The sequence below is a fragment of the Tauraco erythrolophus genome, chromosome 8, assembly GCF_009769465.1.
Source record: "Tauraco erythrolophus isolate bTauEry1 chromosome 8, bTauEry1.pri, whole genome shotgun sequence".
NCBI classification, from domain to species: Eukaryota; Metazoa; Chordata; class Aves; order Musophagiformes; family Musophagidae; genus Tauraco; species Tauraco erythrolophus.
Genome location: NC_141472.1, coordinates 17,691,912 through 17,836,090, shown reverse-complemented (window position 1 = coordinate 17,836,090; position 144,179 = coordinate 17,691,912). Strand labels below are relative to the sequence as shown.

Genomic DNA, 144,179 nt, shown 5'->3' with positions numbered 1-144,179 from the left:
ACACTATTATACATTACCATTGGACCCTGGCTTAAACCTAGAGTCCTCCCTTCTTAAGGGCTCCTAGCATTACTAGAAAAACAAATTAGGAAGCCTACCTCTTTTACCAGTCCATGGAATAACATGTCCATAATACTCAACTGTTCTAATATGTTTAGTCTAATGAGATTATTTATCTTTGATTTTGAGTGAATAGTGAACAAGCAGGTTTAAAAAGTATGCCTTGCTGGACAAACTTGAATGCCATTTCAGTAAACTTTTAACATGTCTCACAATGCCCAACAGAAAAATTAATTTCCTTTTGATTTGAAATCACCATGTTGTATTTTATAAACACTGAAAAGAAATTATTCACTCAACAGTAGAAAAACAATCTGCCATTTCACTATTCTACTTTTTTCTGTTCTCCCATGGTAGATGAGAGAATAAATACCTTTTAGGGAGTATGTGCTTAACACTGATCTTGTCTTTTACCCTCAGTCACAGCACACAAGGATACATTCCTTTTTTCTTTTAGCTGCAAAGGATTTCTTGCTACAAGGACATGGTCACTACTGTTCATCAGAGGAATTATTATCAAAGGAACAACACATGATGATGGTAAAATGTGAACATGCAGACTAGGGCTATCAACATTTGTCCTTGGTCTTAAACTTGTCTTTGTTAATAATAAAATAATTTATCTAAATTGAATCCTAATAAAGGCAATCTTCCCCACAGGATAAGAAGCAAGATGGTTTGTTTCCTTCCCTTTTTTCTGTTAGTGCAAAAGGAACCCTCTTTTTCCACTGGGCTGTTTAGTAATTATGAGCAATTAATCATTAGCCTGAGAGTTTATACTATGGCGTTTTGAAATATTATAATAAAGAAAACCCAAGCATAACATTTAACTTTTTGGATATATTTTTCTGCACTTATCAGTGTCCTCTGTATTTGCTTGGTTTTGAATTGGATGCAATTCAAAGAGACAGGAGCAACAGCAACTAATGCCAGGCTCAGGTCAGGTCCAATTTCTTTTTAAAGATGTTGGATAATCACATTTTATTCCAAACCAAAAATATGTTTAAGCTGGAACAGAACCAGAATGACAGTCTGGGAGTGCTATTTCACAGTTTAAGAACCCTATTCATCAATAACTGATGAAGACATACTTAAAAAGGGGATTTTTGGCACCACATGAAGTGGTTAGAACAGAGTGCAATGAATGTTCATTGAATAAGTTTAGATTATGATTACATTAATCAACGTGGGGTATTTAGCATGCCTTTAAAAATACAGGACTCAAAAGGAACAGCACAAATTAGTGAGGTGAATCTCAAAGTTTGGAGGTCCGGATTAGATAAGCATCCTGAGACTGCTTAAGAACATTCAGTCAGACCTAAAAAAAACTACCTGAGTCAAATCTGTTACAAGTCATTAGCAGTAGGGGTTTTTTTTAGAATGTGATTGGAGCTGCAATTTTTTCTTCCAGCAGCATGAAAAAGGCTGAACAGGGCACCAAAGCCCTATGAGAAGAGCACTCCTGTTGCCCTTGTACTGCACTCAGCCAGGATGAGGAAACAAAGCAAGAACAGTGCGCAGCATTTCAGAAATTACAGCACAACCCTGTATTTTCAGAGTTTCGGCTCCCTGGTCAAAACATGGCACCTTGTCAGACAAGCACATTAAGTTACATAAAAGAACGTACAAATAAGCTGTAACATGATTTCAGTTCGCCAGATGGTGGTATTAAGGTACTGCAAAAAGCATTAAAACAGTGTTTGAGCAATATTTATTGTTTGCCCCAATATGTTTCTTTAAAAGCACTGGGTGTATCAGGAATACAAAATACTCCGTCTTTTGCTCCCTTAGTGAAAAATCGTTTTCCAAAATCTGCTGCATATAACAGGAATCATCAGCTTTTAAGGCAGCATGCCATATGGTATTCCTAAATTAGAGATTAACTGGAGCAAAATCCCACAGAGCCTAGGGTATACTCTCTCTCAGGGAAAGAAGGTGCTTCCAGTTGTGTTTTTAGGAACATTTGTCTCTGACCAAGATACTATGGCTCCCAATGAAAGTCCCATGCAGGCCTTTCTGTGCTCCATTCAGTCTCCTCATAACCCACCCCGGGGACACACGTGCTGCTCTGCGCAACACCCTGCAGACAGATACTCTTACGCATTAACTGCCCATCTTGTCTCTCTTGATATTGTTCTACGCAACGCATGCATATTTGTATTTTATGTTTTATGTACTACACTACCTAGGTTTGAAATGAACAGTCTATTTAAAAGGTATATGACAGAAGCTTCTTTGCTACTTTGTAATAGCAGTTTACCCCATACAGGTTTATAACTTGAGTTACAAAAGACAATCAGACTCCTTTCTGTGAAAGGACTCCATTCTGTATAAGAAAACATTCCTGAGATTGAAAAGCAACTTAAAAGATTTTGAGAAGATATGATTGAGACCTGGGAAGCTTCATCTACTTCCAAGCTTCCTATATAAATAGGATTAATCTCTCTCTATGCCCACTCATAACGCAAGAACAACTCCTTCCCTTCCCCTTCCCCCTCCCAAAACCAACAGAACACACGTACGCAACGATCAATGACTGTATCAGACACTGAGTGAGAAGAGTCATCTAAATACCAAATACAGCAATGAAGAATTCTTTCAAAAGCTGTGGAAGTTTCAATTACTGTGAGTACAGCACAAAAAGAAGAGTGTGTATTTCATGGCACAAGCCTTGATGACATTGCAATCCAACACATCGCTAACTGGTAGTCACGGAATTCTAGGGGAGAGTACTTCAGCTTTCAATTCTAGGTCTTAATTGCTAAACCATGTGGGGCAGTAAACTCAGCAGCATCAGCACAATCTATTGTACCAATAAAACACTAGTAAGAGGAGACTTATTTCATGTGAGCCAGAAAAAAAAACAACCAAAAACAAAACCCAGAAACTGATCACTGAAGAGGGCAGTCAGACAGAAGAAAAGAGGAAATATTATGGTATCATTTCTATTTCGTATCACATAAACATGTAACTGTTCAGCAATTACTCAGCAATTGCCAGACAAAGGCAGGCTTTATGTTTTCTTGAAGAAAACACAGGGTAATTATGCCAAGTTGCCTGAGACACTACTGTAGCTTGTAACGATTAGGCTTTATAATAATGAATCATCGTAGAGGATAGCACTAATCAGACATAATACTAAAGGTAAAAGCTATTATTCCTGCAGTCCTTACACTTATTACTGTATCAATAGATTGCCTACGTAGCTTTCATACTATCATTAAAAAAATGTGTGTGTTTTTAATGCACTCAGCCTATCAGGTCTTCTGACTGCATCTGGTTCACAATTAACACTTTTTTTTAAGCATACCCGATTTTCATCAGGAAAGAGTACAACCAAAGACTATTAAAAATAAAGTTCTTTAAAAATATAGGTCTTTATGGGTTGAAAACTCAAGATCTGAAAGAGGCAGGCAGACATGAAGGCATTTTTCAGAGGACTAAGAGCTGGATTGGGCTCTAGTCTAGAAAGTACAAAGGCTGCATATATTATATAAGATTGCTCTCATTACAGAAGGCATCATAAATCTTGAAGTAGAGATAACTACCCAGAATCAAAGGACTGAAGAGGAGGAATTCCTGCTAATGTACTTGTACTCTGAAGAGTGACTTTGTTTAAAGGGCAAAGCCACATTCCATCATCTCTGAATCTCAACAACGCGGTCAAAATTGCTCCCGAAACAGGAAAGCAGTTCCATTTACTGCTTTTTCAAACTCCCCAAGAAACTTGAAATTCAAGCTGATTAGTTCTGACTTGCAAAAATCTCCGTAAGTGCAGATACAAAGCACAAGAAATCATACCTTTTATTTATGCACCTTTTAATCCTGCAGTCTTAAGAACCACACAAAGCATGGAACAACAGGCAAGGATTTGAAGAGTATACTGAGCAGCTGGCCTTTGTTCAGACCCCATCACCACTTCCACTGTTGACACCTGGGCCACAAGACCCAGTATATACTTTTACATTCCTGGGTCAGATTCACAGGGCTGACAAGTGTATGGAACACCTTACTGTTTGAAATGACATAAGAGACTGCAAGCCTGCAAACATCCAGTGATCAGAAACACCAAGTAACATGATGCCAGTTCCAAGTAGTTACTTTAGCAAAAAAAAAACCAACCCACCCAACAAAAAAAAAACCACAAACCCCACAGTTTAAAGGTTCCTTTATTCTTTCTTCATCTGAGCTCAATGAAGTTTGGCATGGCCGGCTGTAAACACTCACTAATGTTTCCACATAATAGAAAGATAGTAGATAAGAGGAAGCATAGGGTGTTCATGTTTGCAGTTTTACCTTAACCTCTTGAATAGCACTTTCTTAAACTGGGCATGCTGAATAATCCTCTACCTTTGATCTTAACAACCACTTTAAAAGAAAGGATTCCATTTTATGTTTTACGATGTGCGAAGTTGATTATAGTAGGCTATGAGTTGTTAGGTGTCTGTCCTCAGTTATATGTTCAAATGTTTAAACATCAAGACAGATTTTTGAACTCCTCCATAAGTAGTTCACATTAATAAATCCAGATGAAAGCCCCGGCTTTCTCTATCACATAGGATGATTACACAGTGTCTGATTTTGCATGAACTAATAAGATATACATTTCTGAAACATTAACCATTATTTCATCATATTCTGGGATTTTTAAGGGTATTTCAGTCTCCCCCTTCAATTGTGTGAGGGCCAATAAAGTCCTCCTTGGCAGGCATTTCTCTACTCGCATGCCTTGCACTAACTGCAAAAGGAAACCTTCAGTTTCCCAGAAAGGCCGCACAGATCTTTTTACACCATCCAGCTCTAGCTCGTTGTCAGAGCTTAAACAGCCTGTCAAAGCTCGGACAAGCTTCGTGCTTGCTCACAGCCTGAGCCAGCATTGCCTGCAGATGACAGCAGTGCCCAGCAAGTGACAGCACAGTGTCCTGCGGGATCCTGTCACCTAAGGCAAATCACAAGAGGGACACCTGGAGAGGTTTGCTTCAGAGAGCTATACACTTCCTTCCTATAGGGAATTAAAGCTGCTCAGAACAGCTGAAAAGTTTTTCTCTTGATCTACCGTTCAGTAGCACTACAGTGCTCCACGTAACATTACCTTTACATGTTTTAATCCAGTCCATCATTCCAAACAGTTAGAATTTATAGGAGTGACATGCTTTGGGACAGGCATCTTCTCGATTCATGTGCACATACTCCCACAGCACAGCAACACTTCTGCACTGGACCATGTTATTATAGGTCCATGAAGATTAATTGGTTACCCTTGTTACGCCATTTTGCATGCCCAATTTAACTCTAGGATTTTTGCTTCTTCCACATCTGGTTCATCTATTCTATTTCTGGTTCTAGGACTTCTATTATTTAGTTCATGCTTTACTTTTAGTAAGCTTTTTTTTTAAATAATTTTTTGAATATTTTATTGTAATTGGTGTGACAATGTTAAACCTATGCAATAGCAAAATTGAAAGATGGGTGGTAGCTTAATGTTCCATTGTCCACCATTTGAAAGGCTTACATTTTAAAGTAAAAAAATAGTTTGGATTCAGTCCAAGGTGAGAAAAGCACCAGTTTAGGAAATGAACAAATATTAGCTGTCTGAAAACAGAAGCAAAAATAAGAACTAACAGTACTTCAGGTATCTCTTGGGTCTCCTTCACTCCCAACTCCTGGCATTCAAAAGGAACAAAGCAGTCTGAAAATTTGAGTCAAGGACATATGCACTAAAAAGCCTTTTCTCTTGAATTTTTTACCCAGATGTGTCTAGCTCATGATTTTTGCTATTGAGCACATACTATCAAACTTGTATTTTGAGAAACAAAGCAAACAAAATATCATATGAAATATTATAAGGCAACAAGTGTACGACAAAACATTTTTTGCTCCAGGAAGCATAACTACGGATGCATGAGGGAATGGGATACTCAAAAACAATCATAAAACTTTTTTTAAGGAGACAACCAGACACCTCCAGGAGAGTGCAGGAATAGGGGAATCTATTTACACTTTTTATGACTGAATGTTTACAATAACTTTCTCCAAGAGGGCAATAAAGGTTAATCTCCCATTTTAAATATCTTTTGTACAGCATCTATTTCTATTAGAAACATTGTGGAAGACTGATTTTTTTGTTATTTATAGCACACGTATTTATTGACAAATATATTAATGAGTTATTAATGGACAGTAATGGAAGATTTCTTACAGTCAGGCCAGGTTCTTTAGCTCATGTTCTTTCAGTGGGATTCTTGTCCTTTTTGCTTCCCTTTGGGAAGGTTTTGCAAAGACACAGTTTACAGACATTGCTATGAATGCATTATATCTGCAATATTATACTTTATTCTTGCTGCCCATCAGCCATATTCCAGGTGCTGCTATGTACAGCTGCCAGATTGACTTTGCATCTTACCTCCATTGCAGCATTCCCACTTTGGCTTTACATGCTAGAGGAATTAGCCTAACTAGAAACTTTTTACATGTCTTGCAGGTGAGGAAGAACTCCCTCAGTAATCCCATTGAGCAAGACTAGCTCTTATGTCATTCACGAAATCTTCCTCCCTGATGGCTTGAAAGTGTTATTTTTGCCTGCTACCCCATCCAATTGAGCCAATAAGACAATGGTTTAGGAATGACTTGCCAAACGATATAAAACTGCTCTGTACTGCTTAGTCAAGTTTCCTTACTGCTGAATGTTGTTGCTTCAAAGAGGAAAGGGAAAAAAAAAAATGACCACCATTAGAAAACTGTACCTTCTGCCTTGCAGAAGAGATACATGCAGAGGGACTGAGACCAAATGTATGAAGACACAGGGCCAAGATACACTCAGCAGCCCAGTGCAGCCCTCTCATACCAACCCTGAAGCTGGTAATAGCCAAAAGTAAATATCTGCAAACAGGTCAGCTGCATTCATTGGGAGGGACATAGGTGTAGAGCAGCAGGGAGATTACATGAAGAAGCTTCACAGTAGTGTGAAGAAACATCAAAGGAACAGTGATTTTGTGGGGCAGAGATGGGGAAGGAGAGAGTCTCTATGTAAAATTAAAATTTGTAGAGCGTATTTTCAGAGAAACAGAAACAGCTTATTTCGGTACTGTGTTACATAGACTACATCTGTCACAACTGAGGAAGGCTTTTGCCAGAGGGACTGTCAGCAGTCAGGGGGCAGATGGACATGATGTCTAGGATTAATGACAGGTAGCAAAGCATCACATTTTGTGGCAGGGAACATGAGGGATGGAGATGCAAAGAACAAGGATTGCAGAATTAAGCAGGCATGGTGTTCCTGCTCATGATGGGATAAGAGACTTGATGAGAGGGAAGATAAGTTCTGTGCAGTTGAGTTAAAAATCAAGTGAGAAATCTATATATTACAGGTGTACTGGGGCAGTGCAAGGACCCAGAGTGGGCATGTACTTTAATTTGCTTGTTCCTCCTTTTCATATCTATACACTTACAATTTGATCATACATGTCTTATCGAAAAGTGGGAAAGCCAGACTAACAAATATCGTGGGTTTGACCTCTTAACTATTTGGCCAAATCGAGACAGAGGGAACTTAGGGACCTTAATAACATAAGGAGGAACTGTTGTTTGCGGAACACGCTGGGTAGCAGGCAAAAAACCTCTACTATCACTGAACAGAGTTTCACCAATGATTTGTATTTATCACTTGGTAATATACTCAAAGTGAACAAGGCAGGATGAGCTAAGGGAGGCAGGTTTTTCTCCATTTGATGGATTCATGCAAGATCTCACAAGTAACATACTACTGAAACGATAAAAGCGTCTGCTTTCTTGTCCACATCTCTGGAACCAGCCAGCAGAAAAGCAACTGAAAAGAGCAGCCACCATTTCAGAAAGCAAACAGGCTTCAAGTACATTATGGTAAGAAAAAAAAAAAATCATATCAGTAATATTAAGGTGTGTAGATAAGATGTAGAGAAGATACATGTGGTGTTTCCTTGTAACAAAGTGGTGCATGTGACTTACTGGAAGTAAGGCCACATGGAAGCACAGGCACAAGACCCTTCAGCATAGCGCAGCTTCAGTAAGTAGTAGTTGTGGTAGGACAACCAAAGGCTGAGGGAGAAGTTTTCAAATTCGGATTGTGATATTAGTGAAAATTTAATACCAACAGAAAATGATTAATCGCTCATATCTGCAGATACAAGCTTTTTTTCCCCTCAAACAACAAAGAGTGATCAAATGGAAATAAGCTGTCAAAACTACACCCAGAGACAATTTCAACGACAAGTTGCATCTAGAATACTTACACACTACCAGCAAGGGGAAAAAATTAATCACACTTAAAACCACCTTTTTTATTTTTATACATACACACACTAATTACAGCTGAATATAGACTAAATTTCTCTTGGTTTAAAATGCAGAATTCAGCTGAGGTGTCTCTCTCCCAACAGCTGATTCACCAGCTCTAAACTAATGAGCCCCTACCCAGTACAAGACTCGAACTGTGAAACAAGCCACAGTGCAGCATTTTTGCAGAGCCAGGATAAGGGGTGGGTTCCAGAGAGGAGCCGAGAAAGCCAGGAAGGGCTTATTTTTCTTCAGAAAGAGTAGCTAGGAGTTAAGAATAAACAGAAGAGCAATGGAGAACTTGCTGGAGAGAGAAACCTGCCAGGAAAATCCCCAAGCATTATGGAAAACCAGAGACATTAATCTGGTTCATCTGTTCTTTCCCTACATCTCCAGCAATGGAGGTCTGGAAATGATGAGCACACAGCAGCCCTGGTATTTGAACTGGATAATTTTTCATTCAGCATAGCTTACATCTTTTCAGACTAGAACAATCTGCCAGTATTTCTTTGGGACAGAGGCAAGAATATCCTAATACAAATTCTATTCCCTTATACAAAGCTATTCCAGTGAGAATTATGCTGAAAGCATGAGAAGAAAATAAGCAGTTTTAGTGAGAAATAAAGATTTTTTTTTTTTATTTATAACTAACATTTATATGGCCCAAAGCAACACAAAAAAGCTAAAGATTGTCACATGCATGGCACACCCACTCTTTTTCTGTGGACTTGGCATCAACTGCTGTTCTATTTCTCACCTCAGTCCCAGCTCAGAGAGCACAGGCAGTAGCAAGAACCACCCCACCATGCTGCTGGGTAGCCAGGACACCCCTGGGGTTAGGGGGTGCAGGAGCAGAGGGCCCTGCCTCAGGGACCCCTCCCTACCTCTTACTGTTTTGTCAGCCCATCTGCCAACACTGGGCTTCTCCTGCTGACACACACACACCAACACTGTTGTGAATTAACTTTAAAACCAAACAGAACACAACATCACTTGCAGTAAGCATTGTAATAGCAGCAGGAGAGCTCTGTTAAACATACTGATACAACACCAGCTCCAGAGTAAAAAGCAGCAGCAAACATATATACTGCTCACCAACAGAGCACTACTTTGAGCTAGTTTTTTTTTTCTGCAAGAGATTTGTTCTGCATGTCCAAAAAAAATTAAACGGCCTTTTCTCATTGCATTGCTTCCTTAAATAGATGGTATATATTAAGACCTATATTCGTTAGTGATACCAAAACTGCCTCATGGACCACATACAGTCTCACATATAGCTTTTAAGTGCCACTTATCTAAATAACATTATTATCTAGAAAGAAAAACAGTGATCAGGGAGCATAATATATCATTTCTGGCCTGGAGAGTGTGTAATCTTATTTACTGTATGTCAAAATTAGCAAAAGTGTTTACCAGACCTTTATAGCCTCATACATAAAAGTGAAAGATACAGTTCTGCTTGGAAAAGGAGCCCAAGAGAAATAGTGTTTCATTGAGTTCATTCTTCATTGTATCTTCATCTTTCTATTTCTCAACTTAGAAAAAAAAGAATTATGGAACAAGTGATTGAAGTATCATTTTTCCAGCCTCCAGATTTGCAAAATTACAACAGGATCTTTTTTTCCTACCCTTACAATCTGATCAATACAGAGGGCAATTTGCTAACAGGTTTTTAAAAATGAAAAGACTGTCCTTCTTAAGCTCTTTATACAGCATGCCATGAGTAAAATCAGCAACACATTCTTTTGAGGAGGGTTTTTTTTTTAAATCATATTTCGGCTACAAGAAATCTTACTAGAACTCCATCAAGGTATAACCCACAAAACTGAACTTGAAGCTTCCCCTATTTTCCAATCTATCTCCAAGATAGATGGAAGGGCTACAGAAGAAGAGCAACCCAGGACAGTAACACTGGTGCTCACCAGCTCTCATGCATCTCATGAGCTTCTTTCTAGGGAACAAGCACAGCAGAGCAAAACCAGAAAACACATAGCAAGTATTAGGGAGGTCATGTAGGACTTGCAGAAGGTAGAAGTAACACAGTAAGTATCATCTTGTAGCCACTAAGCTACCAGTACAGCCTGGAGATTGTAGGTAGCATCATGCTTGCTCAGAAGGTGTTAAAGTAAACTGCTGTTTTCTGTGCTAGCTCCAGTCTGAGCACAATTCAAGTATACTTGAATATAGAATGCTCTACAGCAGTCCACCCCTCAGATTAAAATAAGTATTTAAATGTGAAGGACCAAATCTGTGAAGAGCGAGCCTCTTTCTGACGATGGTACATGGGATCTTCAACACTAGAAGGTTTTTGGAGCTCCTAAGCCTGAAATAGCCACCAAGCACCAAGGGACTCTGAAAACCCATAGAGGCCAGGCCACTAGAGCACCCTTGGATTTTTTCCAGGCTTCACCAGAACTCAGCTTTTGCTTCTGTAAAACATGGCAACAGTTTTCACTTACCAGCAAGTTCTTATATTGTATAAAAGGGATTATAATTGTTCTAGCTAAGTGACAAAAACAGACTTAGTTTATGCAAGGCTGTAAACCAAGAATCAAGGAGCATTCGGAGTGCATAGACCAAGTAGATCAACACTGGTGGTACGTCAGCAACTGAAGACCTCCAAAGCTTTTCCTTACAGCATCAGCATCCCCTTTGTCTTTCTTCACCCAGCATTAGCTACCTGCTTTTCACCTATTATTTCACCTGATCCTTTCTAAAAATACACTCAGAAAAATGCAAAGAGAGTTGACCATCATCTTCAAGTTGTGACCCAACCAGAAATCACCTCATCCCCACAAAGTGTTCAAAGTATCATTAGAGCATGTCTCTAGGAAGAAACATCAAGCTCTTCCTACTGAAGATGACTGCTCACAACAAAGTCCATCTTCCACTTACAACAGCACAAGATCATCCACTTTCATATCCCAAATCAACATATTACAAACTAGTCCCAGTGCACTTAACTTCACTGTCTAGAGAAGGAGAGATGGTCACAATGCCTTAGGTTGACACTTGAGAAAAATTCACTGATTCACAGGATTTAAATACATTAACTAGGTTAGAAAAGTGTTAGACAAAGCTAGTGTTTTCTGTCATGTTATTAACAAGAATTTTTTGGTGCCTTTCCTTTCTTTTTGTGCTCAAACAAAGTTTAAGAAGTTTGGCTATTGAATTCTGTAGACTAACTAAAAAAAGGTTGGTGTACCAGAGACAAATTAGAACAGCTGCAATTTTGAGCTTCATCTTATATCCAACATTGATCAGACGATATTGTTCAATCCACTTACTGAAACTAAATCTGAATTAACTTGAAGCAGTAATGCACACTGAATATATTCCTAGTGAGAAAAAATTGGATGAGACTGGATTGATTGCAAAGGTTTCAGCAGGTCAGCTCTAATGAAGCAGTTCAGCCATTGTATTCCCTACTTTTGATCTATACTTCCAGTATATTTTGGAACATATTAAACCCTGGTAAGGCATTTTAATTGAGAAAATTAATCTGTTCTTACAGCATTAGAAAGGTTGAATGCTTCACAACAGTTCAGTTTGCCCTGTCATAATATTCTAATCAATTTTTTCTTATCTCAGCTCTGCATAAGGTTTGTACCCCTAATAGTATTCAGTTTACTAACATGTCAAAGGTACTTCCTTCCCCTTCCCCCATCAGCCAGTGAAATATCTTAATTTCTAAGATGATGCATTTCCCACACACACATGCTGTTATACACATATAGCTTCCCTTTGTTTCACTCTCCAAATACCCCTCATTTGCACATGTAAATATTTAAGGAACCTAAAACTTCGTGTGGCAGATCTAAGATGTCGATGTTCCTGTTTAAGCTTTTTTAAAAAACTGAAAGTATTTCTTTTATTATCAATGCATTAAGACCTCTGCAAACAGGCTTCTTTAAGACCTAAAAACATTGAGGGTTAGTGCCTCTGTAAGTGTAAATCAGCATATTTCCTTTGATAAAATTGTGTTAGTTAACAACAGCCAGGATCCAGCCCCAACTGAATTGTCTCTAAAGGAGATAAAAGTAGTGTTGAACTCTGAGGCAGGAGCCAGTACCAGAGAGATTTCAAAGACTGAGTGCTTACGTTCCTCCAAAGTTAAATTCAGATTGAAGCCACCCACCACACTTTAAAGAGCTTTCTTTTTTCAAGCATAGCAAGCACTTAACTTAACTTGCTTGAAAGAATTGCAAATGGAATAGTCCAATGGATACAGTTCTGTTTTGCAAAGATATCAAGGATCAGTAATTATATGCTTTTACTCTGAAGCATACAGGATACTTGATGCAAAAGCAAACACAGCTCTGAGCAATCATTTTATTTAAGGAAAAAAAAAAGAACTTGTCAAAATAAACATCATAATCCTGTGGCATCTGGTCATGCAGTGAAATACTCCTGAAAACTGACTGAAGCTTTTGTTATACTACAAGAACTTGGCAGATAAAGCTGCCACAAACACTCAAGATGATCTTATGTACACGCTGCACCACATAAGAGGTTAAGGCACCTCCTTCCATTAATGAGTTAGTGCCTCATTCTGTAACTAACACACCAGGTTTTTGTTTTAGGCTGTGGTGGAAACACTCTTTTGCATTGCAGAGTCCATCCTTCACCAGAGGGTGGGATAATGCTTAGTTACTTGCTTGGTAAATAATAACTGAGACCAGGCACTTTTCTAAGATGGGAAAAGGCACAACACTACCAAGTATTTTCTCTGCTAGCTGTGTTCCAGCAGTCCCCTAACTTAACAAGAAACGGAATAAATTGAAAGGCATGTGTCCTACTCATAAAAGCCCGTCGCAGGCAGTCTGTGCACACAGTTCCGTGCATGAGCTGACAACACGCATTGAGCTCCCAACCCTCCGATTCCTCTCCTTGATTCCAGATGGAGGCCACTGCTGCTGCTCCCATCACAGTTACAGCTGTGGCTTCAACAAAAATTCAGTTGCTTTTAGCTCAGATGTAACACCACCACACACCTAACCTTATCATTGCCAGGTAACATATACAAAAGTGCAATACAAAGCTACAGGAAAGTCATCTTTTTTGTTGTAGATACAGAATTTTTTTTTTTTAAATGGAATTCAAGGCAATAAAAGATAGTCTTTCCTCTTTTCACTGTCTTCAGCTTTCTGAGCAACAGTCTAGCTCAAATATTGGCAGATGATATAAAGGCTACTGCTGAAAGACTATGGATCAGTTATTGGCAAAGAAACATCATCTGAATATATACGATGCCTGTTAGGTTTGCCACAAGGCCAGTTCTTTGTGTCTTCTGTTTGCCAGGGGAAGTATTTCAAATAATTATACAATTACAGAAAGCCGCATGAAAGAGTTCAGTAAGGATTATTTCACTTAAAGTCACTCTTCATTGCTTCCGAGAGTCTCTTAGATTATCCAGTATAATTACATAGCTCAGAAGACAAGCAAACCACCTTTTATTAAACTGTAATAGAAACAAAGTAGCAAATCTCATAGATGCAACGTAATATTAGCCAGAATTCACACAATCCTGATGACAATTTAGGGGTTTTTCCTATTTTTCTTTTTGCCTTCTATTTCCTTGATAGTTTCATGCCTTCATGGATTTTGATTTTGTCCTTGGGGTGGGTGCTGAAGAATACTATGCTATTTACATAATTTTGGCCATTGACTTCAATGAGAATAAGGCTAGAACCAATAACGCATGTTATCATAAAGGCGGCTCGCAAACTGTAACTAGCTAATTCTTACCATACTGCTGTGAAGGTGCAATTAGTGATGCTATTATCCTCACTTTACAGTCCAGAAAGAATTGTAACCGAGACTGAGCGACTGCTGAGGCCTCAGAGGAAAGCAACGTTTGTACAAGAAAATAGACTAAGAAAGCAGCTCTTGGCTTAAAGGGCAAAAAGCACTCCTCATTACTCTGAAAGAAAAAGAAAAGCAAGCTTTAGCTAAGAACATCCTTGTCAGATGTTTATGTGGGAAATGAAGATAGGAAAAAGAAGCAATAATAAAGTAATTCCTATAGTCATCTTAGTTGTACCTAACATTTTTAACATGCTGAAAAACATCTGTGCTTATGTGGCTAAAAACGATCATGTAGTAAGAAAAACGGCATACACTTCCTGTACACACATTCTCCTTTAATCTGCTGAGAACATGAAGGAGATAAACCTACACAAACTTTAGGTAAGTTTTGAGTATTTTGGAAACTTAAGTAGCCATACAGGAGTTATGTTGCCCATTCATCTTTAGATGCATCCTTGGCAATGAATCCCCATAGAAAAGATACACATAGCAACAAGTATCAGTGCCACAAATCACGGGAAGAGAGAAGTTGGTACTATGTTACCGTCTATTCTCATTGCTGTGGGTACATTGTGGAAAAATGTTTTGGGTTTTAACTAGGCTTGTGCTTCTCTCCTGTTTGCTATCTGTAAGTATCTGAGGACAAGTTTCCTCCCATGTGCGTTCAGAGTTAAGTATGAGATTAGTTACATTTAATCAAGGCTGCATGACTATTCACCACCTGGAAAGATAGGTTATAGCAGCATGGAGAGTTTACCTCAAATTTTCTCCAGTAAATCAGCGTAGAAGAAATGCGGTCCTAGAGCAGAAAGCCATGTAAATTAACATGAAAAAGACTCCTTTAATAGGCCTGATACCAAGGCAAGTAAAACCAAAGGCTGAAACCTACACACATGCCTCTGCGTAAAACCTGAGGAGAAACTATTTTGTCTGAATATATGAAATTTGGGGTTCAGCAAACTGTTAAGTTTTATGATCACTTCTAAGAAAGATCCATAGATAAAGTCCAAATGGTTCTGAAATTAAACTAAAAAGCCTATTGAAGAATCAGCATTTCTCTTTATTGTCCACTTTTCTCTAAACAGGTTTCTCTTGCCTACCAAAAAGTTCAATCATGCAACATCCTCTTCCAAAGTATGGCAGTTACAGAGCTGATAGGAGCTGTCCCACTAGCTTAAGCGAAAGCAGTTGTAGGATTCAGAAGATGCCATCTGATCAAGATTGAAAGATCAGTGCCAGGCAACAACTGAATGATCAGAGCTACCTACTTCAAACCAAGTTAACACCCTCTCTACAAAGAAGCTAAACTACCACTGCAGTGTACTTAACCTATGAATTTGTAAAAACACTAGGAGGCCAGGAAAGGGACAGACATTTAAGCCTTCTGCAGGGCATGAGTAGATTTGCCATTAGCTGCAGCACTGGGGGAAGAGAGGATTCTGCAGCAAATTAACCATTTATATGCATGTAAACTACACTGCTGCTGAGCTGCAGGATTGAGGGGTCTTTTGAAAAAAAGAATCAACAGCAAGTTAGCCATACAATTAATTTGACCCCATACAAATCTCTGGTATGAGCCCTCCATACAGAATGGGCATATGAAACAAAGCTGATCAATAAAAATCTGACTTAAAGTGTTTTTCATCATATAGATTTCAATACCCAAATAATGTGTAGAAAGTATATTCTTGGCATCACATACAACATGGCTCTTCTTTCTTGGAAGGAAGAAGAAAAAAATCTTGCCTTAGCCTGGGGGGTGGACTCAGAAGGGCGAGAGCAAAAATCAGCATCAATTTCAATGGCACACCAATTAATAGGTAGCAAAGACAATGGTGAAGGAATGTGCAAAAGAGCCAGAAGAAGTATGAAGTGCCTGAAATTTTCAAAGGGTTTTTAGAACAGAGTAAGCATACCTTGTTCCTGTGAGCAAGCTATAAATAAGCTTATGCTAGTGGCATCACTCTGCAGTTGCATAGCTTAAAGAGAGCTGAAGATAGAAAGCACTGTCAGGCAAGTAGATTTTTGCACGATGTAGACCTTTTGCTTATGCTACGAAGAAAGCTGAAACATCTGACCTAAAATGGTGAGCAAGAGGCAAAGACAAGGCCTTGACTGTCAAGTGTTCAAATCAAGGGCAATCCTACTGGAAATGATTCTTGCTTCTAGAAATATAAACCCAAATTAGCAAACATTTTACTTTAAGACAGATTTACTGATATCTAAGCCTATTGCCTGTCTATGCAAAGCTGCGATGTATGCACCACAAAGACCAATCTGGTGTTTTATAGGCAGATTTATTTGCTCTTACAGCTTCAGCCACTGAGCTTCTCAGATTGCTAGAAAGATCAGATTATAATCAATATAAAAATAACAATCATAAAAAGTCTATCCTGAATTATTATGGTATAAGATCCATAACACATCATATAAAACGAGATTTTTTTTTTTGCCTTTCTTTTCATTGATCAAGCACTAGTTTTCGTCTCAGGGACAGGACTGTACAGAGGATTGGAAATTAAATACAGATTGGCAATGGAAAAGCAGTTTCTCCATCAGCAGGCTGCCAGCTAACTCCTGTCCCATTCACAGAGATTCTCCTTGGCCTCCTGCAGCCAGTGGGCCAGCTGTCCTGCTCCATTTCTTACCAGACGCATTTCTGTATCAGAAAAATTAAGCAGCACCTGGAATGCAAACCGCCCTGGGCTGGCACACAGAGCTGCCCTCTCGCAGGCTGCTGGCAGGCCTCGGGACCCAGGCCTAACACAGGACAACTGCAGCAGCATTGTCACCTTGCTTGCTTGTAAAAACAAGCAACGAGCTTCAACTGCACTGCTGTATTTTGCAACACTATTCAGTTACCCAGCAGTTCTGGGGAAGTTTTGAGAAACCACTGCCTGACTTTAAGCTAGGCTGCTTTGCTGCTGGGCACATTTCCTTGCTTTTCAGTAATCATACTAGCACTGTTAGGTGCTTGGAGTGCTCTGCCTTGCACAGACTCATGTTGAGATTACACCAACGTTGTTTTCTGGGAGGCTGAAGGCTACAACTCCAGTGTGGCTGCATAGACCAACTGTTTGCCAGAAGCAGAAAACTTGGACAGCTAAGTAGGGAGTGTAAAGTAAGACCCTTTCCTTTGACTAGGAGAACACTTTGACCCAAGATATGAAGCAGCAGTTACTGAAGTGCACTTACAAAACCATGGAAAGGAACTCCACTGTAATAATGAGCAACAATATTCTCCAAACTGGGTACATGTGATGCATCATTCAAATGAGCACTCACACTGAGCACAGGCAAACAGAGGCAGAGACATAATGCACTCAAGGAAACGCTCAATGCCAGCCTTGCAGAAAAAGAATTTTCTAGTGAGAGAAAGGACGCTTTTATATCTGGGGATGACCAGGCTTTCCAGGAATGCTCTACCTTGACAGAAATAATGGCTCTGTCTGCATCTTCATATCCTGGACATGCTAGAGCTAGGCAGGTCTTGCCAACTGCTGCATCTTTTATACTTTTATGATGTTTTAAAGCTTATTGCCATTATTATTATATTGGCAAGTATTTCTTGGTACTGCTGAGGTCATAAAATGCCAGGCAACAGAAGTCACATCTAAGCTTCACTTTACAGCCACAGCTTTAAGACTGCAGTGCAGAAATCAAGAAAGGGAAAATTCACATTCCTGTACAAGTCAATGGTAAAACTGTCGTAATACCTCAAGGTCTGGAAGGTAGCCTGCAGCATGAGAAATACATCAGCAGCTTCGGAATTTGAGTGCTCCAGGCAAGATAGATCACTTACTGAAGCCAGGATTAGCACACTGGACTGAATTATACAGTGATGGGAAGAGAAAACGCTTTCTGAAGGAGAAATCTCTAACTTGGAACAGCCAGAAGAACACTCAGGGTGCTCAACTCACACTTCGCTTCTCCAGGGCAAAAGCAATCCCATTAAGCATCCTTTTCCTTTTGTTGTGCTGCTCAGCAGTCAAGGAACAAACTGGAAAGGGAGAGGCATGGCATCTTAAGAAGATGCTTAGGTCTCTCCAACTTGCTTCTGCAGTTTTGTGTGTGGTGGCAGCTTCCAGATGTTGCCAAAAAAAAGCAACTGTGAATGTAATCAAACCTAATTGTTTCTTTACTCAAGACAGCTATCTTTTGTGATGCTTTTCCTAACCCAAGGTACAGACGACAACAATATTCAGGGGTATAGAAAGTGGTTTGTGTTGGTTGTTGTTTTTTTTTTAAAGAAAAAACAACCACACACACAAAAAACAAGCAAGTGCACTAAAATTACAAAACTATCACATGAAACCACCTTCCACCCAGCAGCCAAGAAACCTCAGTTGAGGCTGTGGGACTATTTAAATCATGCTTGTCACTGCTTGGCAAGCTTCTGCACAGTCGGTGGCTTGAGAAGGATCCAGAGAGGCTGCCTGATCACCAGTCCTGGACACAGCCACACAGCAGGATGTCTCCACATCTGGCAGCATTTACTATTGCTCTTCTGCATCTGGCAGAGAAAGGAGGAGGGAAGGGGGACTGGCTTGCCGCCAGGGCTCTTTAGCTGGCCTGAGGTATGAAGGGGGCATGGCTTTCTGTCTTCTTCACAGCCATCAGTTCCAGCTGAGAGCTGCACTGGAACCACTTTACATGCTGGCTTATCCCAACTCTAATAGCTGTAGTTGACATCAGAGATTCATTTAGACACTTCATTTTGTTATCAGTGTTCCATTGCTTCCATGAGCACATCACTTACACTGGCCAAAGCAAGCACACTTTTGAAAATCAAAGTTATTCAGAAAGGAAAAAAACTCCAAACCAAAACATCTAAACCCAGAAGATTTTTACTTTAAGAGCCTTATAAGCAAATCACAAAGCGTATAGCCCTAACACCTCAGAACTCAGCTTTTCTTGCTGTCCCAAGGATGGAAACAGCTTGACCTAGAGGATCCCGTCAATTTTCCTGTTTATTTATGTAGGGAGGAAAAAAAAAAAAAAGACTAATGCTTATCACAATAAGGCAGCTGAAGAATCTTTTTGGTGTTATTTGTGGGTTTTTTGTGGGGTTTTTTTTTTTGCTTGCTGGGTTTTTTGGCTTTTTTTTTTAACATCTTCCCCAATAGAAAACTGTCTGGAAAAAATATGGGGTTTATGGGCAAAAATTATGTTTGGGCAGGGGGATAAGGGTAGATGACTCTTAGCTTGCTCAAGGTAAAAAGCTCTCACTCTAGAGAAACAGTTTAAAGTGACACATTATCCTGGCATAGTGCAGTAGTAGAGAAAGTGAGGATTTATAGTAGCTGAGAAAGGGGAAGAGAAGGTGGCAGCAAGAACTAGGTGGCACAGTTGCCAGTTTACCACTCAGACTTTCCACTTTTCCACACCTGGGCTGGACTCTCTCCAAGAAGAGACCAAAATAAAGTTATTTCTGATCTGCAGTCTTAGAGTTTTTTTGGGCCAACCTACTAATCAATCATAAAACAGGCCCCAGTGTCCACAAGTTCTTTCACAGTGTACTTGAAAATAGATATTAAGCAATGGCCCCTACAAAGGCCTGCTAATTAATTTACTCAAACCCTACCTATAAGGCCCTACAATTAAATTAAATACTTTTTTCAAAGGTAGCATTCATGAACTCCGTGAGTGCGTTTTACAGACTTTATATCTGATGAGATCACTTCTCAGTTTCCTCTGCTCCAAAGCACACAGAACTCAGGCCAAATTCTGTCCTCATTTAAAACCAAACTGTCCCATTGGTTTCAGATGAGGGTATAGCCCAGGTCGGAACTGGCTCTACTCCTGTATTTCCTGAATGAGAAAGACATGATCTTATCAGGGCATTAAGGATCCACTATAGGATAAGTAATCATGTACGGAATGGTCTGCACCTGTCAAACACAAAGCCATCTTGCACATATCTACACCCTACAGGAGTTCTCACAGAAATGGCAATATCCCACTTCCAGTGAAAATGGAAGTAAACACATCATACAAACATCCTATTACAGTTTTAAGACAAGTGTCATTTGATAATTTTGCTGATGTTGAGACAAATTTTTGTTCTCAAGTAGTACCAGGCAGACTCAGTTTGGCCAGAGAACAGTTGCCATGATGTCAACTGAGGAGATTCAGCACATACTGGGTTTAACCCAAGTTATTCTTCATTCAGACCTCAATTCTTCAGTCCTGACAGGATTTCTAAGAACCTCTTCAGCATCAGTGGTTTTCGGTAAAGTGATGCTTTTAAACTGTAATTAAACCCCCTCAATCTGGAGTTGTGAAAACCAGGTGTGGAAATACATACTTCGAAAGCAAAGCATAAATACCATGCCTTATTTCATACCTCACACTTCAACCTTCCAGCCAGTAGCAATTCAACACAGCTAAGTGCTTCTCCAAGGAACTTTGCAGATTAGAGAAACATAATACAAAACAGTAGCCAAATTACCAAGATTGTGGATTTAATAACTAACTTTACATGCTTTGTTACTTCTAGCAAAAAGGTGTAAGGCAGTCTAAGAGACAGAATTGATCTCATAGTCATGTAATCTGAAGCCATAAAATGGCTACTTGGTGAAGCTTGTGCAGAGACAAACACAGCCTCAGAGAATAATCTGACAACAATGATGTGTACTACGGTGAACGGGCACAACTTGAAACCAATCAGCGTTATGACAGTTTCGGTAAGTATATCATGCAAGCACCTATAGTATTGCAGAGTATTTCTTTAAACTGGTATAAGGAATGAGGGAAATACAGCTATCATGTTTTGTACACATACCCAACAAGACGTAACAGCAGAGGCTTAGAAGCAGATGGTACAGCTTTCTTTTTGTCAAGTAATTTCAGACTGAGCTTTCTGCTAAAGAGGTTCATCCCATGGTTTCCCTTTTTGTCCCCAGGGCTGCTTAACAGCTCCCAGTCCTATTTGGAAAGGGTCAGTCTTGCACTGAACAGCAATCAAAGAAGTGTTTGTCTCCAAAATAAAAATAATCCAAGTTTCTAAATTGAATAGTGCAGAAACAATACCTATATGCTGAAGACTGAAAGACTTCAGCATAGTCTGAAAGACTGAAGGAGACAGAATCATAGAATGGTTAGGGTTGGAAGGGACCTCAAAGATCATTTAGTTCCAATCCCCCTGCCTTGGGCAGGGAAACCCTCCACTACACCAGGTTGCCCAAAGCCTCATCCAACCTGGCCTTGAACACTTCCAGGGATGGGGCATCTGCAACTTCTCTGGGCAACCTGTTCCAGTGCCTCACCACCCTCTGAGTGAAGAACTTCTTCCTTATATCTAATCTAAATCTGCCCTCTTTCCATTTAAATCCATTGCCCCTTGTCCTATCACTACATGCCCTTGTAAAAAGCCCCTCTCCAGCTTTCCTGTAGGCCCCCTTTAAGTACTGGGAGGCTGCAATAAGATCTCCCCAGAGCCTTCTCTTCTCCAGGCTGAACAACCCCAACTCTCTCAGCCTGTCTTCATAGCAGAGGTGTTCCAGTCCTCGGATCATCTTTGTGGCCCTCCTCTGGACCTGCTCCAGCAGCTCCATGTCCTTCTTGTGCTCTGTGTGTAATCAGATATTATGTACTATCTTTTCAAAGGACACCTTTGACTTTCTACCTCATTTGGTAAATACATAGTTATAATACGAATTGAAAAGTCTTTTATGCTCCACATATAGAACACAAGTGACCAGAAACTAAAGAGTCATCTGTAAAACCTACAAACCGTATTGGAGAACTGAATTCAACCCACACTGAAGAGTACTTAGATTTTATTTAAAATAGGTGGAGAATAATGTACTCTATGAGTTACATACAATTCAGTTCACACATGTATTGAAGAACGCACTGAAAGCCTCCTGCCAGCTGCTACAGGGATCCAACAAAAAGCCAGATTGAGGACCTGTGGTGCCTGCCTCAGAGCAAGAACTTGAATACATCTCCACTCAAAGACACAGAGACCAAACAAGAGAGTGTTTCACATTCTAATTCAGAAAGTGGTAGCCATGTCTCTGCAAACCATATAGACAGGAGAAATTCTTTGCATTGCTTCTGAATATTTCTTGAAGAATTTTCTTAAGACATTATGTGAAGATTTTCAGTTTAATTTTATATAAAGCAAGCCCCCCCCAACTGAGAGTTGTCCTTATTTTCTGTTCCTGCAGCTAACTGCATTATCTAGTATCTTCTCAAAACATCCAGCTTCAGAATGAAGTAATATTATATTTCCTGTTTCTTATAGTTTTTCCTGAACATGTGAACTTGAAAGTTAGCTCAACTAACAAAAATTAAACACGCTTATTACATCCATTTCAAAATTTTGAATTGGCAATTGCCAAAATTTTTGCATCCTCAGCTGAAAGTCATCTTTGTGGATTTCTGTATTGCTGTATTTGCTCATCAGGACAATTTCCCAGTGCGGCTGTACAGTCCGGTGGCACAGCCCCACTATCTTGCAGCGCAACATGTAGCTGTGAAGTCTGTACTGGTGCGGTGGGTTCTTACTGGGATGCAGCATTATAGCACCCAATCAGGTCTTATTTCAACATTTTTGCAAGAAAATTTTTCTGCCAGAAAGGATCAGATTTAATTTTTCTATGTAGACAGAAAGTTAATATAATATTCAGAGGCAAAGTCAGTCATTTTAAAAGAGAAATAGTCATACAGAGCAATAACACATAATAACCTTTTCAATGGAGGATTACAATTTTGCAACTGATTCATCCTTCAAAAATAAAAATTGAAGAAAAATATTAAATCCTTTAACAACTGAATCAAACACAGTATTTAAATGGGGAAAAAACCTTCAGTTTTGGCTTAGCCAAGCCCTTCTTAAATGAGATTAAACTCCTTAAATAAGTATGGCTAATTTTTCCTTTGGATAATGCTGAATCAGATTTGTTATCAACTGTATTTCAGCCAACTGAGAGCTAAATTGCATTTATTCCATCTAAAGGGAACATAGGACCTGACTACATTCCTTTCTGTGTATCAAGTGTCACACACTGTTAGTCTTATAAAACACTGTTAGTCTCAGAGCAACACTGATTGATTTTTTTTCTTAAAAAAAATGAGAAAAAAGCATACAAATGGGAAACTGCAGACAGGACATAGCCTAGAGTCAGGGCCAGGGCACACATGTTTTCATGCACGTGTGGAGGATGCAAAGGTCTCTCTGCACACATTAATTCTCACTCTCACCCACTCTACAAACATACATTAATGCTTTCATTGCTGTGTCTGTAAGCATCAGTGTAGAGGGTCATTTTGCCTAATCCCATATGCCAGCCAGAGTTCAGCACAGTTATTTGCCAGATATTCTGAGTTAGCACCATTCTGTTTATTCAACCACACTATAATAAGTGACATCTTCAATTAAAGCTACACGAATGCTTTGGAGTATTTGTATTGTCACATGCAATTGCTTTTGACTGCATTTTTAAGGAGTGGGGTAGGCGATTTCCTGATGTATCAGATTCTGGGATGGCAGCTCCCCATGACTACCTTTCCAGCTTCCAGTAGGAAGATCTTATTTCTCTCCATAAGCAGAACATCCAGCAAGACAAACAAGGCTCCTGGGACCTTGTATGCAACCTTGGGGCTAATATTAGGGTTTTTTAAAGTCGCTATTGGTGTCATACTTTGTTAGCAAGAACCCCTCTAATAATTTTATCCTACTACTTTAATGTGACATCCTACTGAGTGGCATGCAATTAAACACTAGTACTAGTATTTCTAGACAGAGAAAAGAAACAACCTTTCTATTGCAATTTGATGTGGTTTCCTTTCTCAGCTTCCATCTTTCCACATCCCACTTTGTTTCCATGGCTTTTCCCTGCTTCCACTAGTAGGCAACCTTGTAAATAACACAGAAGCTGAAGCAGCCCTCCTCCTCCTTCCCTCTGCACTGACCTTTCTGCAACATCACATTCAAGGCAGTCAGGCTACGGATTTGTCATTCTGCCACACAGCACCAGGAACCACTGTAGGGACTGAAAATCCAATTCAGACTTTAAGGCATTTAAGATATGGAAGAGCCAGTACAGGGCTTTTGCTTTATATTTTACCTGACGTTTCCACCCCTGAGTCCTCAGACAAATTCTGACAGCACTGACCTATTTCAATAGCTACTTTTACCTTGCACTGGACTGTGTCACTCTTCAGCACAGGCTCACAAATTGATCTGAGATCCTCTTTTTCTCCTGAAAGTTAGAGTGTAGCAGATTGTTCACACATTTCCTCAACTAGGCAGGAAATTCTATATTTTGACATAAAGGCAGGAGTTTCCACACCAAACACCTTCACATTTGGGGTTTTATCTCTACAGTGGGTCTATGTTTTTCCTTATTATTTTAGCAGGTCTAAACCATGAAGTTTCTTAATGTGGTGCGCTGTTACAGCTTTGTCAGTTGAAAGTACAAATGCATTTTATGCACAGTAATCCTCACAACTCCTCTGTAACATGGGAAAGTGTTATTCATGTTCCTGCTATTTTCACTCCGAAAAATAACTACTCTAACACAATGCTACACAAATCTGATAAGAACAGAGCCCAATTACTATAATAGGACAACATGTTCAGAACTTGACAGCAAGGCTGATAAGCAGCCAGATAACAGACTAATGAGTAAAATGTCTGTAGTCTATTAAATGGCTAATGAAGGTATCAAAGACACCTGTAGCATTTTATAGAGGAAAATATAAAAAGTTCCAAATACACAACTTAAACAATACACCATCAACTCATGGTATAGTAATTTGTCCACTTAGAGTGTGGATAAACAGATTAGCAGAAAAATAATTATCATACACGTCTTACCTGATTACATAGAACAACATATATAATGGAAGTTAGTACACATGTCCTGAATAAACAAGTAGACCTGCATAGTGGGGCAAGGCTGAGCCTTGGGAAAGAAGGTGTGGAAAGATTCTGGAAGAGTAGTTGTGGCCATAGGTGAGCATCTCCTCCCAGAATTGTATTTGTAAGTGCCACTGGCCCAGCAAACACTTAATCCAGAGGGAGGCGGAGACCCTGGAGAAAATTATCATTATTAACACTACAGCTGTTTTAATTTCTCAGCAGGACTGATTTGGGCATGAGCATAGGGCAGAGACTAGCAAGGTAAACACAGACCAAAGCTGAGATGTGTACCTCACAAAACTACTGACCAAAAATAGCAGCTGTAGCACCACTTACTGACATTATTATTATCCGCCTTAAACAATAAATATCTTAATGGTTAGAGTCTGCAACTATCATAACTTCTAGCCTGAAGCAGTGTTTCTCTACTTAACAGTGATAATTGTGTTCATTTCTTCCTGTTTGTTAGACAAAACTAGCAGCAGTCACGACAACTTACAAAAGACCTTGTGATAAACAGTAACAGTTAAGGCCAGCAGCAAAATAACTCTAGATATAGTGATGTTCTCTAGCTCCCCATCCAGTTTGCTCCTATGAGATCTGTTGAAATACATCTGTCTCACAACAACAGATATGAGAAAAGATGAGCTGTGTTTTTTTCCCTAAAACAAGGCAGAGCACACAGTAGGCAAGGCACCAGAGAAGGACACAAGTATGCTTGTTTTCCCTTATTTTTCCTGTGTGACCTTGGGCACATCACTTAATTTATCTGACACTCGGTTTCTCCTCTGCAAAAAATAGAGATAACTACACAGGAGCATTGTAGAATCCACTAACTCTTGAAGACTGTCAAGTACTAAACTAGACCAGCAACAAGTACACCAGACAAAGAAACCTGTCATGCTAGCATACATACAGCAGGGTCTGTTGCAATAGAACAAGGGTTAATGGTTTCAAACTAGAAGAAGGTAGATTTAGACTAGATATAAGGAAGATATTTTTTCACTCTGAGGGTGGTAAAACACTGAAACAGGTTGCCCAGAGAAATGGTAGATGCCCCATCCCTGGAAACATTCAAGGTCTGGTTTAACGGGGCTCTGAGCAACCTGATCTACTTGAAAATGTCCTTGCTCATTGCAGGGAAGATCAGACCAGGTGACCTTTAAAGTCCTTCCAACTCAAACTATTCAATGATTCTATGATAATTGAAGTTGTAATTTCACTGCCATTGGTGTTTCTCTTCTTTCCACCTCCAAGATATAAAGATAATCTGCACCTGTTTTTACCACCAGTAAAAGGAAAATCCATTTAACAGGCAGTAGTTTAACATCTTGAAAGAGCTCAAATAAAGACTTCCCAATAATCAAGCCTTGATTAAGGTCTAGTAAGCCAGTGCTTTGATCTGAACAGGGTAAAGGGAGATGAGGCTCCTACATGCTGGCCTTGACATTAACTTATTCTCCCTTTCAAAAGTCTGCATTTAGGCCTCAAATATTCAAAAAGATGACATATTTCTGTTACAAAATATAATCAAGTATTGCAACACTAGACACATCAAGTTGAATTTCCCATGCCTATCCATGTTACATATGAGGATGCTTTGTTTATAAAGACAACAGCTGCTGCAAGAAGAGAGGCAAGTCACATCAGGGTTTGCTCACTCTGCAGTATGTTCCTCTCCATCCCCCCGGAGAGACTCCAGGCTTCATTCATGACAGCCCACGGCACAATCTACTGCCCCCACAGGAAGGGGAACTCCCTTGTCCCCACTTCCACAAGGGTGATGGAAGCTGCTCACACAAACCCGCCCTTGGAGCTACAGCCAAATCCTGGCCCCACTGGACTCAATGGGAAACATGCCATCAATGCCCATGAGGCAAACTTTCACCCTTTGCTAAGGCTATGAAGCGTAAACAGCCTTGACTTATTTCCAACACCACATTGATATTCGCAGGCTGCAGGAACACGCACATATTCAGTGTCCTCTGTCACTCAAACTGCATGAATTTGCACTGCTCTTTCCAAACAATTTCTAGAAACAGGATGATATTTTTAGGTTCTATATCATGTTGAAAAGTATTTTGAAATAAAATCTGATTTTACATTTATTATTCATATATTATTTCATGACATAGGTCAGTGATAACATTTAATACAACACATCATTGCACCAAATCATGTCACAAGCTTTATAATCACAATGACATGTCAGATTAAGCCACATCTGAAATAGTCTATTTTTCAAAGCTTTAAGGGTAACTGCTGCTACTTAGTACTCCTTGAAACTTCTTACCTTTTCTAGATTAAAATATTTCCTTTTTTTCCTGTAATGAGACACATCATTGTTTTCCAGATCAAAGTATTAAACTATTTTCTAAACAGAAGAGCAGCTGCTTTCAATATCTTTGAGCTTCTAGTATTAAACTAAAACAGCCTCTTTTGACTATGGGCCTGTCAGGGACTACAACTACTCAGTAAGTAACCAGAAGTAAAGCAAAAACTATATATTATAGCTATATATAAGCACAGTACATTTTAAAATTACAGTGGACTATTAGTCAAGTTGAAGTTTCAAATGCCTTCTAAAATAACTATTGTCAGGAAAAATTCTATTACATTTTTTTGTTTGAATATGGAAACAAAACATAACAAGATGTTGGAACTTCTAATATACCGAGTCATCCATGTTAACCAGTTCCAGGCCTCGGTCAAGATTCTAAGAAGTGGAAGAAGCTGAAAGAACCCATTTTATTAGAAAATAATACTTTAAATTTTTATTTAATAAACTAGAATTGGGCACAGTAGGTGTTCATCATTTTCCCTCTGCAGCAGAGATGTTGCTAGGAGTCTTGGGTTTCTACAGGACTTTGCTCTTCCAATACTTCCAGGCTTTGATTGTTTATTATTATTCAAAACCAAATTTCTAATATCAAATTTTTACATAACCATGAGCAGGTCCATCTTAGGTAAGAGTCAAAGGCCAGCACAGCACCAGACAGAGACCAGGAGTACCTGCACAGGCCACAGCCTGGCCACTAAGAAGTTTTCCCTGAGCAAAAGAGTTTCCAGAGCAATGAAGTTGCTTACTTCACTTACATTTTCTGCCACTGCAGGCTGCCATTTCCTTTTCATTACACAGCTCATTGTTTTCAGCACTTTATGCCATTCTGTAACCATTCAGCTTATCATCTGAGATATCAGCATAAGATTTACTTGTGGAGTTTTGCTGTCACACAGCCTGAACACCTCTGCCCTGGTGTCCCCAGAAAACCAGCTCCCTTGGGAAGGGGAGTTTGTCAAAATACTGAAGTCCTTGTTCCTTTGCCCACTGTGGGCTGCAACTCATGTTGGGTGTCTTTTGACTTGCTCCCACAGTTCCAAGATGAGGACAAATAATTACTGACTAGTAAACCTAGCTACTTGAAGCCCTGTACATCCATTTTGTATCAGTGGAAGAACACAAGCTGTCCCCTGGCCTCCAAAGAAGCAGAACACTGTATGGAGGGAGGAAATCATTCAGCCTAAACAATGAAAAATCATTATGTTTTTGTGGGCAAGATGGTGCCTACAAAGGAAATGGTACTGAAGATTAAGTATATGCAGTGGGGCACGGTTTCAGCTGAAGCTGGGACTTCTCTTGTTTGGGATGACCCAGAAGAAGGAAGATGCAAGGAAAAGGATGGAAGGCAGAACAGCACACATAAGAGGAAGGAGCAGCAAAACATTTGGAGGACAAGTGGGTTCAGCTAAAGTTGAAGCTCAGGCTCAGACACACAAGCATTCCCAAGCACAGGGAACCACCAGCAGCCCCAGGGAAGACAGCCCTGCTAGGGGTCAGTCGGGGGGACACCCCGCAGCCACACTGCTCCCAAATACACCCTGTAGGCACTCTGTGACCTCCACACCACCTGGCCTGCTGTAAATCCTCATCAGCATTTACTCTGAGGAATTAAGGGATTACTTCCCTAGAACCACCTGAAATAAATACCCTGGAGACAATTTGCTTAATAGTTTACTAAACTAAAAAGCCCAGTTTAGTCAGTGCATCCCTAAGAGCTGTATAAGACTAATTAGTGGCCTCCCATTTTCCTCTCCACTGCTGTCAGCCTCATCCCCAGCACAGGCCAGAGCAAGCATCAGCCTCATCCCACACCACATCTCAGGTCTTCAGCCAGACCTCTCACATCTACCTTCCTACTACAGGCAGCACCAGACCCACCTCCTCTGCTTTTGGGCACTGAGAGTTTCCTTCTGCTTTAGCCAGCACCAGCCACAAGAGCCAGGCTGCACGTGCCTTCACCTTAGTGCACCAAGGGCTGAACCCGTAACCCTTTATTAGGGCAAACAACCTCGCACAAGCTTCAGTTTATGACAGGAGCCAGATACCCCAGAACCACGGGAGAAGAGAGAAGTGTGTGAGCAGGCATAGAAAAAGTTGGGCTCTCACTGTCCAACTGCTTCTGTGAACAGGCAACAGATTTACATGGTTGCTCTTCTAAAGATAACCCTCTTCACTAAATAAAACCCTTGTTCCTCGATTCTAGAATAAATCTAAACTGACCCAACTTGCAAGACTGTGGCATGCTAACTCCTACAGAACATTTAGAGGGTATGCACACACGTATGGAGAAGAAAGCCCACGAAACAAGCAATAGCAGCTGCACGCAGCCAGCCAGGCAGCACAAGTACAGCAGGAGGGCACATGGAGGCATCAGAAAGCATATGGAAATAGTATGTCCAGTCCATCACCATAACACAAGGCTGCACATCCTGCTCCAGGTTCTACTGTACAGGAGGGGGAATTTTAAGACCCGGTTAGCTCATTTTTCATGGAGTTAACTAGTTCTCCTAGCAAGACCATGCTTGTCTGTCACTCCATATTCTGGAGGTACTGGCAACTTTAGGAAGTATTAACTATTTTAATCTAAACCTCAAAATCAGTTGGAATTTTTTTTACATCCAAAACAACATCACATTAAGTCTGAAAAAGTTCTAAGCATTAGTTTTTTCTTTAAATCAAATACAGCTTACACCCAAGTGCTCCCAGAGCATCAGCTGAAAGCTGCACCAAGCCAGCATCCAGACTGCAGAAATTCAGCACCAACACGTTACACAAATTCAGCACTTCACAAATTCCAGTTTGTGTCACACTGAAACAACATGAAAGGGGAGCACAACAGGAACATGTTACAAGTTTTCTTTTTAAGGAAAAAAGAATCTAGCCACCCTCTTGTTAGCTTTTCTTCACCTGAAATGCACTTGTCCAGAAAGAGCAACCAATGCACCCAGTGGAGATCTCAACTGAGAATTCAGAATTAAAATTCAATTATGAGTAATTCCCTATCCTTTCAATCAAGATTTTCTCCCTTTTAAGACATAAGCTTCAGACCAGAACAAAGTAGCTCAAGTGACCACCCAATACCAGTCAAATATCTTAAAGCATTCCTAAATACTTACAGAAGTTCCAAGAGCAGAGAAAAAAATGCTTTTCCCAAGGGGTTTTCTGCATTGTTAACTATGGAGACCTCTGAATCATTGGCCTCATCTCTCCCACCTATTGCCCTTGCCTGGGAGGCCGGCAGCTCCCTGCTCATGCTTATTCCAGTTCAGGTACCACCACGGATACCCCTAAAGTTAGACCTCCAAGTTCAAATTAAGGCTACTTAATCTGTCATTAATGGAAACGCACAGCAGGCATGCAAACCTCCCAGGTGCTGTAGTTCAACATGGAGTGGTTGAGACTTGCTGCTTGAGTTTATGCCAGGAACCAAGGAAGTATCCAGGCTCTCTAAAGTCTCTCTTAGCTCCTTCAGGCAAGTGATCAAGCCCTTGCTAAGCCTCATGCCAGCTGTTACTAACTACGACCATCAACCAGGCACAGCCACATGAACCATCACCCAAAGCTCAACGTAACACAAGCAGAAGCTCAAGCACTCTCTCCCAGTATTAGGCAACTGGATTTGTGGAGCCTTTAAAAAAGCCAGAGGAGCTCAGTTAAATTTAGTGGTCATCTCATATATGCACACACAAACATAAATATAAAAATTTCGACTCTTCTGCATCTTTCCACAATCACTGGACCTGTGTTACAGTGAGGAACTTTTGGAATACAGCATAGTAAAACCAAAAGTTTAACACTATTATACAGATATTGTTTTCTGCAATTACAGCCTTTTTTTAGCATTCACTCTGGGGCTGTTCCTGTGATGTATCTTCCAGCCAACGCAATCTACCAGCCTGGTCTTCATATAAATTTAAGTAAAATTAAAAAAAAAAAAGTAATTCCCAACTCTTTAGGGTAGGAGGAGGAAACATTACCCCTCATTTAACAGGGCTTCCACACAGACCACATGGATGCAAAAGCTGTGTTTCATCTACTTTGTTGGCAATCTTGAAATGGGAGGAGTTTAGGAATCCACTGCTAACAGCCCAGTTCACAACCATTAGCTGTGGCAGGCAGTAGCTATAAACATCTTCTATGGGATCTCTGAGAGTTCAGTAAGGGTTACATGTCTGTATTTTTGTCACTTTTTATGAAGTACTTTAAGTGTTAATAATGAAATTGGCCAGAGACTATTAAATACTGACTGAAGTGACAGCTCTGCTATATTATTATGGTATTTGCACAGCAATCATTCTGCAGGTTAAGTTATTTTAAGATGAGTGGTGTTTAAATTAAATATAGTCCCCTGTGTTCTTGTTTCATTTAAAGTCAACCACAGACTGCATGCTGTGCAGAGTCAGTAAGTTTTGCAGAGTCTCACTTGTTTGTTTTGGTTTTACCCCTTACTATTCCCTTTGCCAGGCAAGATGTGGAATCTGAAAGAATCCTGCTGCAATACTTGACAAGGCTTTCATAGCATGAGCCACCGCAGAGCATGAATGATGCTAACTTGGTGAAAATCAGGCTGAAGTAGTTTAACCCAAATAACACACGCAAACTCTGCACACCATCTTAGCCACTGGGACTAGGCTTCAACCAAAGAAAATCTGAATTTAAGTTTCCAGCTTATTTTCTAAAAAAATTGGTCACACTTTGAGTCAAATTGAATAAAGACAGAAAATCTTGAGTCTCTTCTACCAGATCTTCCTCTACAAGCAGAGATAATAGAGCTATTATATTTAAGGAGAAACAGCAGCTTCAGTCTTTGCTAAGCCGTTAGCATGGCTGGACACAACTGATTACCTACTAAAAGCATTTTTCAGATATGTATTATCTTCTTCACATGGTTTATGCTATTAATCAGCTTTAACTAACTGCTTTCCTAGAAAACAAGCACGCTGTAGTACTCACAATCTAGCTACTTCTTAACAGAGAACTATTTCAAGTTACATTAGTTTTCCCAGTGGCTTGAAAACCCATGGCAAACATTAGCATTGTATCCATTATTAGTACTTATTGAAGGACATTTTAATAAACACTGCATATATATGCATGTAAGTACACACTTTTGCATCGGCCTTTGAGCTGCACACAGTAGGATGTTTCCTAGAGCATTTACTGTTCCTGCTATGCCACCAAGTGCATTTACCATTAGCCGAGAGAAAGCCTGATTCGTAGGACTAGAAAAAGTAAAGAGACCAGCGTTGCAAGGCTGTAGGGAAACCGAGCAGGAAAATAAAACAGCAAGTTCAATGGAGGTCTGCAGGATGGCCCCTTCTTAAGGGCACTACCAGAGAACAGGCACAACCCACAGTAGGTGCAGAGGTTACATTCAGTCACAGGGTTTATTTCAATTTTAACATGAAATAACTGCACTCAGGATAGAGTGGAAAAAATACAGAGAAGCAGCAGAATACTTAATCGTTTTTATCACCCTGAGAACTAGTAACAAGTCTAGATCCCACACAAACAGTAAAAAGGAAAAAACACTTCTCCCTAACATTTAAAGATATGCCAACAGTGCAGGGACCAGTGCATTCAACTCAAAACACTTGAAATTAGTTAATCCCCAGTACCAGTAGTAGTCTTTCAGAGATAAGACAGACCAAAAAACCTGACCCATACTCAGCTCAATGCTTCCATGTTCCTACAACTACAAGAAAACAAATCAGCAAATTTTAAACCAAGCACTTCAGAAGGCAGATACTTAGGAAACAGTTGTAGTATCTTAATGCATTTCAGTCCCTACCTCCTCCTTTGGAAGTTACTCATCTTCCAGCATCAGCAGACTAAACACTCAATAACTTACCTTGTAGTCCTGCGGAAACGGGTCTACATAAAGCTGGCAACAGCTCACATGCTCCCACCAGCTCCTGTACTGCAGTCAAGCCCACAGCCCCATGCACAAGAAAAACCTCTACCCTGGCCACCTCTCTCCCAAATCAAGCAGCCTGCACCACAGCACTCATTGCAAACAGCTGAGAGGCAACGACACCCCAATCAGCTCCAGCTGTGAATCCAGAGACAAGCCCCACCAAAGGCAGGGGCACAGCCTACACCTGAAGTACATCAATGTAATGGGGACATACCTTAAATATCAGACAACGGAGAACAAGACAACTGCAAGTGAACAGTAGCTAAACTGGGTAGATCAAAACCCTCTGTCATAGGTTTTACTAAGGGAATAGTTTTAAAACCCATTCTGATAATTTTTTTTCCCTTTTGAATCAAACTTAAGTGTGTGGGTTTGGATAACAGGACGTGTGAGATGTTGCTGTTGGAAGGTACACAGATCTTTTAAGCCACTGTGTGAACGAGGCATGTGGATGTTCCCTGAAAGACAGAAGGCAGTGTCTAGGAGGCAGGGAATGCTGGGTGAGGGATGCCAAACACAGTCAGGAAGCTGAGAAGTTAGTGCTATCTGAATACCTGTTAAATCACCTATTCCGTGAAAAAAGCCAGTTCTCTAACTCAACACAACTAACAGACCTTTATTCACCAGCTATTCTAAACATCAAACCATGGCAAGCTGGGCTTCAGGCAGTTAGGTAAGAAGGACCTGAAATGATCTCAACAGCTACGTCACATTTAACTGAATTTGTACTTGCAGAATATTAAAGCCTTTGGACATCATCTTTAGAAAATATTTGTTTTCTGGATGGCCAACGTAACACTTCAGAAGGATCCCGCAGTTGTAAGCAGACAAGCTCATCACTTCTAAAGCTAAACTTCTTTTAGCTGTCATAAGCTGCAGGTCCCCAGTCCCCAAACAACTGAAAATCTTGACACACGCCACGTGTTCTTGGAATTTGCCATGCTACAAACACTCAGTCTCTCTGAACGCTGTAGGCCCTCTCAGCTGAGTGTTATTTAACTCATGCATAGATATGTGCAGGGTCAGGGGCCTGAGTGATAAAGAACTCATGGGATATGCTAAAATAAAAACTGGAACTAGCAAATTCTTGCTCAAGTAGCATTTATGAAGATGTATTGTAAATATATGTAAACATAAAGTAATAAGTGTTGTAAAATATCAGATAGTTACATGCTTTAGCTGCTCTGTATGAAAACATTTTACCTGAGATAGCTTTTAAAGTAGTCTGTGAATAGCCATGCTTTGCCATCTGCTTTCGAATTGAATGATCCCTCGAAAACAGCACCATAAATATTTCCACAAATGAGTGATCTTTTCACATTATATCCACTAATGCTATCTTATGGCAGAGCAAACAAATAACTCAGATGTCACATCACTGCACACAGCAACAATAAGGTGCACTCTGACTGGGTTTTAGCACATTACCAAGAACTGCATCACTGGTTGTCTCTGAGGATCTAACCTGGCTTTTTAGCGACATATTTCTTGACAGCCTGTCAAGAAAGGCTGGAGATGCACACTGAAGAAAGAATACCTTTAGCATCTCATTTTTTTTGGAGATGATGAATTCTAATGCAGGTTAACTCTCAAAAAGATCTGAACAAAAGGAGGAATAGGAAGTAGCAAAAGAGGATTTATAAAGGTGTTTTTATAAAATGAAGTCTTCAAGGTAGAATACGCAAAAGAAAATTTTTATGCATGGGTTATACAATCTGCTAGTCTAGTCAATATTTTAAAATATAAAAAATTAATTTTCCATGTTTACATAATTGTTAGCTATTTCAAAACACTCTCATCAGCTTCTTGGGAGACAACGAGAATTGTACCAGCCAAGAAAATTCACACACAGAGTTTGCTAAAGTTCATCGACTGAGGAAAACGGTTCTTCATCGATCTTCATAAACTCCAGGTTTGATCTTTGCTTGATCTTCCCAGCAAAGTGTTCAGGCTGAAAAAGGGGCTTTGGCATAGGGGATTCCTTTATATTTATATTCTGTCTGGCATTGAGCAGAGCAGTGGGTCCAGTGAGAGGGGTGCTGAGCGGTGTGGGGAGCGCACCCACCCTCCCTCGCAGCTCCTGCTCTCTGAAGCCCCACTGCCATTCAGGCTTGATGAAATCAGCAGCTTTTCCCTGGGAAGGGGCTGGTTCAGGTACCTACACAGAGGCAAGGAGAGCTTAAAATAGAGCTTGTCGCTGGGGCGCAAGGCCGGGGAGGCTTTCCAAGGCCCCGTAGCGGCCGAGTGCTGCGGTGCTTTGCTGAGTCTGCCCGATGTCTGCTGCTCCCTGGTGGGAAGCTCTCTGGACACTGCTCTGCTGTTCTTTTTCTTTTATTTTAAAGTTACCACTGAAGAAAACCACGGGACGGGCAAGTGATGTCAAATGCTTAAAGGCAGCTGAACAAAACCAGTCCAGTCTATATTTGACACCCCATCACTTACTGAGTTTTTATTTCAAAAATGAATGAAGCAAAACCACTGCTTTAATAAGGCTCTTTAGTTTGTCAGAAATAAAACATGAAGCAGTCAGAGCCACTAGTGGCAAAATTATCAAGGAAGATGAGTTAAAGTGCCATTAATGCAGTTTTTCTTACAGATGCTGTTCTCGTGACAGATGGCCTGGTCTTCCTGCCCTCCTAACAGGAAAGAAATGGCCCTGTGAGAGGAAAGTAAACAAAATATCTAATACATCTATTGTTTCAGAGACAGGAGAGACCATACACTCTAGTAGCTAACAGCGCTGGCTGACTAACCTCAAAGCTGGCCTTCCATACAAGGATAGACCTTTTCCTCTATGCTGCTTCTTGAGGAGTATCCTCTAGGGCTAGCCGTGTCTGGGAATTAGGAAGCTGATTTTAACATCACAGCATCCAATGTTATATCTCATTTTGCCCTTGGGTTAACTGGTAGTATCAAGGATATTACTTATTGGCTAACAAACAGGAAAAATGAGGCACAGTGGTAGAAATAATACTCATATGATGGAGTATTATATCCTCATATGAGGATATACTCCTCCCAAATATCTATAGGTTCTAAAAAAATTAAGAATACTAGATGTTACTGTTCTTTCCAGTTGCCATGCAACAGCAGCTACCCTGCTATGCTTCACCTTCCTAATCTCCTTAACAGCTAACTCTAAAACAAGTACAATTAATTCCCCAATGAATAAGACAGGATATCACCCAGTCCTGTGGTTACAGAAGCACTTTGACTGTCAGTATATAAACACTAAGCAGATGCAGCACCTGCACACAGCACAGCACCGAGCTGCAGTTTTGTAAGGGTAACACAAGTCATTGTTGCAAACTATGATCTTTCCTGTAGTACAGGTTTTTACAACAACTCCTAACAGATATTCCTTACGCTACTTGGGAGATAGTCCTTGCCAGTCCTCTGGTGATCCAGGCAGCCTCTTACCGTAGAAACTCAGATAGAAATGAGTGTGCTGCGCTCCAGCTGAGCAGCATGTACAGCCATCAGGACACGTAGAGTACTAACAGTTTACTCACTATGCCCACTTATGCCCTCTGACAATAACTGTATGAATTATGATGATACTTTCTCCTTTATGAGCAACGTCTCGGGTGATCTGCTTTGTTGTGGTTTTTAAACAAATAGCTTCTGGACCATATGTATGATCGTTATCACTGTGCTAAATCAGATCACTTCCATTATCAATAAAATGGAAAGCAAACAGTGGCTTTTGCTTCTAACAAATATTTGTAGATATTTGCATATTAACGGAAAGTAATAAACACTCAAAAATCCCTTTTATTCTGAAGCGGGTCTCATTTACACCAGGCACAGACCCATGCTACTAACGTTTCTACATAGGTTCCTGACCACAGTGCAGAACTGGTGAGCAGCCACAGAAATGACTGGAATTAGCACTGAATATGAAGGTGCTCCCAGAGTTTCTGATTCAGCAATGAAGATTTTATTTTAATGACGATAGATTGTACAAGTGAAATGGCAGTTTTGTGCAACGTCTTATTTCACAATATGAAAAAAAAATACATGAAAGAGGAAAAAAGCTGTGCCATTTCATTTCCTGTGAATTCAAGCTCCTGGGAGTGGCATGTATTTGTATTCCTGTATAGGAACAATAACAATGACATTTAGTATTTCAATAATTAAGGCTTTCTGATATTTTTAAAGGTGTTCTTAAATGACAAATACTTCAGTTAAGCTCATGATATATATGCGTTCAAGCATTTACAAATGGTGATAATTCTCCATTCATCTGCTGTAGCAAATATTGCACTGGAAAGGTTGGGCAGACACACTTGGCTGTGAAATAGGGTGGTATTAAAACCTTTCTTTTTCAGATCTCCTGTGAATGTCCAGCTCCCTCTCAAAATTTCGCACAGGCAGATTGCCATTCCTGCCTTCAGCCCACTGCCATGGGCTAAATCACCACATTCCTCCAACATATTCCAACTTCCCAGGCTGAGCTGTCCACTTTTGATGTAGTGGTCTTGACAATGCGGTCAAAACCAGGGAAGAGTTAAACAGCTAGCTGTGCCAGGGCCAGGTTTTCAGGAGAAGAAAATTACATGTTGGCTATAGTAGCAAGAGCAGACCCACTCCTGGGACCCTGCTTTCAAAGATCTACAAAGATTCCAGATGCATGGTTCGGAAATCCAACACTGTGGCCAGCTGTTCTGGTGGATGAAGATGAGAGCAGGACTGACTGGTTACTCCCAAAAGGTACCAGTAAGTGGATGGTTAAGTACACATTCACCTGTCAGTTTGAGGCTTTTGAGGAGGAGGCTGATAGGAAGCAAGTTAGCCTGGGTGGGGGGTTTTAAAAGAATTTTAGCAGTCTGACAGGGAGCAGCGTTTGATCTGTGCTGGGTGTACGTCAAATAGATCTTACCTTTGGCTTCATGGCACAAGTATGTACTTGTCCAGATTATGTTTTCATAAGTTCATCAGGTTTTTAGGATTTGCCAGTCTTCATGTGCTGTTACTCGAAGAAAGTTGACAGGAAAAAATCACATGCTGTCTGCATAAAAAGGTTTGCGTAGCTGTCCTCTAAAGCCAACTCACGTTTCAAAGTCAGAAATGATCATGTTAGGCTATAACTTGTCATAGCAGCAAGCACTGATACTGTGATTTCCCATTTACTGTTTCTCAGGCACATGGAAACGCACAAAAGAATTTTTTCAGTGTCACACAAACTAATACACAAATCAGTTAAAATGAGACTTTAAAGTTCTGATTATATACTTAGATTATTAACTGCTAGTGCAGCCCTCCTTGTATTTTGCCCTCTTCTCATTATCTTGTTTTTGCAGTAGATGATAAGAGAGAAAGACAGACAAACCTGAATGGTATTGTAGCCAGAGGGGCATTTAAAATATCATTCTGCACCTGGGAAGCAGGTTTAATTATTGCTGCTGTCAAAATGTTTTAATGCAAACAGGTTTCCTGATGGATCACATTTCCTTGCTGTGAACTATCATCCCCCAAACACAATCCACTTTATGGTACAGCTTAAAATGCAGGTATCATAAATTAGAGCAATGAAGCTTTTATGATTAAAGATGCTTCATCTGCTTTTAATGCCTCAAATTATAGAAACTATAACAATCCTTCACATTAAAAATTAAATAGGATTAAGAGTCTGAAACTCTCCATAAAGTAGGTATCATTGGCTTGATTCATTCTGAGATGGTGCAGAGCTTAGCACAGACACAGGAGCAAGGCAGCTCCTACTTCCTCTCTTTGGACAGCTTGGAATTGGTCTAGCTGTTGGCATATGTTAAAAAGGGACTGAAACTGCCCTAACCGGTATACTGGAGACAGTCTTTGATGTACCAAGAGAATAATGTGATCGCCTCAGCCATGCTTTCTCTGTTGTATAATGCTGCTCCCTCTGGAAACCTTCCTAAAAGGCACCACAGAGCCAGAAAGCATGCTCCCTGCCTGCGCTTACTGCTCTGCTCCTCAGGAGTACTTCGGGTCCTTTAAAATAGGCAGCACACCTCCTGTGTATCTATTCCAAAAGAGGATTCACCATAAAAATACCTGCGTGTGAATTGAGAGATGATTCTGATTACCCTGTTGTATTGGATTTATGTAATCATCTTATCCCATTCACATTACTCCCGGTAATAACTTCTGAGAGCATGTTTCATATTAAGCAGTGTTTGTCAAAAGCAGATTTAAAATCTGTAATTAAAACATTTGCTTCCACAACATATTTATATTCTCCTCATCCATTCAAAATACAGAAACACAGATCTTACTTGACCAGGCACCAATAGGTAAGGAAGCCCAGCTTTCAGATGTGCATACTACCTCAAAATTTAAATTAAAAAAAAAAAAAAGTAAAATAAATGAAATTATTTCATGTAGGTGGTACATGAAAGAGGAACCTGAATTCACCTTATAAATTATTCATGGTGAATTATTCACTTGACTCATATAGCAATAAAGAAGGTGCTTCTTTATACTGTAAAATCTACTCAGACTTAAAACCTGTATTAATATGAAGTAATGTGTGATTATAGTTAGAGACATACTTTTAAATCATCTTTGTGAAATCTGAGTTTGACTGAAGACACTTACTAAATGCACTCTCTTCCTTGATACGAGTAATCACATGGAAAGGGTGCAAGTGAAATGCAGAATTCAAGAAAGACCAAAGGGCACTCAACTAATAGAATACAAATTCCCTCATTCTTTTGGAGGATGAAGCAAATAAGAAGTGTCCAAAACATTCTTGTGTTGTCGGACCACAGCCTTCTCTGCACATACCACAGCAGACTACTGAAACTGTTTGTATTTTTTCTAATTAATACCAGTTTGGACTCCTAAAATCCTTTTTCTAAATTAAGGAAAGTTAAAGTCCTGATCCTCCCAGCCTTTAACCATGTTAACTACAGTACTGTGAACATTCCCATTTATTTATTGCTGCAGTTCAGATGAGTGAACTTACATGGACACCTGCATATTAGTAGCCTTAGAAACACAGGAAGGAAACTTTCAGTTAATCAAGGCCGGTCTTCCAACACTGAGACACTACTGTAAATAAATGCCCTACAGAAACGGAATTTCATATTTGAAACAGTTCTTTTATGAGTGGAAAGCTCTACCAGAATCTCACTACTATGAGAGTTAGGAACATTTTCCCCTAGTTTCTGTTCTACATTCATTCATCTTTGCACCATTTTATCCTGCTTCAGCATGTTAGGATTAGGACCTAAATTGAAGATCCTCCAAGTTTGATTAATACTTCACTTTTTTATCTGAGATCCAACATAACACATCTCACACTTGACTAAACACCATCATATCACATGAAAAGTCATCTTCAATAACTAATGTACTTTGCAGATTAAACATAACTGTGCTTAAATGAGAGAAACTGAAGTATCTGCAGACCCAGAAAATTGTTCGCGTGTACCAGCATGAACTACAAAGCTGCAATAATCGCACGTTACTTCTATACTACACACACTAACTAGTTTCCATGGTGATCTCATATTCCAGAGCACATACTAACACTAGGCAAACTGGATAGCTGGTGAAGATGTCTAGATGGTGGTATGACACTGGACATGAAAACCTTTCTCTGGTGATGACAGCAGTAAACCCCTCCAGATTCACAAGATCAGCGTTGTATTTGGTCTTTCCCAGCAAGCTCCTGGCCCATCATGTCAGCAGTCAGAAATCAATGTCGTACTTTAACTTCCCTCTCTCCAGCACACACAGATGTCGATGTAGTATTGCTGGGCATGTTACGGGCTCCACTTGGTCCAGTTTACTAGAAGATACATATAGCCCTGGCAGCTAACTTCTGATTACACCACACCATGCACAATACTACCCATGGTCTGTTGCCAGACATTTGTGCTAGCAGAGTCCACATTTCCTTTAGAAACAGAAGCTTTAAGTCCAAATTTTTTATGAACAAAGGGGAAAAGAAAAGCAAGTGCAGCTTACCTTAAAATCAAAGCTATTTGTGCAATAAACTTCAAAAAAAGGTAGTTAAATTGAGATGCCAGAGTTATCTAAAATCACACAGTGACATTCAAATTCGTATTTTTTTTTCTGTACGTTTGTTAAGAAGGCTGCATTATTAGTTTTAAACAGGATCTTTTCTGTTGTTGCTCCTTTTAACTGGTGAGATTAAGGCCAGTATGAACTTTAGTCATTTCAAGTCAGCCTTTTTTGCACTAGGAAGATTGTCACTAAGAAGAAGATTGACAAATTGATGCAAAAGAAATCTGATATGCACAAAGTTGTGCCCAGACTCCCCCGACAGGATGGCACGTATTTCATTCAGTTCCCTGGATTTTGTTTGCTGATTTAGAATCATACAGATTTCGTTCTGAAGATAATTTTTAACTTCAACTTACAAATAACTGCAAGATACAAAATTATCTTTTGTATAATTAATTAATACTAACAGATTTGAATTTCATTCAGAATCTAGAGCACTGGTTATTTTCAAGGAAACAGTAAAAATCAGTAGGATAATAATCATTAAGTTGTGATGGTTTTTTATTAATTTATTACATCACCTAATACTAGCAGAGACATAGTTCAAAATCAGAAACTCACCAAAGAGTTTCTATATTGAGCCCTAATGAGATGACCACCTGTCTTTAAACAATACTTTTGTTTAAAAGTATGTTTTTGGATATAGACATAGTAATTAGAATTTTTAAATATAATGCAGATTCTTACCATCATTTATCTCACCTCACATTTTGCTTTCTGTCAAGAAATCCCCCTCTTCTTCTCTCTTAGATATATTTCTATGAATTCCATAAGTCTTCAGTGTTTTACTTTTAGCTTTAAACTTTTTATCCCAAGGCTGCAAAGTTTGCATTCGTACCTTCATTTTCTTTACAGATATTAGGAAAATAATCAATAATATGTGTGAATTTGGAGAAAATTTAATGTCAAGTAAGAAGACAATTGAAAAAATTATTTTTTCTTCTGGGAAGAGATTTCCTGAAAGTTTCCACTCTAGAAGATCCAAAATGCAGCTACGAGACCCACAGCTGACTGTCTCCCAGTCCAAACAAGGCAATGCAGAGAGCGGGAAGTTCTGTGCCTCCGCTCCTTCCCTGTAGCTGAGCAGCGACCCTGCTCCTTCCAAAAGCAATCAAAAGGGATTTGGACGTTGCCAGCGGACGGGCATAGAGCTGTCATCACAAAATGTAAACACAGAACAATTTGAGAAAGTCTAGCCTTGAAAAATAAGCTTTTGCCATTCAGTTAATTAATTCTAGGGAAAATTTCTGATCAAATGTCATTTTTAAGCTTGCTGTCAGGTGGTGAATCTGCTTGTTTTTCTGAAGCAAGTGCTGGCTGATAGCAGTATCTTATCTTAAGTCATACATCTCCAAAAACTTCTATTTTTTAGAAGAAGGCTTACATTGAGAAGGGACAGGAGGTCTTTTGAAATTACCGTACAACGTATATATTTAAGTTTGTTTGTAAGATTTTGCGAGACCTGTGTGCCCAGAAATGTGCCTCTCATGAAAGGTGTTTTGATTTATCACTGAAGCAAACATTTAAATGTCCTTTTCACAAATATAAAAAAATACTATAAAGCTTTTTCAAGAACAAATTATTTAATGAATACCCAGCAAAGTCTTTCTTTCTGTGCTCTTAAACCAAAACTTCCACTGGGGGGGGCAGGGGAGGATATTGGCTAGCAAGTACTTATTACTTAAAAGAATGATAATTACTTTTGATGCTGTGAGAGGGACTGGATACTTATATCTGGAAAATAGCTATTGCAACTACTTGCTAAACTGCTTCATAATTACAGAGCAGCACTGCACACTGCAGAGTTTTTTCCATGATAAACATCAGTTTTGACAAGTTCAAATTTTACAGGGGTGAAAACAAGTACACATTTTTCTGTAGAGGACTGTGTGGTGGGAACATTTGTGTTACAAATCTGACACATAAATTCATATACTCCGAGTGCCTTCTGGAAACTGACCCTGTATCCTAGGTTTGAAATTTATTATGCATTAATTATAGCTCTGTTTACACACCGAACAGCAGGCTATCCAGTACTTAAATTTTAGTTACGAAAAATCTTCTGGGAATGTGAAACATTGACTTTGGCTGTTGCTTTACCAAAAGGCAGAAATGCAACAAAAAATGTGCAAGTTAATCTTGCATTTGAGCTCTGCCAGATGTTGGATTGACTGTTAAGTGTCCATGGTGCTTACTCAATTACTATTTTGTGTAAAGGAAGAATAGCACAACAGTAAAAAAATATCGTATAAAATCCAAAGTTAGCAACTTTTTACAGCTAAAAAGAAGTCTTTGGAAGACCTTCCTAGCAATTTTACAGGGAAAATCCAGACAACTAAAACAATGCGTGAACTAGTTAGGCCTTTGTGTTATTGCTAAGTGAGGACATTTTCTTTACGGTTCTACAGCCCCTTGTTGAGAACAGAAGCTTTACAAAGGAGTTTCATATTGATTACTTTTGCAGGACGCAAACCTGGTGAACTCCCATCTCATCAAAGAAAATTTCAGTCCTGGACACAGAAATGGTATTAAAGGGTTAAAATCTATCTCCTGTGAGCTAGCTGCAGGTCATCTGCAAACGACCCCTGAGACACTGCCTTGGATCATGCTACAGGAGACCAGAAGCTTTAATTCATGTTTTATAATATTGGTCAGGATACCTGTCTTTTCAAACCTTCTCTGTACGCTCTGCCTCTATGAAACCCCAAGTGCCAAATTTTTCCAATATGTGAGTCAGTAACTAGACGTGGGCCATACTCATGGAGTGAACACAGGCTGAGGACTTCAAGGACTCACAGCCTTTTAGCCACTGGTCCCTACCATAACTACAACACCTTGAAGAAACTGGCTGGCACAGACTCCTTTGGCTGTAACTGTAAAAAGGGAGTGCTGCTCAATAAGAGAAACTTTGAACACCATATAAAAATTCCAGAATAGATATTGTTATATCCTAACTTAGTACAGAAACCAGATCTCTTGTATTTTTAGTGAGTGCTGAACATGACCCTTTCTATGGTCCTTGCTGTCAAACAGCAGTATGGTTAAAACACCATTACAAAATCTAGTTATCATCCCCATCATACTTGTTACATTACTACTCCCTACCTACCCTTCCAGTTAAGTTTAGGAAGCCATTTACAGAAAAAAACTAAATAAAAAATGCCATGAGTTGTATTCTAATAAAAAATAAAACTTATTTGCTGTTGCAAATAAAATACAGCATCTGAAAGGATATTTCTTCAAGTGACTGATGAAAATCCATTATCCGTAACATGTGCAGCAGAAATTTCACATTCATGCTCATCACAGCATTAGGGGCCTGAGAAGAATCTATGCAGTTCAGTGACCTATTATCCATGCTATTTGATTAGATGCAGCCAAGGCTTTTTTATTTGGATAAAACTCAGCTTAAAACATATTTAAGATTTCTCTACCCTTTTAAGGAAAATATGGAAGCTATATTGTAGCACAGTTGTTTATCATCCTAAAATGGCATAGTATGAATCATTCAAGCTGAACTGCGAAAAAATATCTGTTCACTATACTTGAAGGGAATGAGTACGTAAAAATTAGAGTTGTGAAATAATGGAACTTGCAAAGCACTGTAACATCTGAAATGGAAACATTAAGGGCCACAGTTTTGAGACACAGCAGCACCTGAAGATATAGAAAGGCAAGAAATGGTGGAATTTCAGAAGTCCCCACACATGCATTCAACCCATGTTTCTGTTGATATGAATGTCATGCTGGACACATCTGTCTGCATCCTTACAGTTTGGTTCCCCTATTCCTTTTTTTCCTGACATATCTGCATAGAAACAGCCAATATAGAAAACAGGGCAACTTCTTACAATCTTTCTCAGCAGCTTCAGCAGCCTTTCTTCGTGAAGTCAGTGGTCCGCCTGGATCTGAGCAGGCTCAGCCACGGGCTGCTCTGAAGGAGCAGAGGGCCAGCTGTGCAAAGCACTCTCAGCTGGGCAGTGTTATTTGCTCCGTTGTGTGCAGCACCAGCTCGTCCTCTGACAGCCAGCGACTCTCCAGGTTTTGTTGACTGTGGCTGCAGGGAAAAAAAACCACCCCAAACAATGACTGTTTTGGCTGTGGTCATATTAGAAGGAGCCCATTTAGTCTTTTGCTTTCTCCTACTGAGACTGGTAATGTACACCTTGGCAAGGTACTGTCCCTGTACAATGGACGTGGGCTTATTATTATTTATTAGGCTGAATACCAAATACAGTTTTGTTGACAGTGTGCTATATTGCATATGGATCAACTGCAACGTTATCAGTGAAGTTGCATTCACCACTGACTGCCTTCCATTGCATCAGGTAAGGCGATTCACAGTGAAAAGCTGTTTGTTTAGCTGTCTCCGGGGGCCAGAATTACGGAGGCACTTATGCACCCACTAAAATCAAATGAGAATTATGTCTAAAATTTTTTCACAGTTGGGCTATTAATGACTCCAGTGCTCACAAGAAGTCTACTTTATTTTATATTTAGTGCTTTATAGCAGTATATAACAATAAGATAAGTTTTGCACCACTCCACTTAGACTTTTGGTTATTTAAGGCCCAGTTCTCAAACCATACAATCCATAGATAAATTTGTCAGTGGCTGGGAACATATTCAAGGGGAGATTAATAGAGGAAGGGAGAAAAACGGGTTGCAAAGGGATTTAAGAGAGGAGAATCTCAACAGGGATACAGAACCACAGACACTCTTTTAAAATTTCTTTTTAAAATGTTAATACAGGACATTAAGTACATAAGTGCTCTAAGGAAACAAGGCAGATGCAAAAATTCAGAACAAAGTAGCAGCTAACCTTCAGGTTTGGATTAACACGTGTTACAATTCAACAAAGCCTGTGAAAGCCCATCAACTCCAATCTCTATTCCTTGCCTTTCTCCAGGTCCACATAGCATGGGACGATTTAATACTCAAGCTAAGAGGCTTAAGTATTGGCTTTTACACAATCTTACTGCTTCTCTGTCATCAGGGCTACGCTACTACTAGTGAAGAAATAGAAGTTCACATTTTGCTGAGTGCTTTGAAGTACTTAGGCAGAGAACGCAGACAATTAAACCAAAAATTAGTCAGCAGTTTCTCCCAGGGAAGGTAACAGAAAAACCTAAAAAAAATCCAGCAAAGGGTAATGTTGTATAAACAGATTAAATATGATTTGGTGGAAATGACAGAAGAGTGGATTCATAAAGCAGAAAGTCAGAAATGAACTATAGGATATCTTTGTTCAGTTAAAAAACAATTCCTGATGGGAACACAAGCAGTACTGGAATTGAGTTATTCTTAATTTTCCCCAAAGAGAAGTATAAACATTTTTAATGAAAAGTAAGCTCAAGCAAGAAAATAGCAAAATTAATTGTCTTTACTGATAGTATTTAAGGCTTTGTAAGTAAATTTCAAAACACTGTTTAGCGAGAGTTCATCACTATCATCTTCATTTTATAGACATGGAAATTGAGATACATGATCAGAACAAGTAGATTCCAGAAAAATATATCCAAGAAATTGCCAACACTGAAGAACAGATTGTGGTACCAGCAGGCAAATGGATATAAAGAAGAGAGATAGTGCACATGTAAGCCATACTAAGCAGCCCACGTGGTTGCTATTCATCTATTATCCTCTGTACATATAATGAACCCTCTTAGAGCAAAAAGTTGGCCATACAAATCTGTATGTTTCTCTTATTGCACATAATTATTTTCCTTTATTTGATAAAACGGAATTAAATTACTGCTGCACTGTCAGATTATGTTTCTTTGGCCTGTTTTATCAAATGCATTGGCTCAATCTGTGTCAGGCGATAATTTTGCCTGCTTGAATTTAATGTAACTGTCAGACTTACAGGCCATTTCACCAGTGCATCCATAAGTATGTAACACCATTTCAAACTCCCAAATAGCTGTCAAGTGCACAAAAGATATATTTTCAGTTCAGCAAACTTGCTACCATCACTTCTGCTTTTTGTTTATTATGCAAGCTCAACAGCATTCAGTATTTTTGTACAGTTGATAATTGCTAATTATGGAAGGAAAAGTTATCTGATTGTCAACCATAGAATCAAATGAATTGAAAATATTCCATCAAGCATTTAACAAAAGCATAGGAAAAAGACCAACTAAAAATAACAATGAACATGTTCTTTGCATTGAAAGATCGTTGGTAGAAGTAAATTGTACAAAATTCAGATCCTTATTGCTTAATCATCTCACATTTCATTAGCCACAGCTGCCAATTGTTTCATGCAACGTGAATTGCTTTTCAAAACACAAAAAAAAAAAAAATAAAAGAAGAAAAAAATGTTTCTTAGTCTGGAAATTGGTTTCGCTAAGATGCAGTGTTGAAATGCAAATATTCATTTCTGAATTAATTCATGACAGAGGGCTTGGCCAACCTGAGCTAATCACACCCCTGGGGTCCTTTAATCCTCTAAAGCTGATTATCTCATGATTGTCACACCCACTGGGAGTTCCCTTTGTCATTAGCAAATTCAAACTGTAGTTTAAAAAAAAAATAAATACTTATTTTGATGCTAAGATTTGGTAGTGAATAGCAGCTCCAGCTCTAATCCTTTGGCTGGCTGACAGGAGGAAATGCACTCTAGTATGTCTCATTGGTCCCTCAGAATTATTAGGATTCAGAGAGAACCAACAGTTAACAAGTCAGGTGGCAAGATTATATACTGATAAGACAGCTTTGTCCCTCCAAACCTAAAGCAGATGCCAGTAATAAACACATGCAATTCTCTTTTTTTTCTATTCTTTGTTTAGTGTGTTTGTTTTGATGACAAATTGGCATCGTCATGAAGAAATTTGTGCAAATATGTTGTACAACACGTTTCATGATGTCCTCTTCAAAATCTGTCTTCTACCAAGACTGTAGAAGCTGCAAGAGGAGCAGAGAAGTTAACAGTGTACATATGAAATAACTGGTAGTGAACAGGTGACATCCATCTCCAGCAGGTACTTAAAGCTCTTTACTAGCTTATATCAATTGAGAACTAAAGTCCAAGTTTAAAGCCCACTGCTGGGGCTATTACACATGCAAGCCCCAAAAAACACTGTTTGCACATTCAGCGACATTGTGTAGAAATTCTCCATGTGAGATAATTTTCATTTATTGAACATGAATTTTGCGTGCTGCAAAACTTGTGTTGTACAAACAGTATAAATTCTGGATTTGTGTCAAGATGGAGAATTTTACGATAAAGCTTGCACTGAGGGTATGCTCTGAATTATTTATTGTAGTTTTTGTTGAATTTGCATTGTTTGTTACCAGCATTTCCAAGCTGCTGGAATTTGCTTGATACGTTAGCCGTCTAGCCATTGTATTTAAGCGTACCACAGCATCTTTCCACTTCCTAATCCAACCACTACTCATCTGTCATATGAACTGTTTAAATTTCTAAATAATGACTCTGTTTGTGTGAGGTTTTTGGCTCTCTTCTTTGTTTTAAATAAAAAAAATAATTGCAGGTGGGAAGACGTGTGTTTGCATATGCAGGTATGGGATGTGCAAGAACGCAAAATCTATTACCTTTGCAGCTGGTATATGAGAAAATTGCTGGTACTTGTTTGATGTTCTTAGAAATACTAGTATGACATACTCTCACGTAATTTATTTTGAATCCATCCATATGTTTAAGGTTTCACTCAGCCGTAGAGTGTCCAAACTATATTACAATATGCAGCTTGTCTTGCCCAGTGAAATTCATACTAATCCTGTGGAGTCTGCATTACGAGATTTAACACTCCTTCTGCATGAAAGCTTTTAAGACACAATATAACGTGCATTTTGTGAAAACGTGTAATGTGATGTGGAATGTGCATAACCTGTTCCAGTAACATAAAGAAGTGGAGATTTGCTGTAAAAGTTTAATCATGTGTGGTTTGCAATTAATTCTGCATGAGGCATGAAAATTATGCTACTAAATTTGTGTTCTTTCTTGAATGGCTGAGAAATTTTTATCAGGCAAGTTAAAATGTATTACACTTTGCATAGTGAAAATCTGTTCTCTGTCTATTGTGAAGTTGGTACTGCATGCATGCTGTTATTCATGGGAATAGTCGCACTTCCCTCAGGTGTACTGTAGGGACTGTATTAAATGCTCCAAATTACATACGCATGCTGAGAAATCCAAGCTACGCAATCAGAAATTTGCGCTGAGTTTATCATGATTGTACCACTTATCTCTCCCACAAGATATTCACAACATGTGTATTCTATGAAATTTTTATTGTAAACAAGAGAACAGATTTTACCAAAGCAAAGGAAGATAGCGCTGTAGCAAAATCATGTGCTCAGCACACAAGCACATAGACATAGATGCGCACACAGACAGTATGATCTTGAAGATATTACAGACTTTACCAAAACTCTAACTACCAACAATTGTAGCAAGATTTTTTCTCAATCTTCATACAATTCTGCAGGAAATTCCATATGGAAATGTAATTTCACAGAAAAGAATTTGGGTGCATTTCTGATAGAAACTTTTTATGGGTTTAACAATTATACTGAACGATTTATAAATCGAGCTCATTCTGGAAATTCATACTATGTGCATGCATGACAAAAATTACAATCTCAAACCCAGTGCTGCCAATCCTCAACATTCACAGGTCTTAATATGCATAGTATGTTCATTAAGCCCCAGCTCCCTATAGCAAACACTCATGAAAGACTTTAAACTTAAACAAATTACTCATGTTAAAATCACAAAGCAAGAATTGAAAATGCAAGGCTTTATGCACATGGACCAAATAAAAATCAGCCACTGATACAGAAAACTAATTTCTTTAAATCACTTGACAATGACAGTAAAGCTTCTACACTGGAAATGATGGAGAAATATGAAATACTAAAGTCATTGAGGTAAAAGTCATATATCTCAAGCAAGTAATCCTGCTATTCAAAATTATTATTATAAAAGGCTACTATTCACATGGAATTTATAGGGTAATTTAAGTTAAAAACTGAAAAATCTAAACTTCTAGGATCTTGTAAGTAAACAGTATCAGAGTTTATGAATAATCAGAATTAGAAATAATGTACATTTTACTTTAAGTAGCAGTTTGCTGGTTTTATTTTTTAAAAGTTACACATCTGAAGCAAACTATTTTTTATTATATCAGTAAATACACTGTGAAACTCCTGTGGGGAATGATAACATCTAAACTAGTGTCATACAACAGCAAAAGCAACTGAGCTGAAAGAATTGAATTTAAAATTTTATTGGTAAACCCAAATCTTACTATGTACTTGCCAGTGTTTTAATTCTTCAGCTTTTATTGCCAAAACAATTATTTTCCTGATTGTTTTAGAATCTAAATCTTCAAATTGTTTTGATCATTAAAGCTTGTAAATCACTTCAGAACTTTTCAAAATGTTATGATGGAAGCTTGATTTTCTATAGATATGTGTGTGTGTGTGTGTGTGTGCATGTGTGTTAACGTATCTTCCTCAATGTGTCACCAACAAAATGAACTGTTTGTCTGACTGAGCTTTTTCCAATGTATAAAGCAGAAAAGAAAAATGAGATTTTAAAAAACTCTCTCACTTCTTTTAAAAGCTATGGGTAAACCAATAATTTAGCATGGAGGGAGGAAAGAATTTTGATAGATACAACTGATTTGGGCAAAAGACTTTTACTTAATTCCAAAGTACAGATGGAAAAACTTTGCTCAGCATCATTGTAGTGCTCAGTGTCACCTGGTTTGTATCCAAAACAACTGACCTGGAATCATCTCCAGCCGTTCATGGGTGAGCATGAAGAGATGGATGTGATGTTCAGCCATGACATGTCACATGTCCTCACAACATGCCTCATATAGGGAAAAGTCTTGTGATGAAATTGAAACGTGTCAAAAATGTAGCAGATTGCGTGAGTCAAATGGAAATCAGGTTGTAAAAATGTCTTCTAAACCTGGGAATGCACTAGTCACATTTACTTATATTTATTGTGGTAAAACAGATGCCTTACCAAAAATCAGACTCACTCTGTGTAAGGAACATGCTTTTTGACACCAAAGGAGAGAGAGAGCTTAATAGCTTATATTGCATATTCTATAGACAGTTATGCAGACCCTATTGGCTTCTATAATATTTTGAAAATGCATTCACAATAATATTCTATTTCCACACTAGTGATGTCAGTGGGAGTCTTGGTAGTACGCTATTTAAGCACATTGAGAAAATAATAGGATTTACAATAGCTGGCAATTTGTTTTATACTGCCACAATGTCTGCTTTTGTTACAGTCTTTGTAGCTGTTAGAAATTTCTTTCTGGCTATTCTGTTCATCTTTTCCACAGAAACATTCCTTCAGTGTGAATAGCTTCAGTATGAATTGGAGTGGGTTTGCTGCCATAAGCTTTCATTATTAGACCTAATATAAATAGTGCAAATGTTTTCCAGGAATAGTCATTCACATTTTTAATGTTTACTAGTTGTTTGTGGGCCTGATGGATGGTCTTACCAGCAGTACTAGCATACTATTTCAGAAAGGAGGGAATATTGCCAAATACTGGCAGCAAGCTGTTTGGGTTTTTTTTTTAATCTAAAAAAAAAAAAAAAAGATTTAAAAATCAGTTGGGTTTTTCTACTTTTTTGGGTAACGCTATCTGCACTAAAATGTTTGTTCTGTGAAGTATACTTATTCATTCAGGGAAAGTGATCATGCAAGGAAGTTTGAGCCTCACCAAAACTAACCAACAAAAGTTCTCATCAAGCACTGGCAATGACAAGTCAGTTCTCTGTGCCATTTGCAGAATTTGATGAAAAAAAATACTGCCAATAATCATAGAATCATGAATGGTTTGGGTTGGAAGGGACCTTAAAGATCATCTAGTTCCAACACCCCAGCCACAGCCAGGGACACCTTCCAGTAGATCAGGTTGCTCAAAGCCTCATCTAACCTGGCCTTGAACACCTGCAGGGATGGAGCATTCACAACTCTGGGCAACCTGTTTCAGTGTTTCACCATATTAAAGACCATTAACAAAACCATGAGAGTTGTAGAACACTGGAACAGGTTGCCCAGAGAGGTGGTGGATGCTCCATCCCTGGAGACATTCAAGGCCAGGTTGGACGAGGCCCTGAGCAACCTGATCTAGTTGGAGATATCCCTGTTCCTTGCAGGGGGGTTGGACTAGATGACCTTTGAAGGTCCCTTCCAGCCCTAACGATTCTATGATTCTATGATTCTATGTTAAAGACCTAGCTATGTTGTCATCCAGTAAAATTGTTCATTCGCATTCAGTATGACGCCCCTGAGAAGGACAGCCTGGAGATCTGGGTTTGTCAGTCCAGTGTTTGTTGCATAGTTGTATGCTGCAAAGAAGTGTATTTCCCTGCTGTTCTCAGGTTTGCACATCATCACATAACTATTTGTGACAACTCTAAATGTTAAACTTGCTTTAGATCCTCCAAACTCCACTGTAAATATCATCAGATCTGGGAAAATAATATGCTATGTGATACTATAAGAATCCATAATAGAAAATCTGTGAATTTGCTGCACAGATGAAAAAGTCCACATTCAATTATGAAAAGAGATATAAATACTTTAAAGCTGTTACGAATTACGTGTTGCACATTGAATTAACTTAGATTACACAGGGAGTAGGAAAATTAAAACCTAATAAACTGCCAAGATAAAAATTATTTTCTTACTTCAGACTTCTGATACTCAGACAGTAATACTGCAGTGCAGTGTAAATATCTCCTTCATATATAGCTATATGCTTATAAATTTTTATAATAGGTTAGTTAAAAATGGGTTATTATTTTTTAAAAACTTGCCAAGAATAGCATTGCCTAGTATTTGCTGTGTACCTGTGATCCATTTCTTCCACCTGCCTCACACTGTTTGTCTGGAATGTCATGCTGCATTGCCTCAGACATGTAATTATCTGAAAATAAGAAGAATGTGACTATTAAGCTACAATTTTGCTACTTTATCTAGTAACCATCTGACAGATACGGAATGGTGAAGGTTGTCTTTTCTTCCCTAATCAATTCCAACTATTGGAGGGAGCCTAGCCTCCTTCACCTGTTGCCAGATCGCTTTGGGGATTTTGTCTTTTATATGTGTGTTAAGACATGGCGGGAGGGGAAGGAAGAAATGGTATTTGTTTGTCCCACCTTAAACGGAGAACTATAGTCCTAAACTTCTCTTTGAACATAGTGAATTGAGTGTTGCTCTGGTCACCTATCGCACAAAGATAATAGTAGTCAATTTTCAATTGCTAACCACTTTCTTCAGGTTAGTCAGTCAGAGCTGTGTTCCTAAACAAGTACCCAGCAGAACTTAATCCATTGGTTGGATCCACAGACCCAGTCTTAATCTCAGACCTACCAAACTCCATCTACTGACTAAAAGATGCTTGCAGCTACTGCCTGACTCCTAAAGGTGTGTTTCATTCTGTGCCCTCATCATTTGACTCACTAGACAATTTTTCCAGCTGAGTAGGGATGAGTCCAGAAGAAGCTGAACAATTAAGTTTAAGACTAGATTCAGGGACAGTCTAGTTAGATGAAGTTTAGAAGTCACCTGACTGAGCTAGCACCATCGGCCACAGCATTTGGTCCCAAGGCTGATGTCCAGACAGTGGTCCCAAGGGCACAGTCTCAGTAGTACTCTCTGTGGATTAGGCTTAATGCTCTTAAATATTATGTCTTTCTACACTCAAATCAGAAGATGCAAACACATTTAGTAAAAGATGATTATTAGAAGTTAATTTGCTGTAATTTTTTCTGCCAAATTATCAATTAATGTAGCTAGAAAGAAATATTTTATAGATCTATAACCAAGCCCAGAAAGAAATTGGAGCTTCAATTGGAGCCTCTATTAATGTATTAAATTATCCTAATATATCTTCAGCTGATTATATCAAGCACTCTTCCAGAACTTGAGAAAGTAGTAATAAATTAAATGATAAATGACTATTGATTTTTTTTTAACTTGTTAGCATCCTCTAGATTTTGATATGGATATTGCCAGCTGATGCTGAGAGATGGTGAACACAGGTAGTGGTTTCAAACAAATACTCAACATCCGCATAGTAATTGTGTATCAGGGTTGGATTTTTTTCTCTACACTCTATTCCTAGGTAATAGATGCTCCATCGCTAGGTAATGATGCACTACAGCTATTCTTTTTAGGCATATATGTATGCTTATGTACATAATAGCACGTTCCCTTCAGATGCAGAAAAACTGTTAACTGAAATGCGTTCTGTTAAGGAAGTTCAGTGGGAGATACAGAGGAGGAGGAGGAGGAGTACAAACTGATAGCTTTTCATGCAGCTATTGCCACAGGAACTCTTTTAATTTTTGAAGACAATTATTGCTTAAATTAACTTTTTTTAAAAGGGACCATTTTTCACCTTCTCTTCCCTCCTTTTCACCTTCTGACATCCACAGAGCAAGCAAGTGTAAGAGGCAGCAAGTACGTTCTTTTCCTTAGTTGAGAAGCACTTGCTTCAAAGGGCGCAGATTTCCAGGTTTGCCTGTTTCATTTTTTAAAAAAAAAAATCGCCCACATAAAATAAACATAGCGTTTGATCAACGTACATGTTAAACAGAGCATGCCTGGGTACACAGTCATATAAGCATCACAAAACAACTGCAAGGACTGTGTTTGTCAACATTTAAAGACCTAGAAGTCAGAAATGCCATTGCCAACACTTTTTGTAAAGTGCGATTGCGAAAAAGTCCTGAAAATGCTACTATTTGCATACAAGTCACGGTGGTAACATTATCCTACACAAAGAAATATTGTTCGAATCAGCAATTTTCCAGGTGCCAAGTATTTTTGTTTTCAAAAGCATTTTGTTTATCTATGCAAAACTGCTACCAACAATGCGTTGGTAACGCAAAAAAAAATTACTAGGATAGGTAATAGCTTCTATGATACCTAAAAAGTAATATTCATATTAGTACAGTAATTCTAATAAATACATCATTTCTTATTAATTTGTGACATAATAAATTCAGTCATTTCGCAGCATATAAGAGTGTTGTATTGTCCATTAAAAAATTCCATTTCCCTCCAGATAGCTCCCTGCAGTTTTGTCTCCCAAATACAGAAACATCCTTGAATGTGTTTTTGGAGTCACGGGCCAAACTACATAAAACGACAGCTGCAGACAGCTACCTGATTCACTTTTCCTTAGCAAATTTGGCCTGGAAATGCAATCACAAATTGAGGTCCCACAGGTTGGTGGAAAAATAACTTCAGATCCTACTTGTCCCAGGCTGTTCACATAATAATCAACTTTTAATAGGGAGGGAGAAGCAAACACCGAATATTACCCTCCCTTGAGAGAGATCTATGTGAGTCCAGGTGGCCATGTGGCATCAGAGCACTTTTGTGCTGCAGTGGAGAGCAACTACACTGTCACACCAACAGCAAACGGATACAGAGCCCTCCTACACAGACTTTACACTATTCCACTGTCCTTGGTGCAGTCCAAACACAGAGTTTTGGCTCCTCGTATATAATCAGCTGGAGGACATAGATGTGTGATGACTGGAAATGAAAATGCAGAGGATTCTGAAATAACAGTGAATGAGTTAATTATACTAAAGGATAGGAATTACATATACTATGAGTGAAGAACATGTAGGATGCAGCTGGATGGAGCAGTCACGCAGTTAAAACGAAAACAGTTTATGCAGGTTGAGCTCTAAAATAAAATCCATTTTGCTGTCATTACAGGCAGCTGGAATGTTAAACCTGACAAAAAGGCTAAGCAACATCAACTGAGATTTGATTTCATGTATACCGGGTCAAATTACACGTCGCAAATAAGATTTACTATAAGTTTAGTGTTCATGAATCATTTGTGAACAGATTTTCTTTATTTGTAGGCATACACCAAATTGCTTCTATGTAAGCATGCCACAATCTTCTGCATTGTTTGCGAGTCGCTCATATTGACTATTCATAGCATGTAATTGATCATTTAGCTCACAAGCCAAAATCTCCATTTGTGAAGGATGACTTAGAATGTCCAAATAAAACAGAGATTAAGTAACAAAGAAAAATACACTTTTGATACATATGTCCAGATGAATACTTGCATATTCTGAAAGTAGTGAAATTGTAGTAACTATTCAGAAACTGTGCAAATACAAAGACTGGACAAAAAAGTGAAAGTAAATACACTACAGTGTTCATTGATTACGTTAATAATTAAGGACTGGTTTTTAGCCCTAATTCTAAGAATGTCACAGAAGAATCATAGAGAAGTACTAAAATTTGCCCAAAGGAAGGAAAAAAATAGCATTGAGTGTAGTGAGTAGCCTTTGGATTAAAAAATAACTGAAATATTACTTAATTCCATGGGGAAAACTGCATAGTAAAAAAGCTTCATGAAAAAATGTAAATACGCAAGGGAGAAGAATACGACTCTGAAAATTTAGGCAAATCAAGAGAAAATTAACTTCACTGCAAGCTAAAATAATTTAGGCTCCATAGCCTAAATGAAATACCTCATAGAAATGAAGATATAACCAGCATCTATTATCATAGAATCACAGAATTCTTTAGGTTGGAAGCGACCTTGAAAATCATCAAGTCCAACTGTTAACCTAACACTGCCAAGTCCACCACTAAACTAAGTCCCCAAGCTTGAAAAATCCCAGCCTACTACAGAGATTAAAGACGGAGGTTGCAGATAAACAATTGAATGATGATCTTAGAAAACACGAAAACAATTCCCTGACCACAAGGAACTTTATCTGAACCAGAATCTGCTGATAATCTGGGAATGTTTAATTTAGAGAAAGCTTTTAAGGCAGATCTAAAGAGTAAGTGCCAAAAATTACCATAAAAGAAGTTTAGGTTTTGCCAGACAGAAATCCTTCCTTCTTCCCTCTAACAGTCCTCAGTCACAAAGATACAGCACCTTAATGATCTTCATCATCAATCAACCTTAATCATCACCTATGATGATTATTTTGAATCTTAACTGGAAAGCCATGAAAATGAAAACAATTATTCTACACACCAGCACTGCTTTTTTTGTAATATGTGATCATCACCTTCAGAAACCATGTGAAAATGTTCTGGCTAGCACGGGGGAAAAATTAAGCTATTAAATGACAAATTGTTAAACAAAAACATTGAGAAAAGTAACAGAGTGACTTTACTATAAAACTAAAAGAATGGCAATGATCAAGAAGTTTCATCAGTCAGAAGGACAGGACATTCCTGAAAAGGTATCCTATTTTATGGAAGAGATTTAAATATTTTTTGGTTAATGTGTAAAATCTTGTAAGACAAAATTAAAGACATTTATCTTATCGAGTACTTGTTAACTTTTTTAATAATAAGTAGATTCAATAGCCTATCATCAACACTATATGCTGACTGCCTGTTTTCAGTACAGAAAGAGAAAAACGTATTTACCAAAGAGCTTTATGAATTTGGGTAAATTAGTGAGTCGTGACATAAACAGTTCTTGTCAGTTTTTTTCCCACTTTTCCTTGTTTGCTTTGCTCTCTTACAGATGAAACAATGAGTATGAAACAGTGGCAGTAACGAAAATCTTGAAAAAGTAGCCTAGCTCACAAAATATGACATTCTAATGTCCACAACAGCAAAAACAAAGATTGCAATAGCTCCTATGAACAAAAGCCTTGAGGATGATGGAGTTAACTCTTTATAAGGGCTCAGGATAAACTGTTTTTCTAGTCACAGTGGCCTTTTTCCTAAAGGACATGACCTCTAAGCAATGGTAGAATTTACAAAGGTTTTTTTGAAGAGCATGAAAAATGTATTAACTTCTCATGCAGTGTGACATCTTACCTGGTGTTATTCATTATTATATTCAATAACAAGAATAGGAAATGCTACGGAAAACAAAACAAAACAAAACAAAACAACAAAAAAAACCCACAACAAATAGATCCTTCAGCCAAAGTTAGTGGAATACTGTTGTGTTCGATGGTTTCGTTCAATTCAATTCCAGGGGTTTATATAGCCGTTAACATCCTGGGAGGGATGACAAATGAAGAAAAAAAAACGCACACGGCATAGAGGCAACGGATCATTTTGCAACTGATATTCTAACAGGGGGATGACACAGCCAGGCACCATTTAAAGCAACAGAACTACTCGGGAACATTGTGCACAGAAGATAATATATAGAGCTGGGAATGTAGCTGGTGCATGTAAATAGGAACTGAACATAGATCCAGCCTTTTCTGTTATCTGAAAAACTTAGATAACCATTTTGCTTAGATAAAGCAAAACAGTTAGATAAAACCAGGATGCTCCATCCTGGCTTAAAGCAGTCCAAAACAAAGCGGCTAGTGTCTTCAGATTCTTAAGCTTTTTACCAGCACTGACTTAAAAAAAACTATTGCACAAATTTGCACAGTTTTTTTAAGGCATGTTTAGGTAGTTTTCTATTAATAAGGCACTATTATAACATGGCTATAGCAACCCTAGACTTATGGTTGAGAAGATATTTTCTAAGTCCTTCTACCCAGGCACTTCTAACTTTCCAAGCTTTTGGAAATGCTTTGGAATGCTCACCAGTTCAACTTAGGTATTTCAAGTCTGTCGTTAACTTAATAGCAAACACTTTAGAGAAGTTTTTTTGAGGGGAAATGTCATGCTCGATGAATCGACACATATGAATAGTATACATCTTGCATTAAGAGGTGTGTTCAGAAGATGAGGCAGGATGCAATAAAAAGCAAACGAGAGGCAAAAGATGTTGATATGATGAGTATGGCTGTAAGTTTATACAAACCTAAGTCAGTAAATTAAAAACTGTGATATCCTTAACACCTGTAATGCTGACCTGAGCAGAGAGATTAACGTACTAAGCAGTGCACACTTTAAACAATTAAAGTCAGCAGCATACACAGCAATCCAAAGCACTATGTAAGCACAAGTTAAGGTTATTTTGGGAAACAATTTCTCCACTTGTGTGTACAAAACCTTATGCTAACATAGGACTGGATTTACTTCTTGGCAGAAATGCAGCAAAGAGGAGAAGAAAGCCCATAAGTCTATCATTAGGAAGTTTTCCTTTCAACAAGTTGTATCCACTCAAAAGTAACAACAGTTTTCACCTACAGACCTATCTGCAGGGCTATGGATCAGCTCTGTAGCTCTTGGCCACCAAGGGAAGCAGGTCTACTTTGGCTCTCTGCCATTCAAGACCTAGACTGCTCTTGGAGGAAGCTAGACCTGTGCGAAGATTTCTTCTGTTCTTCCAACCGTGAAAGGACCCTCGAGGCAAGGTGGAGTACTCAAGGAAGCCCACTATTTTCCTCTTCTGTAAGTGTCGCCTGAAGACCATGAAACAAATTGGACATTCTCACAGCTGATATGTTTTCCTTTCTGGTTAAAAGAGAAAAATCGGATTTCCTCACAGAAGACACATGCTTCAATTTTTTCTTTTTTTTTGAGCCAGTGCTGAATCCTGCTGCTCTGGTCATGATGAGACAATAATGACTGGAATCACAGCAATATATCTCCCTACTCCAGAACAGGATTAAGCTATTTCTGATGGATATTATCCTCTAACACCTTCTCAGAAATCCTCAGTGATTCCACAATCTCACAAGACAACCCGCCCTATTGTACCACACTTCAGGCTAGGAAGTTTTTCTTGATGTCTAACATAAATCTCTCTTCCTGCAATTATGTTGAATTTATCTCTTGAAGATAAAGTACTGTGTTCAGCAAGAGAAGATGTGTGAATGATGATGTGGTGACTTGTGAAGCTACATCATCACTCCTGAATGCGCTACTTACAGGACAGGTGGTTTATATTTTCACTAGAGATCATTTAGTTGAAAAAGACACATTCACCTGGGGAAATAAAAAAGTACAAATTTTAATGAAACCTAATTTGCTACTACTCATTTTTTCTAGTTTTACACAGGATACAATATACAATATTGTGTAAAATACAATACAAACATACACTCTCAAGAACGGCTTTTTCATGGCATGTTTTCTGTTTGCACATAATATAAAGTAGCTCTTGAAGGAAAAATTGCAACGTTTTTTCTTTTTGGATTTAAAAACTTTTCTCCGTATGTGCTGAACAGTCTACAGAAAAAGTAACTTATAAGTAGCATATACATATTAATAGACATTAAAGAGCAGAATATTTTCAAAGGTTGCTTTGAAAAATTCACATGGCACAAGTTGTTTGATTCCCATACAACACGCCTAGCGAAGACACTACTTTCATAGCATGTGTTGACAGAAAATGGTGATTTCCTATTTTAGGTAAGTTAGAGATTTTACATTTCCTAAGGTTAAAGGTTCCTAAACACAGCTGTTTCTGGCATAATCACAGAAGAAATACATATGGAAAAGACATCAACTGAAAGATTATATTTCTTCCCTGCTAAGCGAGTAGTTTATCAAAACATCTGACACTTTTTCTTCAGAAAGAGATGACCACATTTAATTGGTCAAATGCTTTTTGTACAGCTCTTTAGTTGCTGTACTTTAGGCCATTGGATAGTGATTAAAACAAGAAACAATGGATGAGAAATGCAGAGAATATAAGGGCCAGCACTGCTCAGTCGTGGACCAGAAAAAAATTCAGACTTAAAGGACAGAAGGGGACTCAGCCTAAAGTAAGATTTTACATCAGATACAGTGACTTCTATTTGCACATCAGTCCTCAAAGAAAAGAGTAATGTAGGTTTGGCTGGGATAGAGAGCATGTGATCAAAGACGCCAATGTAGGATGAATGTAGAATGTAGTGATCACAATCTCATTTTTAATAAGGGTATTGAAGCTGCTGTTGTTGAAGGTTTAAATTCATTCACTGTCTCAGCAACAAGGACAGGGAGGCTTTGGGGAGACCTAGCAGCCTTCCAGTACCTAAAGGGGGCTGACAAGAAAACTGGAGAGGAACTTTTTACATGGGCATGTAGTGATAGAACAAGGGGCAATGGCTTTAAACTGAAAGAGGGGAGATTTAGATTAGATATAAAGAAGAAACTTTTTACAATGAGGGTGGCGAGGCACTGGAACAGGTTGCCCACAGAAGTTGTGAATACCTCATCCTGGAAGTGTCCAAGGCCAGGTTGGACGAGGTTTTGAGTAACCTGATCTAGTGGAAGGTGTCGCTGCCCATGGCAGGGGGGTTGGAACTAGATGATCTTTGAGGTCCCTTCCAAACCAAACCATTCATGATTCTATGATTCTGTGACAACAGTATGCATCATTGTTAATACAGTTAAGAAAAATAAAGAAGCTGGAACATCGCGGAAACTGCGCTGCATTTCTGCATTGAGGCAATTTGGAAATTTAGTGACACCAAAAGCTGACAAAGCACAAGACACAGCTGACACACACTGCCGCAGAGAATCTCCAGCGGTACAACAGCTCCTGGCAGGAAACTTGCATCCAGATCCAGACCTGCTGCAGTGTAATTGCAACTCCATGGAAATGAACCATTTAAACTGTGTACACTGCGTCTGAACTGAATCTTTTGGGGTTTATACCAGTTTCAAATGAGCCTTCTCATTTCTTCCCCTGATAACAACAGTTGGTCTAAGTGCTATCAGCAGCGTGGAAAGATGACAGGTAGTAACAGCCACTTTGGGATTCTTAACAACTCTTCTGAGTTGCTCATGGAGGTGCTGAATTGGTGACAGCATCATCATTACTTTCATTTCCTGGCCAAAAAGAAAAGTGCTAGGGATTCAGCTCTTACTATAGACTACCAGAAATGCCATAAAACAGTAATATGCTGTGGGTTAATTTTCCACATGGAACATTTCACATAGCTCTTTCCACAGAAAAGCAATCCTCAAAGGAAAAGCAATCTACTGGCTGAAGATGGGGGCTGACAATGTGGTGCCTGTGTATAAACAAACTGGTTATACTTTTAAACATCTATATTAACCACTTAGTTAATACTGAATCAGAACACATTGTGTTTTCCCCCTCTTAGGATCTAGTCAGGCCTTTTTCCCTGCAATCCTGTCCATGAAAGTCTATGGTGTTCAAGAAGTTTTGCAACGTCAGAGAATACTTGGGAATTAAATTTGATAACTAGTGACTTATTGTGAAAAAGGTTGTATAGAAATATGTTTGCTGTCAGAAGTGCTCATTTATCACTTATACGACACGTAGGGGACATAAGTATGCTGAAGCATGAAAACAGTGCACTGGAGTGAAAACATTTTTGTTTCTTCCTTTTCTTCACACCTTCAAGTAAGATGTATGATGTTGCTATGGAAAACCCATTCATACCTGAAACATGCTTAACATATTCTAGGAGGGGGAAAAGATAACAAGTAAATAAGGAAAGCCATTTATTTACCAACCCCCTGCAGCTACTGTATTATTTATCCCAGTGCAAAATGTTACCAAATAAGAGTTGTGACATTTCACATAGGTGTAAATGATTAATTACACACAGGACACAGAGTGTACAGTAGGCTGCACAGGATGCAAAAATTTTCCCATTTTTACTCAGATTCATTTTTAACTGTCACTAAATCCACCTAAGTACAATTTCCAATTTTTTTCATACCCTTGGTTTTGGTTTCTTTTTGTGTATATGTGTGAAAATATCTGTCTGTACTCATTAGTCTTATATAACTCAGGATAAAATAGGGTGAGTTACAGAGGTACACCAGGATTCCTCCAGGAATAACTGCATAAAATTATCTTTACAAAAACCCAGATTTTTAAAAATATTTTCTGATATTTTCAGATGTTGTCTGATTACGTATTCCATTCCATTTTTGTAGGACCTGGGCTCACTCACTGCAATACGAGTCCATTCTACTGTAGACCACAGTCACTTCTCATCATTACACATGACACTGCCACTTTATTGTAATTCATCTCTTTTAAAATGATTTAGCTATTTTCTGCTTTGATTTCAACTGGGATGTTATTGCTTATCTTTGCTCATCATTTCTTACAACATATAATATATGCATACAATATGTTCTATATTTCATACTTTTAAGTTCTGTATTTCTGAGAAATGCCTGAACTGAGAATTCCATAGTATCGAGTTAAGACTGAAATATTCCAAGCAGGTGTCAAGGAAACTTCAACTTACTACTGGCAAAAGGCAGTGCAACTGAAAGCATGTGTTTTCTCTAATCTTCCTAAAACATACTTAACATAAAGAAATGTTTAAAAACTGTGGGGATGATTTTTCTAACTACAACCATTGCTTACTGTTTCAATACAACATAGCAGTCAAAAAAAATAGATGATGATCCCTATCCCAAATATTTATGATCTAAACAATACACAGGCAATAGATTAACAAACAAGTGTCAGAAAATAGTGGTTCTGTGAATATCAGAATCCATGAGGTCTTCTTTCTGTTGGAGCTGTACATTGTGATTGACTGGTTTTGCTATTGAATAATATTAACAACACATCATGGGTTCACCTGTTACTGGACAGCAAAGAATATACACAGGAGAGAAATAGAGGCTGCAACTGTGGGAAAAGCTGAAATCCGAGTTTGCGCCTAGAGAGTGCACAGAAGGCAAAAACCCAGACCGAGGCTCCAACAGCATAATCTCTAATACTGTAATACCCAATACAATGAGAATCTCACAGTCCTCTGTGTGGACTTTCTGTTGTCTAGTAAGCATAAGCTCAAACTGCATTCTTTCTTTTAAGAGGAACAAAAAATAAACTCCTTTCCTTCTGTGTGGCCATCTTCTTTGATGAAATTTAAAGACACTTCAAATCTCTCTACTCTTCTTCCAAGACTTGCCAAAGGTATAATATGTTACTCAGAGTAAATATATGCATTCATACAGTATAATCACGGGAATTTTATTTCCTCAAGAAACCAGGCCTAAAACAGAGTGAAGGAAGCACTAACAAGGAGCAGTTGTTTTACCACAGTGAGAGGTGACAAGGCTGGACAAGCAGGCATTCCAAAATGATGATCTATAACGAAAGGCCCAGTGAGGCAGCAAGGTGGATGGCCAACCTGCCAAATGAGAAGTTATGTGAATGAAAAAAGACAAACGCAAGGAGAGAGAAAAGCAGGGGAGAGAGGGAGGAATAACTGGGGGAGAACAGGAGAATAGATGAGAATATGGAGAGTTACAACTGTCTTGTTGGGCAGAAAAGATTGACACTGCTTAACAGCTAGTCCCTCGGAGCGACATAGTCTCAAATTATTTGCAAGCACAAATTCATTCATCTTCATGCAAAATATGCAGGGAAAAAGAGGAGGGCAAGTCAGAGGAGATGTCGTCTGCTCAGTCCCTCCACTTCTCTGAGGAAACGGCATCTGCTCAGCCCTTCCAAGGCAAGGAAGTGAAAACTAGCCTTAGATAGCAGCTGCAGATGTAGACTGCCAAGAAGACAAAGTAGTTCACTGCTCCTTCAAGAGTTTAAAAATTCACAGTTCCTCTGATCCACTGGAAGCTTATTGGGAGCTGTAAGAAACCGTTTGAAGAACTTTCCTTAGAGAACACCAGTTGTGGGAGCACAGACAAATGATGCAAGCAATGGAACCTGCAAAAGGGAAAAAATCTATGTATTTCAGATGACAAAATATAAGAAATGGCAGTGACCAGAGGCTCTGGGTGTCATTTATAGTCTCCAGATGGAGCAGAAGGAGCAAAAAAGTATGTTGCATACTGCAAACTGCAAGAATCAGAGGCTGTTCAGTACAGATATTTGAATGATGTTTGAAAATAAACTTCAGTAAAAGAAGGCTCATGCTCCAGGATTGCCTTGGGAAGGAGGTCATGGTGAGAGAAGTTACAAAGCTCTGTGACAACTAATGAGTAACTAATAATGAGTAACTGCATATAGCCACTGTCACTATAACTGGTTTGGAAAGGTTATAAAAATTGGAATAATTTTAAAGATTAAAATTAACCTGATCCGAGGATGAAAAGGTCTTTGGTTTTATTTAGTCATTTGTTGTGGGTTTAATGTTAATTTAAGACCTAGAAATGCAACTGGATGATTTTAATTCTTTCCTGACATTGGCTTAATGAGGGCCAGACCATCTTACCAGCTCTGGTACTCTCCTTGCTAATAGGAGCACCATGGTGGGTAGTGCTGAGGATGATGTAAAAGGCAATCCCCTCCATAACTGCCCATGCCCACCAAGCTCTTCAGAACCACAACACTGGTGCAAATCACACCCTGCAAAACTGTGAGAAGGCAGACATCAAGAGAGGGGCACAAGGGCTCACCTACCCTTGTGGTAGGTAGGGGTAGGCTGCATCACCTACCCCTACAGAGGAGAGACCTCTCCACTTCTCTCTCGCACCTTTTCCAGAAGAAGAAATAAAATTGTTTGACTGTCCTTATGACAGCAGCTTCTGAACAGTCCTCTTTTATGGTGGTAAGAAAAGTACATGGTATGGAGGGAAGAGGCAAGGTTGGCATCTTTCTTATTTTCAGCTCTTGTAAAGAAATTATCTCTTGCCTTCAAAAGAAAACGTCAATTTTGTTTCCAGAGAATGGTCCCGTGAGGAGCCCAAGCTATCTCTGAGGCTTGGCTGTGCTTGATGGAGAGGGGGAAACAAGCACCACAGCAGACAGGAGAGTGCATTAGTAGTGCCCCTTTGCTTTAAAATCAGATGTGTTTCACAACGACCCTTCCTTCTTCCCATTTTTAAAGCTGATTATTTTCCAAGAAACTCTGAACTGACAGTATCTGCCTTTGAAATGAATTTGGCTAGAATGCAGAGAGACGGAAAAGACAGCCGAGAAGATACAGGTTACTCTGTATTTCCAACTGGTGGTCTCAACAAGCCTTAACAATAAACACCGATTAATGCTTCTGAGGACGCTGAAATGTAAGTAAGAGGAATTCTCATTTTAAAGATGAGGAAACTCAGACACAGAACAGCTCTGTGACTCTAGGGTCAGAGTGGAGCAATGCTATCTAGCTCATCTGTCAATCTCTGCTGCCCTTTCCCACAGTATATGATCTTCTCTCAAGAATTAATAACCAATATTACAACAGGCCACAAGTCTAAATTTGCTCTTTCCTTTCCCCAGACAGGGTTTATCTAACTTATTTCCTCTTCGCACTCTCCATTCTGACCTTTTCTGCTTTCCTCTTTTCTTCACCACTGCTTTAAGCTGTGTACATGGTGGGGATAGCAGGGCTAAAATAACATGTTATACTTTACCCTGAAGGCTGTGGAAGTTGTGATCATTCTTATCCGTTTCAGCAAAGGATTCAAAAGTCTTTTATGTCTTCTGCTGTCATGAGACTTACCCTTGAGGTTAGAAGAAAGGCTGCTCCTACAGTAAAGTAGATGGCAGGAGAGAACATTGTCCGAAAATCAGCTGCTGTAGGTAGTGACTCCGAAAACAAAGCTTTTAAATTTAATAATGATATTCTGCAACTGACTCAAATTCTGCTGAGTGCCCGCCTACACAGGGAAGCAAACCTCTCAAGATTCCAGACAGCAGGGTCACTATTAGTGAACAGGTACACCTGAAGACAGAACAGAAATCTCCCCTTTCTAGTGGTTGGTGGAACAAGACTATTTATTTGTTACTTGGAATTTCGGTTGTATGTGGCAATCAGTGGTCTAACTTGAGTACAGTGATGAACAAAACACAAGTTTGCTTCTTCAGATACGATTCTGACAATCTTGCAGCTCCTTTGCCAGGTGCTGAAGCATCCTGCAGCATCATCCAAAATCATGAGTAGGCACATTGTCCATTTCTAGGGAGTGCCTTTTCCCAGAAACCTGCCAACATCTTTGCAAGATATTAAGACCTGTGCCTGCTGCATGATTACTGCCTGCCAAAGAAGGTTGACCTGTTCCGGTGTGTGTGTTCACATCTCCTTACAGCACAGTCTTTCTTCCACAGTTCATCACTGCATTGAGTCCAGTGTGAAAAATTAATCGACAGCCTCAAGATACTGCAGAGCGATGAATTTCAGACTGTGGAAACCTCAGTGACAGAGTTTATCTGCGAGTTTACCTGCAAGTATTACATTATCTGCAAACTATGTCACAAATTGTATTAGCTTTATTCCTGTTATATCTGACAACACTGTTAAGAAAATGGAGGAAGAAACAGAAAGAAAAGTGAAATATTTTTACAAGTGGCGTTCACCTGCAGGAGGCCCCACATTCTCGGAAAAAGTACAGATGATTTTTCCTTTAGTGGATGCTTTAAAGTATCTGAGCTGAAAGATTTTCAGTTTGAGGGCAGACACATCAGGGTAGGTGAGTAACTTTATTTTTCAGGCCACACCTATGTTTTTAATTGAGTTTGTGATGTGACCAACATGTGCCAAGGTGGTTATCTGAACAACGATCATGTGACTGATCAGAGAGATGATTTGGGAATGTCTGAGTACAGTCTGTGTGAATACCAAAGTGCCTTAGAAAACAAGCTTCACCACATGTAAAACTTGCAAGTATCAATCTTGGGAACCCTCTCTGTAGGGAGACCTGAAAGCTGGCTTGAAGGTAGATATATTCAAATGATACTGCTACCATTTGTGGCTGAATAGTACACCATACCTTCTCTTCCTTCTGTTTTGAACTGCCCGATGGACTGACTTTGGCTAGCTGGTACCATCTGATGTAGTTTTGTTAATGAAGGTCAGGGTGGAGCTGTAGATCAGCTCTGAGGTCAAAATTCAACAGTTCTGGATCTTGCCCTCAACAGCATGAGATTTCTGTTAACAAAGTACAAAACAAAACAGACATAATCAATTCACCTATAATTACTCAAGAGAATGGTGCATTTATTCACCTCTGTAGGGGTTTTTCTTCATCAATGCTAAAAGGACAATGCTGTAAAGGACAATGCTAATGGATATCTATATATTTGAATACTGTGGAGTGGTAGACAAGTGCTTTCTCCCACTCGTTCCTCATTTTCCATTTTTTTCCAGGAGCAGAACCACAGCTTATCACCTGTTAGACCTGAGACTCAGCACAAAAGCTCTTCCTATTCTGCTGGGCATTACTGGTATGAACCATGCTTTTTGATAGTTCAGAATGACCCCATCAATAGCATATTAACTGCTAAGAAGAAATGCAAAGAAAAGCAGCTGATTGGTCCTTTTAATTTCTTTTTTCACGTACATGTTTACTTAGAAACATAGAATCCTTTAGGTTGGAAAACGTCTTTAAGATCATTGAGTTCAACTGTAATCCTACTTGTTGGATAGGAATCTGTGAAAGATGAATTTGAGAACATAAAGACTGTCATTGCTGATTTTTGTTTGCTTCAGTATTTCACACAATTTGAGTCACTTATCCATGTCACCAAAGTTTACTAGCTATTAATCTGATAAAATGAATCTTAATATCACAGTATTTCTTCATTGAAAGAGGTATCACACAAGTGTTTCAGCTAGAGTTACATTAGCACCACACTATTTCGAAGTTTTAAAAAGATAATTAAATAGGAAAAATGCACATTATTAGATGGATATGCTTTAACCAGTTCAGATTAATGGAACTACTTTGGTTCTACATCTCCTTTATCCTTAGTTTGATGCTGAGACAGGAAAGTACCACACCAATATGCCAGATATCTATGCCAGATATCTATACCAGATATTAGAAGATGTCATATGTAAAATATTGATGGGAGTTACTAGCTTTTTCAAAAAAACCCAAAACAATCTGGCCACCTGTTTATGTGCTGGCATTTAAATACTTAGCTTTAAATACCTATGTCCCAGTTCAACACTAAATTTGATAAATTTGATTCCATTGACCAAGATGTTCCCTATCTTAAAATTTCAACTAGTAGGATTAATACAGTCTACTGGCAAGAACATTACTATTTAAAATCATGATCAGCCTGACAGCAAAGGCCAAAAGTTCATTCTCACACACAGTTGAAACAGGCACAAAAATAAGCAGACCTCAGGAATGATGATCTCCATTTAGCAAGTTAATTAAAACAACGTAAGGTAACTTAGGAATAAGAATACCCCTGAGAGATTTTTTCATGGCTTTCAAGATCATGGATACAGTACAAAGTAAAGAAGTCTTTTGATGTTAGATGAGGGGAAGCAGCTTCATTGGCATATTTTTTCTGCTGTTTTGAAGTTAGCACCACATTCTTATTTGTTCTGGCATAGTACAGGCTCCTCTATTTTTATTTAACCAAAAAGCTCACTTATAAACATAGTATGTTAATATTCACATTAAATATTAGTGAGAACACAGTAAAGCAGCAGTAAAAGATAACTGTTAGAAATTCAAGTATGAATAGGCAATGCTATCGTTCGACTGATCCAAGCACAGCTGGCATGAATTAAGCTTGCCTTTCCTCGTCTTCCTCACCGGTGTTGCACAGAACACAGGAGCATCATTTCAGCTTAACTCCAATTGGAAACACTAAACCATTTTCAACTTAGGCTTTAACCGACACTTCCATTGCACTAATTATATTTCAAACTTCCACCTCAAGCTCCGGCCCCTCCACACTGTGACATCCTTGTGAATAGCATATTCAGTGATGCACAAGTGCAGTCATACAACTCTGCTACCTGAAAAGATACAGTAGGTTAATTTACATATTTATTAAACATTGTAAGTAGAAGCACGCACTGCAGCACCACATTGCATCGTGAAGGAGGGCTCCAGTAGCAGCTGGGATTTCTGCACTGGAAAACACACAACAGTCAGCCTGTTGACATACCTGTGAATAAAGGTATGGGAATGACACAACGGGTATTTAAGACAAAAACAACTTGAGAAATAACTGCACTTGGCAGTGCAGCTGCACTCTGCAAGGGCATGGAGAACATCCTTGATCTCTCATTCTCTGCTGGGCGTGCAGAAGAGACAGCACACGTGGTCGGCCAGGAAGGACCATCGTCCATCAACTGCTACCCAGCCAGCATGGCAGTAATGAGGGACTCCAGAGGGTGCCTGGTTCAGTTCTCACTTGGAAGGAGGATGTTGCTCAAAAGTGTAAAATGGGAATGGTCATTATAAAAAGAATCAAAAGCTGAAAGAAGAGTTTATTGTTGAAACCACGGGACGAGACTAAAATCAGACTGGTCTCATACTTGCTAATCATAACTTCTTTCCTGTGCAAAGATTTCTGGCTGGAGATATCAGAAGAGCTACTTGAAGATAGTCACATCTTGACATCACTCAGATGGGGGTGATAAAAATGACTGCAACACTAAAAGCAGTTCATTTCTAAGTCTGCACCACTTCACCACTCAAATACTTCAGAGAAACCTTTCAACATGCTCAATGACAAACATAAACCCTCCACCCACCCTGGAGGATTCAATCCATTCTCGTCCTTGAATTTTTCCAGTGTATCTCCAGGGCCTGACTTTCCATCTCAGATGGCTTTAGCTACAATTATTTAAGACAGCACCACCCAAGCTCTCCGCTTGGATGTGACTGCTCCAGCAGGGAAGGTAACAGAGCAAATACATGGCAGGTCTTCAGCCAGGGCTGTCCTCCCCTCTCAGCCCTCACCGCCACCATGGAGATCTACTTCTGACACACACTTGCTCCTGCTGCGACTGCTATGGAAACAACTCCCACTGACCAGGGCACAAGAGAGACTGCTGGGAGCTGCAACGCCTACTCCTATTGCAGATACTGCCCAGCAAGCTCGGGAGTCCAGGCTGTGGAAGATCAGCCCTGCCCAGTTATTTGCAGCGGTGATTTATCACGATTGGGCCCTGACCTGTCTTTCCTGTACCTTTGTGGGAGGTTAGGGCTCCTACAGCAGGAAGGGAGTGGATAAATGCAGACAGTAATGTTCCTAGTCAAAAAGCAAGATGCCACAAAGCTACTCCACAGGAGTCTTTGGTAATCCTGATCTTTATACGCTAAAAAAGGTATTGCTTCTTTATTGTAGAACAGGCGATCAGCCAAGCTGGCCTTTTATCCAGTGCAGACATGATAATGGGAAATATGTATGGGCCTTACCCTATAATTAGGGTGCACTCAGATATGTCACAGGCTTTCGAGGCAGGCAAATGTAAAGCACCGTGACTCGGTACTAAAGGGTGTGACTGCTCTCAGGGATTTGTAAGATTTTCTTTAAACGCTCAACGGTTCCTTCCTCTTGGTTGGGTTGTCAGAAACCAGAATTTGAAGAGCCTGTTGGGGGGGCTGATGTGTCAAAGTCAGATAAAGCTGTTTGTGCCAATTTGTGCCAGCCCTAAAGGTGATGAAGGAAATCTCTTACCCATCTAACCCCAGGGAAATAGGTTAGTCAGACTGAAGCAGCAAGGAGCTGTCCAGGATCCTCTTTTTTGTAATAACACCCTCCGGATGGACCAATTTAGTCAAGTAATTTTTTTTTTTTTTTTTAGAGAAAAACATCAATCAGCATATCAATAATGCCTGCCCCATGTGTACGTTTCTTTCTGACCTCAACTCAGTCAAGTGAGTTTGACTTTACAATTATCTTGCTGCCTTCTGGCTGGCATGAATGAGGATATTAGCTCTATCACTAGCAGCCTAATAACTTTCGGCTTTCACTCAAACTTTGGTCTTTTGGAGCAAAAGGTTTCATGGAGCCAAAGGTTTCCAACCTAAGCAGTCTGTAGATAGCACTAAGACATATGCTTGTGTATATACTTATAGATAATTTAATGTGAGATGGTTTAGGGGTGGAATATCTCTGTAACAGGAAAATGAGAAATTTTCAACATTATTCACTACAACAGCTACTACTTTTATAGCAGAATTGTCAGACACCGAGAATGTTAGCGTTATTTTACTACACCCTATGTGCAGAAAAGGGGCAGATTCTCACACTGAAAGTTTTCTGAGAATGCTGGTCTGCCAGGGTTGTATCTGTAGAGCAAGCTCTCCCCATTTTATGATTTACACACTATACTGTTAAATATACATCACAAAATCGTTTTATGGAGTTTATGAAGTTGCTTATAGACCTATCGTTTTCCCACTTTGCTACAAGTAAAAGGCTGCCAGTATTTGCATTTTACTCTACTACAGTCAAACATTCATGATACTGTACTAAAAATTAAGTCTGTGTTAAAGCATCTGGAATATTGTGTCAAGTTCTGGGCCCCTCAGTTCAAGAAGGACAAGGAACTGCTTGAGAGAGTCCAGCACAGGGCCACAAAGATGATGAAGGGAGTGGAGCATCTGCCTTATAAGGAAAGGCTGAGGGAGCTGGGTCTCTTTAGCTTGGAGGAGACTGAGGGGGGACCTCATTAATGTTTATAAATATGTAAATGGTGACTGTCATGAGGATGGAGCCAGGCTCTTCTCACTGGAATCCAATGATAGGACAAGGGGAAATGGATATCAGCTGGAACATAGGAGGTTCCACTTAAACATGAGGAAGAACTTCTTCCCAGTAAGGGTAACAGAACACTGGAACAGGCTGCCCAGAGAGGTTGTGGAGTCTCCTTCTCTGGAGATGTTCAAAACCCACCTGGACGCGTTCTTGTGTGATCTGATCTAGGTGGTCCTGCTCCAGCAGGGAGATTGGACTAGATGATCCTTTGAGGTCCCTTCCAATCTCTAACATTCTGTGATTCTGTGAAGCTGAAACTACCCACATATATACATCAAGGTTATTTTTTCAATTAAAATTTTGAGGAAAAAAAATCTTCATGATATTGTTGCAGATGAATACTCACTGCAATAATGCTCATTTATAGAGGGAAACACCCTTAGGCAGTACAAACTACTATCATCCAGTGGACAGACCAATTCCACTTGAATTTTCTGTATTTAATTTTTCTCACTTTTCTTATAGCTTTCCAAGTAAAATGAAAATTATAAAGGTTAAAAGCTGGCTAATACAAGCTGCTTTCAACAAAAAAAAAAAAAGTATGGATTTTTTTAAAGCACTGATACTCATTTGACATGCACAGACACTGGATTCATATAAATGACTACAGGAACTCCAAAGGGGGCCGTTATGGTTTTTTCTTGCATCAAAAATCCACACACAAGGAAAGAATTTACACAATAGAATACAAGGACTCCATGGGAACACTGAAATAAAAATACTTCCACATGACTTTGTGCTTCAAAAACATGGATTTACCTGTCATGTTTTTTAAGTGCCTAATGCTAATTTGCCCATTAAAAGCTAGTACCCAACTGACCATTTAGTCTTTTAGAGCAAAAAAAACAACTGTCAAACACAATGTATACCATCCAGTAGAACTTACTATCTACTTCATAGGATTATGATAATTAATATCTATAGTGCTTTAACATATATTAAGTATTTTTCTATGGATTTAGATACAGCAGTGTTCAACACTATAAAGAACTCTGGTTAACTAGCCGACTCCTGTGTTAAAACACAGTTGGTAAAATTCTCATCCTGGCTTTATTCAAGCAAGTAAGGATCCAGAGAAATTAAAGTTATCCTGAAAACTCCTCTAAGGATCCTGAGTTCCACGACTCATGACGGTCTGCATTACAGTAGTCTCAGAAATATTGCTGAGCTACAACAGCCTCCAAAAAGTAGTTTTTCAAACAAGAACAACTGAAACACAGCAGTGTTCTGGCTCTTGCCTTCACCTCTTCTCCCAGCCCCCCTCCCCATTCTTCTTCCACCATATTCCTGTGCCAGGACTTGTAAGGTAGCAATACAAAACCAACAGATGGGCTAAACACCAGCTGACAAAGGGACTGGGAGGTGGTTTCCTAATGGCTGGCTCCTGCCCACTGCCACGCTTACTTTACTTCCCGATTTGAGGACAAAAAAATTACCTCTGCTTTTCTCATAAATTCTTGAGGATACAGAAAAATTAAAACACAGTAGGAACACTGTTCTTTAGGGGCTGATTTTTCATTCATAAACCTGAATGAACCTAAAGCATCACAATGTAAAAATAATCCTATTTATGGTAGTGATTTTAAGTTTCAGGCGCAACAGGATGAGCTGCAATTACTGACTCTGTAGCAGGCTTCCTGCACTCCTTCTGTAAGTCACTAACTCTCTTCCTGGCTCAAGGTTTTTGCCTAATCTACTTTCCTAGCTCCCTCTGTTAAAATTGTTAATTATCTTGGGAAAAGACACGGTGGATATTTGTACAGGATCTACCTTACAAGGAGAACTCGTTACTACTATGACACTGATTACTAATAAAAACACAATCTAAATTATAACCCATCTACTTTTTAAAAAAATATTTTGTTCATTTCCTGGATCTGCACTTTGTGCCCATCTAGCTGTGGTGTTGTAGTAGAGCTCCAACAGATGCTTTAACAACACAGCCCGGTATGGGAACACACATAGAAGAGAAAGATGCACTGCTAGGTGGAGATACGTTTACTGTCAGGAAACAATGATTTTGTGATAAAGAAGATGGAGTATACGACTGTAAACATTAAGTAGTATTTCCAATTGAGCTGTCTTAATCATGAAAAATGTATGCTGGCCTTATTTTGCCACCTGTACACCCTTAAAATGGTAGGGGCAAGAAGATCAAGCAATGATTTTTCCAGCCTTCATAGTTTTCTTGCAAGAAGCGGAAAATACCTTTCACCCTAGTTCTGGTGCCAGGCATTGAGTTGTTTGCTATCACAGAATTTCATGTCAGATGGAGGAGACTGAACTGTGAATTCCTAAACCTAGAAAAATATTTTCAGATGTCTGTGTAGCCCAAAGCAGCTGTTAAACCTCCGCATGCTGACAGTAACTTCATACCTGTGCTCTGACAGAACAGGGATGGAGACATACCCAAAAAGACACAGGGCTCCTGAAAAAACATCAACCATCTTTGAGAGCAGGGCTTGTGAAAAAAAAAAAAAACCAACCAAAACGCAAAAAAAACGCACAAATAACAAAGGCAACTGATTGGGGAAAAAAAAAATGCAGGCCTCACCCACTCCTGAGTGCCCAGGACTGCTCAGACAAGTCTGAACGGTCCTTAGGAAAGCTCCGCTCTCCACAATACCAGCTGCACTTTCACAGTTCAAGCACCCAATAAACCGGCAGAGAAAAAACATTCATGATGGGTACATCAGTTAAAATTACACTGATGTCAAATCACAAGGGATCTGAAAAGCCACAGAGATCGTGATATGCAGCTCTGTAACACTGGCTATTAGAACTGGCATTTCTGCCTTTCCTTCAAACTGTACCGTGGCTCTCAGCGCAGTTCTTCTGTGGCTGACAACATAACAAACGTACCCAAGGAAAATACAACCTCATAAGAAGAAAGTGCCATCCTTTGAGACCTGGTGTCAAATGAATGAATATTCATTCAAATAAACATCTGTTATATCCACACGTTGCTGTAGTAAATCTCGTTTAATAAGGTACAAAAGGCTGGGAAAAAGTAAAATCCAGGCTGGCATTTCAATTAGTCTCTGTCAAACGGGCTTGCTTTAGTTTCACTTTGTATCCTGAAAGCCACAGGAGCCACACAATGTGTAGTAGCTGACGTGGTGTGCAACCCATGACCAATCTACTTACTTTCATTCTGTAGATGTACACTCTTCCAGGATATTGCTTGGATGCTGTGTAAAGTTTCACCTGAAATAAAACAAAAATTTAAATGCTTAATCCTGACTTTCAAAGCTCCAGCAAGCCTAATCTTGAGCACCATCAAGAGAATGGGGGAAAAAAAAAAAAAACAAACAAGGGAAAAAAAAGGCTCTCAGTGCTGACTGATAGATTTTTGATATTGCCATGCTTCCCTTTTACTAATTATGCCCAGATTGCTCATCATGCCAGATACTGTTTATGCTAGGAATTTTCTACAGCATACCTCAGGGGCAAATTGCCTGTAGTGGTGATCTGGGAATTCTCTATAGCCTACTTTAACAAACAAACCTCCAGTATTTCTCCACATCACATCATTCAACTCTCTCACCAAATCTGCAGCATACTTTTCAACTTCAGCTACCCAGAGAAGGGTACTTCCTGACACACCGGGTTTTTATTCCCTCTAGAGCACAATATATGCTCTCTGACTCCTTGGTCCTGCATGAGCTAAGAAAACACAGCAATTTTAAGTCACTAGGCTGTCCATAATGAAAATCCTTGACGTAAACTCCATTGAAGCAAAAGCCCTTGCGCTGGACAGCAATGTTAGCCTGAGATTTCATGTAAATTGCACAAACATTTACAGTAATTGTAAATTCCTCCTCTGCTGAAGCCAGTTATCCACAACCTTGTCAACTTTTTACAGATCGGATAAATCTTCTTCTACAAGTGGATTTTATTGCCAGTATGATCAGGCTCTAAGTTTGGAATATTTACGTTATTTCAGTTGGTGGATTGCTGTTACCACACGACATACTCTGGGTGTACGGTGTGAAAAGCTGTTCAGGTAGGTTCACACCAGAACAGTGCACTCATTGTGGGCCAGAAAATAAACCGAATCTCCATCCTACACCATCTTTCTGTGACACCTACTGCAACTGCTACCGATTACTCCCTTTCCTCTTTAAAACATTCAGAATTTGGCATGTTGGCTGCTCACGGAACGACTTCCAATTCTGTTTTTAATCCCAAATACTCCTGTTAGGAGCGGTGAGGCTGCAGGGTGGCACTCCTGCTACAGCCAGGGTGCACAGTGAGGACTCAAGCTCTCCAGGCATGTTGGGTCTCCGCAGCCACGCGGGGGGCTTGGCTGGCGGGACAGCCAGGGCTGCTGCTCCGCCGGTCGGGCTCCTGCGGAGACACTGTGCGGGACACCGGGGTTCCTCCAGTTCCCACGTGTGAAGATGTGCCCAGATCAGAGATTTTTTGGAGGGCAATCCGTGGAGGAGGTTAATGATGGGGTGAGAAACCACCGACGGTCCCATTCCTGTGCCGGCGGCCAGCGCCTGTCCCTGCCTGCCCGGGTGCAGGGCGTGAGGTGAGGTGCGAGGTGCGAGGCCGGGGCGGCGGGGCTGAGATCAAGGGCCGCGGAGGCCCTATGGACCCCACCGGGGTGCAGCCGTCGGTGGGCACCGGCCTGGCGAAGCCCGCGGTGGTGCCCCGCTGGCGGCAGCGGGCGGGAGGCAGGAGCCCATGGGGACCCGGGCGCAGCCGGGCCGAGCGTCCGTCGAGGGCTGCCCCCCCGCGCGCCGCCGCTTTGTCCTTGCCCGGCCCGGAGCACGCGCGCCCTCGGCCGCGGCGGGAGAGCGCCTGCGCGCGCTCGGCCCGGAGGGGGGCGCGCTCCGGCGGCCGCCAGGCGGGAGCGAGCGCCCCCTCTCCCCTCCCCCCACCCCCCCCCCCCCCCCGCCCGCCCCGCTCGCCGGGAGCTCCGCCGGCGGGGCCGCGGCGGCGGGCGGGGGCGGGAGGCCGGAGGCTGCCGACACCCCCCTCCCCCGTGCCCGCCGGCGCGCGCCCGCCGCCCCCCGCCCCGGCCCCCCGGCCCGCCGCGGGAGCCCGCGCCGCAGAGCGGGGCCCGCCAGCGCCACCCGCCGGCCGCGGGGCCGCACCGCGCCTCCCCCCGTCCCCCCCTGCTCCGGCTCTCAATGTTCCACACTGCCCGGCCACAGAGCCGCCGCCGCCGCCGTATAGCCCCCCGGCCGCCTCCGTCCCCTCCTCGGGCGCCGCGGGCCCGGCCCGGCCCCCCGCCATCCCGCCCCTCCGACCCAGCAGCGGGACAGGACGCCGGCGAAGGTAAGGGAGAGGCGGGCGAGGCGGCTGCCGCGGCGGCTGGGCGAGCGCGGTGGGGGGAGGCGGGGAGGAGGCGGGGGGGCTGGTAGAGGAGCTTTGTTCTTGTTTTCGGCGCTCGCTGCCTGGCGGCGGCCGGGGGCGCGGAGCCGGCCTGAGTTCACGCCTCACTTGGTGCACACGCACGGTGCGGTGCGGGGCCGGCCGAGCCGCCGCCGCCCGCCGCGCCGAGCCCAGCCGCGCCGAGCCGCGCCGCGCCGGGCTCTCCCCACAAAGCGCGGCCGGGCGGCCGCCTCCAGCCCTGCCGCAGCTCCCCGCCGCGCTCCTCCTCGCCACCACCCCCCCCCCGCCCCGGCCGCCGGGGCAGCCCCCTCCTCCCCCCCCCCCCCCCCCCCGCCTTCCCCGGTCGGCGGAAAAATGTCGGTCTGCCTGGTGGAGCTGCGCGGGGAGCGGCGGCGGGGAGAGCTGTGCAGAAGGTGCAGTTTGAATTATGCTTCTTCCCCCTCCGGCAGCTCTGTGGTGGCCAAATGCAGTTCTCGCTGCTGGCCATGTAAATAACCGGGGCTGCTGCTGCCCGAGTTGCTTTAAATGCATCTTGGGGTTTTTCCCTTTTAAAAAACAAAAACAACAACAAGAAAAAAAAAAAAAACCTCGGTCCCCCCCCCTCCCCAACCCAGCCCTTTAAATGCACAGAGCAAGTGTACGTTTCCATCTGAAACCAACCCAAGTGTTACTGGCAATGTATTTTCTCGGAGAGAGGGGGAGAGGGGGGATCTGGCGTTTGGACCCAATAAAATGCTCTGCTCCAGTGTAAATATTTACAGGGTATTAGTGACTTTTTAAAAAACATTTTCAATGAGGTCTGTTATTTACAATGTATCATAAGTTATTAATGTTCATTGCCTAAGTACCCTGCTAAATCTGCCTCATGCCTCAGAACAAAGTTGACAATTGGCATATTGTTTAAAGTATGAAAAAAATGCGAGTGGGTTTAAAAATTGGAAATATCTGTATTTTCAGAAGTGTAAATATTGCTTTGTAGCTGTCAAACTGCAGCCCTTGGGGACGAGACAAAGAAGTATATTTTTGTTCATTTCTCAGCAAAACAGAGTTGTCACCGATTCAAGTGCTCTCTGGAACTTGGGGAATGGCAAGAGAGAGTCCTGCCTGTTGTATTAACTCTGCCTCTTTTCTTCTCCTTCCCCAAAAAAGTTCCCCACGATGTCCAGTGATAGGCAGAGGTCAGACGATGAAAGTCCAAGTACCAGCAGCGGTAGTTCAGATGCCGATCAGAGGGATCCACCTGCACCTGAACCCGAAGAGCAAGAAGAACGAAAACCCTCTGCCACCCAGCAGAAGAAGAACACCAAACTATCCAGCAAAACTACTGCTAAGCTATCTACTAGTGCTAAAAGGTAAAGGGGACAGTAAAACATTCCGTAGTATTTTTGCACGGGATTTCGAGTCACAGTACTCGCATTGCGCTTTTCAAGGCAGAGGGGTTCTTCTCGTAAAGCCACGTGGAGAAGAGTGAAGTGCCAACTTTTGTAGTACAGGAGCTTGCCGGGCAGTGTCTTCATTAATCCAGGTCTTATTGGGGCTATAATTACACAGACTTGTCAAACGTCTTTTGAAGAGTTGTTTGAGAACTCGGTAACTTACAGGCTGGCTGGGGGGGGCACCTGAATACGTCTCGTAGTTGCAGAAATGTGAGGGAGTGTATCAGCTTTGGCTCTCTTTCTCGGAGTTAGGTTTCCATGCCTGATTGGTATAGGGTGGAGTCCTCCTGGTGTCTTTTATTATGGTCTGTAGACTGATGACAAGCAGTGTTCTTTAATTAAAGAAGTCGCAAAACCCCAGTGGCTTCTGTGGGCCTTATGACTAACTTTTCATGTCAGTGCACGGGAGAGCCTTACACACCTTGAAGTAATGGTTTCATTCTGCAGTTCTTTCAGGAGAAACGGAGGCGAGTTTTCTCCCTTAGGATCTGCAGATTCAAGCCATGGGGTTCTACAGAGAGCCTCTACCTTTAAATATCAAAATCTTCAGAAACTTGTTTAGTTATATCTGTTGCGTTTTTGTTTGTATATAAGGTTACTGGCAGTCCAACTCTCAAGACACGCACTCTGGTAATTTTCTGTAAATTCAGCTGTGTGAAATTAGCAAACTTTAAATCCCTTGATTCCAGTGGTCTTCAGAGATGAAACTTAACTTTCCAGTCCTTTCCCTGGAGTTGCTTTGCTTTACGAATATTTACAAATATCCAGTAGCAAGAAAAGCTGTAGTGTAGCTCTAGTAGCTTTAAGTTTTGCTTATTCAGTGTGAATACTGTAGTTCTAACTTTTAGGAACACTTTACTAATTTTGAATTGGACTTAAATTCAGTAAATGCTTTCTGAAATGTGTTAAAATTGCTGCAGAGTGTGACTGTGTGGCTTTGATGACTTTTGAGTTTCTTAAAGAAACTCTTTGAAATAGGTCTGGCTAAAGAAAGAAAAGTTCTGGAACTACTATGTAGGCTTTGTGATTACTTATTTACTCTTATACTCTTACTACTTATCTCTTTTGAAAAGCCTGAGGTGCAGGCTTTTGAGACTGAGTTTTCCCCTCTTGCCTTTATTTCACTTATTTGCTGCAAGTCTAATTCTGTACATCTCAAATAGTTCAGCAGTCTGAACTTACTGGTACTGGTGCAAGGGCATGCAGAGCAGTGTCTGTTAGCTCATGTTTTGACGTTTGCTGTTCGTATGAAATTCACGGTCTTGTTTGTGTGGATCCTCTTCTGAAGAGAAGTCTTGTTTGACATTTTTAAGAGGAATTTACCATGCGTCCTGTGAAATTGCACTTCTTACATACCTGAATAAACTATTAAATTGACAAAAAGTTTTTGGTATTCCTCTTCCAGATCTTAACAGCTTGGGAATGGTTGTAATAGAGTAAAGCTCAGCACAGATTATTTCAAGTTATTCCGTCACTTTTTATCATGTAAATACAGCTCCTGGATAAGGTTGGGGGAAGAGAGGCAGCAGAAGGTGTGGAGAGAAGCAAAGTTGATCCAGAGAGATTATTCCAGTAACAGAGACAGCCTGGCAGATCTGCAGATCCACTTTTTAAACACATTGCACAGTAGTAGGTAAAATATTGTGAAAAGAGTGTGTCTGCTGCCAGCACGGGTCACTTCTTCAGCCTCAGTCCCAGGCCTGTAGTGCCGGTGTAAAGTCATTGTCAAATCTGCCTGTGCACCCCCCCCTCATTTGCATATTAGCTTGACAAGAAAATCTCTCTGGTAAAAAGTGCTCAGAGGTGAAAAAGAGTTACTCTTCTGAACACTTGTGGGAAATTTCTACCCAACTCAGTTGTAAGTGTTGTGTTTACGTGCAGCGTGGAGTGGGAAAAAAGCTGCAAAGTTTCTCAGCTGTGGGATTTGGGTTATGCCTCTGAGAACAAAGAGGAAGCAGCCATGTTAGCATTACTGAAGGCAAAGCCAATCTTGCATTTAACTGCATGGTGGTAGAGGGCAGTGTAATTCCCTGATTTATTCTATAGACTATCTCAAATGCTTTGTGTCTGTTCTCATTTCGCCAACAGAATCCAGAAGGAGCTAGCTGAAATAACCCTTGATCCTCCTCCGAACTGCAGGTAGGTAACGGCTTCTTAAATTGTGGACGGTGGTAGGAGATTAATGTGCTCGGGCTAACAAGTGGGAAACTTAGTGTTTATGGCCGGTGACTGTCAGACAGAAATTGCGTACGGCAGATTGAACGAGCATCGGGAACGTTTGGTATTGAAGTTTGCTATTTTGTCTGCATGTTGGAGGCGCAGTCATTAGTGATTGATATACGTAGTAAAGTGTATTCGGTGCGGTTTTCGTAGCTGGTCACTGCCTTCGTGAAACATTAATTACATGAACTTGAAAATACACTGAAGCTTTCAACTTAATGTCTGCACGTAGATCGAACTGGCTTTTTGAGTGCCAGGTAGAGGTAAAGAACCGTATGTGATTTTTATATGCTTTCTCTTGGTGTGTTGCTTAACAGTTAGATATGCTGAAGTGTTGCCTTTGAATTTATGTGTCTGTTGGTTAAAGTTGTAGTCTCTCGATAGAGAATATTTTTAAGGAAGCTCCCAACTTGGGAGACACTTCTGTTAGGTTTTAGAAAATGAAATTGTGAGCTTGGAAGATTAAGTGATTTAGTCTTAGATAAAGTGAGGGTAGCTGGAGTGCTTGATCTGTAGGAAAGTTACATAGTAGCTAGGTAATTTCTTTAAATCTTTTGCATGTTTTACTTTTTTTTTAAGGGATGCATAAAATTTCTCATTAGCCGTGAGCATCCAGTGTTGAGATTTGCAGTAAAGCTACATGTAAATAGTATTGCTTTCATTTGATGCGTCTCAGTAAGATTTCCGACTGCAAGGTATCTTCAGATTAGTAGCTCATGTGTAACAGCGAGCCTTGTACACGCTTAAAAAAATGCTGGAAGTGCTTTCTGATTTTTCTATTGGAATTGTTTGGCTTTTTGAATAGTTGGGAAGGTTTGGTGCAGGTCTGGCGCATTCAGTAAAATGTGGATTGTTCTCCTATCTGACTGGTCTGTGAGAGCAGGGACTAACCGGAGCTGTGTTTTATTGAACTCCTGGTAAAGGTGTCTTACCCTGAGGACTGTGCTGTAGATTGCCTGTGGCAGTCTGATGTATTTGCATGCAGGGTCAGTGGCTCTTCCTCTTCAACAGAGGCAAGCTCTGTCAAGAGAGCAAATGTCTGTTGGGTTTGGGTTTTTTTTTTGGGGTGGTGGTTTGGTTTTGTTTTGGTTTTAAATAACTGTTTTAAATAACTTTTAATAAATTACTAGGATCTAGTTCTGTGTTGATCATGCACTTTATACTTGGACCCCCAAAGGCTGCACAGTAGAAGAGAAGGTATTTAAATGAAATAGAATACCAACACCTTGCCTTATAGTTGCTAAAAAGATAATTGTAGCAGTTTCGGGTACAGCAAGTTACAGTTTGGCTTTCAGAAAGAGAAGCCTTCCCCCTCACACTCTCCAATACCATCTGATATTTAGCTCCTTGGGAAAGCATATTCCTCTTATATTAGCACAAGAGTATTGCAGAGTTTTTCTTTTAAGCTTATACTACCAGATGCCCAGGAATGCTGTTGAGAATGATGAAAACCCCCTCTGTGTCTAAAATTATTCAAGTTTCTCTCCTACAGAGTGCAAGGGAAAAGATTTATTTTTTTGCCAGTGAAGAAGTCAGTGTTTCTGTTCCCATAAGTATTTTTTAAGAGGACTTTTAACTGTTTTACTCAATAGCAACTGTATGACAAGTGCATTTTTACCTTTTCCAAAATAAAAAATATTTACAAGAGATATTGGCTTCTGTAACAGAAATTCTGGGTTTTCAGGACCAATAATTTGAACAGAGTTTCAGTGCCCGAAGGATTATTGTTACATTGGAATTGACTTGCTGGAAGGAGCCTTTCTGGTATGGGGAGGTGAATGCAGCTGTGTTACGTGCAGCGCAGTTGAAGCTTGTAACGTGCTTTCTTAAAGGGTGTAGTGGCACCTATAAGGCAACAGACCGACACAGCAGGCGTATGACACCTCTTCGTTGCTCGTCGTGCCACAAGCAGCAGAACGCTACCCATTACTTTTCTTGTAAAAGAAAAAGGATTTGTGAAAAAAACACTTACAATCCCATATAACTTGGGCATGTTCACATGTGCTTTAAAAATAAAACACGTTGTGTCCTAAGTTCTCCCAAAGAGATTTCTTCATGAAAATGTGTTTCTCCTCCAGTCCTAGAGCACAGTCTTATCATTTGCAGTCCACATGTTGCAGGCTGCACAAGAATACAACTGGTCACCAGTACTCTTGTGCATTGATAGTCCTTCTGGTAACTCGGTCACATAAGTGATAAAAAAATCAGCAGTTTTTAAAATATGATAATGGCACATAAAAAACATTAGATGTTACTTTGAAAGGATACAGTGCAACTACTGAAGAGTATGTTGAACTCTCTCATGTGGTGTTAGACACTGATGGCTGCTGCCACTTCTCACCTGCCAGTGTAACTGCACATGGAGTCTTTAGAATGATAGAGACTGGTTGCACTGTGATTCTCATGCAAAAGAGGTGTAGGTTTCCTCAGCAGTTACATTTCCCACAGTCACATCTATTGCTGTAACATCTGTTTTATAAAAATGCCAGAGCCCCAAGAGAGCCCCGTTCCCGAGCTGTGCTGAGCAGGCCTGGGCTGCACGTTAACTTCTATTTTAGGCACTGGGATAGCAGAGTGACAGGCACAATAAAAATGTCAAAAAAACAGTTTTTTGCTTGCTTGTCTTAACAGTAGAGATTGATTTCTGATTCTGTTAATTGGACAATGAACTGTTAGAAAAATCATGTTGTCATGTGTCACTGTGTCATGTTTGTGAGCAGTGAATATGAACTGCATCTTGGGGGTACCAAGTATAAAACTTAACATCTTTCTGCTGATAGCTTTGCTCTCTAACAGTAATACTCTAAATTCCTGTGATTTCAGTGCGATTTCCAAGAAAGATAGAATATCAAAAACAATAACATTAGATTTGGTCTTGAGCCACTAAAGATGCTGGAGGGAAATTAAGTACTGCTTTATCCTCATCTTTTCTCCTGTCCAACAGAAGATCTTGAAATGAGTCGGTGTCCAACATGCACCGTAGCACTAGGACAGATAGGTAAACTGAGGACACAGGTATCTGATCCTGTTTTTTCTCGCTTTTTCTGGCTTAACTCAAAGCTGTGCTACTTGGTGCAGTGTGCTGTATTTAATTTCTTTTGTGCTTTTAATAGCATAAAGCAAAGCTAAAAAGGTCTTGGCCCTATTGCTCCTAGGCAGCTCGATTTCAAACCATGGCCAAGCGCTTATATGTACTTCAAGGTATGGAAGTGTGCCAAACCCCACCGTTATACATTCCCAGGAAAATGCTGCAAGGATCTCACACGTAATGTGTGGTAAATCTGGGCTGCAGAGATGCTCTTAAATAGGTTTGACATATCTGGAATAACTATTTTCAGTTCATGGCATAAAGCTGTTTAGATCGGAGGTCGCGGCTCTGTAGTTAAGGTTACATCTGAGGCTGCCGTTCTGACCTGCCCGTCTTGGAGGCTGCAGCTCAGGTGGAGCAGGGCACAGGAGGCTCTGACGCTCATTGTACTTCCTGGATTTTAGGGCTGGCACAAGTGAGGCTGTTCCCAGGGGTACTGTGATTTATAGCAGCTTCCTTTGGCTGTTTCTGGCTACCCTGCTGATCCATAATAGCAAAAAATATGTCCTCCCTGATACACCAGAACCGGTGTATCCACTCAGAGCTTAATTCATGTGGTTTAAAAAGAGGTGAGTTAAGGTAGTGCATCTTTCCCATGCAAGTGGGAGAATTTAAGCGTTTTATATTCTGTTCTGTCAATTGACTTTAATCTTTTCTCCTTGTTAAATTAAAGATCAGATGTGAAAGCAAGTGGTTAAAAAAAAAAAAGCAAGAAAGGCCAGACAAAACACGTGTGTTAGAGCATTGGTCAGAGAGACAACTTTGCTCCTTTGTAGCTGCTGGGAAATGGGAATTCTTACCAAGGGAGAGCTGCTTGGATAGTCTCAAAGGCTCCCTGCTCTGTCTCATCCTCTAACTAGTGAGCGCCTGGCCTGATAGGTCTGTTGAAAAGATTTTCCTTAATAGGGATTACTGTAGCTGTTACTATTTATTTTCAGGCCTTGTATGCTAATATATACTAATGTGATTTCTTGAGCAGTACTACAAAAAGTAACAATTGATGTTCTTGCTGTTTATGGCCTCTCCTAGGCTTGCAAGTAGGTTGATAGTTTATGAGTAGTTCATTTTAAAATTACTTATTTTAAAATAACTCTCCGAAGTATGTGTACTGAGCACAATGGGAGCAAGGCACGTAAGGGTTTTGTTTTAGCACAAGATTCTTCTGCTTCCTAAGGACTTCATTTGTCCGTTTCATTACTGCCACATCTTGGGCTAATTCTGTGCTGCAGAGCGTTGCCAGCCAAACCCCATGGTCTGGAGTTTGACACAAAGAAAAAACGCCTGCAAAACCCTGGCACACGAGTGCTATTACTGGTTTAGTTATGGACCCATGAATCCAGATGTTTGTAACTGTCTCACTGTGGTTATTACCCCATCAGCGGGGAAGCATTGCAGTGTGTATTTAAAGCAATATTTTGAAGGTATTCTTCTGACCAGTAATTTAAGCTCTTTCAATTGAGCTGTCTGAAACAATGAGGAGCGCTGAACGATTGTGCTGGTGGTGCAGGCTCTTCCACGTGCAGAGGTAGTGCTGGATTTGAGCTAAGGCAGCCTCGTGTTAGGGAGGAAGGTGCCACAGCTAAGCTCGTAGAAGCCTTCCTTTTGTTAACATACTCTATCTACAGTAAGGTTATAGGCAAATGTTTACTCTGCAAACAGTTGTGCCTGTTGAAGATGTTACTGCACAGCTGTGGCTTGCTCCAGTTCTGCCATAGAGGTGACTAACTCCAGTCTGTAAGCGAAGCGGATTCATGTGATTACTCCATAGCGCTCCTCGGGGTAGGGGGGGGACAAAAAAAAATTGTCCAAGTTTGCTTAAACGGTTTAAATAGGTGATTCAAACCAACTCTGCTGGATTTTTCCTCCCTCCCTTCAGAGTAGGCATTGTTCACACAAAGCATTTTGTCAGACACACCAGGATATGAATAAGTCAATCCGTTCCTTTGTCTCTCAAATGTAATAAGTTTCCATCTCTCCTTTATCAAAGCCAGGCGTTAGTTCTGTTGCTTTTTTGAAGTCAGTAGGAGGAAGAATATTCTGAATGCAGTCAAATAGCAGGCCCCCATACAGTAGCACAAACGTGTGCCCAAGTCTTCACATGTACTTTTTTTTTTTTTTTCCAGTCAAGCTGTTGACTTTTCAGATCGATGTCAGTCCCCCAGTTTTGTGTTTATTCTGTTAATTTCTTATTGGCCAAACATCTTCATATTGCTAAATATTGAGTCTCACAAAGTAAAAAAAAAAGATGCCAGTTTTGCTTGTTTTCACCTCTGCAGTGAAAACCCCAACTGTGGACACTAAAAAGGTCCCTATAGAAGAAGTTGATTAAGGTATGTAAGAGACACCATATTAGGAGTATGTGCAAAAATGCCTGTGCTGAAGCTGAATGAGCAAAATTTTAAAAAGGTCATCCAAACTCTACTCGATAATGTACCTTCTGATAGTTACATTATACTTTTTATTGTCTCTCCCTGCCTAGCACTTTCTTACCACCAAGTGCAGTAAATGCACGCTACAAGAAAAGAAAGCTGAAGTTTGCAGAATGGTCCTGAGAGCACAAACCCACACAATTATTTCTAACACTTCCTTCCCTATACAGAAGTTTGCAGTTGCAGTTACAAAAATAGCCAAGAGGGTTCACAACTCCTGTAAGAACATGTTTGAATTAGCTCTCAAGTGAATATCAAAATAGTACTTTTTAGTATTGTCCAGCTCTGAACACGGTCCTGTGGTTCCTTCTGAAGCAATTCTTTCATTGTTAGTTGCCGAACGTAAATCAGTGACTCGCAGTGATTCAAAGACATGTTTATCTAGTGATAGCTTTGATTTATCTAGAATTATTCTACCAAGTGTTTTCTTCCATTGTCTTTCTTCCCTCTCTCTTTCTCAGCAGAAGAGTATAGTCTCAGTGAGAGTAGGAAGGAGTAGTATAATTTAGCACAGCAATCAGAAGTCTGATATTTTTGTATTTCTGTCCATTTGTAGCAACAGCCCGATTCTGCCATCTTTATGTGTGCAGAGTGGCTTTTACCTTATTTGCCAGCAGTTAGTGAAACTGCTTAAGGAGAAGGGATGAAACAAATTTAGAAAGGCATTTCAGTAAAACATTTAAGTGTTAAGTATAGCTAGAGTGCACTGTTATTTAACGTGCTTGTATTAAAAAAATGCAACAGTGGAAGGTGGTGTAACTCCTGAATGTATTGAATTGTGAGAATATTTAAATTACTTTCTTTTCAATTGAGAGTAGAGGACAGATCCACTAACTCAAAATGCCTCAAGTTTTTTTTCTCCTATGCTTGTATTGGCCTCTTGCAAGCTACAAACCAAGTTTTTTTACCAGCCCTCCCCAGTCAATTTCTCATGCCAGTAATCTCAGTGACGTAATTAACATAGGGTTATGCAACGCAAATCAACATACCTACTCACAGGAGTAAGTTTTCATGCCTACAAATTTGCAGGTTAGGCACTTGTGTAAGCAGTGTCCACAGTGCTGTCGTACGTGTTCTTAAACGTCTGTGTGTTAGTCAAGAGAGCATATAAATCTTTCACCAGTTTTCATTAGCATTACTGTCAAAACAAAACAAAACAAAAAAATTGGTGGCTGGCTATCTACTCTAGAGTTGTAGAAATAGTTCAAATGTTTTTCATTCAGCTACTGGTGTTAGAGAACTGACTCTCTTTATGTCTAAGTTTTATCTGGAAACAGATAAAACCAGCTTCAGCCAGGCCTATTTTTTAAACAATTCTTTAAGCATTGTTGTGCAAAAATTTGTAAAAACCACAAAGTAATGTGTCCTTATACTTCAGAACAAATCTGCTTTTAAATATCCATTTGTATAACTGTACAGAGGCCCTTCAGGCTCTGTGATAAAACTGATTAAAATATGCCGTGTATATATATGTGTGTATATATGTATATATGTGTGTATATATGTATATATGTATATATATTTGGTTTTGCACTCAAACTGTGCATTGCTCACCACTGCCAGCCTGTCATACTTAGTTTGTGATAAACAATATATATGACAAGGTCCTAGCACACTGAATGCTTCCCCATCAGATTGATTTATCTGTATCAGTTACTCTTCTTTGATTTGATCTGTACTTTTACAGAATTGGGACACCTAATTTTAATTCAAATTAGCAAAGTGCAAATATAAGAGAATCAGTTAAACTACACCAAACCTTTTATTTAAAATGAGTTGACTACTTCAGATAAACTGATGTGTGGAGATTTCCTGGAGCTAGCATAACGAGGATTTGCATAGATGTGGAACGTTTCGAAACAGGTAATACAGACATCATGAAAACTACCTCGAGCGTGTTTTTTGAGTTCAGGGCTAAGTAGGCAGGAGCAAGGATATCCAGCTGCCATCTAGGACAGGAGCGTGCATACCATTAAGCTAGCCAGGAACTATGCTGTAACTTTAAATTGATGCCTTGCTTTGAGCCAGTAGCTGCTAGTGATAAACGAGTCCTAGCCTGCTTCCATTAATTTGGATTAATTTTCCCTGTGCAGAGAGTGCACTGTACTGTTATCTAGTTCTGAACTGTGGCTGAAGCAGTTGTTAATTTTATAGCACTTACTGTAAAACAGACTGGCCAGATCTTTTAGCAACTCAGATACAGATTTAGTTGGCAGTGTCGAAATAACTGTTGTAAGCATCGCTTTCAGAAGTAAGTGAGGGGAGAGATTGCTTGATGAAACACCACGGTGACCTGTAATTACCAGTGGGTCACCTTCAGGTTGGAAGAATTTGTAGAGAGGGTCTGTAGAGGACTATCCTGCAGCCATTAGTAATTGATGTTTTCATTATCGACATGGGTACTGGACTAGAGCGTATAAATACTTCATTTGGAGTTAACAGTGGGGAGGAAGGGGTTATAGGCGCGTTGGAGGACAGGTCTAGAGTGCAAAGTGACGTGGGCAAATATAGGAAGTGACCTTAAAAATAGCATGTAATTTAATAATGAGAACTGCAAGGCACAGCACTTTAGTAGGCATAATCAGCTGCACAAATCCGTCGGGGAAAAAAGACTGGATGAGGAGCAGTTCTTCAGAAAAGGTGTAGCCACTCTGAGGATCATGTGCTTTCCAGGAATCAACAATACTAGGCCACAGCAAGAGAAATAAATAGAACAGTAGTCACAATAGGGGGATGTATTAAAAAAAAAAGTGTTGGAGACATGGTGTGTAAAGTCATCCTGTTCCGTTCAGCACTAGTAGAGGCAGCTGGAGTACCTTGGCTAGTTTTAAGCACAACACTGCAAAGTGACATGGGCTGGCTGGAAAGAACACAGATTAGAGGAAAGAAAGACAGAAAGAGTAATCTTTGTACGTAGAACAAAGTTGCTGCAAAGGAAATAAGGTGATTGTTGCTAGTCCTGTGTGGTGGTTGTGGAGGGCAAACTGCCGTAAGGAAGACCTAGTTTAGACATGGGGAGTACCTAGCTATAAAGACAGTATGGGTAAGGAGGTGGTGGATCTGCATCACCAGAGGTTTGTAGGAACAAAGTTTAGACAAATGACTGGCAGGAGCAGTTTAGATGCAGTTGATTCTATCTTTAAGCAGGAAATGGACTAAGTGACCTCCTGAGGACAAGTTTGACCAAGCTGTCTGTGATACCGGAATTAAATGACAATGTTACAGGAAAGCTCATCAGGAAGTGATTTTCCCCTCATTTAAAAACTGTATTTTAATCAAGGCTTTGTAGTATAATCATCCTGGGAAATACACAGGTTCTATGATTTCAAGCAACAACAGTAATGGCAATTAAAAAAGTCACTGGAAGTGCACAGGATTTGTCCTGTTGTCAATTAGAAAAAGCAAATATCTAGTGATTTTTCTGCTAAGTGATTTATCCCCTCTCCCCACCCCCCCATTTTGACTTTGTTTCCATTTTGGATCCAATCCTTATTTCCTTGCACAAAGGTGTCACTTTCTGCTAACCAAAATAAGGTAGGCACGTGTCATCAGTTCTCCAGAGGTTTATCATCTTTGTGGGAAATTAATAGCAGCGGTTGTGCAGTAGATCTTGATTTTTGATACTTCACATACTCTGTGCTTGGATTCTGCTTTTGTTCCACCGGCACATAAGTACCTCTAACACAGAGATAAACAAAAGCAAGGGACGTTTTTTCCCTGCTTCATAGAGGCAGTTTGCAGTAGATATGCAAGCCCTAATGCATCTGTGCACAACAGCCCAAATGGATCCACGCACATCAGAAAACAGTTATATAGCATGCTGCCTCTGCCCAGGGATCCTATCTCTAAGCACCCTCTGGAGTCAGGGCTCAGAAGATTGTAGTGAAAATGTAAGCAGCCTGGCAGGTTTCCAGCTGATGAGTTAATGCTGCTATAAACTTCAGTAGTTCCTCTCTGAGGCATGCAGCAGGGTGCAGGCACTGGGAAGGTAGCCAACGAAGGCAAAGAGCAGACAGCAAAGCTAAAGGCCAGCCTCGAGGATTCACAACGCGATTGTCTTTGTGGTGGGTTCCTCCCTTGCCAGAAACCCTTTGTGTAGCTCCAGTGGCAGGGCTGGAAATCAGTAAGCAAATTCAGGTATGCATTCAGCGCGAAACCAGCCTGGCTTGTGGATGCTTGATCAGCATAGTTGGAGCACAGGTAGCTTTGCCCAGCGCTCAAGCCACCCCGTGACTGGGTTAGCAGTACAGGGTGCTGCAGAAAGCCATGGGCGGCTTCTCAGTCGTAAACTCAGGTTATCACTTCGCTCTGAAGCCTAGACATGGAAGTGACCAAAATATTGAAGACAAAGTAAATCAGTAGAGCAGCAGCAGGTCAGATTCCATGGGACAAATGGAAAACAAACGGCAAAGAGAAAGATGGGTGTTTTCCCTTCTGTAAGGGAAGGTTAGGAGCAGAAAGCTATTTTTGTTTGCAATTTAAGTAAAGCATTTAGACTGTAAATGCTTTGAGCGGAGTGAGTTTGGGGGGGGAAAGCATTACAATAGATGAGTAGCTATGCAATAGGAGATATGTTCAGCTGATGGTGATTCTAGCTGTGAAGCTGCAGATATTGTAGCCAACAATGGACAGCCAGATTCCTCCCGGCACACAGGCACCTTTTCTAACAAAGGCCTTGTCTACTGTGCAGTCACCACCTGGGGTATGCTCATACTTTAACTAGCTTTTGTCCTTCCCGCTGGTATCTCAACATCAGAGACCTCATCCAGGCTGAAGGATCTGTGGGACAAGTGAAGTGGTGCAGGGATGGTTAGTTAACAGTGAGCTCTGTGTTGTCATTGTACATCGGTGCTCATCCTAACTTATTCATGGATGTCTGTATCTACTTTCATTAATATCAGTGACAGAAGCCGTAGTGGGACGTAGCAGCTGTAATGGGACATTACAGATTTAGTGACACGTGTTTCTACAGGCACCTTAAGGTCCCAGTGTACCAATCCTTTTGTGCTAAAGCCCAGTTTTGTCATTAGAGTTTTGGACTTCAACATCTTGCGAAAAAAAAGAAAAGAGACTTGGTTTAGTTTCTAGCCTATCAAGAAAAAGCAGAGAGGTCTTGAGAGACTAAAATCAACTGGTAATGAATGGTGCAACAAACACTGTGTTCCCATGGGAGCAAATTTAAGTGGGCTAAGTTACATAGCGCAACCTACTGCATATTAAGCATAGTCTGAGTGATTAAAGAAACTTCTTATGCAAAAGGCAGAAATACTGTACAACCTAAAATTCTACAAGCGTGACTAAACAGTAATCAAATCTGAGATGGCGGTCTTCACATGATGAACTATTTGAAGCACAGTCTGTGGCTGCAAAAGTGTTTGCTTGTCTGGTGTAGATATTTTGTATGATACCCATACAAGTTTTACACAGCCAGGTAGTGCTGGCTCCACGTTCCTCTTCCTCCAGAGTGCTGGGATTGCTGGAGTAGTGTGAAGAGTTGCAATAGCAACCAGGCTACCTCGTTTTTTGAGTTTGGTTCGCCTCTTTTTTTTTGCATTTTTAAGGTAACTGAAAGTCAGGATTACGGCTGATGTACTTAATTATATGTCATGGTTTAGCCCAGCCGGCAGCTCAGCCACCATGAGATCGCTCACTCCTCTCCCTCAGTGAGGTGAAGAGGAGAAAAATGTAACCAGAGGCCTGAGGGTCGAGATAAGAACAGGGAGGGATCACCCTCCAACCATGGCCATGGGCAAAACAGACTCAGCTTGGGGACAAATCAATTTAATTCGTTAACGGCTTATTCAGAGAGGATAACAGGAAAGGAAGCCAGATCTCAAAAACACTTTTCACCCACCCCTCCCTTCTTCCCAGCTCTGCCTCCTCCCTCAGCGGCACAGGGGGACTGGGGAATGGGGGAGTTGCAGGTCAGTTTGTCACATGTTGTTTCTGTCGCTCCTTTCTTAAAGAAGGAGGACTCCTTACACTCTTTTCCCTGCTCCAACGACTCCCTTCCTCACGGGACAGTCCACAGACTTCTCCAACGTGATTCCTTCCTGCAGGATGCAATCCTTACCCATCAGATTGCTCCGGTGTGGGCTTCTTCCCCACAGAGTCACGGCTTCTGAGGGAGCTGCCACCCGCTCTGATGTGGGGTTCTCCACGGGATTCAGATGCCTCTCTGCGTCATCATCAGCCTCCAGCAGCTCACGGAGACCATTCTCTATGACTTCCTTCAGGCACAGGCATCTCTGCTCCAGCGTGGGGTTCTCCATGTGCTGCGGGTGGATATTTGTTCCACCATTTCTCTCACAGGCAGCAGAGGGGCCGCTGCCGTCTCCCCACGGGCTGCAGGGGAATCTCAGCTCCAGCACACCTCCTCCCACTCCGTCTTCACTGTCCTTGGTGTCTGCAGGGCTGTTTCTCTCTGATCTTAGTCCTCTTGACGAACCTCAGAGTCCTGGCAAGATAACTCTGCCCAGCGGGTGCCCCAAGAGCGGGGTGCTTCAGAGGTCTCCAAGCCACGCCACTGTGGCCATCTCCAGTCGGATAGCGGCGGTCCAGCATGGGCAGCCCCCCGCCTCTCCTCTCTCTTCAGTGTAGGTCCAGTCTTGGTTTGGGCTCCTTTGTCCCTGTCTTAAACATGGCATTTGCAGAGGCGCAGGTTGGCTCAGCCGTGGCCTGAGGGGATGGGGAGGGTCTCACCTGGCCAGAAGTGAGCAAATTATACGTAATATATATATATATATGAGGGTCTCACCTGGCCATTATACCTGAGCAAACATGCTGTAACTTATTTAAAAAAAAAAAAAAAAAGTAGTTACCAAAGTCGAAGGGACATCACCAAAACACAGCGGTAATAGAGTATAGAGTCGTGATTTGTTTGATAATATACAGTACCAAACCTTAAATAGATCAATATGTGGAAACATCAATTACTTGCTAGATTCTCGGAGAACAAGTATGATGAAAGCATTTTTCTTTCAAGTGTTTTGGCTGGCTATTTATTTTTCATGGTAACACCGCAAACTAGCATTATTTAAAGTCTTGGGTTTTTTGTTAAGCCTGCTTGAGTTTTTTGTCTTAGGAATAGAAGAAGTGCAATAATTTCTTATCAGTTAGAAGGCAAGCTAATAGTAGGGGTTGTTGATACTAAAACAACTATTGTAGGCTGAGCACTGTATGGTTCTAGATATAAAGGGCATTCTGGGCAAAGTTCCCATACAATGACAAGTGTGACTTACTAGAAATTAGTGATGGAGTGGATGGAGGAAATAGAGAGATGTGAGCTACACTAATCAGGTACATGTTGTGTTATCACTTTATTTTCTTTCTGTAGAGAAAGCAAGCTCTGTAAGAATTCAGGTGCTGGAGAAGCTGATGCAAAATTTTAAGTTTTTTGGTAAATCTGCACATTGGCACCTTTTGCTTTGCACGGAGCAAGGTTACTTTTGTACCTTATACGCTTGTATCTGGATACACTTGATGAGAAAAGTTGAAGCATGTGAAGGATTGAGTTAGACAAGGGAATTGTGGTATTGGTCAAACGTGTTTACTGGCTGCTTCTCTTCAGTGATCATTAGTGAAACAGTTACATGCTGATGTTTTCACTCTCACACTGAGATTTTATTAGAGAATTTTGAATTTGCCATATCCTTATCCCATTTAAGCATAGGGGGGAGTTCTGTAGTCTGAGGCAGATGAAGATTTGCTAGCCTAGAAATCGTAAGCCTAGATTAATCTGTCCTCACAAATACCTAGGCTGTGTGTAACATTGGAAAAATAAATCTTTGTATTTGGGACCCAGCTTTCTGGATTTGTTGGCTGCCCGATTTGCATGGCTGTGGGCACATCGCATCGTTGGGCTCCCTGGTACGGCACTGCTGACTGAAATAGCTTGAGTCCCAGCAGGGTGGTAGGGCTGTGTGCTGGCAGGTCGTTCCCCTCCAGCAGGTACCTGTACCCTCTGCAGGCTGCCTGCGGGCCGGATTGTGCCATTCAGTGGATGAATGTGACTCCTTCTCCTGCGGGATGATATTTAGGCTGTTTGCGTCGCCTCTGAATTGCTCTGTGTGCTGCTCCGTGGTGTTAACCAAGAAGCAGGCTGGCTGTGCTTGATATTTGTGCTGTGAACGGCTGCTGCCTACTTTTCACTCAGGCAGGACTGTGAGAGAGGCTTCGGTAACTCTCTGCTTTGTTTTCTGACAAATGCAAATTTGGTGTGCCTAATTTTTCTTTACTCCTGTATTCGGATTCTGACCATTTAATAGTAAATGTAATAAAATCTCTTATCAGGATTGTCACTCAGCTGTGCTTGCACTCTCTTTCTCTTTTTGTTTTTAATCGTGGGAGTAAGGAGACTGGAGTGACAGTGAGCATACCTCTTCCTACACCTGAAATAAGCTGGATACTTCCCCTCTGAAATCCTCCATCCAGGCTGGGCAAGTTTCCAGTAAAAATGGCACATGCCTATCAATGCGATAGCAGCTGGTTTCAGGAGGTGGGGAGATAAGAGAGCTGTTATAAAAATGCTCCTGCACCAATAGAAATATCACTTTGGTTTTCTGCTTCTTGAAAGTGTGTGAAAAAGAGCAGGCAGTTATGAGAGACCGTATTGCCCCAGGTATTAGCCCAAATCCATTTATGCCCAGAAGTGCTCCAAGTTTGTTAACTTTGAAAGAGCCGTTGACTCTTGAAACCTGTAGGAAAAAGAAAGGCACTGTTACTTGTGCAGTGAGCGGTCCATGCAGTGTAGAATGTTATTTCTGAAAGTATTAAGCTCAACATGAGCCGGCAATGTGCACTGGCAGCCCAGAAGGCCAACGGTATCCTGGGCTGCATCCAAAGAATTGTGGCCAGCAGGTCGAGGGAGGTGATTCTGCCCCTCTGCTCTGCTCTCGTGAGACCCCACCTGGAATACTGCGTTCAGCTCTGGAGTCCCCAACACAAGAAGGACATGGAGCTGCTGGAGCGGGTCCAGAGGGCCACGAAGATAATCTGAGGACTGGAGCACCTCTGCTATGAAGACAGGCTTGAGAGACTTGGGGCTGTTCAGCCTGGAGAAGAGAAGGCTTCTTACTTCAGAAGGGTGATCTTACTGCAGCCTTCCAGTACTTAAAGGGGGCCTACAGGAAAGCTGGAGAGGGACTTTTTACAAGGACGTGTAATGATAGGACAAGGGACAATGGTTTTAAACTGAAAGAGGGCAGATTTAGATTAGATATAAGGAAGAAATTTTTTACTCAGAGGGTGGTGAAGCACTGGAACAGGTTGCCCAGAGAAGTTGTAGATGCTGCATCCCTTGAAGTGTTCGATGCCAGGTTGGATGAGGCTTTGAGCACCCTGGTGTATTGGAGGGTGTCCCTGCCCATGGCAGGGGGCTTGGAACTAGATGATCTTTGAGGTCCCTTCCTACCCTAACCGTTCTATGATTCTGTGATTCTATTTCTGAATTCAATTGCTGATTTCAAAACTGAGGGGTCAGTTCTGGTTAGTTTTGCTGTGGATGTCGTTAGGAACGAGTGCTTGACGAGCAGCATCTGTGAGATGCTGTGCTGCAACTGCTTGTGCTTTCCGTACGCAACATCTCTGCTCGGTACAAAGTCAAGCTGGCAGAGTGCAAAGCGCCGTGAGTCATCCTGGCACTGCTGCAGTGTGTAACTACAGTCTTCAAGCTAGGTGCAAGCCAGACCCTGGATTTTATCCGGTCTGTATGCAGAACAGGACAGGGAAACACACCTTTGTGCTCTCCTGTCCTAGGGTGGGTGTATGAGCTGCGGTATCTTGGGTGCTGTTTGAAATTGCACCAGCTACATGTGGTCCCAAGAGGCTGAAACCTTCGTTAGGAGCCAACGTGTTTCTGGGGTGCCCCAGCTCTGCTCCCGAGCCAGCTGTGCAGTGCCAGCCAAGGGCACCCCTTTCTCCCCGGAGGAACAGTGTGGGCCCAGTGTGCTAATGGTGTAGCCATGCTCTGCTGGTAGCATGTCTCAAAAGGGCTGCGCTTATAAGTGTTGTGCCTCTCAATCTGCCCGTTAGGAGTTTCTCTGACCTTCTTCTAGCCTCTGAAGTTTTAGTGTTGGAGTCTGGATCACCACCGGAGTAGGAATTTGGGGAAAAAGATCGTCTAAGTGAAGTCTGAAAGACAGAACTTTACTATAAAACCTTTCTGTTCTCATTTTTGGTGTCTGCAATAAGTTGTTCCCGGTATTATTTATTCTTCTGGCAGGTGGAGTTAATTTATTTGTATATTAGTCTTCATGCTGCTGGATGAATTATAGATTTAATTATGGTCCAGGTGCTCAGAGCTTTGCTGTTCTTCTAAATGTGAAATATAAAGAAAAAATAAGTCTGAGTAATTTTTTGGCTTGTTGTATAAATGTAAATATTGGGAAACTGTGCCAGAGTATAAATAAAGAGAGGATTTACTTTGCAGAGAATGTTCTTATCTACTCCAGGGTATTCTACTTTGTGAGGAGGATTAGTGCTATGTATTATACTGGGACGCACCTTTCTACAGCTACTACTCTGTGCTGCAGAAGATCAAAAACTTTTACCTGTAATTCCTTGTATTTTCAGACAAAGTTTCTTTTGCAATTACAGCTGGTTACTAGTGGCCAAAGGTTGAATGGAGTTAACATAGTCATAACAAGAAACACTCCCTGATTCCGTGGTAGGTGTAAATAAACTACTTACTACTTGTAGTATTCCTCTTCACCTGTGTTACTCAGTCTTTCCTTTTCTGCCTGGCACAATTTTATTCAGTCCTCAAATGTTCTCATACTGCAAAACTTCTTATTTATGTTTGTTTGTTTCTTGTCCTAAACCAGTCTTCCATCATACTTTCCCTTAATCTGTATGAAAATTTACTTCTTGGATGACATTTAATTCCATTAGAGCTCTATTCATAACTGGCTGTTATATAACATAACTGCCATGGATAAAAATCCATGAAAAAATTCTTTTTTTACTGAGATTTCATAGGATGTTTGGGCAAGGGGCAAGTGTATGAGCTATGTTAATTAACCAGGATTTACTTCTCTTAATTCTTCTTTTGCTTCTACCTTTTTAATTACTGCCTTTCTGCTTTGTGGCCCTGTGTCAGAAAAAGCACACCATACCTTTCTCACCTTTTTCAGGAAAACTCGTGTGTGTTTGTTTAAATGTTTTTCTGAAGGGAGGGTGAATTGTTCCTGTTTCAGCTGCCACTAAACATCAGTTGGCAGAGACTATGGAATGATATGTCTGTGTGTCTGCTGCAGTACTAGGGACAAAAAAATTAAAGACTATACTTCTTTAATACATTTCACTATTATAATATGCCGTTTATACATGCAATGGTATGAAATTTCCAGATTAAGATCAACTAGTTTATTCTTGCAATTGACCCCTTATGCTCCTTTTAGGGTCAGAAGAATTCGTATCATGATTTCATTTTTTTTTTTGCGGCTGCATAACAGCTACCCTCAGGAGCCCGCTGTTTCTCAGACAGAAATAACATATTTGATGCATCTTCTGAGGAAGCAGCCAACAGGGCATGTTCTGACCTCATCTTAAGCTTTTTCATTTCCTTTACTGGCACTTAATGAAGTTACTATCACAGCCATTAAAGATAATTTTGTAAAAGTAGGTTATGTAATTATTACAGTTTCTTGTACTCTTTTTAGTACGAAGTCAAGTATTGATGCCGATTCTTCGTTTTGGGCCAATATGGCAATGCCTGTTTGCTCTGGTTGTTTGATACGAAGCGAGTGTTGGGCATTTGAGTTTGAGGTGGATAAGGAATTTGTTTTGGGGAAATCTGCATGTTTTAGAGCACCTCAATATTTTTATTTGAGATAAGAAATTAGGTTAAATCAAAGGGACCCCTTCTTAATGTCTCTGTATTTTCCCCTTTTTCTTTGATGCTCAGTGCAGGGGATCATTTCCAAATGTTTTGATGGACGTTATGAAGAGCTGTGCAACTGTCTTCTTGATATTACTGGTGCTAGTGGGCCTAAAATTGGATTCTTACAGATTTTTTTTAAGCTGTCTTGATACACAGCAACTTTTGTTTAGAGAAGGTGCATGCGCTATATCTTCATTTGAATACATCTTTAATGTGGTTAAGTTTAGAATAAAATTAGGAAGTAAACTCTTCATAGGGATTTGCCTATTACAGAGCCTGAATTTAGCTTCTCTTTTATATAAGTGTAATTTTAGATTATGAAGTACCTACAGGTTGTGGGAAGTTTGTGAATGAGTGGACTGGGGGCTGGCAATGTATAGGCTTTCAAGTCCTGTACTCGAGAAGGAAATGCAGTTGGTGTCAGCATGTTAATTCTATGGAGTGCATTTATAGGAGGCTTTATATAACTGTTGGGTGTTAACTTAAAACTGTGTCTTCGTTTGGTGCATTTGTTCATTTGTTGTGTCCTCAGGTAATTTAATAAAACATGCAGTGAAACACTAGAGAAGCTCCTGGACTTTGTCTTCCAAACAGCTGTTTGTTGCTGTCAGTGTTAAGGTTCTTCATGTCTTAAATAGAAAAGATATTTTTCTTTACAGCAAAAGTGTGATTCTGAAGAGTTATTTACTCTTCATGTATTACCATGTATTTTTATTTTCAAACTGAATTATAGAGATTGAGGCTTTTCCTGGTGTTGGAAGTGAAATTGAGTGCACTGTAATTTCTGGAGATAAGAATGTTACTGCATAAAATCCTTACTAATATAAAAAATACGCAGAGAAACAATTTGAGACAGTGCCATACACTCCTCGGGTTCCCGTTGTTTCTAATACTGACAGCCTTTGTGAGCTTCGCACGTGTATTTTCGTGTCTGGTTGTATATAACTGCTTTCAGTGGTGCAGTGCATTAAACAAGGTTGGCTTTGCACCACTGAATTGTAATCAGTCTGATCTCATTATTACTCCTAAATCTTGATTCGCTGTAAGCACACTATAGATGCTCCCTGTTTAGTGCTCAGGAACTCTTTCCTTGAAAATTGTGTGCCTTTTTAATGTGTCATGGCTCAATTATCACATTCTGTTTTGGCTGCCAAAATAGCCATATATATTGTCTAGCAAGTGACAGCCTGGGCCTTTATCTCTTCCTGGCTGTTTGCCAGCTGTTTAATTGAAGCCCTGTGTTTGCTGTGTGTCACATCTTATGGTGGTCTATTATACCCAGCTAAAACAATATTTTGAAAATGTTTCAAATGTAAACTAATTCTGTGAGACTTTACGTCCTGTTATTTACATGATCTGCTGAGGATGTAATGTAGGTCATTTTTTCCCCTACAAATACGAGTGTGTGTACCTCCAGTCGTCTCATGAATTTCCAGGGCAGAGAGAAGACAAGATGGGGACGTAGAAATGCAATCTCATCCCCTTGAGAGATGCAATTAAAACTGTACACTTTCCATGTAATCTTTCATTTGTAGTTTCTGAGGCATTTTTAAAGCCAAATATTCACTTTGTTCTGCCCTTTAGAAAAGAGCAAGCGTACAGAAACGGAGCTGAGCTCTCAGTGGGAGTAGCAAAGCCTATGGGCCGTATTTCTGCTCAAACAGACACTTTGGGTGAAGACGATGACGGGTTTCGAGTGAATGGTGTCTTAGAGAGACAGGGAATGATGCGGGTACTGCACATGGCGTTTTCGTTTTGGCGGCCTCCTGCTTTCCATCAGGAAAGACTTAGGGCTGACATTACTCATGGCAGAGCTGAACTACTGATTTGTGTCCTACAGCCCCACAGCGCCTGGGGGATGGAGCCACGCAGCCAGGATAGCAGAGGGCTAAGGACTCGACAGCGCTTAAGTGTGTGGGGAATCCTTGGACTAAGTGTGAATCCAGATTTCCCTGCTCCTCTTTGTACAGCTCTTAATCTCTTGCTGACTCTCTCTCTGAAGAGCGTGTGTCTTGGAGAGTGTCAGCTCCTGGGTGAGATTCCTCTCTGGTGCAAACTGCTTTAGCCTTGAAAGCAATGAATGTACATTAGCTAACATTCTTGGCTATGTAGATTTTTTGGCAGAAGCTTTACTTTTCCACTGCTTAAAAAAGAAATCAGGATTTGTTCTATTGCTTGTTTAATAAGAAGAATAACTGTTTAACAAGAAAGACATGATATAAGTCTTGGGAAACAGCTTTGCAATTTTAGGTCAGAGGAACGCAGAGCAGAAGAGAGCTTAAGAAAGATCCCATTTTTGTGCAAAACACCAGATTTATAATTAAGTAGTAAGTGTTGGCTTTTTAAAAGGAAAGAAAAAGATAGCCTGTAGGCAGGATTAGATGTACAGAATTTTTTCTTCTTAATTGGAGGGAGCTGAAGCCATCTAGCATGCGGGAAGAGGTTTGATATTAAAATGGGCTTTTTTAAAAGGAAGTAAAATTGTTAAGAGTGCTCTTAAACCTGCTCTCTGAAAAGTGTAATATTGTGAGTGAGTAATGCAGTCAAGCATGTGCACGCATGTTTTTCTGGTTAATCTGCTAGAAAAGTTCTGGTAAATAACCCCCCTGCACACCTCTTTCAAAAGCTGACCTGTTTCAAGTAGTGGTGCAAAGTGCGTATTAAAAGATATTTAGGAGGGAGTTGTGGATATATGGGGCAGCTGGAGTGTGAGTGGTTGTGGCAGTTCTGCTGTGCTGTCACTGCGTGTCTTTTCAGGAAATGCAGCAAAACAGTCGCTCGCGTCACTTTGTTGTAGCAGGATCTACATAATTCCAGTAGTTTACAATGTGACCAGTCTATGTAGTATCGAAAAAAGGCCACTTTGTCATGCTTGAGTTTCTGCTTGACTAAACTGTTCCCTGTTCCATTAAGCTTTGGCTGTGTTTAGTGTGTTTTGCATGTGAGTTTCTTATGTATCTCAAATCGGGTTACTTTCTGGTGAGTCTAAAGATATCATCGACCAAGTTTTTTGGTATACAGATACAGCGGGTGCTGAAGGGCAGGAATCCTTGCTGCGGACACGCCACCTGGTTTGACAAGGCAGGTGTGCATGTGTGCCATTGACACAGAGACTTTAAGGCAGCCCCTGATGTAGATGTTTACATGATTTGTTAAGAAGTTGTTATTTCCGAAGAGTAGTTACAACACTCAGTTACAGATACCATCTCAGTGGAAATGATTGCTTACGTGCTAGACACATTCATTGCAAATTAATGGTGGCCTTGGGGAAATGAAGTGTTTCTTTACTATTCGAGGTCTTCAGGTAGCCCCTGGGAGTTAGGTACAAGGAAGTTAAATCTCAGCAAGACTTAAACAAAGCCCAGCGCTGGCAAAGCAATGATGCCACTTACTCGTCACAGCTGAACATTCAGTATCTGCTTGGCAAAGTTTAAATGAAGGAGGACAAGGTCCGGACAGGTCACAAGGATGTACAGCTCATGTGCCGCTACAGGCTGATGAAGCCCTGAATGTTGAAATGATGAAATACTGATCAGACGCCGAGAACCGGGGGAAAGCAGGGTGTGCCACAGAGCGGGGTGAGAGCAGTTGCTGTCGTACTATTGAAAGGTGCGGTATGGTGCAGCCAAAACGGAGAACTGTCGTGAGCCCATGGTGTTTGGGGTGAGCAAGAGCCAGCTGCAGTACTGGTGCTTGAGAGTTTTGCTTGGCTTTCCATACACCGGGCTCCGCTTCCTCTTGCAAGTCCTGTTTCACATACTGCCTTTATTCTTGGGTTCTGACTTTTCGCATCTTGTCCCGCCCTCTCCCATCTTCACAGCTGTGAAGTGAAAATAATTGGGGCTGAACACTGGCGTTTTCTGAGGAATATTTGTTGTATATTTGCAGTTACTTTCTCTGGAGATTCAAAAAAAAAAAAAAAAAGAAATTGAGATATCTATATCCTTTCCAGGAGCATGCAGCGTGGTCAGGGTTAAAGCAGGCCATGAAAAGGGGCACTTCCCTTTCTTGTCAAATTGGCTTTGGTTTCTTAGATCCATCACGCTGGAATGCAGCCCTGAAATGCCAATTTTCTTGTAGGGAGGAAGCAGAGCCAATTGATTTCAACTTCTAGTTGTATCTGCTGGCAATTTCCATCAGAAGCTAATTACAGCTAGCAGCTATCGCCAGCAGATGACTGAGTGAGCGGTTCCACCTCTTAAAGAAGAGAGTTTAGACCTGCACAGGGTTTCTTTCCCTTGAGATTGTAAGGCAGGGGTAAAATTTTTCAAGAAAGTATTTTATGCACCCCAACAGAAATTTTGAAAAATGAGGTAAATTATTTTATCATGCAAATACTATCTGTAGCTGTTCCCAATACTGGAAGGTAATTTACTGGGCTTTGCCCTGTATCCCTGTATCATTTCGAGACTCCGTGGTGCGCACGTTTAAATTCCGGTGTGATTAACACAACTCACTTTCTGAGTTGTCAGTTCTGTAAATTACTTTAAGGTAAATAAACGGATTCTGACTTTTTTGCTAAATTAACACTGTAGGTTTGAAAATGCTCATAGGTACTGAAAATTTTGCACCTCTGGAAACTAGTTACACTAACAAGAATTTTGCAAGAGTGAACCTTTTTAATAAAGGATGGAGCATGATTTTTTTCAACTAGCATCACTAGATGGCGTAGCCTAGTAGGCTAACAGTGGAGTGTTAGTTTGAAAATAGCTGAAATTGATGTAAATTGATAGAGTAATTCAAAAGATATTTAAATTTTTCAGTGTGTATGTCTCAGGTTTTTTTTCCCTTCTGAATCATATTTCTAATTGTTCAAAAGAAGGCATCTCATTTAGGTGTTATTTCTGCATGTACAGCTCTTAGGCAAGCAGTCTGCTGTAGTTTCTGCTGTGGTTCTGCTCTCTTCCTTGGCTTGCGTGAAAACTTCTTGAAGGCGCTTGCTGAGGGACTAAGGCTCAGCCAGACCCCATGCCGCTGTTTCATGCATGGTTCTCTCTATACACAATTAGCCTCTTTTAATTGTGTGCTGAAATATTAGCGGAAAGACAGCTCAGAGGATGCTAGATCAGACACACAACAACAAGAAGCCATGCCTGTATTACTTCGTGGAAAGCTCCTGGGATCGCATGTTTTTCTGAAGTATGGTGCCCACTGTTATTACAGGCGATGTGAAATCAACAGAAGGGTTGTTTGGGGGTTTTGTTCTGTTTGTTTCTTTTGTGTTTCAGACACCATGCACTTTTCTGGCTGATTTCCTCTGTTTTGTTCGTGGTCAGTGATGTTCCTGGCCGTAGCATTGGCACGACACCACCGTGCCGGCGCGTGGGACATGACCATGCCTGCGTGCTGCTCGCTGGTGTGCTTTTTCTCAGGCAAGGCAAGAGGAAACCTGCCTTCCATGTCAGCAGTGTATTTAGCTGAAAGCAGAAAGACGTCAGGTAGGTGGGTTTATTCAGGGAGGATAGTACGGAGAAATGATGAACCCAAGCAGCTTTCATCCACTGCTTTCTGTTCAACTCCATCGTCTGCCTCTTTAAAACGTAAGTGTGAATCTGGCATAACTTACTCCCTTTTCTTGGTTCACCAGCACTTTTGATTTAAAAGATCTCCAGCTTAAAATTATGGTTATTTTAAAATTCTTTCTTGCCCCGTTGCAGATGTCTTTATCAGTCTACTAAAAACTGTATAATTGTTGTTGGCAGGAACTGGTATAACTCGCTTGTTTGGTTTCTTAGTTTAAATAATGGCTCTTGTTAATGTCAATCAATTTGCCTGAAATTTTAGATTTAGATGTAGAGAGTGTGCGTGCCTCTGGTTGCTCTAACACTTGTATTTACAAAACAGTAGTTTTAAAGTTTTTATACTAGAGTTTTAGTTGTAGCATAATGTTGCTGATTTACATTAACAGCTTGGACACCTATAAAGCAGTATCAGATTTCACAAAAGAATGAGAAATAAAAAAGTCAAATTAAAGAAACCAGCAAACAGTAAGCGTGTACCAGAATGTGTTTTGATGACAGTAGGTCACCAAAGCTACTGTTTACTTAAGAGATTTGAAACTAGGTGCCAGACCTTATTTGAACAACTTTCTAAACACCACTGCAATGTATTTTTGTAGGTTAATGTAGTTTCTTGTGAGGCCTCACTTTAGAGAAATGGCAAATAAGAACTGGGGGAGAGTGAGGTTGTTTGAGAACTGCAGCACGATGCTTAACAGCCTCCTCTTGTGCGCTGAGGGAATGGTATAAGAATACCATCACAGAAAATCCCTTAATCTTCTTTTACATATCCATATGTTTATAAGTCAGAACGAATGGGAGTAGCTATGAAGTAATCAAATCAGTTATGGGCTAATTTTTCATTACTTTATACAGGATAATTGATAATAAAGGTAAATAATTTGGTACAAAAGAGCATTGGGAGGAGAGTTCTACGTTCATTTAAACACCCTGTTCAGTAAAGTCCTGAAGCGTGTGCTTACCTCCCGTTGAAGTCTGTGGGTTTTAAGCACATGCAGAAATGCTTTCTGAGCTGGGTCTGGGGGAGGGCAGTCAGTTAAACGGGGCCAAACGCTGAAGGAGGAGGGGAAGGCAGCGTGGCGATGACGAGTTGGGAATGCCTACTGCCTTCCGTGTTTTACAGGAGAAAGCTCTGCTGCCTGTAGCTGTGCAATGCACCGCTAATGTTTGTAACAGATCTCAAAGCCTCATTTTCAAAGATACCTGATCCAGCAGTGGCTCCGCATGGGGTTCAGCCCAGTGTCAGGTCAGTGCATTTGGAAAACACAGCCTTTGGTGCCCAGGCAGGGTGGGGAGAAGGGAAAGCAGGGGAAGTGGGACCTGCCTGCTGTCCCCTCACCTTTGCCAGCTTTCTTGTGGCAGTTTCAGGAAAATGCCGCTCAAAGGAATAATATTTCTGCCACACCTCCATCCCAATAAGCTGTCTGCAAGCAGCGAGAGACAGAAATGTGAAGCTGGTAGTTGTCAGGAGCTGCTCGCTACGTTGCTGTTAGGAAGGACTCCGCTTCATAAGTGTGAAATTGAAGTACACATTCAGTGCCAGTTTTTTCGCCTAATTTTTACGTGAGGGCTGAATGCTCATCTAATCCTGTTTATTTGGGGGCATTCAGCACATAATACTAAATGTGCTTGATTTTTTTTTTTATTTGCAGGTCACCTTTTAATGGAGCTGTAAAAGTAAGTGTAAGCTGCACCTTCTTTTGTCATCAGTAAGTGCTGAAGGGCATAATGCTCAGGGCAGGAGAGTCTCTGGGCTCATGTGTGGGAGAAGGGTGGGCAACCCCTAGCGCTACCCAGTAAGTAAGAGGGTTGAAAGGTAACATGGGCTCTTGTTCGTTTGCACTGTTTGTACAGGCCTCCTCAACACCGCAAATACTTCCTTTTCTTTTTTTTTTTTTTTTCTTTTTTTCCTAGGATGCTTGTCAGGGGACCCTGTTGTATTAATCCCAACACAAACACGTTCAGAAGGACAGTTTTTGCTCGGAAGAGTTTACTTGCTATAGCTAATGGTTTTCTTGCTTGGTTGAAAAAGAGGGCTGGATAGCTTGTCTTGATGATCTCCAGGTCAGACATAATTAGGAAACAGAGCTCAGGCTGTTACCCTGCATTGGGAGGCACTTACCCCTTTCCGAGTGTCTTACAGAGGATATTAGCCCTTGGTAGAATTCGATTAAGTACGTTTTCCACACGATGAGGGCAATTCCTGTGGTCCCTATCGACAGTGAAGAAAGCGTGATCTGGATGCACTTTGCACGTGTGCCAGAAATGCAGGTGTAAGCCAGATGAAGCAGTCATGGATCTCAAAACCCCTTTTCCCCTGCCTGATTTGCAGCTGTTGCATTCGTTAGCAGTGCACATAAACGGGCAGTGACCCAAATAGGGTGGGGACCTCATTAATGTTTATAAATATGTAAAGGGTGACTGTCATGAGGATGGAGCCAGGCTCTTCTCACTGGCATCCAATGATAGGACAAGAGGAAATGGATATAAGCTGGAACATAGGAGGTTCTGCTTAAATATGAGGAAGAACTTCTTCACGGTAAGGGTAACAGAACACTGGAACAGGCTGCCCAGAGAGGTTGTGGAGTCTCCTTCTCTGGAGATGTTCAAAACCCACCTGGATGCATTCTTGTGTGATCTGATCTAGGTGGTCCTGCTCCAGCAGGGGGATTGGACTAGATGATCCTTTGAGGTCCCTTCCAATCCCTAACATCCTGTGATTCTGTGAAACGGGTTAAGCAGTACCCTGTGAAGGCTTTGGGCTGTAATCTGAGTGGGTGGGGGAATAAAAGTCAGATCTGGAGTCAGTGTCTTTCTGAGCTGTCCTCTTCTGTCGCAAGAGCAGCTTATACCCCTAGCAACTGCTGCTGCAGATGCTCCTCATTGACTCCCTTCCTTGGCAGCTCCTGTTTGAATAGGCGATGTCTGCATATCCATGGTGAGGGGAGGAGATGAGCCTTAGGGTGCTTCACCCCAGAAGATGGGTCCCTTTCAGGCACCAGGCAGGAATGGGCAGTGTCTGGAGGCGGCTGCCCAGCTGCCAGCGCTGTGTGTGTCTGTCTGCCTGTCCTGGCTGAGATGCCTGGCCTGGGTGCTGAGCAGCGCTATTCCTCTAGCAGTTGTGTGATCGCTGACATCGGGATTAAATTCTCATTTTGAAAGGAAACTTGCGTGTGTTTATTTTAAGTCACAACTTTTTTAAAAAAAAAAAAAAAAAACACAACAAAACTGTTTCACCATGGCATTTTCTGGAGCGTGGGAAAAACGCCAAATGGAAGCAAATGTAATTTGTAGTGGTTGTGAGAAGGAGGTTTGAGGATCTGTGTTACAAGTTGCTGCTGTCATTGCAGAAGTTGTCTTCCTCTGCACAGAGCTGAGCTGCCCAGTGTCATGTCAGCATTGCAGGAGATCATCTAAAGCAGATCTGAAGTCTCACCTCCGTGCTGAGCCTGTGAATTTCTCTGTTTGCTTTGAATCAGTTGCAGTAAAAAAAAAACACACTTTGACTTACCCTCAGCACCTAAAACACACCTTTATGAGATTGCAGGTGATTTCATCCCACTTCTGTTGTTTCAGAGCAAAACAGCTTGGATGGCATTTGTTGGGTCTGTTCTGTGAACATGGAAGAAAATCACATTAAGTGCCGGAAGCTGGGAGCTCAGAAGGGCCTCAGCCCTGGTGCGGGCAGGGCGGTGGTGAGGGGCACCGCGGTGTCGGCGAGCTCTTATGTGGAGTCATGTGTGTATTTAAAAAGTGTGTACCAGGCTCGCGGGCAGCTGCCGGAGGATCTGTCTGGATTTGCTGTCTCCTCGGGGAGCTGCTTTCCATGTGAACTGGGGTGCGTGGCTGCCAGCAGTAGGAACGACAGAGCGGCGGTGGCGGTGACCTCCCCTTCCCGTGCTGCTGGGAGGGTGGCGAGGAGTGTGGAGCGCAGGCGAGCTGCTGGGGCTGGCAACACACGCTGCAGAGACAGCCAAAAGGCAGAGCTTCACGGGGGGATGAATACTGTGAGGGAAAACCAGCTGGCCTGACTTCATCTCACAGGCTGCCCGCTTGGTACGGAACCATCGCTGGATCCCACGAGCAGCTGTGTGAATACACCAGAGACCAACGCAACCGAGGCAAGACGGATGGTGCCCCTGGGAGAGACCCCCTCCACGTCCTGCGTTTGTGTAGAGAAGACAACAGGAGCGGCATGGGGTGGGAAGACTGGCAGAGCGTTTCTCGGGAGCTGCTCTTCCTTTGCTTCGTATCTTCTAGTGCTCCTGGAAAAGGGTGATACTGAAGTAAAAAGAAAAATGTGCTTTTTTTTTTTTTTGCATAAAAACAAAGCATTAGAAAAACAGAAGGTTTGACTGGAGCTTGCTGGGAGGAGGCACTCGTGATCCATGTGGGGACAGAGTGGTCGGTGTGGGACGTTTCATGTGTAGGACTTTGTATTGAGGCTTGTGTGAGAGGCTCTCCTCTGCCTGTCCCCAGCTCAGAGGCACTGTGGCGTAGCTTTATTTTTTTCAGACACTGCATGAACCAGCTCAGGAGCAGAAGGTTGAAGCAGCAAGACAGCTGTTATCCTCTCCTTGGAGACTGGGAAGCATCAGCATGCCACCAGACCTGCTTATATTACATGTACTAAACACATTCGGTTCCTTTCTTCTGTCTGCTTTTCATCAAAAGGTTAGAGCACAGGCTGAAAGAAGAGGGACTTTGAAGGGCAGGGCCCCCTGCCTAATTATGCATTAGGCACCTTATAATAAACAAATGAGCTGGAGGCTGTCTCCTAAGTGTGCTGATTCCTGTTGTACGAACCCACAAAGTAGTTGTGGTGTTCAGCGTTCAGTTCCTGCTCTCTCTTGGTGCTCACGAGTGTTCCGCTCTTGAGTGCCTTCTCTGCCTGGAAGCCTGCTTGCTGGCCAGGGAGACACTCTCTTACCCTGTTGGATGTGAGACAAGGAGAGGGAGGATTGCTGTTTCCAGGGAAAGTACATCGCCTTGGCAGCTAGGGTTTACCTGGGAGAGCCAGGAACAGGCTTGGGTGCCTGCCAGTCCATTCCAAAGCTGTGACTTGGCAAACCCAGGGCAGTAGGAGGGAGGGCACCCAGCAAGAGTGTGGAGCAGCACACCTAAAGACCAGTTTGTCCAGCTGTGTCCCCTGGGAGTACCTTGCACTATCTGGGGCCCAAGTGCTGCTTTTCACCTGCTAACCGTGCTACGAGAGCAGCAGCCCGCTGCAGAAGAGAAGAGCAGATTTGCAGCCTTCTCTCTGTTTGGTCCTGGCAAGATGTGTGCTTTCAGGAGTGGGCTTGGAGAAGCGCTTCCTTAGCAGAAGGCTTGACAGCCATTTCGGCAGCCGATCAGGACCATGAATGCTTTCACTTCCAGCTTTACAAGGTGAAAGGCAGCCCACCTCTCCAACAGTTTCGTCTTCTATGTGTTCTTTCTGGCAGCTTCCACCATGGTACTTCTTTGCCTTGAGACGCGTTTTGGGATCCTGCCTTTGAGCGGGCGGTGGTAAGAAGCAGGCTGCTGTGGGCAGCGTGGCTCTGCTCTGCGGTCAGCTGCGATTGCTGCCTGCGTCTGAGAACGGCCCATGCTTCAACTTGTTTCCTGACCTGTTCTCCAGACAGCTTGCTTTGCTGCATCATCCCAGGGTTTCTGGGAACTCTCATAACCCTTGTCTTTTAGCTGGAGGCTTCAGGATTATTTTTACGTTTTTTATAGCTTTTCAAATTGTCCAGAGGTAGTGCTGGCGTTCTTGGCTGGCTTCCAGGTCAGGCATCAAAATGAGCTGAAATCTTCACTCTCTTCCTTTTGCTGCTGAACAGTCAGGTTGTTGCCTGCCTGAAACTCTTGCTTCCATGGAGAGACCCCGGGGATGCAGGGAAAGGGCTGAGCAAGGACCTCTCTGTAGGTAGAACAGGAGACAGAAGTACCCACCCAGCTAATAACAGTGACACATGTTGCGGGAGAAGCACCGTCTGTGTTTGTTTGAATTAGGAGGACAAGGAGGCATTTACAGAGAGCGGAAGGAAAGCACGGTTTGAGCATATTTAATATGTATCTGAGTTTAAAAGCACATAAATGTTTATAATCAAATAGGTAATTCAAATTTACTAAGGTATACCTTCAACAAGGAAATATTGCAAGCTAAGGGGTTCGTGATTGCTTTGTCAACGGAGGATGGACTTTGGTGAGGCTGTTACAGTGTTGGCTTGAAGAGGATGGATTTGCTAACAGGGCAGGTGATCCTGTCTGGTCTCACACAGGGAGGAGGGAGGCGGGGGGGGGGAAGATAAATGAGGGAAGTTAAGAAACTAGTGCCAGCGTGTGGTATTGGATGAGTAATCTCAAACAGCCATACTGATATTGTAGCTTTAAAGTTATATAAATACATGAGGGAGAAAAGGAAGATTTCATTCAGTAGACAGGATAGTGACAGCCAAGAGTATTAGTTTACGTTTTTATTGGGCATTCTCATTAAGGGAATAGGAGAGCAGGATTTATATTCTTCCTGTTTCGTAAGGCTTGTATGGGATGCTTCAGTGGTGGGATGTTTAAACATCTCAAACTAATGAAAAGATCATTTCAGGGCTCTTGAACTGCTTTATAGCTTGTGATAATGGAAAAGATGTGTTTATTTCAGGAAAGATTGTTTAACCGGTGGAGAAATGTGTTCTTGAGCACTGCTAGAGCAATATGCCAGTGGTTGTCACATGCGTATGTAACACAGTAGCTGCATCTGTGGATCTAATCTGTTTACCAAGAAACCCAAATAAGATTGTAGCTTTTGCCTTTGCTCAAAAGAACAGTGAATTAACCTGAAGAGATTCTGTATCTCATGCTAAGAGATTGTGTCTTATTCTAAGAGATTTTGTATCTTATTTGGAGAGATTGTAGAGGTTCTGAGAGATTTTTCTGTAAAACAAATATTAAATCTGAAGAAATTATAAATAATTTTTATCTAAAGCACTGGAGATCTGTTTCCTTTTCAGTTTTATTGCCTCTTTTCACCCTGTTTATTAATTCATGGGCTATACTAATTCATTAACTATACATTATTAATGTTAATGATTTTTAATTGTTAAATGTTAATTATTGATATTAATTCATTAGCTACACATTAAAATATTCTTTATGCTTTTACTATACCTTTATAGATAAAAGCACAAGTTGCTGTCTTTTTATGCGTTTTGAATTAAGTAAATTAATTCTTACTAACATTTCTGAGTGTCTAAAATATAATATTGTGTTGGTATGAAGCAACTCCATTAACTTCAGTGACATTAGTCAAGCCTCAGATGAGACTGAGAACAGAATTCCATCAAAGAGACTGAGTGCACTTGTTCATTTTAATAATGCTCTGCATAGCTAATGCCAGCAAAATATTTCCTGTACCAAGTAAATATGCTAACCAGTATATGCCCTATATGTGTCCTGTGAAAAGCTACAGATTAAAATAGCTTTGCTGATATCTTTTCTACCTCCTCCATTAAATTTGGGGAGAGCATCTATCCAGAAAGCATTTAAATAGAAAAATATTCAGAGTTTTGGATCTTCATTGGTCTTCATTGCCTCCTTCTCTCCTGTTCTGTTGCACATCTCTTGGATTTGCAACTAAAAGCCATTAACAGCTCCAGTGTTGATCAAACCTGCTCATCAGACTGACAAAGGCAGTTGCTAGTTGTGAGAAACCAACTCTTCCCACTAGACGCCCCTCGGTTCCCTGAGAGCTAGTCAAGGTCTCTGCTAAATCTTCCGGAAAGAGGAGAATAGAAAATCCTCCAGTAATATGTTCTGCAGAGGATGTTTCTAAAATTATTCCAGCCAACATAAACTGTCTCTTTAGCAACAGAACGTGATACTGTGTTTTACACTGATCTCATTTATCATTTTAAGGCTTCTTTTAGTTGACCCCTCACTGCTGACATTTGTAACGTTTCCCAGATAATGAAACTCAGAGCTGCTGTCTGACTTTCCATAACCACCAGGAAAGTGGTCCTCTCAGCTCCTCTTCTCTCCGCCCATTCCCACGGACCCACCACTGACAGCTCCTCAGCAGTCGTGTGAGTTCCCCCTCCGAGTCTGGCCCTGAGCACGCGGCTTTGGGTTCACTTTTGGACACGATTTTGAACACCGCTCTCCTAAGTAAGAATCAAGATTGCATCCAGCTGCTCCAGATTATTTAAATTTTTCTGAATGTGTGTTTGTTCTGGAACAGCCCCACTGAAACGAACAGAGGAGTAGGACGTGCCAAGTGTATCCTTGGTGACTCCGAACAAATCCCTGCCTGATAACATGTTTCGGTTTGTTGTTCAACAGTGGAGTGAGTTTATTGAAATTTCAATGATCATAATTAGGCTTCAAAAGTTAACGTTGCGTCGGCATGCAGAAAAGAAGTTGAATGTGGTCTTGGAGTCAAATTTCAGACTTGGTATCGCTTGTTGCTGTGTCTGCAGTACTTCTGCCAGGGCAAAGACATCTGTAGCCTCTCTTCCAACAGGTATTCCCATCTAAGACCAGTAACGGGTCTGGCATAGGGCACCTTGTCCCTCCTCTTGGTGCAGGGCATACGGGGAGCAGACCCCAGGGCTGAGGGAACGGTACCGACCCCTTTCCAGCCAGATTTATCTTTCTTTAAAATCCCATGCAAGCACCTTCATTTGTTTACAGTTCCTTGGGATGCAGTGAGTCTGCTGACATAATCTGGTTTACTTCGTCAAATAAGCAAATTACTGCCTACCTCAGCAGAGTTTATTTTTGGTGTTTCTGAGGAAAGTGTGATTAAAAAAGCCAACCACATAGAGTTTGGGGTTTAGTTTTTGGGGTTTGGGTCTTTCTGGTTTGTTGTTGTTGTGTTTTTGTTGTTACAACACCCATGGGATCTGTTGAAGTCTGGAGGTGGTGCCTGGCTTTGAAAACTCCTCTCAGTTATGGAGCAGGGCGCAGCCCATAGGCCCTGTCCTGCTGGTAGAGGCCAGGTAAATGCCGTACAGACAGCTTTAACTTCTCCTCCTGTCTTACACCGGGCAGGGAAATAGATTGATGCCACACGCAGGCATGAGCTGGCTTGTTTCTGAACTCCGTTCATGGAGTCACTGCAGACAAGGCCAGCTCGTGCCTCCCTCAGCCTGTGACCTGGTCTATATTCCCACCCAGCGTGGTGGCACTGAGGTGAGTTTTGGGAAAAGCAACTTTAATATTTGTCTGTATTGTTTATGTGCACCACATGCTGGTGGAGTTTTTCTGCTGCTCTTGCTAGTTAGTAGTTGCTTGTTTCGACTGCTGGGACCTGATCGTTCTTGCAGGATTCAGTCCTGATCCAGTGGCTGTGCAGAAATCCCTGAGAATGTTTTTGCAGGTTTTAACTGGGTTTTGGGTGCTATGCCTATGCATCTTCTGTGGGTGTTTCTGTGCTGCAAGACTGGGATCTCCAGCCTCAGGCTGGTGAAGAACTTTCTTTGTCCATCAAGGAGAGCTAGTTTAGAGTCAGATGTGTCACTGCTGGGATCATTTTTTGTCTTCTTCAGTAACACAGATGTGTTTTGAACCTAGGTCCTCAGCTAAAGTAAAAATAAAGTGTTTGAGAAAACTAAATCCAAAGAAAGCAAATGTTTCTGTTGTTTGCGTGTTCCAAATTTAAAAAAAAAAAAAGAAAAGGACGGCTTTACTGAGATAGAGGGAAGATGAGATGATTTCTTTAGAGATGAAAGTCATCCTCACTCTTGGGGGTCTGCAGAAGAAATTATTCAATCCTATGTCTTTTTTGTGGGTGTTTGAGTATTGACACGTATTGTCTCAATCCCTGATTTAGCTATGAGTTGCAGGAAAGTAAAAGCAGTCTCATGTAGCTGAAAGAAAGGAGGAGGCAGGGAAACAGTCGTGTGTTTGACAAGTGCATAAAATGTAATGGTCAGGGGACTGCGAGCAAGCAAGCAAGCAAACTCACGGGGTGTTTGGCTGAGAATTTACTCAGAAGGAGGCAGAGGGGTTTTTAATGCCTTACCATTTTTCAGCTTTCTTACGAAAAATGAGAATTCAGAGCGGTAAGCTCAGAAGGAATGCAGCTGCTGCTTGGATAACTTTACAAATGCCCAAGTGTAAAAAAGTTGCAAATCTGAGCGTTTATATATACACATTTTTTATGTTAAGCATACTTCCTGTAGTATCTCTACGATTGTACATACAACCGTCCTACACTGTATAGTCCCTTTAAATTACTGTTTGTTTCTCAAATCGATGGTGCTAGTTTTGCCTCCGTTTTCATACGCACTTAATATGTCCTGTAATATTTTCTTTCTTGTATATTTGCATCGTTCTTATGTTGTAACATTGGCATTAATTTGATATCTTTTCTGACAAAAAACCCACACTTTCCTCCAAGACTTTTTCTTTCATATTGAGGTTAATAATCGTGTAACATGTTATTCACTTTAGCAGTGGAACTGTCTTCCCCGTAGTTGTTTCAGGGGGTACGTTAGTGGTGAACTTGGCTGAGTGTACGAGCCACAGGTGCTCTCTGGTATTTTGGTATTTTTGACTGGGAGGAAGCTGGGTATAGACAATTTGCTCTATAGGTTATAGATACGAAGTATTTGTCTTACTAGAAGATGGTGTTTCTAAAGTTGTGAACAATTATTTAAGATAGAGTGCATAGTCAGCTAGTTAAAGGGAACTTCAGGATCTTGTAGGAGAGTTTAGAATTATGATCGCCATGTGTAACTTCAAATGTAGAATTTCCTAGTTTATGAACATTTAATCAATCTCCTCTAATATGTTGTTTTCCTTTTCTGTTTCTATTCTCCCCTAGTGAAATATTTTTAGATTAAAAAGAAAGATTTTTAAGAAGAAATAAATGTTGACAGTAGAAATATAAACTCTGATAACAGATCAAAATATTTCAGGTAACTACAGCAGATTTGCATCAATGTAGTTGTTTGAGGTTAACATGCAAACAGCTGGAGACAGTTTATTGTCCTTTTTAGACTTAGTTTGTAGTAAAAACATGATAGATTATTTCTATATTATTATGCAACAGGCATAAACCTATTAAGAAGTTTTTTACCATGCACAAAGAGGATCATTGCATTCATTTGACTAGAAATCTAGGAAGAAAAAATATTCTAGTTTTCAGTAGTTTCTGCTTGTTATGTGGTTATCTCAGGTGTGCTCAGAAGAAAAATTTTATAAACAAAACTCCTCCAGTTTAAATGCAAGTCTAAGGTGAATAATTCAATCTGTGTTGGAATCAGCGGTGGTGAAAGGTACTTAGGTGTTGCTGTCAGTCTATCTGATGAATGTTTTCAATAGATATCAAGCAGATAACTATGCCTTTTGTAATTAATATTTCTTCCTTGGGTCTGGTAGACTGTCAAGGAAAAGAAATTTTGTCTTCATGAGATAAAGATTGTCTTCACAGTAAGAAGAGTAACAGTTTGAAGGAGTACCAGGGGCATATTCAAGGGAAGAGGAGGCCTAATGGGAGGCGTTCGTCTGAGCCAGATGGATGGAGAGAGGCAGAGCAAATGTAGGTGCATTCTGGGAGAACAGCGGTCGGTTTCTGCTGGCTGAGGTTTTAGTGGAAGACATATACTTTCCTTGCGTTTCTGAAGGGAGATTGAAAAGGCAGTGAATGGAGTGGGAAGGTGTAGAAGAGCTTGAAAATTTGACTGTAAGGAGGCTGGAAACGTACAGGCTGCAGCAGTAGTATGTTAGTTTTGTGGACCTAATGTCACAATTAATCAAACAGCAAGTAGGTAAAGGTAGGAGGAAGTCAGTGTTTGAAAGCTGGGATTTATTTTTCTGTTGGATACTTTCTGATGCCAAATAGACAACTTTTTTTAGTTGATTTGTGCTTGGCATATTGAGTGTACCATGTTGTTTTGAATGCAGCCCTTACCCATACCTGCTTCATCTTGTGCCTTGACTCCATGATACACTGCTTGGAGATGTGCCTAGAGGCTCTTCAGAAACCAAAATCCAGCCTGTGCCTGTTTGTTAGCCAGCACTTTGTTGGGAGCACCAGCAAAATTGCCTCCTGGCTTTTAGATGGATTTGAGGTGGAGCTTGATCTTCAGAGCATTAGAGATTTTCAAGTCCCAGGCATTTGAGCGATGGCTCCTCTCTGCTCCATACCTGCTGTCTGGGGAGGATGCTCAGGTTTCCAAGGTGCATCCCAATGGCACCCCCTCCCCAGAGCGTGGTGAGTTCCCCGTTTTCTGTGCTCCACAAAGTTCTCCCTGCATCGGACTGCAGGTCTGGTTAGGATTTGTAACTGCAAAACAGTTGAGCTGAGCGGATTAGTTTATGACTGTGTAGGCAGATGATGTTTAAGTGACCGATGTAATTCTTGTTTGTAGGAAGGCTTGGCATAGCCGCTTAGCTGATCTGAGAAGCACGGAAATGCTGATCTGCAGAGTATTTATAAAGCTTTAAAAATGGAAAGAAGAGAGCTAGGAAGCATCGTCAAGAATATATCATCATAATATGCTCCATTTCATATTGCTAATCACTGTCTTTATACCTTCAGTGGTTTAGTGCCTTGTGTTAAAGGTGGACTGATGCTTCTTCCATGGCTCAGATGAGTCAGTGGTTAATGAGGTCATGTGGAGTGCTGGAGGTGTCTCCAGGGCAGCTCTTTAAAGGGAGGTGCTGCTCTGAAGTGTTTGAGAGGTGCGTGGAAGTGTTATAGATCGACTATTTCAGAGCATGTTAGGAGATTTATCTTTTCACAAAGCCGCGCTCATAAAATTGCTGTAATAATGGCTGAAATTTGTTAGTGCTTAAAGAAAAGAAGCACTCATGAGTGTTTAAGGCATTCAGGATATCATGGGGAGCCAAGTACCCCAGAGGAAAACAGAGTAAATATTTTTTTTTTTTTTGATACGCAAAAACTTAGAATGGGCTCCTTAGAGCCAACAAGAGTTACTGTTCCCATTGAATGCAAGAAAAACATATGGAAAAAGTCAGATAGAAATTACTGGTGTCATCACTTCAACACTGACTCGCAGCAGGAGAATAGTACCAGATTTTGCAGTACTTCCCTTCCTAGAATATGTTTTAAATAGTTTATTGCTTTTAGTATGATTGGAAAAAACCACTGTTGCTGCCTGAGCATTACACTTTTGGCTCCCATGTGGTATACACACGTGGGCCTCAAGTTCATCGCGGTCATGCAGTTCAGGAGCAGCACTCTCTTTCAGGTACTGCAGTTGCACTTCTGTAAATGGGGGCAACTCTTCTACCTTGTTGTCCTGAATTCTTTTGAGTGAATAAGGCCTCTTGCTTCCATTCTTCTGAAGGCACGAGGGATGTAATGTGGTAGAAGAGTCCAGTCCTTTCTCACTGAGTTTCGCTGCCTGGGAGCTGTGACTGTACTGGTGATGGAGGGATCATGTCATTCTGCACCTGCCAAAATGGGAGCTTCATGTAACCGTAATCCTCCTGGATAGTTGTTCATGTTTGAACACAGCCACTAATTCTATGTTTGCCACTTTTCTTTATAGCAACAGAGGTTTTGTAGTTAATACTAATGTTTGCTTGCAACAGCAGCTCAAATGAAGGTTGTGATTTAAGTACCACTTGGTTTGGGGCACAGCTGCTCCTTCTAAAGTGGCAGTTCTGATAAACTTGATGTTTCCTGAATGCTTTTGTGAATCTAGTCTGCAGAGAATAAAATTTTACATACTTAAGTTAGTATTTTGGAGGGGGAAAAGATGCTACTTGTGACAAATGATCTCCAACTTCCAGGAAGTACAGTGTATTTTAGGCTTTTTATGCAAAATGCATGCATCTAAATACATTTAATACTGAGTGGTGGAAGAGGTTATTTACTTTTACACCATGTAATCTGCAGCATCCACAGGGTAGAATTTGTAGAAAATAAAAGCAAAGGTATTGCTTTTAGTCATGACAGTGTTTCCAGAGCAGATGGCATCCAGCAGCCTGGGTGTTTTGCCTGAGGTGAAAGTTATTGCTTTGTTTCTTTTGACCAAAGAGCTTTAAGTAAAGCAACTTTGATGTTAAACAGGATGTTCCCACTATACAGCTAGCAAAAGGCTATATGTCACCCATTACTCTTGGCCCTGGGACATGTTTCCTAGGTAGTTCAGTCATCTTTCCTTCCATAGCACAGTCAGAGCATGGTCAGGCATTTGCTTTGCAATCAGCTGCATCTACAGAGATGTTAGCAGCTGCTTTCTGTGGTGGTTCAAACCCCTCCCAACTCTGCCAGCTGGAAAATTCATGTGAGTGAGGGTCTATATTCCTGCTTCATACTAAATCCATACGATTACATGGTATGGATCCCACTGAAATAGGTTAGGGAGAACTGACAGTCTCCCATGTCAGCAGTGCTGCAGGAGCGGATATACTCAGCCAACTAACTCTTCACTCTTCATCTTTTTCACTATGCCCCCCAAGAGGCAATTGAAAATCATTTCCGTTCATGTAAATTGTAGACGTGAATGCCCAACGCTTTGCAGAATATCTCTGCGTTGCCACTGGCGGTTATTCAGAATGAAATTTTGCGAACAGAACAGTTGCCTCTGAGCAAACGGCTGACTTGGTCTACTTCTCTTTTCAGCCCTCTTTAAGATTTTCATTTACGTTGTCCTCAATAAGCGCAGTATTTGAGTGGCCATATGTTTGGCAAAACACATAAATAATTTACAACTGTTGTTTATATTCATTTTTGTAGTCCTAAAGTTGTTTTAAAGAAACAGCCCGAAGCACTTTTTCCAGAATTAATAAATTTTCCCATAAATCTGGAAATGCCTGTACCTCTGCTCAGATCTCCAGAAAAGTGCATTTAGTTCATTAGTTTCATGCTGAACTGTTAACATTTTAGGTTGTTTTATTAGGAGAGAACAAAGAACTCCTGGCTTGTTGAAAATTTGTTACACAAAAATAAGGATGAAAAGGTTCCAAAAGAGCTGATGTTAAGCATTGCAAACTAGATGAAGTTGTGCAGATTGGAAAGATTTACAAGACATCTGGTAATTAGCTTCCAGCTCTAGTGGAGTCCTGCCCTGTGAAAGCTGCTGCTGCTGGTTGCACTGGAGGGGGAGTCGGAGGGAGATGAAGCGTAACCCTGAAAAGCTAGATCTTTATGTTCACAAGTTATCAGTGGGCTATTGAAGAGTCTCTGGGTACCTCTTCGGAAAACTACCTCCTACAAAAAGAATGCCCGGAATCTCTCCCTTTGCAGGGTTGTCTCCTCTGTTGGCATTTGCTCAGCGCAGTCGGGGAGGAGGAACAAGCTATCAAAGAGCTGTTTATGACTTTCCCCGCCTGAGCCAATCTGCCAGGCTACCCCACACCAGCCTGCCGCGTTCCCTGGGGACTGCGCGGCAGCTGGGAATTGCTGGAGCGCGACCGGCTGAAGTTACCTCCCTCTGCCCAGCCAAAAATGCCGGTGATGCTCGGGGCTGCTGTTAGAGCAAGGCACCTGGTGAGTAACCTTCTCCAGCGAGGTACGGCAGCACGCTTGGGTGCAAGGGACCCAGAGCCAGGCCACAGAGTTCAATCCTTTCATTATTATTATTATCATTATTGTTGGTGTTATTACTATTGCTACTACTGTTATTTTCCAGCACCATTTTTTAAATTTCATTGAGGAAGATTTAAATAAGAAAGGAAGCTTTTCATTTGGATTTATTTTGTGAGTTGTCTCTTAGGCACACCTGTCCACACCCTGGTTATAGGATGAGGTGTGCTTGTGTGGTTTCTGGAGTTCAGGCATACGAACCTTCAAGCGTTGAGTGGGAATCCCTGAGGCCTGGTGCTTTGGTTACTTGTTAGAGACTTGGGAGACTTTGCTCCTGTGCCCAGTTCTGTCCCTTACCTATACACTCACTTTTAGCAAGTCATTGCCCTGTCACCTGTATTGTTCTGTCTGTAAAACAGAATACTGATCTTGTCTTAGACAACTGCAGTAAAAATGGTTAAGATCAAAATGATATATTTACTACTACTTCTTTTTTTATATTATTATTACACATATTTAATCATCTAAACATCAGTAATCAATCCCAGCAGGCTAACTACTAGTAAAAAATGGTTTTCCTTTCAGCTCTGAATCTGTTCAGTACAATGAGCAGGCAGCCTGTCTTAAGTTAATTTTTCTAGCAGTGCTGCACTGCAGAATTAGACATTTGCAGCAAAGAAAGAGCTTTATTGAGATTAGTTATCAGAAAGAACATTATTTTTCCTAGATTGTGAATGTAAGCAAATGCGTGGTTAATGGCATTCACTAAATCACAACTGACTGAGAATATGAAGGAAGTAGAATCATGTATCAATACATAATATTAGGACATGTTGGAAGAGATTATACTTAATTTGTATATAACCTGATGAATTTTGCAACGGTAGTCATTAAGCTTATTCTTTCCACTGATAAATCATGCTTGTAGTCTCAAATAAAAGCCATGCACAGTCTGAGCCTTTTCTTGAGATTACAGCCGTTCTGTGGCCGCGTTGCAGCAGGATCTAAGTCCTGAATGCGGCGCAACTGGTGCTGCAACCTGATCTATTGGAAAGAAGGATTCAGCACCCAGGAGGAGGTCGGTGCTCTCCATGTGCTTTTACTTTGCCCAAGGTCTGAGTTGCTGCATCCTACTGCAGGCAGTAAACTGCCGCTTTCCTAACAGCTGCCTTGAATCTGGGCTGTGGGGAAAAATTGCATTTCTTTTTAATCGTAGTTCCAAACAGGCAGATGTGTAAAAAGGCGGAATGAAGTTGCAGCCTGTTTTACTCCACCGATGTCCGTGGTCCAAGCTCTACAGCAAAGCTCTATGCAGGTCACAAATTCCTTAGCTCATCCTTTAGCGGTGGTAGCTGCCACTGTACAAAGGAGGTGTACAAAAAGCCCTGCTCCTGAGGCTAACCCAAGCAACTTCTGCTCCATACGATACAGCTGTCTCCACAGAGAACATTCGTTTGGAATTGTTACTTGTTAAATTAACAGTGTTAGAGAGAGCAATAGTTGGGCCGGAGCTGTGGCTTTTCAATAAACAGATTTTACTGAGTGAAACTTGTTTCACTTAGATGTTTATTGACTTTTTTTCCCCTGGAATGATTATTATTTTCACATTTTTCTTTAGTGTAGTACACTTTTGCGGAGTAAAATGAACTCATATCAAACATTGATTTCTGTGTATTTGTATGCATGATGCTTTCTCCATTCCTTTAAATTGCTGTGCTTTTGTAACAGAAGCTGGTATTTGCAGGGCATTTTTAATGCTTTTAATACACTAGCTACCTTTATATCTTCTCTGTACCAGTGTTACTTCAGCTGTCTCCAATTCTGCAGTATACAAACCAGATTCCTGTCCTCAACGGCTTTGGTTTTGAAACTCTCCAAATATACGTGTTCAGCTAGTGAAACTTTCATTGCTGGGCTAAGGTTTTAGCACCTGAATGAGGTCTGTCCTAGCCGTGGTACCAGGCAGTTGCTGCTGGTAACGTTGGGTCATTCTGCAGCTGATGTACTAAGTGGACAGAGTGGAATGGCAAAGAGACACGGCGAAGACCCTCTACCTCTACTTTGATCAATAGGACACTGCAGATCCAGAACTGCATTCGCAGAGTATAATTCCAGCATGTTTTAAGCCAATTCAGGGTGAGCTGCTGCAGCCTCCCGCTTCTGCCCTACTCCCCGCTGCAGCTGCTCGCTCCCATTCTTGTGCTGGTGCTGGCAGCTGTGCCAGTCTGCAGGCAGCTGCTGCTTCCAGGAGCCCAGGCAGCCTGACAGCACTGATCCCGGGTTAATTCCCAACCCACTCAGCACCACAGAGCAATTCAGTGTGTGATTTCACAAGCATCACTACAGGTGTCAAGGGAGGGGAAGGAGTAAGAGGAGGCACAGCGCTGGTTTTGCTGGGGTTAATTGGTTGTGGGACACCACCAGTTGCCTTGCACTCAAGTCTACTGGAATGTGTTATACTCCACATATTTGGTTTGGTTTATATATTCAGATTGGCAAAAGTTTGTTTGCAGAATTATTTTGTTAAAAGTACAAAGGGTAAAAAAAATCTAATATTAAATAATAGATTAAATATATAAAAATCATCAACAATGATAAACTCATGCCCTGCGCTGAACGTGAAGCTTGCCATCATTTTGCTTTAAGCAGAGTTTAAAGCTCGTAGCCAGAGCTCTGATGATTGTTTCAGACTATGAATCTTGTGAAAAAGTGAAAATTTCATCTAATCAATCCTCAATGTACAAAATTTTGTGGAATTTAGTTGCCGGCTGGCCTAAACCACCACACCAGTGTGGGAACATGTCTAAAGACAGGCCTTCTGAACATTGGACCATTGCATTGAACAGAGTTCTTGGTTTTTGGCTAACCCGATTCATGCCCCTTCAAAACAGCTAGCTTGTTTCAATTCAGATGGAGTAGCTAGTGACAAAAGCCAGATAGTGACCCCAACCATGTTCGGAAAGGAGCCAGACTTGAGAAGTCATTCTTGTTGTGCTGGAGGTGGGGAAGGTCTTTGTGGAAAGGTCAATATTTTTGAGAATAGGCTTTTACTAGTTTACAGAGATTTCCATCAGTACAGTGTGATGTGGAAATGGATGGAGGCAAGAGGGAGGAAGTGTTTAAACGTAATACTAGAATTAGATTTGGAAGAAAGCCTGTGCTAGAAGGTTAGGAAGACTGAACCAAGAACTGACTTAGATGATGACAACACAGACTTCTTTTGAGGGAAAATACTGAGGGCAACATTCAGGAAGTTAGTATGAAACAACTAAAAGTATGAAACTAATATGCATGTATTAAAGAACATTAAACCCCGTAAGTATGTGCTTCTTTGAGTGTTAAGGTGTTTTAATGGCAGCAGGCTATCCTCCTGTCTGGTTTTGTCTGTTCTCTATCTCTGCGTGGGCAAGCTGTAACACTGTTGCTGGAGTTGAAAGCTGATTTTTCAGAGAGGGGAAAAAAGGCAACTTCTATGTTGCTGTGAAGTGGTGGAGAAGCCCAACCCGGAGAGGAGAAGGTTCCACTGTGGTAGCACCAGGCGCGTTGGGTGTTCATCTTCTCAACAGGTGGATACATCCACATTTCTGTGAAAGTGACTTCCCAGCGATTCTTTCTTCGTCCTTCATGAAGTACCTAAATGATTTGTGTTCACTAAATTGCACTTTCTCCTTTTACAATGTTAGAAGAAAGTTTTTCCACAACATTAACACCATTCACAAGTTTAATCGTGGACTCTGCCTTGAATTGTCAGACTGGTGATTCTCTAATTGAGTAATGTGCTTTTCTGTCTTGAAAAGCGCTGTTTATAGGTGGAGTTCCTTTCTATTTTTTTTTGCTGAAGATACATTCCTTAAAAAACAAAACATAATCCACAGAGCAGTGGAAGATTTTTTAATACGTCAGTATTTGAAATCTCCTAATGTTTAGGTGTTTTGGGTAGATCAAGAGCTGGGGGACTTCATTTGAACAGCTCTAGCTGACTTGGAAATTGCCCGGTTATTGTTCCTAGGCATGAATCGTTAGAATTTTACTTCTTAGAAGTCATTAGAAGTTTTAGAATCATTGGAAGTTTTAGAGCCAGTTGTGTTTTTAGATGATTATTATTATTATTATTATACTAGATTTAGATTATTATTTTACTAGATGATCTTTGAGGTCCCTTCCAACCCTAACCATTCTATGATTCTAGGATTAATTAGATCCTTTAGTGAAATTAATTGGTTTAACTGTTCTTTCTTTCTCCATCCAAAGTGTGTGCATAAAGGATGTTGGGAATAATAGATTTTTTTGTTGATGATGTTAAGTGTCATTGAAAATATTGGTAGGAAATCCTAAACTAGATTTCTCAGTGTCACTTAGCTTTTTGACATGAAGATTTTGCAGTGAGTGGTGAGGTGACAGGTCTCTCAAACACATGGATGCCACAGAACTATTGAATGAGCTCAATTCAGTAGCGTAATCTCAGTCCAGCGGGTAAGGTGATGGCCTGGGATTTGAGAGGTTTACCCTGCAGTCGTACACCGCAGCTCAGGTTTTCTCGATGACATTAGGCAAATGATCTTGTGTCTGAGGGCCTCCATTTTGTGTGTTTGTGGCCAGACGCCTTACACTAAGGCTGCACAATTTCTCAGGTGTGATTGTTTCAGTGTGGATTGCTAGCATCAGTATGGAGGCTATAACACATTGAAGAATAAAATATATGTGTATCCCCAATGAGTTTTGATTGTGGGACTTGAGAAGGAGCCTCCCTCATGGAAGAAAAGCAAAATTTGCCATGTTTGCTAAATGCAGGTTCATCAGTAATTTCGAGTGGAAGGAAAACGTGAGCTCTATACCTGGCAGGCAGATTTCTTTGACAAAGTGGTTTGGCCATAGTACAAATGGAGCTTTATACCAACAGCAAGAAAATAGCACACGTTTTGCCACTAGTACTACTAGTGTTTCAACACTGTTGACAAGGAGCTGGTTTTTCATTTTATGCTAAATTACGGCTTTGTTGTTAGGAACATGTGGCGAAGCAGCAGGAAATGTTTCCCGTTACTGACTGTCCTGCTCTGTGTTTTAGTAGTGAGTATGGATAATTTCTCTGGTGTAAGCGTGTGAGAGGGACTTCTGTGCAGGTTTCAAGATATTTAAAACAAACCAAATGTTCAGCACGGGTTTTCTTCACGCCTGTGAGTCCTGTGATTTCTCTTATTTTCAAAAACAACTCATGTTTGGTAAACTTTTTAGGTATTACATGTTTACAACCCCTCTGTCAAGACCATAGACAGAAACAATCTGATACATTTTATTACCTGATCTAAACTCAGTACTTCTGTTGTAATTTAGTGAACCATGTTCTGGGGTTAGTTATTTTTCAAAAGAAAAATTACAGGAATTCTGCCTCCATAATTGGCTGTGGTTGTTCTGGAAGACACAGAGAACCTGAGCAGACTTCTAACGGCAGCAAGGAAGGTTCTAGGAACTAGGAGGTATACAAAGAGGGAAGTAAAGTTGAGCTATTGTAGCTATGAACTAATATAAGGGGGCTTTTGGCAGTGGAAAAACTATCAGCTTTCCAAAATGCATTACTTGGGTTATCTACATATTACAGCTTTGATGGAATTGTCAAATGATTTGTTACTCCGCTTCCTCTAGTAACAACAGCGTGTATTCTTCTGCTAATGGCAAGTTTAGCGCTGGAGGTTTTCATCATCTCAAACACGACAATCTGGCATCCTTCTCTTTAGAGTGATTAATAGCAGATCTGCACTTGGTCAGATTCCCCTAATGGTGCAGTTTGATGTGGAGCAAATACAGCCACATGATTACATTTCTAAGCCAGACTGTGCAATCTAAAGTTTATGCCCTCTTTACGCTGGCTGCAGGAGGACAAACGATACCTGATTAAGCATAAAGCCGGGTGTTACAAAGCTAATCCATTGACGTTTTTGGAACGTGTACTGTTTGGCCAAGTTAGTTTACGTTGGATCAGCACTTTGCTTTGAGTAGCCACGCTGCTTTTGATCTGGTAGGAGGAGCTCTCAAGTTGGATTTACTGTTGCATTGAACCATGGCCTCAGGCACAAGTCCTGCACTGCTTTACAACCAGCTGAATTAGCAGGGGATCCATGAGTTAAAAATAGGCCTTTTTTTTTTTTTTTTTAGCAGTAATTTCTAGATTACAGTCTTAAGGGCATGATTACTTTAAGGAAGTGACAGAAGCAAAGGTTTGTGCAGTGAACTAGACTACGTGTATCCTCAGTTACACAGAGCCTCTGTGGATCTGCTAGAAGCAGTAAATAACCTTTTTCAGCAAACAGATGTAGCAGAGAGTTCAGTGGCAGATAAAATAGGAACAGTTGTAGCTATGTAAAGAACACAATAGACCGAAACTTTTTCTTTGTAAGAAATTGCATATAACCTGAAAACCTTGATAAGAAATTGCACGTAACCTGAAAACCTTAATAATAGTGAGTACCTTATCAAAAAGCGTTTTCAACGTGGATTTGATATATTGCTGTAGACAAGCCACATGCGTCCAATCCTAGAAAAATGCTGTAATCCAAAATTTAGAGCCATACTTGAGACTCTTGCCAGTGAAACCAGTACGCGTTCTGCATATAGAGGATGTACTACCCAGATTCTGTAAGTAGAGGTGCTTCGGCACTGGCGCTGACAATATGAATGCTGAGGATAAGTACTCCAGAAAGCCCTGTAAATGAGGCTTTGAAAAATAAAGCTAATGGAAATCACTGTCCATGCGTATCAGTTTTTAAAGGTCACAGGACTGAAAGCCACAAGTGCATGTCTTTTAATTAACATTCATTTCCCTTCTTGTACTCTGTAACCAAAAATACAAGAGTGCCTCCACAACTGGAGAAAGAGGATTAAGAAAAAGGGTAGTGGATAAGTTTTCTTCAAAATGTTGAAAATATCAAAGCAGAAAAATAATCTGAGCATCTTTCGTTCCCGTGTTTAACATTACAATGTAGCTACTGGTAAGTGATTTGTGGTCCCTCCAGGCTTCACAGAGTAACACTGAACTGACTCTCAGACAGCTTGCACCAGATTCTTTGGTTCCTTGCGAGATTTTTTTTTCTTAATTACCGGCAGCATGACAGTTTGCATCTGTATCTAGATAGTGTGCTAAAAGGTAGCGTGTGAATACAGAGCTAGACAACCCTTTCTCGCTGCATGGAGGGTGAGGAGGATTTTCTAAAGTACTGAGCTTAGGGGCTCGAGTTAGGAGCCAAGCTCCACATGCAGTCAGTGAAAAGTAGGTGCCACCAGAGGGAGATGAAGAACTTTGATATTAGGGAGTATGTAGATGTTCCTTGCGCTGCAGAGTCACCGATCTCTCTACTCTGATTGTGTGGGAAGCCTGAGGTGCAAACATCAGCATCCACACTAGGTACCCTACATGGTAGATATGAGTCCCCACCTCTGCAATAACTTGAAGTTAGCTGAGCCTGGGGCTGGGGCTTTCTCCTTCCACTGGAGATGAGTTCATCACGCAGAGAAACTGAGGTGGTGAGGCAGGCAGACTCATTACAGGTGGGATCTGTGTATTTGCCTGAATTGTTATGCCGGTAGGATCTGTTACAGCCCTGTTTGCCTCTAGTGGCACAGCACTGAACTAGAACATCATCCAAGAGCTTTAGCTGAGACATTGCAGTCCAAAATAAAGCCTTCCGTGCTGGTAACATGCAGAGTGCCTTTCTTACAGCAGGATTTGTAGAACTCGATTTCTGAAGCCATGTTGGGGGTTTTGCAGAACTCTCTGTGTAGCTTTATGAAGTGAATTTTTCAAGCATGAGTGTGGTACGTACTTAAGGGCATTCTTTCTTCCTTTCCTTAGTACCTTCAGTTGAATTAAGAAAAATAAAAAAAAGATATTTTACTCCTTTCTTAAAGCAGACTTCACTTACACTACTATAAAAATTATAATTATACTATTGTGACAGAGTTGCTATGGTTGAGCAGTCTGTGAAGAGCTTTGGGAGTTTTACGTTTGCTGAATCTCATCTTGAGATAAAAGTTTGAGGAGGATGGAGCGGGCTCTTTGCTTACCTAACTCTCACTCCACGTACCCCATTTGGTTTGTTAGCTGCTGCCTTTGTAATACCTGCCTGAGTATCAGATCGAAGAGTGGGGCCTTTGAAAGGAGAATGTAGGAAAATATTCCCCCACTTAAATCTGTGCTATGTGGGCACCCCGATGGGCATCTTGGAATATAGACCAGTACCTTTAGTTTTATGGTACCAATGACATTTCTCATAAGACTGTTTTAGAGTCTGACAGACTTCACTGTCGAGAAGCTTCCCAAAAAAACAGATTTTATTTTTTTTTCCCCAGCTCAGATGTATCTTATTACAGACCCAAATTGTTTCTCATCATAAAGCATAACAGAGTTAACATCAAATCTAGCTAAATTACATTTTCCTTCACCCTTTTTCTTCTTAATTATCACGGTCTCGGTACTATGATGTTGCATTCTGTCACCAAATTTAGAGCCCCGTGTTTCAGAGGATTGCTGTTGACAGGAGAAGCGCGTTCAGTGAGTGCAGAAAGCAGCATGCTACTAGCATCATGTAGATTGGAAATTCCCTGTCCTAGTTTCTCATCCTGCAGCTAGTTCCATATGGGCAGCTTTAATGCATTTTAATTTAGTGAATTGTAACAAATGCTGAATTCTGATTTCTGTAACCACCGCGTCAGGACTCTGACAGACTTCTTGCTGGTGTGAATGCCGCTGCATCCGCGTGAATGCTCATAACACTGTGCTGGAAAAGCTGTTCTTCATGAAACCTGAGAGCCAGGATTCAGCAGAGTCAGGTTTGAAGGACCTGGTGTGACCCCATGGGCCCCTAGAGTTTAACCTCACGTCTTCTCAAATTCACCATTCGAAGTCACACTTGTAAATTAAATCTGTTCAGCAGACTAGCTTGGATAGAGCATGGTTATAAATCCTTTGTCTTATCTGGATCAGGTATATATCCCTCAGTGAAGTGGCATAATGAATATTTACTTAGGAAGCAGATGTAGCCAGTTAACTTTATTCTGTCAATTTATCTAATGTATTAAAAAAAAAAAAATCAATCCAGCTTTTATGTCTGAAGTAAAAACCCCTTAATTTTGCCAGGAATATTTTGTCATTTCAATTAATTTGCTTTGTTATTTTGTCAGAGATTTTTTTAGCCCATATTTTAAAAAATTAATCAAGTGATTCTTTTATTGATAATATACGGGTGGTGCCTCTACTGAATTTGTGATGTTCTGTAAGCCAATTTAGAAGGACAGTGGGCTGGTAGCAATGAACTGCACATGTATGCTGTGCAGCAAAAACGCCGAAGTTCTCATCAGATCTGTTGCTCCATCAGGATTTTGTGTTTTAAAGGACAGAACAGAGGAGGATTTTGTGTCCATATGGATTCCATGGGGGAAGTCAGGTCTTTCAGTGATGAAAAAATGACGGCTCGGTCCACAACTGTGCCTTCTGCTCTTCTCTGCAGTCGTCCAAGTGGGCGCAACCCCGCTGTCCTGTCCTTGTGGAAATTACTGCAGAGGCCGAGACTGCTGGGAATAGCTCTGGTATGTTTTGCTGAGCCTTAGAGAGTGTGGGTTTGTTTACTTCCAAAAAAGATTACCTTGGTATGTATACAAAAGATAGAGTATGGCTGGCTGAGGATGATCCCCAAGTGGAAATATACATGTGGTAGAAGTCAAGTGTGATGTCTTGTCTCTGCTCTTTAATCTCATGCCTCCACACACCAATAAGGTAGGAACTGTGAAGATTTTCAGGTTGCTAACGAAGCAGGGATATCAATCAGGTGTGATGAAATTGTTTAACAATTTTCTCCTTTACCTGAGCACGGGTGTTGTTACAGCTTTGTATTACTTTTGACATTGCAGCAGTCTCTCCTCAGCAGTAGGAGCGGTTTCGAGCACAGCATTTCCTTCCTCTTACAAGGTTGAGAATTCCTCGTCTTGCGCTCTAGCCCGATCCTTTCATGTATGGCTAACGGTAGCGTGGAAGAGGACAGAGACAGTGTTAGGCAGAGAATTATTGCACGCAGCTTCTGGCTACCAGCTGATAGATGCCCTTGCTCTGACTTGGCGAGTGATTACCAGGTAGTTTGGCACCGGACCGGTGCTGCGCTTTATTGTGACTGATTCATCGGGCTGAAATATGTCACTAATTTAATTCAGCTCTTTAATTAATCTGATTGAATTGCATCCAGCTGTTAGAGATGTATGAAAGAAAGATACCTGACACACGAGGCAAGAGCGCTAACCTCTGCGTTAAACTATGAAACAGTCATTAGGACATCTAACGCTGAAATTGAATTGCTCCGTAGAAATTTGGTTTCCAAGCACAATACTAATTAGCTGTAAGCTTGACGAATGTCAAGAATTAATTAAAACATTTCAGTGGCCTGTGTGGGTTTTAAATATTGTCATTATTGCCCCAGTATTTTCAGTTCTTACACTAATTGCTTTTTAGAGAGCATGAATGGAATTATCTTCTGGAGTGACTGAGGGTACGAACGGTTCATTATGTCATCGAAAATGGACCTCCTTGCGTCTGGATTTTCCTTTTTTTTCCCTAAAATTTATCTACTGTTTCTCTCCTACTTTTGTGCATGCATTGCAAATAGAAAGGTAAGATCAGTGATTTTAGACCCAACTTTATTTTGACAACACTTCTAGTTTTTCATTCTTTGCTGTACTCTGGCGGCCAGCACACCATTTTTACCTACTTTCATTTTGGCAACAGGAAAACAGCTACAGCTCCATCAAATAGTTTTTTGGTTTTAATTAAATAGGATGTCAGCCAAAATCTGTGATTGTTTTGTTCTGTTAATGAAAGGCCTGCAAGAGTTTAAACATTTGGTACGTGAAACGTCTGCAAGATAAAAAACGCGTTGGGACATTGTGAATTGAAAGAGAATTCATAATCAAAATCAGCTTTTGGTTGCCTCTCAAATATGATCTTAATGTAAAAATAGCTAAATTTTTGGTGCAGCAATTGCAGATGCATAATGCAGACAGCCCGTATTCCTTGTCTCTGATGATTGTCTCCGCATGTTTGGCTACATAGTAAGGATGAACGTCCAACATGCCATGGTATAGACTGTGGACATATGTATGACAAATACATGAGGTGACATGACACGGGAAGAGCCTTAACACTGGGAGGGCTTGTAGGGAGGCTCCTCTGAGTGTCGAGCAATGCCAGAAACCACAAAGTCCCAGGCTACAGCTTGGTGCCATGCCCTGTTCGATTGCTTCATGTGCAATTGCATATGACAGTCCTCTGTGCCTGTTCCTTAGGAGCACAGAGGGAGAAGGATGGGGGTGCTTCACCACATGTCTGCGAGATGTAGGTGGTGCCTGGGAGGCTGCCGAGGTGGGGAGAATCGAAAGGATCTTTTTCAGTGCCACATTACTGACTGGTCTGCATAGATGTGATGAATGCACCGTGCCTGCGTGAGCTCAGCGGTGGGGTTATCCATAGCGGTCAGTTCGGATCTCAGTGGTTCACGTTCAGGACCTTGTGCAGAAGGTTGGGTTAGTTTTTTACTCTGAGACTTGCAGAAAGAAATAAGATTGTGCTTTGGTTTGTTTTGTGAGGAGGTTAGATGGATACTGCGTGATAGTAGCATTAAATATGATGTCTCAGAAGTCAAGAAAATGCTTGTTCACTATCTCCTGTTTGAAAGCTTTACTTTAATAATTAGTTATGCAATAACCCTTCCCCTAGTGAGAAATACGTTCAGTATTGTACTACTTAAAATAAACTATTTTTGGCTAGTAGTCTCAGTGCTAATTGCCTGGAGGCATAACACCAATATATCCTGAAGAAAATAGTTATTTGGATTAACAGTGCTGTAAGAAGCTCAATTCCAGGTTGCTAGATTCTTTTCTATCTCCAGTTTTCCTGCCCAAGGGTGTAACGTTTCACTCTGACCTGTGAAACAAGTGGCAATAAACGTGTATCAATATACGTCGTGTAAGTCACGTTTTTTACGGACGTGTGTTCCGTTTAATGCCCAGAGAAGATGAACGTGGTCAAGATACACAACTCCTTTTGTGTATGGATATGATGCCATTGGAAGCACGTGATGTAGAATCTCAGAGCAACCACCCACCCGAGAAAGCAGAGCTGGGGTATGTTTCAGTCAGTGACAGTCCAGTAGTTCATGGTCAATGTGTTTCATGGCTGTGTCTGCAAAGGGACAGCGGAGTGCCCAGCTTTTGTGGCTGTTCTGAGCACTGAGCCTGCTGAGATCAGTGGGAAATTAGGCAGGTGTTAAAGACAGGCAAGTGGTTTGTGTTAAACAAAATGAATGTAGGAGGAAATCCATAAAATGCCTCTCTCAAGGTACACCTGACTCTTTCTCTCTGTCTCCTCTTTTTTTCATGCAGTGCCGGTCCTAAAGGGGATAACATTTATGAATGGAGATCTACTATACTTGGACCTCCAGGTTCCGTATACGAAGGAGGTGTTTTTTTCCTGGATATCACATTTTCATCTGACTATCCATTCAAGCCACCAAAGGTAAGGGTAAGGTTTCTATTGTGTTTATCATTTTTGCACATGTGAGAAGAATGTAACTTGCAGCAAGTGAGTGCTCGTTGCTTTTTGAGTATCAAATTTGTTTATGGTCTCTTGAAAACTATAAGGTCCAAAATCTTGGGTTGCAATTTCAGAAAAATCCTGTGTCTAATTTATTTCATGATTGTCACAGTCAATACTGATTTCCAGGCTTTACCAAGCAATAAATGAGATGATAATTCTAATCAAAAGTTAAGATTCAAGACATTTTAGTTTTAATAGAAGACAGCACAAGACCTTCTTACGCTTTCTTCTTCGCATTCCAGCTACTAAAATATATGTATAATAAACCCTTTTCTGTTATAAACCAGATTCTATGTTACATATTTTCATGTAATTTTTAGCAAAATAACAGAAAGCTAAAATAAGTTTAGACAGACAACCAGAGCATTATATTGTGACTTCAAATTGGGTAAATTACTGTGATGATTTCAGTTATTGTAAAATGTCGATCTGTTTGCTACTGGCAAGATCAGCAACCTTGTTTGATAATGTTTTTAAGCAAAAGCTCTTTTTATGAAATGAAACTAACCTCAACTTAAACTAAAATTTCATTTCCTGGCTCAGAAATGGTATGAACACTTAAGAAATCATAATTTACTAACGGATATCAAGAAGTAAAGGTTGTTCTCTTCTCCCCTCCCTTAATGCCAAATTACAGCTCTTGACCAAGTCACCAGGAAGGGCACTGCTGACGTTCGCAAAGACTAAATACATTCTACCACACAACATTTCTACAACTTGTGGCTCTTGTGGCTGCAACAAGCCACAAGTTATTATAAATCAGATATCCTTTTTCATTCCCAGAACGATTACGGCATAAAGAACAGTATATGCTCTATGTATTTCACACTTCTCTGAAACCCACAAAATATCATATTCTCTGAGTTAAGATTGTTAGAATGAAGTGATGCACAGTTTTAGACAAATACCTCAGGAAAATCTTGTGGATTGTTTTTTTAAAGGATGATAATTTTTTAATTTTCAGTAGTTTCAGAAAACATCATGGATTTTTTTTTCCCCCTGCATCAGTATGAAAAAGAAAATTCTTCTCATCCTCTTGTGCTTTATGTAATTAAAGCACTTAAATATTTTTGACTTCTTATTTGTGCAGAATAATGCTTACATGCTCTGCCGATATTAGTCTGAAATAATTTAAAAACAAGGATGGTGTTAGTTAGTGTGGTAGCGTTGTTTTGGATGTATGTTATCTCCTGCCTAATGAAGGGTAAGTCAAAGATTTCATCGCTAATTTGAACAAGAATAATACAATACTCCAATTTTAAATATTAATTCTCTTGATCTGTATTTAGGCTTTTTAAAGAAAGGAAAAGATCAACTAATACTGCATATGCAGCCAAATTCTGTCTAATTCTTCACCTTCAGAAACCACTGTAAAGTTACATTTGTGATTAGTTCATTCTTGACATGCAATGCGTTCACTAAATACTGTACAGTGCTACGGAGTAGATCCTAATTTTTGTGGATACCAGACAGAGGGCCTGTGTGAAAGCAACTTGTGCACTAAAGATCTCCATGGTAAGGTTTCTTAAAGGTAGCCATGACTACAGTAAATAGGCACTCTTCTGTTAAATAATTGTGTTTTAGAAAAGGAGCAGTGAGGAGCTGCCTCCAGAGAGGCTCTGCAGAACTGGGAATGCTGCAGGTGCTGCTGCTGCTGCTGCTGCTGCTCAGAGACAAGGGGCAGCATCCCTGGGCACGCTGAATGACTCTTTCTGTCTCTTATGCTGTGGTTCTAGGTTACTTTCCGTACCAGAATTTATCACTGCAACATCAACAGTCAGGGAGTCATCTGTCTGGATATCCTGAAAGACAACTGGAGCCCTGCTTTGACTATTTCAAAGGTTCTGCTGTCCATCTGTTCTCTTCTGACAGACTGCAACCCGGGTAAGGAGGGTCCACTCTTAGTCGTTTGACTTATTTACCATGGAATGTAGTTTGCATATTTCATCGTATGCAGATTAAATAAAAGAAAATATTTTTTAAATTGAGGATGAAACACTCCCACTTGGGTGTGGTCCCACGTTTAATGGCACTTTTCACTCCTGTTGCACAACAGAACGTAAATAGCATTAAGCCCTTTTTTTCCCAAGGTGTGGTGGAGAAAAGCTGATGCCATTGAAGGTCTGTTTGCAGGAGCTGCAGCAAGTGAGTGGTCGATCCAGGAAAGCAACAAAGTTCTCTTGAGTTGTAAACTCATAAATCCTGCAGGTTGGAAGAGGCTGCAGGAAGTCCCTTCTGTTAAGACAGCGATTGAAACGTTCAATCTTGCAAATGTGAGGGAGGTGATGTTCAGAGAGATGTTTCCCTTTTTCGAAGAGAGTTCCTTGCTGCTGCTGGGAGGGGAGGAACTCCCCTGGAAGCAGCGCAGTTTCTCAGCAGCGATTGTGTGACCAGTGTTGTTAGGCACTGAATGCTGATGTCCTGCAGTCAGGGCAGGAACTGAGCTAAGATGACAGTTCATTTACAGAAGACTGGGAATGATCAGGGAGAAATGGATTAGCCTCTGTGATACAAAAGTTCGATGACTCCAGAAGCAAACTGGTGTGTGCCTACAGTGCTGATACCCTAACACATGCTGGTCTTGTCCCAGGCGTGCACCAGGCCGCGCTCGCTGAACGCGCCCCGCGCCCAGCAGCCCTTGCCAAGGGGAGGAAGCAGGGCGCCCGCCTGGGACACGAATCGTTACATGCAGATAACCACAACAGACTTCTCTGTCTTCTTTTTCTATCCTTTGTGCCTCGTGGGCTTTCTCTTGGAAACATGATAAGAGCCCCACTATATCTCACAGCGTTTTCTGGCCTAACAAAGACTGTGTTTTGGAATAGAGTCTGTATTTTACATCATGTGGTGGGTTTTTTGTGAGTTTTTTTAATTGTGGGATGGCTTCTAATGCGTCTTCTCCTGCCTTTTGCAGCTGACCCTCTGGTTGGAAGCATAGCCACTCAGTACCTGACCAACAGAGCAGAACATGACAGGATAGCCAGACAGTGGACCAAGAGATATGCAACATAAATGACAAACTACTTGTGCAGTGTGAAGGTGCGGAAGGCAACTTTGCAGTGTGCAACAAATCTTTATAGCCTTTACAATACGGACTTCTGTGTATATGTTATACTGATTCTACTCTGCTTTTATCCTTTTGAAGACTGGGATACTACCCCCAAAAAAGGTAAATGCTATCAAGGGTAGAAATTTGTAGCTGTAGATTAGTTATGTTTAAAATGCCTACTTGCAAGTCTTGCTTCTTTGGGATATCAAAATGTATTTTGTGATGTACTAAGGATACTGTTCCTGAAGTCAACCAAATATTATAGTGCATTTTAGCCTAATTCATTATCTGTATGAAGTTATTAAAGGTAGCTGTAGATTACTAGGAATTATGTCATTTGTATTAAACCCAGATCTATTTCCAATATGTGGTACATGCTGTTGTGGAAACTGTTTTAACTTTTACCTTTGTCAGTTTGTAATGAAAGGATTTCCTTTTTCCCTTTGTAGCTCAGAGAGCACCCAGTGTATCATCTCAAACACAATAAACATGTTCCCCAAGGAGTAGTTTCTTTGTTTTCCTATTTTAAATTAATATTTGAGTAAATTTAATTATAGTAACAAGGCAGGGCCAATGTATCACAGATCCCTGTGGATAATCTTTAAATTAATATACATAAGCAAAGGCTTGCTATGAAATGTGTAATGCACACCTGTGGATTGTTTAAGTTTTCCCTGTTTTGTTTTCTTACAGAACAACTGTCATTTCTACAATTTCCGTAAATTTAATACTGTTCGGCTCTTTCTCAAGTTGGAATGAGAGCATTGCCTATGCTTACTCCAGAAGTCAATGTAGCTGGTTGCTTCAGGGCCAGTCCCGCTCTCATAACAGACCGCCTGAGTCTTGCTCCAAACTTTTTTTGCAGGACAAAGGTCAAGTTAGAGATAGTCTGGTGCTTTTGTTGCCGTGTAAAGCAAGTTGGACTTGCTGATCTAAAGAGCTACAGTCACCCATTGAAAATGGTCTTCCAAAGCATGGTTGAACACTGTATCATCTGTCCAGAAGAGAAAGTAGTAGAATAAATTTAATCAGATTTTTATGACATAAAAGCAGTTGTGGGGGAAATGAACTTTTGTTAGTGAAAATGAAGTCTGTGAATCTTTTAGACTATGTTTCCCCCCCTTCACTTTCTGGCTTGGAAATTTTGTAACATCTGTAAGTAACAAAGATATACAGCTTTATAGTACATACAGTTTAAAAAGTAGAGTCACTAATAGTTTTATAATTTAAGCTTTTATAGGTTGCCAGTCACAATATTGATTATAAAAAAGAGACTTGATCCCTTTAAATGATTTTTAAGATGACACGTAATTTTAAACTTTACAGTCTCCCTCACTACCTGGTGTTTTTGGAGATAATGTAGCACTTCATCCTTAAGATGCTCTGCTCATTTAATATATGAAAACTGAATGTTAAGTTTAAATATTAAAGCAATAGAAAAAATGTTAAAGATTTAAAGCTAGCCATCACTATATAGGTCCCTGCTTTTTGTATCACATGACCTTTGACCATGAATTGTCCACCCTACTTTAAATATTTCTACAGATTCCTGAAGGTGGCTTGAAAAACTGTGTATCCCAAGTATCTCAACCTAGAAGCCAGTCTCTCTTGGTAGCTACAAGATAGCTTTAGAGTTCAGGTTATAAAGTGCAAAAGGGAATGAGAAACAGGGGATCTGGCAGGTGAATATGCCTAAATCAGGTAACAGGCTAATGCCAGGAGATGAAGTGCTGGAAATCACTGCTGAAGGTGACCAGAGTTTCTCATTATGTCATTGGACGTGTGAGAAATGGCACAGATTGGCAAAGAAACAAGGGGCTGTCGCATCCGGGCTGGACGTCCAAAGTCTGCTCACTGCTGACCGTTGGCGCACTCGTGGGTGGCACGGTGCTCGTACACCGCTCCAGTGACTTCCCAGTGAAGAGCAAACTGTGTATTTCACACGTTAACGGTGTTGCCTACAGGATTTACAGATATTTATATCATAAAATACTATGGTATAAAAATACAGATTTTAATCCTAATTTTAATGTATTTGGTTTTGTATTGTACCTTCAACTTCAGATACCTAGGTGTACAAGTGGGATGCCTTGTTAGTGTTGCCCCATCTTGCCTTCCTTGCAATTGGATCCTTTACACTGAATTCCCATCCTTTTTTTTTTTTTTGTTGGTTTGTCATGATCCTGTTCTTTTTTAATGTAGTTTTTTTGTGTGTAAATTTTATATTTACTGAAGTAAAGGTTGTTTTTGTGTAAACATTTAAACTTAAAAAAAGAAAAGAAGCTAATTTTGTTTCTCAAGTTCTCTCTGCTAAACCATGCAGTAGAAAAATTTGTATTGTTAAATAAATGAATTAGTTGTTAAATGAGAATGTGTGTCTGTTTTCATGGGGAGGGCAGAAATCCCTGCTGGAAATATATCTAAAATAGCAGTTGCGAAGAGCATCTGATGTTTTCAAACTGTTTCTTTCCTGGCTGTGCCGGGGTGAGTACTGGACACTACCAAAGTGCAGCACTGATCCTATTTTACACTTTAATTTTCGGTTCCGTCTTCTTCTCACCAATCACTGGGCTCTGTATTTGGGAAAAAGTGAATTGAAATGATGTTTCTGTGAAAAGACCAGCTGCAGATACTGCACATCCCCTCCACCTCTCCATTTTGGATGGCCTCTCTTGTTCCATTATCCTTTGGATTTGAGTGGGGAACACATGCAGCTGACTAGGAAGGTGCCCAAACTGGACTCCGTGACCTGCCGGCACAAGGAGCGCTTGCATGGGAGCCAACTGCCTCAGCCTCTGAGCTGTGACGCTGCTGAGGAGCAGAGATGGCCAAACCAAATGGGCAAACACGGTCACCTCTCTGCTTTTGAGCTGAGGTGGTGACTGCGTGCAGAGTAAATACTTATCTCATCAGATGAGAAGGGATGGGTGAATATGAACACACTAAAGACATTCAATATATTGAATGCAATGGAAGGGCAAATATTTATCAGCCTCGTTATTTGTGTACTAACATGTTCGTGGTGAGCTGCTTCTGTGAGGTCTTAGCGATGCGTGGGCTGCCTTACCTGGAGACGGTCTCGCTCACTGATCCATGTGGGCTAGTGATCGTTTGAAGTCTGTAGCTGGAAAGGGAAGGGAGTCATATGAGGCTAGAAAGCAAGACTGCAGGGTAGCCTGAGCCACGGGCCAGGCTTGCACAGCTCGTAAGGTAAGCAGGAACTGAACCAGGTCTGGTTCATGCTCTGCTCCCTCCCTGCCTCTTGGGAGGAAAAGGAAGCTCTGCTACACTTTGCTGCACACCGGCTTCTGCTCTGTACCAGCTCATTTGTGGCCGTGAGTATTGCAGAAAGTGAGACCAAGCATCTCCCTTTCTTCACTGTCATGTGGGAACCAGGCTTGTGGCCTCGCAGCAGACCCCACTTGCCTGCACCATGACGGGAGAGCTGCAGGGCTTGGGCCGAGGGGCTTTGCACCAGCTGGGTGCAGCTCTGAGCCTCGGGCAACCCTGGCTGTCCCTCTGCCGCTGCCCCCAAGGCTTCCCCATGGCCCTGCCCTGGCCACCATGGCCCTGTAGGGCAGGAAGCTGGAGACCACAGCCGTTTCTATATTGATCTCGTGGTCGTCTGCTCCTGGGCTTTCATCTGCGTGGGCACAGACGGCAAAGGAAGGACTCCCGACTCGAGGCTGAAGAGTGAATTTTGTCTTTCCTGTGTTTTCTTCAGTGAAACTCACCACTGGATATTTATCTGAAAGAAGGAAGGCCTGTGCAGGCATCCTGAGCTAAGAGAGCTTCCAAGGACGGTGACAGTAGCGTGACTAAAATGAGATTTGATTCAGCCATAAACCAGCCTTGTATCTCTGCAGCCCGTGCTACATCCAGGGAAACAGAGGCATCTGAGAACTCGGTGCTGCTTTGCGTGCAGTATCCCTGTGACCTCTGCACGGTGGCACCACGTGCGTTTGTATTGCACGGGAACTTCCGAGGCTGAACCGCCGCTCCCTTTCCCTCACTAACTGCCTGACGGAAAGTGGCGGGAGAGGATCCCAAGGCAACAGGAGAGATGGTGTAGTAGAGCACCTGTTTTAAAGGGAGAAGTGAGACAGCAGCACGGCTGCTTGTACCGCCGCCTGGCCTTGCTGGTGTCGATGATAGTTAGACACGTTCAACTGTAGCTTAGGTGGAGGAGCAGATAGTGCACTTGGAAGATAATTGCTGGAACATTCGCCGCCAAAGGGGCTTTTGCTTTTTTATCCTTGAAGAGGGAAATTTGCCTCAGCTTGTCTTTCCCCACCTTTCTGCATGCATGTCTGGAGCGCAGTTAGGACTATCTCTGTTGCTGGGTAGAACAGAAAGCATCCAATATACTAGCAACAATTCAGGGGATTCCTAAAAATAAAAACTGTCAGGAATAAATAGAACAAGAGGTGTGGTATGAAAAATATACGTATCTCATCCCCTCATGATGACTACATCTAAGCACAGGCTCTGTATCTATAGGGATATAAGATGTGGTGGGACCACATGCGTGGATAACAAACATGTCTCTCTCTCATTGTTGCTGCTACTGCTCTTCTGCAGGTGAGATGTGGCCAACCCTGTCTGTTTATGTACTGTTTCCAAGGATTGGGAAGCATTTTGTAACTTTGTTGTCCAAGATAAACATATCTTTCAACCATCCTAACTTGTTACCTTCCACAACATCCTTTAACAGTGAATGCTACCGTTCAATTACAGACTGTGTGAAAGAACACTTTGTTCTGTGATTATTTCATGCAACCTGTGATATGGACACTTCATTTATGTCTCCTAGTTTTGTACTTTGAGAAATAATGAATAATTATATCCGTTCTCCTCCTTGATCCCATTTATGATTTTATGTACCATCATTATTATCAGTCCCTAGTAACCTCTTTTTCCAGGCTGGAAAGTCCTCATTTATTTAATCCCTCCCTGTATGGAAGATGCTCTGATTATCCTGGTCACCCTTGTCTGTCCATTGTGCGATTCTGCTCCAGCTAATTTAAAGAAATGAGAGCTGCACGCCCTATGCAAAAGGTGAACTCACATTCATATGGAATAATGTTTTCTGGTTTGGTCTGCTTGCCTACTAATTCGTAATACTCTGCCTTTTGGACCATTGCTTGTTGCTTAGCTAATGTTTTCATTAAGCTGTGTTCAAAGACGCTGGAATCCCTTTTCTGAGCAACAGCTAATTTAACCTTTTCTGTAGGTCTAACAAATTCGTCTTTCCCAATATGTGCTACTTTGTATTTATCACCGAATTCATCTGCGATCGTGTCTCCCAGTTCTCAGTATCATGGCACCCTTTATGACTCTCGGCAGTCAGTTTTAGTTTAGGCTGCCTTGAGTATTGACACATGCACCAGGGCTCGGAGGTAACAGCAAAAGTTACTGGGAAAAGTTACAGCAAAAGTAACAGCAAAAGTTACTGGGAGGTAACAGCAAAGTGCACTGGACAGGTCTGTCTGCCGAGAAGTGATGGGTCCCCGAGGACGAATTATCAGCTGGCTTCTGAATGGCACAAATGAAAGCAGCTGCCAACTGTTTTCATCAGTCTGGGCTTTGTCTCCCTCTACAGAACAAATGTCAGGTCATTATTTAAAGAGGAGCTCTGCATGGGTAAGTTTTCCGGAGCGCTGAATGAGCTGTCATCCTGGAGATCAACCTTCCGCGGTATCATATAGGTAGGCAGGGGTGAATCACAAACCCAGTGGGAGACTGTTCCTCTGAACATAGCAGTTGGATGTGTCTCCGAAGGATACGGTTGGGTTAGAAATCCGCAGTCTAGTGCTCGTTCATGGAGCCAGGCAGCAATAGTGGGGCTGGAAATGCAGAGACAGTAAATGGAAGCGGAATGAATGAACCTGTTACAGTACAGCAGTGCATGATGGCATTTCTTATCCCGAGGAAGCAGCTTCTTGCAAGAGCAGAAATCTATGGTTGTGTTTATGTATTCCAGCATCTTAAATCAGCACATATTTGTGAAGATTTGAACCAAGCTGGTGTTATCTTGACTGTGTGCTAAATAGAGAGGTTACCAGTACTTACAGTTCCTACTTTATAGGCAGTGGAATTAAAGTGACAAATTATTTTAAACTTGTTATCAATTTCTGAAGGGAAATATTAATATGCTCGATGCTCTTCTGCCATTGCCTGGGTTTCCCTGTTAGCTGTGAAGCCTATATGCTGTCTTTTCCCTGCTGGAATGATTAGTTGTTATGTACAAGCAACATTTTTCATTCTATTCACTTCTGAGCGTTGCTGTTTCCAGGCAATTTTTTTCCTAAGTACCGATTTAATGAAGAACCAGAAACATCAAGGTAGCATTTAAGCTTCACTCATTGATTTAGTTGATAATTTACTGTAAAATGACCTGAATTATCTTTCTTAAAGTAAGACAGTAAGAACTAAATTACACAGTAGTTCTTCTGGAAGATTATGCTGTTTATTAGCAGGCCTGTTACCTAGTTCAGTACATAATACAGGTAAATCATGGACTTTCCTGCAATTTTCCTTTGCCTACTCCATAATAGTTTATCCAAGCACTTATAAACTAGCAGACAGAATAAATGAAAAAGATGAAGTACTGTGGAGTTTTGCTGTAGTGAGGGAGATGGAAAATAGGGTCTGCCACATATATATATAAAAAAACCCCAACATTAAATGTCTGAACTTTGCATTAAAGAAACCCTAAAGTTAGGACAAACCAAACCAAACGCGGGCCTTTCTGGCTAAATCTCCTGCGTTTCCATGAGGAAATGCAAGAAATAAAACAAAATAAATAGCCAAGTAAGTCCCAAGCCAGGGAAACAAACGTTCGAGAAGTTCTCACCTGCGCAGGCTTCTCTGAACGCGGCCGTGGCGGCAGCGGCTCCCGGGGAGCCGGGCGCGGCTCGGGGCAGGCGCTGCTTTTGGCAGGGCGCAGCGTCTCCGGCTCGGCCGCTTCGGCAGCGCCTCTCCGGCCTCCCGGGCGGCCGCCGTGCCCCTCCGGGCCGGCGGAGCAGCGCGGAGCCCGGTGCCCGCGGGTGTCCCGCGGCGGGGCCCCGCTGCTCCCGCCGCGGTCAGGCCAGGAGCGGCCCGGCCCGTTCGTCCGCCCGTTCCTTGCCCGGGCGGGCCCCGGCGAGCTGCCGCCGTTGCAGCCGAGCCGAGCCCCCGCGCTCCGGCGGGGCGCGGAGGTGCCCGGAGCGGCGGGCGGTGCGGGCCGAGGCCGCGAGGTGTCGCTGCCGCCCCGGGCACCGCCGCCGCCCGTCCCCGGCGAGGGAGGCGCCCGGCGGGGGCGGCGCGGGGCGGGGGCACACACGGCGACCGGGCAGCGGGCGCTCCCGGGGCGTGCGGCCGCACGGCGCGACCCGCGGTCGTCCTCCCGGGGCGGGTCACTCCGGGCTTGAAAATCCCGGAGCCGCGGGGCTCGGCGGCGCGGTGGGTGCCGGTGTGGCAGCCCCCGGTGTGGCAGCCCCGGCGCCGTCCCCTCGTCCGCCGCCGCCCGAGTGGGACGGGAGGGCCCGACGGTGCGGCCCGGGGCTGCCCCGGCGCGGGAGGCGCGGGGTGGGGGGGCTTCTGCCGGGTTCTACTCCGCAGCCGCCGCGTCGCACCCTACGGACAGACAATGAGCTTTAAAGTCTGTTTCTACCCCAAAATTGTTAAAAATAAGAAACTGCAACAGATTATCTGAAACCGTCGCTGCCGGCCCAGTGCTCCATCTCTCCCAGGTTCGTTGGGCTGCCTCAAGCTTCACAAAATTAACTCCCACTTGCATAAGCCCGCCAGCCCTAGAGGAACGCGAAGCGCTGGCAAAGCAGTCAGTGGGTCTCAGCCCGCTTGTTCGTCCTCTCTGAGCGTCTCCTTTTTCCTCAGAAAGACAGACCATGTACTTAGAACAGCGGTGCTGCACGGAGACGCCACTGCTGCCGAAGAAGAGGCAGTTCAACAAATACGCCAGTTAAGAAGAGAGGTTCTCAACAATCTCTCCAAGTTAAGTCTTTGCAGATGGATAGACTTAGTGCAGATGGACTGAAATAGAATGTTCAGTTTCTGTTTTCTTTATCAGATTAAATATTAGGCTCCTGGCATCAGAAAGTTCTTTTTCCTCTTCTTATGAGCCATAGTCATTCCTAAGTCCCACTCTGAAAATTGGCCTCGCAGGAAGTTGGTTTTCTTTCAGTAACAAAGGATTTTGAAGGCTTTTTGCTGCCTTTTCCCCTTTGCACAGTCCGTTCCGCTCTTCAGGTCCCGGGGGACTTTATCCAAACCCGTGGCAGTTGTGAGGGACTGCTTAAAAATGACCAGGCTTTTTCCAATCAGGCCAGGACTTGGGTTGGCAGTTTGGCAGCATCATGAGCAGCTCCTGTGGCACTAAGACCCCACCCCAGGCACTTCATGACCCATCTGCCTCATCCATCTCAGTTGCTACTTCAGAAGGGACCTTCTTACTCAGTCCCTTGGGGTGGTGGACTTTCTAGCTGCTGTTCAGTCCCGTTGGCCTTTG

General features: G+C 41.3%; 1 protein-coding gene across 2 annotated transcripts; it reads left to right on the top strand.

Annotated features, from left to right (window-relative positions):
* The first annotated feature begins 77,846 nt into the window (after positions 1 to 77,846).
* On the top strand, positions 77,847 to 137,904 carry UBE2E3 (ubiquitin conjugating enzyme E2 E3). 2 transcript variants are annotated; one of them, XM_086615231.1, is made up of 6 exons: positions 77,847 to 77,882; positions 79,089 to 79,291; positions 81,464 to 81,514; positions 132,408 to 132,540; positions 134,358 to 134,505; positions 135,536 to 137,904. In XM_086615231.1, the coding sequence occupies exons 2-6, from the start codon at positions 79,098 to 79,100 to the stop codon at positions 135,631 to 135,633; spliced, it is 624 nt and encodes a 207-aa protein (XP_086471357.1). In that variant the 5' UTR covers positions 77,847 to 77,882; positions 79,089 to 79,097; the 3' UTR covers positions 135,634 to 137,904. The 2 variants fall into 2 exon arrangements, with proteins under 2 accessions (XP_086471357.1, XP_086471358.1); XM_086615232.1 differs by lacking the exon at positions 77,847 to 77,882 and adding an exon at positions 78,676 to 78,701.
* The last annotated feature ends 6,275 nt before the right edge of the window (positions 137,905 to 144,179 follow it).

What these genes read in the sequence shown, in the direction of transcription:
- UBE2E3 (XM_086615231.1), top strand. Translation starts at nt 79,098, where the DNA reads ATGTCCAGTGATAGGCAGAGGTCAGACGATGAAAGTCCAAGTACCAGC. An exon ending in GATCCTCCTCCGAACTGCAG is followed by an intron (nt 81,515 to 132,407) that starts GTAGGTAACGGC and finishes TTTTTCATGCAG; the next exon opens with TGCCGGTCCTAAAGGGGATA. An exon ending in ATCCATTCAAGCCACCAAAG is followed by an intron (nt 132,541 to 134,357) that starts GTAAGGGTAAGG and finishes CTGTGGTTCTAG; the next exon opens with GTTACTTTCCGTACCAGAAT.